The sequence below is a fragment of the Rhinatrema bivittatum genome, chromosome 3, assembly GCF_901001135.1.
Source record: "Rhinatrema bivittatum chromosome 3, aRhiBiv1.1, whole genome shotgun sequence".
Lineage (NCBI taxonomy): Eukaryota > Metazoa > Chordata > Amphibia > Gymnophiona > Rhinatrematidae > Rhinatrema > Rhinatrema bivittatum.
Window position 1 is genome coordinate 261428567 of NC_042617.1, and position 144179 is coordinate 261572745.

Here is a 144179-nt window from a genome sequence, read left to right on the forward strand (position 1 = left end):
ATCCAGCAGCTTTCTACTCCCTGGATCTTGCCACTGATTGGCTAAAATATTCAATTTTTTAAAATTATGCTAATGGGGCGTGGTCCGCAACCCACCCTCGGGGATCCTCTGACTAATGTTAGGAAATACACAGTGAAGATGCAAGAGAGAGATTTCCATGCATTGCCTCCACTATATTCAAATAAAATTCTCATGCATAGTCAGTTAGTCACTGTGCACAACCTGAATATCAAGCTGGTCAGGGGATCCTTGAGGACTAGGTTGAGATCACTGTTGTACTGTTTAGTGATGAAAACATTTTGGTTAAAAGCTAAGGCCAGAACATTTAAATCAGAAAGTTCCAGCTGAGACACATTTCCTCACAGCTTACAATCACTGGAAAGATAAAATGTCATGCTTTACTGCAGGGCTTCCCAAACTGGGGGTCAGGACCCCAAATGGGTTCACAAAACCTTCAGCTGGGGTCCCAAGTGTATCAAACTGCAGTGCTTTTCAGGCACCAGCAGCATTAGTAATGGAAGTCAGCTTGGGCCTGTAAGACAGTATAAGACGCACTCACAGATCCTGGACTCACATGAATTTCTGTGGTAACAGGAAGCCTTGCATGAGGTGGGATCGGAGCCACTGCAGGGCCTGTGAGCTTGCACTGGCACACAGGCCCTGCACTGACTTTCATTACTAACACCTCGGCCACTTTCAGATCACTGTTGGTTCAGGACCAACTATAAGGGGAAGGGAAAGGCTGAGTGTTCCCAAGCTGGTGGCGATTGCCACTTCTTCTCTAACTTCACCCACCAGTGAATGAAGTCAAGAGAAAATGGTGTTCATGTCATCTGCCTGTCCCCTCTTTCCACCAGTTGTTATTGATCATTGGCCCAGGGACCAAAAGAAAACGTTGTTGCTGACTCTGGCCAGGGGTATGATTGAGGGAAGGTTTCAGATACAGAAGGGGTTGAGGGTTGGATTAGGTGGCAGAAGGTTTCAGAGGACGGATCAGATGAAGATAATGTATATGGGGGAGGGGGGAGGAATGCCTGTGGAGAGTGAAACAGAGGGAATGACAGAAGAATAATTTGGGGATGTGAGAGAAGGTTGCAGGGGAGGAGGTAAGGCTTGAGGGTGAGAGGGGACAGGGGATGAGAGTGAGGAGAATGGGGGATGAGTTAGAGGGAGAGGATGACAGAGAATTAGGTGGCTAGAAGAAGGTGTTTGGTGTGAGAGAGGATCAGCTGAGGGATGCAAAAAGGACTGGGGAGGGTGAAAGCATAGGCTAGGGAGGTGACAGGAGCTGGATTTGTATTTTTATTTGACAGATGTAAGAGGGATCACTGGAGGGCAAGAGTTTAGGAGTGAAAGTTGAAAAGGGAGATCAGATTGAGTGTGTGTGTGTGGGGGGGGGGGGGGGGATAAGAGTACAGAGATTATTGGATTTGGATGCCTCCCCCCACTAATTTATTTTGATCATCACCTGGGGTCATGTATATTTTCAAGTGTTAAAATGGGGTCACATTGGCTAAATGTTTGGGAAGACCTGCTTTACTGTATAAGCACATTAGTCAAATCAATATATACAGTATTATAGGCAAGTTAGTCATGTTACAGGACTTTACTAAAATATATTTTTTGTTGTTAATATGATCCCTTTCCCTTCCCCCCCCCCCCCCGCCAAATGGGGGGGGGGGGCAACCTCTGTGAACACTTTTAAAGACTTCCTTTCAAAAAAAAAAAGATTTTTAAAACAACTGCATTTTCCTACTGGAAGGCTAAATAGATGCTTCACTAACAAGGGAATGATACACAGAACAGAATCAGCCCATACAATTATGGGGCAATATTCCTGAGTTACTGCTGGGGAATTGGTCCAAAATGTCACAAGCTGAATTTTCATTAGGTATCATTATTCGCAGTCCCGGCCTACAGTGCATGGATGTGAGCCATAATGAGGCTCTGTGCTCATGGGCCTGCCTCTTCTTCACTTCATTGTTGAGAGAAGCTTTGGCAAAAAAAAATTTCACACCAAAAGGGCCGTGCTGGAGCACAGGAAAGGTGGATGCTGGAATAGCCAAGCTTCATAAATCAACGTGCAGGCAAATAAAATTTAGGAAAGCTAAGAAATTTGGCAGCACAGTCATACTGGGTAAATATAACATCAGGACATGCTAGAGAGGTAAAGTCCCTAAATGGAATAAATGATAGCTTCATGGAGCAGTTGCTTCAGGAACCAATGAGAGAGGGAGCCATTTTAGATCTAATTCTCAGTGGAGCACAGGATTTGGTGAGAGAGGTAACAGTGGTGGGGCCACTTGGCAATAGTGATCCTAATATGATCAAATTTGACATAATGACTGAAGGGGAACATTAAATAAATCTACAGCTCTAGCACTAGTTTCAAAAGTAAAACTTTGATAAAATGAGGAAAATAGAAAAAGACTGAAAGGTTAAGAGTGTAAAAAAGGCCTGGACATTGTTTAAAAATATCTTCTTAGAAGCACAGTCCAGATGTATTTCATGCATTAAGAAAGGTGGAAGGAAGGCCAAACAATTACCGGCATGGTTAAAAGGGAAGGTGAGAGAGACTATTTTAGCCAAAAGAACATCCTTCAAAAATTGGAAGAAGGATCCATCTGAAGAAAATAAGAAAAAGCTTAAGCAACTGAAATGCAAATCATTGATAAGATAGACTAAGAGAGAATTTGAAAAGAAGCTGGGCATAGAGAGGGGGTACTGAATGACAACAAGGTTAGATCTCTCCTGGGGTTGCACGGCAATTTCCAGCCCCTCCTGAATTACAGTGGCGGATTCATTCCCCTCCTGGGGTAGTGAGGTGGGCTCAACATCTTTCGGAGCTGATGTGGCGGGCTCAAACCCCTCCTGGGGCGACCAAGTAGTCTCTAACCCCACTTGGGGTGATGTGATGAATGGTACCCCTTCCTGGGGCCGCAAAGCAGACCATAACCCCTCCTGGGGCAAGGCAGCAGGCTCAAATCCCTCCTGGGGTTGCACGGCAGGCTCGGACCCCTCCTGGTGTTGCACGGCAGGCTTGGACCCCTCTTGAGGCCATGCAGCAGGCTCAAACCCTTCCTGGGGTTGCACAGCAGGCTCGGACCCCTCCTGGGGTTGCACAGCAGGCTCAGGCCCCTCTTGGGGTGATGCAGCAGGCTCGGATCCCTCTCGAGGCAATGTAGCAGGCTCGAAACCCTCCTGGGGTTGCGCGGGATGCTCGGAGCCCTCCTGGGGTTGTGCGGCAGGCTCGGACCCCTCCTGGGGTTGCGTGGCAGGCTCGGACCTCTCCTGGGGCAATGCAGCAGACTCTGACTCCTCTTGGGGCGAAGCAGCAGGCTCGGATCCCTCTCGAGGCAATGTAGCAGGCTCGAACCCCTCCTGGGGTTGCGCGGGATGCTCGGAGCCCTCTTGGGGCAATGCAGCAGACTCAGACCCCTCTTGGGGTGATGCAGCAGACTCAGACGGCAGAGTAATGGAGTCTGGTATGGATTGTTTACCAGTTGTGGGAGGAAGTGTAATGGAACAAAAGGAGTCTAACGACTGGACTGCTGAGGAGTTAGAAAAAGAGATAGATTCTTAAGGCCTAAGTCATGGGTCCCTGGTCCTGAAGTGTGGATTTGCAGCTTCTTGAAGGAACAGGCAGCTCTAGAACGCCTTGAAACACAATTCGTTAATCATGATTGACCTGCAGCTGTGGAAGATAGAGCTCTGCAAGGTTTAATTAGCTCTCTCTGCTTTTGTTTCTGGGGTTGTAATATGGAAGTTACAGGAGCCTCCTTGAGCAAGTGAGTTCTAGGCTTTTCTATCCACAAACTACCTGTAATAGCCACTTTATTAGTGGGGCAAGAAACAGAGTACGGACTAATTAAGCTGGCTGAGTTTTCCTGTGAAACAGCTGGACCTGTAGCAGTGCAAAGAGGACAAGGTTTGCCTGGAGGTAACAGACTGGGTATACAAGGACATTTCCACCATCCTGGTCTAGGTGAGTTGCAGTTTAAACATGTTTGGTAAACTGACACATTCTTTCTATGACAGTTATTACATGCCCAGTGTTCTTGGTCAGAGAGTTGACATGCCAGTTCTGGTAACTTGTGTAATTCAAGGTCTGACAGAATGGACAAGAAAAAAATTGTGGAGACTAACCAGAAAGACACAGAGTCCTATCTCTCCCTCCGCAGGTGGAGGGCTTCGGCATACTGTTACATTTAGGCAGTGGTCAGATGTAGAGAACACCACCTGCAGGGGTGCCCCCGGGTGGAGAGAAGCAGGAGTGAATAGTACTGGGTGATGATTGGAACCTGTGGAGCAGGGTACTGGCTGGCAAGGAGGCTGGGGCTGGCTGATACCTGTGGAGCTGGATTGTAGCTGGGTGCTGGTTAGAGGGGACTCACTCTATGCAGGCTGAGGGAGTCTCTGATACAAGGTGCGTAGAGGTAAGGGTGAGCTTGATACACATAAGCTGCATGGAGGTATGTATGGAAGTGAGTGTGGGTAAAGATGGTCAGAACACAGGAGCAGAGTGCAGGTAAGAGTGGATACAGTTTAGTGTGCAGGTAAGAGTGATATAGACTGTGAGTATGTGTGAACTGAAACTGAGGGAACCTGGGGAAGACAGACTGACAATGAACAGACAGACAAACCAGGACAGCACTAACACTGAACACAAAACACATAAGCCCGAAGGCTACGCAACAAGGCAGAAGCCCGAAGGCAACACGGCTAGGTAGCAAGGTAGAAGCCCTAATGCTATACAGCAAGGCAGAAGCCCTAATGCTACACAGCAAAGCAGAAGCCCGAAGGCAAGGCAGCAGGGCAGAAGCCCAAAGACAAGGCAGAAGCCTGAGGGCAAGGTAGCAGGAGAGGCTAGAGCCGGGAGCCCAAACGAGCTTGATGCCGAAGCACTGGAGTTTTGAGTAGGCAGGATTATAAAGATGGTCCGGGACATAGAGCAGCTGACTAGGGCAGATTGGACCAACCAGGAGAGCAAGCTCTTGAGCGACCCCTGGTGGTGAGGCGGTTGCACAGCAGCCATAGCCGTAACAACCACCCCCAAGCATCACTAATCACAAGGAGCACTGTCTTTGGTCATGTACTGTTATCCAATCATTCTGGGAAGACATCCGCAAATATGTATCTTCTATAATGGCATCTGATATTGTATGGTCCTGCTCTTTTTGTCTCTTGAACAATGAAGTGGGAGATACTAGCCTCTCAGTGGATAATGTTCTTTTTATGTCTAAAATATGTCTTATTGCTAAGAAGTGCATCCTTTTACGATGGATTGAACCGATCCCACTGACTCTTAGACAATGGTCTGATCTCATGACTGAAATGTTTCAGCTGGAATATGGATCCTTATATGTTCGGTTCCCTCCTGGCAAAAAGCAGCTTTTCCGAGATATATGGCAGGCATATTATGATATTCTCCCAGCTAACATTTAGGTACTCTCGCCCCTTTCCTCAAATCAAAACCAAACTGACTTGTGAGTGAAAGGATTCACTTCATGCGAAACCAAGTGGTGGGTAATATAGTGGGTCTGGTATCATCTTACAATGTTGTTACAATCTTATATTGTTAAAATCTCTGGTTAAATCTTATATTAACATATATATTAACAATCTATATTATATTAACAATCTTATATTGTTAAAATCATCTGGTTAAAATTCTTTCTAAGCGAAAGATACTATAAAGTAAAAATAATCAACAAAGAGTCTCACCTTGTAGCTGCCAAGCAAGGAGTTCCCCAGGGTTCCTTGCTCTCGCCAACCCTATTCAACATATATCTTCTCCCCCTCTGCCAACTTCTCAATAACCTCAACCTCACATACTTCATTTATGCAGACGACGTGCAGATCCTAATCCCCATCGATCCCGTTTCCGACACTCTAAACTACTGGAATAGCTGCCTCCATGCCATCAACCTCCTTCTCACAAGCCTCTGCCTCGTTCTAAATACGTCCAAGACCGAACTGTTAGTCATTTCCCCCAGTGATAATAACCCGCTAGCCTTCAATACTAATACACCACTAGTAAATCAAGTGAGAGACCTTGGGGCCTTCCTAGACTCCAGAATGAACTTTAAAAAATTCATCAACACCACCACCAAAGAAGGTTTTTACAAATTACAGGTACTAAAACAGTTAAGACCTCTCCTACACTTCCACGACTACCGTTCGGTCCTTCAAGCCATACTATTCTCAAAGATTGATTATTGCAATGCGCTGTTGCTTGGTCTCCCGGCCTCTTCTACCAAACCTCTTCAAATGCTGCAAAACGCTGCAGCCAGGATCCTCACAAACTCTCGCCGCATGGACCACATCACTCCGATTCTAAAAATACTTCACTGGCTACCCATTCGCTACAGAATTCTCTTCAAGACACTTACTATTATCCACAAAACCTTATTTTAGGAATCCCAGCTCCAACTCACCATACCCCTCAAACCACACTCCTCTGCAAGACCCACCAGATCTGCATACAGAGACTCCATCCAGGTTCCCCCCCAAAAAATCCGCTCTTCACAACGCCATTGAAAAACGAGCACTATCAATTGCCGGTCCGCATCATTGGAACTCTCTCCCGCCAGATCTCCGCCAGGAACATTGCCATATCACTTTCAGAAAAAAAATTAAAAACTTGGCTGTTCGCCCAAGCATACCCTTCAAGAAGCTTCAGGGTCACCCACACAGTCACATACCCCTCGGCTGCATACCCCTCCCGCAACTCGAAGGAACTGTTTTTCGGCTAACTGCACTTTCATATAACTTGCCTAATCGTATACACTGTGTAAATTGTATATAACTCTTACCATGTAAGCACTTACTCTATGCTTATATGCTTTGCTCTCCAGTTAGAAATTGTTTAACCTTTCCTTTTTTTCTTTTTCCAACAGCCTAGTTCCACATTCCCTGTTATAATGTAAATTTTGCTTTCATTGTTAACTGGTTTACCCCCTAGTTTATTGTAAACCGGTACGATAAGACCTGGTCTTGAGCATCGGTATATTAAAAGAATTTAAATAAATAAATAAATATTGTTGTGATGCCCTAATGTTCAAGGGTTCCAATGGATAGTGTTTTCTCTGCATAACTATAACAGTTTTTTTCATATGATTAACTGGATTCATCCCGAGATTCTCTGTATGGGTTGAAGGGGAGGGATGGGAGGTTTGGATTGGTTAGATTGTAGTTTTTGGGTTAAGGGGGTGGGGTCGGGGGTGGGGGATGGGTGAATAATGAAAACAAATTTTGTTGAGGAGCTGTATTATTATTCTTCTGCTTTGGTTATTTTTGTTTTGTGTTAATATGCCCTCAATAATAAAAATTACTTAAAAAAAAATTAATAATATTGATAACTTACTATCCATAGCAAAGGATGGTGGATATTTGACTAACAAAGAATATGACTTTTTAACAGTAAAATGTCCAATTTTACCGACTATATATGTCCTCCCCAAAATCCACAAATCAATCACTAACCCTCCTGGCAGACCAATTACCTCAGCCAATGGCTCTCTACTTGAACCCCTATCCATTTTTATTGATAATTTTTTAAAATCAGAGATTAAAAATATTCCATCTTATATTCGCGATTCCGCACATTTTCTTACCTTTTTAAATGATTTTAAAGATTTTTATGATGATATTATAATGGTGACTTTGGACATAGAATCACTATACACCAACATACCCCAAGATGCAGCTTTAGATATAATTGCTCGACAACTTTCAGAATGGGACACACATATGTGCATACCTAACAAATTTTTATTAGAATTGGCAATATTTTTTACAGATAAAGGGGCGGATTTTAAAAGCCCTGCTCGCGTAAATCCGCCTGGATTTACGCGAGCAGGGCCTTGCGCGCCGGCACGCCTATTTTCGATAGGCCGCCGGCGCGCACAGATCCCCGGGACTGGCGTAAGTCCCGGCGTTTTCAGTCGGGGGCGTGTCGGGGGTGGGGCCGATCGGCGCGGCGTTTTGGGGGCCTAACGCGGCGTTTCGGGGGCGGGCCCGGGGGCGTGGTTTCGGGCCGGGGCGGTTTGGGGGCATGGCCGCGCCCTCCGGAACCGCCCCCAGATCGCGTCTCGGCGCGCCAGCAGCCCACTGGCGCACGTGGATTTACGCCTCCCTCTGGGAGGCGTAAATCCATGGATAAAGGTAGGGGGGGGTTTAGATAGGGCCGGGGGGGTGGGTTAGGTAGAGGAAGGGAGGGGAAGGTGAGGGGAGGGCAAAAGAAAGATCCCTCCGAGGCCGCTCCGATTTCGGAGCGGCCTTGGAGGGAATGGAGGCAGGCTGCGCGGCTCGGCGCGCGCCGGCTGCCCAAAATCAGCAGCCTTGCGCGCGCCGATCCTGGATTTTAGAAGATACGTGCGTATCTACTAAAATCCAGCGTACTTTTGTTTGCGCCTGGAGCACGAACAAAAGTATGCGAACGCGCCGTTTTTAAAAATCTACCCCAAAGGGTGTTGCCATGGTCTCACCTATGGCACCGTCAGTAGAAAATTTGTATGTAGCCAGATTTGAGGAATCATTTTTAACAGAACATTTGTTTAAAGATAACATTCTCCTTTGGAAACGCTACATAGATGACATTTTCATTGTTTGGAAAGGTGGTTTAGATATTTTAAATTCATTTTATAATTGGATCAATACCCTGCATCACAATTTTGAAGTTTTGTATGAATTTTAACAGTAATGAGATTCCTTTTTTAGATGTTTTAGTTTCCTTTAAAAATGGACAATTCACTACAGATATTTATCGTAAACCGACTGACACAAATACATTTTTACGCTACTCAAGTTGCCATAATAAATCCTTACAAAAAGATTTACCATATTCACAAGTTTTAAGAGTAAAAAAACTGTGCAATGATGAATATACCTTTCAGGCGAGATCAAAAGAAATGAGTAAGAGATTTGTGGAAAAATCATACCCTAAAAGACATATCATAGCAGGTTTTGCAAATGCTTCCACAGTAGATAGAAATCCACAGATCGCATTGTGTGTCCTATCACATACACACGCATGTCTTTTCACATTACTAAAATTCTCAAGAAGCATTGGTCCATCTTACTATTGCCTTGTTTTAAAAACAGGAATTTAATGATAGCTAATAAAATAGAAAAGAACATAAAAGAATGTTTCCTCATCCACCTTACCTATAAATAAAAGCATTGATATAAGACCTCCAGGGCACCGACCCTGTGGAGGTTATTCTGTATGTCCTGTAAATTTAAAAATTAATAGCGTACAAATTCTGGGGGCTGGTCCGGAGGCCATGGCCACACCCACAGAATGCTCCTGGGCCACCCCCGGATGACGCACCGGCCATGTTACGCCATCCAACACGCCCCCTGATGACACGTGGATCGCGACATGCCCCACGACACGCCCCCTCCAGGAAAGCCCCGGGACTTAACGTGCATTCCGGGGCTTTGCGCACGCCGGAAGCCTATGCAAAATAGGCTCAGTGTGCGCAGGGGGTTTTTAAAAGGGTTGCGTGCTTAACTTAAGCGCGTAACCCTTTTAAAATCCGTCCCTATGGTTTTTATTTTCCACTTACTAATTAGTGTGTAAAACATGTATGTGGATCAATTTTATACCTCTTTTTTGTTTCCATCGGGAGCTTTCACATATGGGCACCCTTGAATATGCTCACTTCACAGATACACAGTGTTTTTAGTTTTTAAGGTCAATGCAGTTATTTTCTTTTTCAGAAGTTTTGATAACCTTTAGCAAGCATAGCCACTTGTGGAGTTTCTACACAGAGCTTATTCTTTTAATTTTCCAATTGTTGCAAATTAAGCAATAGGTATTGGCCTCAACCATGGGTGTAGTTACACTCCCGTTTAAGTTTTGATTAGATGTTTTTTCCTTCAATTTTATATAGAGCAGTCATTTTTTTCCTTGCACATTTTACAAACCTTCCAATATTCTCTTTGGTATGAGATCACAATCATACATTTTCAAGTGATATTTCTACACAGGTAAAATCATACATTTTTTGTACACATCTATACTACTTTGTTCTGGTTGTCGAGTTCTGAGCAATATTCCATTTATATGTTCTATTTATGTTACATTTTATGGGTTCCATTTTAAATGTCACCATTTATATGTACATATGATTTTTTTAATTAAATCCGTATGTCTTGTATTGTTAAGCTATATTTGATATTTGTGTATTGTAGCCCCCGAGGCAGCCCCATTGGAGGCGAAGCTCGGCCTGAGTCGGGCTTTATATTGGATGAATGAGTCTCCATAATAAAGATTCTAAACAGACATTACTTGGCATCTAATCCACTTTGTTGCCCTCATGGATTTTTTAGATCGCCTACCCTCTTGTTTTATCGGTCCAAAATATTTTGCAAACAGCGATAGCAGCACCTACTTTACATTAGTATTTATTTATTTATTTATTTAGGATTTTTATATACCGACATTCTCAATACAAATATCAAATCAGGTCGGTTTATTAGTACTCCCCCAACTCCTCCTCTATTCTTTCCCTTTTTAAAATTTGTATCGTGATCTGCGGTACAGCCCTCTTCGCATGTGTTAACACGTTATCGCATGCGTTAACACATTATTGCAAGCTAGGGATGTGCAGCCAGAAAGTATTCATTGCATTCGGGATACGTATTCGTCGAGGGGCGTATTTGTTCCATTCGTACAATGGCGCCCCGATACGTTGATACGTGCATTCGTTTTCCGGTTCCCATTTAAATCAATGGGGGAAGTATTTGCAGCCTATTTTTGGCTGCAGAATTGGGGTTTTATGATCAATTTTGATGAAACTTCTGGGGAGCAATCATCAGAACAACAAAAGAGCTCCAAGGTAGACTGTGGCAAAGTGGCACCAAAGTGGCAGGAATAGCCTAAAGCACTGTAAAGGAGCAAAGGGGTACCAGAAGTGGCAAGAGTGCTTTAACAGAGGTACAAAGCAGCAGCAAGAGTGTCAAAAACACACCACAGCTTCAAAAGAGAGCACCGATAACAGATCCATGAACCCTCGAAGGCAGCACGACAGGCAAAGCGGCAAGACAAATTGCATTAACATCCTACAACACAATGAAAGGGGAACAGAGCAAGCAGAAAGACTAGCACCAACACATTGAGGAACCATGATAGTGGCAAGAACACCACAAGGAGTTGAGTGAGTCATCTGGTGATTGGCAGCAAGGCAGAGTGGCAGAAAGTTGATAGGGCAAGGCAGGCTGGCAGAGCTGAGGTAGTCAGGTCACTGTGGTGTTGATAAGGGAAAGACAAGGAGGCAAGACAAGACGAGGCTCAGCCTGTGGCAGGACTGTCAACAGGGTGTACTGTGCACCCAACCTGTCTTGAAACAGGGACCAGGGAGTCTAACATGAGTGCTAGGACCTGAAACATGATGAACTATTCCTGGGTGGGGTGGAGCATCTGCGGGTGCAGATTTTGGTGGTAGTAGCAAATATTCAAACAAGAGCCCCGGGGAGAGTTCCCTTTCCTATGAGCAGGAAAAGGCTCGCTAGAATGGGTTTGCCCCTAGAGTGGGGTGTTTCCATTGGCATCCAGTGAGCTCTCGCTGGGCTTTTAAAATTTGGTGGAGGAGGATCACGTGATGTGGTGGGCTCAGTAGCAGCAGACCGACTGAGCTCCGGCCATCGCTCCAGCCAAATCTTTTTACATTGCCTCATCCTGCTGTATCGCTCTTTTCGCCCGCAACCATCTTTTTGCTGAACATTGAGTGCAAATTGCACAGAGACTTGGAAACCATATGGCAATGTGAGCAGTGAAAAAAGATAAGGGGAAGACAAAGGCCCCAGATTCCAAGATGGTGACCGCATCGCACTCTGGGGAAGATTTGGGAGAAGAATCCCTGGAGGATAAAATATCCCATGTGGTTGTCTCAGCATTGGATGTTTGGTTACATCAGCTGTCTGAACAGATAGCCGATGTTAGAGCTTCCTTCACTGAAATTGAAACCTGAGTTGACAGAATGGAAGGACGTGTCTCCCTCACCAAAGATGACATTGGGACACTGGAACGGCGGGTGGATGAACTTGGAAAAAAAGGCTAAACTAAGAGACGAGAAAATTGATGATCTGGAGAACCGCTCGCGCCGGAACAATTTTAGATTTGTTGGCTTCCCCGAGTCTTTATTGGAAACGGATATTCCGCGCTCGTTGGAAGCTTGGCTGCTGAGCGTGGTTCCGTCTCTGGCATCACCATTGGGAGGCCTACTGGAACGAGCGCACAGAATTGGGCGTAGAGTCGAAGGTGGACAAGACCGTCGACCGTGAGTGATAATAGCTCGTTTTCTCCACTTCGCTCATAAATCTTTGGTACTTCAACATTTCAGAAAGGTGCAGGAGCTATTTTTTTAAAATCATCGGATTTTGATATTTCAGGACTTTTCCCCTAGAGTTACTCTCCTCCGGAAGGAGTTTGCTGGAGTCTGCACGGAGCTCTATAACAAACGCATTCGTTTTGCGTTATTGTTCCCTGCTTGTCTGTGGATTTCCCACCAGGGCTCCAGTAAATTTTTTACATCTACGAGCGAGGCTCAAATCTATGCTCAGAGCCTACAAGGTGTCGACCTAACATCAACCTCCTGAACCGCAAGAACACTCAACGGCGTATATTCTTTGGTTCTGAACACCACATGTGTCAGGAATTTTGAAACCTGTTGGACAAAGCTGTACGGCTCTCTTTTTTTTAATTTTTTTTATATATATATATTTTTTCTTTTTTCAACTTATCTGGTTCTGCGGGAATTGAGATAACACGAGAGAGCTGCCGGCTTGTAATATCTCTGACATACTCAGTTTCTAATGTTTATATTTGCCTTCGGATTATATTTGCCGTTATTGCTGGATCAGCCTATGATACTTGGTTAAGGCTCTCCCGGTCATGGGATGAGTGTGTTGCTTAACTTTTTTCTCTTTTACATTTAAATTACAGTTCGTGCTAGGATGATGGCTGAGCACATTGTGTCACCTTCGTGCTCTCCTTCCAGTTTGGGAAGTTATTAATATCACTACAAGGGGGCTTGGGCTTCTCTAACTCTGCGTTGTGTGAACCTTTGCAGTATGTGTGGCATGGGGTTCCAAAAATTAAGAGTTGGGGGAGAGGGGGAGGGCAGGGTCGGGGTTGGGGTAAATACAGAGGATTTCCGTATTACAGCGGGTATGGGAGCCATAGTATTCACTCTGTTCTTTGCAACTACATGGGAGATGTATAGCCTAGTGGGAAGGGCTGGGGACCCGACGCTTATTGGTGGTTTGGAATCGCAGGCATAATAGGGCGCCTATGGACATCCGTGTCTTTCATCTTGTTTTTACATTTAGTATGGCGCTTGAGATTGTAACATGGAATGTGGCCGGTCTCGGCACACCTACTAAGAGGGAAAAGATCCTTACCTGACTTAACAGGCTACATGCCAAACTTGCTTTTCTCCAGGAGACACATCTTCTTCAGACGGAGATTGTCAAATTGAAGAAGAAATGGGTTGGTCAGCTCCACTATGCTACAGGGTCTTCCAAAAGTAGGGGAGTAGCAATTCTCATTCATAAAAGTATGTCTTTTCAATGCCAAAAGCAGGTCACAGATCCGGAAGGGCGTTTTGTTATTGTTCGGGGAATTCTCATGGGGGTCTCCCATTATATTGGCGTCAGTGTACGCTCCAAATTCATATGACCATTCCTTTTTCCTATGACTCTTGACTTCCCTTACCTCCATAGGGGATCACCCGATTATTGTTGGGGGTGACTTCAACTTTGTAATAGACTATTCCTTAGATAGACAGCCAGCGAGGAGGGGACACCAAATTAGTGATACTAAGGGCCCAAATCTTTTATGTAAACACCTTCATCTGGTAGATTTGTGGCAAACACTTCATCCTGGAGAACGGGAGTTTACTCACGTTGCACGGGCACACCCAGTCTGCTCACGTATCGACTACCTTCTTATATCAGAAGCCCATAGAAACACTTACCATATCCGATCACAGTCCGGTAGTGGGAATGCTAGGTCAGCGGGGTGGTCCCTCTCCCAGTCAATGGCGACTTCCCTCTCACTTGGCATCTGACCCAAACTTTACGCCATTCTTAAAACAAAAATGGTCAGAGTTCCTGGGTTTTAACCATCAACACAGTGATGATCCGATTCTTCTGTGGGAGACTGCGAAGACGGTTTTTCGCGGAGAGATAATTAGCTATACCAGTTTAAAAAAAAAGAAATTAGATAAAGAGATCCTCTCCTTGGAAAAACAATTGAGATCCATGAAGAGGAAACTTATTGCTTCAAAAACTGACGTGCTGCTTCCCCAGCTTAAGTCGTTTCAGGTAGCATTAACTGATTTACTACATACCCGAGCGGCTAAAGCCTTGCGCTTTCGTCAATTTCACTTTTTTCATCATGGCAACAAAGCAGGGCATCTTTTGGCCTGACTGCTGCGAGCTCAAGAGGCTTCTAAATTTGTAGCCAATATGAAAAATACACAAGGGTCAATTGAGACATCCACTCCGGAAATTGCAAAAATTTTCTCTGAGTACTATCGATCACTCTACTCGGCGGAGCCGGTGGAGGAGGCTGCCATAGATCAATTTCTTCAGTCGGTATCTTTGCCCAAGTTGACAGGGGATCAGTTAACTAGGCTTCAACGATCCATAGAACCTGAGGAAGTGTTGGAGGCTATAAGATCTCTTCCAGAGCAGAAAGCCCCGGGGCCAGATGGGTTGACTGCGATATTTTATAAGTCCCTCTCTATGGAAGTGGCTCCCTTGCTCCAGTCAGTGTTTGAAACAATGGCTGATAAACACGAGATGCCCAGTACTATGCGGGCTGCTACCATTGTGGTTCTCCCCAAAGCCGGTAGAGACCCAACTGTGCCTTCTTCATATCGACTTATTTCCCTGCTAAATTTGGACATTAAATTGTATGCTAAGATTTTGGCGAATAGATTGAAGCCCATCATTCCACTCTTAGTGTCCCCTGGTCAAGTCGGCTTTGTTGCAGGTCAGAGATCTACAGTCAATATACATAAAGTGTTAACTGCAATAGAAACCTGTCATCTTTTTGCTCTATCAGGCCCATTACTTGTCACATGCGATGCCGAAAAGGCTTTTGATAGGGTCGCCTGGCCTTTTCTAAAGAAAGTCCTTTTCAAGTTTGGTTTTACAGGGCAGATATATGACTATATTACTGTATTGCATTCTAATCCTTCAGCACGTATTCTGGTAAATCTTGTTACTATTGACACATGCGTGAACTTCCCTCCCAAAGGCATTACAATTCTTTGCTAGCTATCAGATTTTGTCTGGATTTAAACTTAATTTAGACAAAATGTAAGCCTTGGATCTTGGAGGATCCCTGAGGGATAGGTGGCCTGACTTCCCTGTGAAATGGGCAGATGCTAATATTAAATATTTGGGTATTATCATACATCCTAATCCGGGATGCTGGTATGCTCTCAATGTTCCCCCAATGATCACCAAAGCTATTAAGAAGATGGAAGGGTGGCATTCATTTCCGATCTCACTTCAGGGACGTATAGCACTCATAAAAATGGTAATTGCACCACAACTCCTTTATAAATTTTTAATGCTGCCGTTTATTCTTCTTTCCAAGGACCTCCACGCTTTGCAAAAAGCGGTGCGATGTTTGTTTTCTTTGGAGAGGGAAAAGGGCACATCTCCCGTATTCGACTTAGACGGCCACGAGATGTCAGGGGGGCTATGACTTACCAGACTTTATGTCTTAATCGTGGGCTGCAAACTTAAGATTTTTAGGGGATTGGATCTTAGGTACCTCTGAGTACACGGAGCCTAACATGATTCAAGCAATTTGTGACCCATGGGACCCTACTTATATTCTGCATATATCCCCAAGTGTTTTTCAGAGCATGCCAGCAAAGTACCGACTAACCCGCACAGTCCGAAAGATTTGGGGTATAATGCGCAAGGTATTACACCTGCCAGACCATATGTCTTTTCAATATCCTTTGTGCACTTCTTCCCTGCCTTCCCACACTCTCTTACCTAGGATCCATTCCTTTCAGGCTGCACCGAATTGGCCCCTTAAGGATTTGATGGACCCGTCCACGGGTAATGTTTACACCTTTGCCCAATGTCAGGAGAGGCTGGAACTGCAGAGAACACATTTCTTACTCTATGGCCACTTGCGTGCTACTGTCCAAGAATTGTTAAGGGACATGGGGGGTTCCATTGATAATGCGAGCTTTGCTGATTTGTTGGAATGTTTTAAAGCTAAAAAAGGTACTTTATCATGTCTCTATGCTTTTTATTGTTCTGTACATTCCTACAGGATTTATGCCACCTTACTTCCGAAATGGTCTAGAGACTGTGAAGAAGAACTGGACGTCTCCATGCTAAAGAATTCCTATCTTGCGCTTTACAAAGTGTCTGGTAATGTAACTCTTCTTGAGATGCAGCAGCAAATTTTTCATCACATCGTCTACTCCCCGGCACGAGCTCAAAAGATGGGTATTGCTCCTTCACCTGCCTGTCCTAAATGCTCTCAACCTATAGCTTCGTTAATTCATTGTCTCTGGGACTGTCCGTCAATTCGAGTCTTTTGGGAAGTGATTTGAGGGAGATTATCTAAGCTTTTCCACACTGAAGTAATGTGGTCCTGCTCTTTTTGCCTTTTGATTAATGACATTGGAGATTGTAGTTTAAACGTTGACAATGTTCTTTTTATATCAAAAGCCTGCCTCATTGCTAAGAAGTGCATATTGTTGCGTTGGACTGATGTGGAACCTCCCAATGAAGCCTTGTGGACTAGTCTCATGACAGAACTTTTGGCCAGCTTGGGGGGGTCAGGAGGCCCCCCCAAGCTGGCCAAAAGTTCCTTTTGGGTGCAACGAGGGTCCCCCGGAGCGATTGCGCGGGGAATCACGTGACGCCGACGTCACGTGCTCCTCGCAAAGGACTTCAGAAATGGCGTCCTGACTCCCTGCTGTACCACCAGGGAGTTTTGGTAAGTCTTGGGGGGGGGGGGATTAAGGAGGGTGAAGGGTTTAAATTTTTATTTGCACGTATGGACATAGACTCAACTTATGGAATTCTCCATATGTCCTGACCCCCCCAAGCTGGCCAAAAGTTCCTTTTGAGTGCAACGAGGGTCCCCCGGAGCGATCGCGCGGGGAATCACGTGACGCCGATGTCACGTGCTCCTCGCAAAGGACTTCAGAAATGGCGTCCTGACTCCCTGCTGTACCACCAGGGAGTTTTGGTAAGTCTTGGGGGGGGGGGATTAAGGAGGGTGAGGGGTTTAAATTTTTATTTGCACGTATGGACATAGACTCAACTTATGGAATTCTCCATATGTCCATATTGACCGCAAATGGGACCCCCTTTCGACTTATGGACTTATGAACATAAACTTTTGCTCTGCACATCCCTAGTAGCTGATATACAAACGAGAGTTTTCAAGGCTGAGACAGAGGAGGGTGCATGTGAACAGCGGTGCAACATGAGTCAGAGGGTAGAAACAGGCAGGCTACACCCGGGGAGAGTTTCCTTTCCTTTGGGCAGGAATGGGCTCCCTAGAATGGGTTTGCCCCTAGAGTGGGGTGTTTCCATTGACGTCTAGTGAGCTCTCGCTGGTCTTTTACAATCTGGTGGAGTTAGCAAATATACAAACCTTGTTTTTACAATACATGTATATTTTTTGTCTGTTGATAATTTGTTTAAATTCAATGTGGATTTTATTTCCCACTTACTAATTAGTGTGCAAAACATGTATGTGGATCAATTTTATACCTCTTTTTTGTTTCCATCAGGAGCTTTCACATATGGGCACCCTTGAATATGCTCACCTCACAGATACACAGAGTTTTTAGTTTGTAAGGTCAACACTGTGCAGTTATTTTCTTTTTCAGATGTTTTGATAACTTTTAGGCGAGCATAGCCACTTGTGCAAAGTTTCTACAAAGAGCTTATTCTTTTAATTTTCCAATTGTTGCAAATTAAGCAATAGGTATTGGCCTCAACCATATGTGTAGTTACACGCCCGTTTAAGTTTTGATTACATGTTTTTTCCTTCAATTTTATATAGAGCAGTCATTTTTTTCCTTGCACATTTTACAGACCTTCCGATATTCTCTTTGGTATTTATTTTATTTATTTAAAATCTTTTCTATACCGTCGTTAAGCTAGTTGCCGTCACAACGGTTCACAATAAGGCACATAATTTCAAACTTAAATATGTTGAATTATATTAACTAAACAGGTGCCATCAAATACTGTAGCATAGTTTCATATTAAATATTACTTAGTGGTTGTGATAAGTCTTGTCTACTTTAAGTATATCGGCTATAAGATAAATTAACACCTAAGTCTGGTCCTCTGTTGTTGCAATCTAATAGAGGTAAAGTAAAATAAAATAAAATATACACACACACACACACACCATTCGAGTAAGCTGATGTGTGTGTGAGTGTGTGTATCATACAATTCCCTGGATTCTACTCTTCATTCCCTTTTTGGTATGTTTGTTTAAATAGCCATGTTTTTAAACTTTTCTTGAATGCTTTGATGTCTCTTTGTGTTCTGATTTCTAAAGGCATTGGGGGTCATTTTCAAAGGAGTTACGCATGTAAATGTGACATACTATCGTAGCAATTTTCAAAAGCTATTTACTCGAGTAAAGTGCACTTACTTGAGTAAATCCTATGGACAATTCAATGGCATATATTGTAGCAATTTTGAAAAGCCCACTTACTTGAGTAAAGTGTATTTACTCGAGCAAAAACCAGATTTGCTCGAGTAAATGCTTTTTAAAATCTACCCCATTGTGTTCCATATTATAGGTCCTGCCAGGGATAAGGCCCTATCCCTTACAATCAAACATTTTCAAGTGGTATTTCTACACAGGTAAAATCATACATTTTTTGTACACATCTATACTAGAGATGTGAATCGTGTGCCCGATCGTCTTAACGATCGGGTTCTGCTAGAGGGGGGAAAAAATCTGATCGTGGGTGATGTGGGTGATGTGAATCGGAATTGGTTCAATTCACATCATTATTTTTTTTTTAGTGAGGCCCGACCCTTTAAAATTAACCCCTTACCTTCCCCTACCCTCCCGAACCCCCCCCAAAACTTTTTACGATTACCTGGTGGTCCAATGGGGGCGCGGGGACCAATCTCCCACTCTCGGGCGGCGGCCATCTTTACAACGGCGGCGGCTATCTTTAAATACGGCGGCAGCCATCTTTAAATACGGCGGCGGCCATCTTTAAAGATGACGCCGGCCAGCTAGTGCTCCTACCATGTGACAGGGGCCGGCCAATGGCACGGATACCCTGTCATATGGTAAGGGCAAAGGGCCATCGGCACCATCTTTATGAGTGGCAGCTGACGGCCTGAGAACAGGAGATCGCTCCCGGGACCACCACTAGACCACCAGGTAATTTTAAAATGTTTTGGGGGGATCGGGAGGGTGGGGGAAGCTAAGGGGTCATTTTTAAAGGGTCGGGTGGTGTTTTTTTTTATCGGGCCATCGGCGCCATTTTTGAGTGGCAGCCAAAATGGCACCGATGGACCCAGAGAGGGAGATTGGTCCCCGGCCCCCACTGGACCACCAGGTACTCGTAAAAAGCTTTGGGGGGGGGTTTGGGAGGGTGGGGGAAGGTAAGGGATTCGTTTTATAGGGTCGGGGTGGGTTTATGGGCTTTTTTGGTGTGCCGATTTCCCCCGCCCTCCCCCCTCCCCCGATTTACGATTTTTGACGATAAATCAGGGGAATTTCTATTGTATCGCGACTCTTAACGATTTTTGACGATTTAAATATATCTGACGATTGTTTTAAATCGTCAAAAAATGATTCACATCCCTACCATACATGGTGTTACTAGATAAACCAATATCGGAATTGTCTAACCACCAACAATGCTTAAGTCAGCAGATCTGTATAGCTGCCAGATTGGAATTGGCTTGTCACTGGAAGAGCCAAGACATTCCCCCCATACCAAACCTCAGCAACTGTTGGAACATATAACCGCCATACGCCATAATAGAACAGTTACCTACCATGGGGTTTGGGATTCCTTTGTCAATTGGAGCAATACATACAATTCTGGAAGATTGGCTTCGACTTCTCAGTGACCCAATGACTCTTTGCATTTTATTGTTTTTAAATTAAAGGGTCTGTAATTGCTTCTTTTCCGATGGATACTCATTAGAGATGTGAATTGGAACCGGAATCGGTTCGGTTCCGATTCAAATCTTATCATTTTTATCGTCCGGCCCGATTGGTTTTTTGTTTATCGGCTGCGCCCGATCCGATAAACAAAAAACTCACCTCAACCCTTTAAAACTGACCCCTTAGCCTACCCCACCCTCCCGACCCCCCAAAAACATTTTAAAATTAACTGGTGGTCCAGTGGGGGCGCGGGGAGTGATCTCCCACTCTCGGGCCGTCGGCTGCGCTAATAAAAATGGCGCCGATGGCCCTTTGCCCTTACTATGTGACAGGGTATACGTGCCATTGGCTGGCCCTGTCACATGGTAGGAGCATTGGATGGCCGGCGCCATCTTTAAAAATGGCCCAAGAGCGGGAGATCACTCTCAGCGCCTCCACTGGACCACCAGGTAATTTTAAAACGTATTTTGGGGGGTCATGAGGGTGGGGAGGCTAAGGGGTCAGTTTTAAAGGGTTGGGTGGGGTTTTTTTTATTGTGCCATCGGCGCCATTTTTATTAGTGGCAGCCGACGGCCCGAGAGCAGGCGATGGGTCCCAGGGCTTCCACTGGACCACCAGGTGATTTTAAAATGTTTTTGGGGGGGGGTTTGGGAGGATGGGGGAAGGTAAGGGATTAGTTTTAAAGGGTCGGGGTGGGTTTAGGGGTTGTTTTGGTGTGCCGGTTTTCCTGCCCCCTCCCCCCAAATAACTCCCGTTAGTGGACACAAACCCGATTAACGATTTTTCAAGATAAATTGGGGGAATTTCTATTGTATCACACTCTTTAAAGATTTTTGACTATTTAAAAAAATATTGGACGATATTTTAAATAGTCAAAAAACGATTCACATCCCTAATGTATGGCATGGGAGTAATCGTGGTTGCAAACATTTGAGTAAACCAGTCACCAATCTGGTTCCAAAACGGTAATATCTGCGGGCATGTCCACCATACATGAAAATAGCTTCCCAACTGCCCACAATTCCGCCAGCATTTAGCAGAGATCCAGGGAAATATACGGTATAGTCTTTCTGGAGAATAATGCCACCGGTATAACATTTTTAAGCAGTGTTCCTGAAGTTGGGCTGAAATTGAGCATCATCTCGCTCTGTGAAAGATACTTTCCCAATCATCGGTATGTATGGTTATTCCAAGATCTGTCTCCCAAGTGCCCATGAAAGATGGTTTAGAGTTTGGCAAACCCAACAGCAGTTTATATGTCTTAGATATTGCTCCCCTGAGAGTCCGTTGTTGGGTGCAATAGGTTTCGAACATAGGTATCTTGTCCGATAGAAAATGAGACGTGATGAGGCGGCGGAGATAATGAGATATTTGTGCGTATTCCAATATATGTTGGGAAGTGCATGGAATCTGTGGCAATAAAGAAGCCATAGGTAAAATCGATCCTTGTTGAAGAAAATGGCCAATTTGTGTTAGGCCTTGCTTTTTACAATCCAAGAATGTTCACCTGGGTAGCCCAGCCTGGAAGATAGTATTGTGATACAGTGAAGATATGTGATGATAAGGCCACTCTCCCATCAAATGGGATCACCAGTTTGCCCAGACCTTAAAGGTAGTTTGAAGAGACAAAGGTATGACAGAGATAGATCATCAAGATTGTTTAGGCTGCCACATCATAGCAGTAAAAGGCATATCTCCCACCATAAGTTGTTCAATAATCTGCCAATGGATCGGTGTCGAGGCCCTGTGAATGTCCAAAATAGTTTTCAGCTGCGCAGATGCATAGTACCAACAGAGGTTTGGGAAACCAATACCACCGCTTTCTTTAGAATGGCAGAGAACTGATCTCGCAACCCTAGGTGGTCTTTTATGCCACACAAAGTCAGAAATCCGTTTCTGCATTTTTCGCAATAAGCTCAGGGAGAGATAAATCGGAAGTGTTATAAAGAGGTAAAGAAATCTAGGTAAAATATTCATTTTAATGGTGGCTATATGTCCCAACCATGAGAATGTATCCCCGTGCCATCGAGATAGGTCACGATCAATAAGTTTCAATAGGGGTTCATAATTCAGCATATATAACTTGGTGATATCAGGGCCCAGGTAAATGCCCAGATATTTAAGGGCTTTTTTCGTCCATCGAAAGGGTAGAGAGGATTGTAACATATTAGCAACTGAGGGCGGAGTATTGATATTAAGCACCTCCGATTTATCAAAGTAAACCTTAAACCCTGATACAGCGCTAAATTGTTGTAATGCTGACATAACCATTGGTAAGGTGGACGAAGGCTCAGTCAGGGTGAATAAGATGTCATCTGCATTAGAAGACCGAATTTTGGAAGTAAATGGTTCTAGAAAGAGGGACCCCCACTGGACCACCAGGTACCTGTAAAACGTTTTTGGGGGGGTCAGAAGAGTTTAAATTAGTTTTAAAGGGTCGGGGTGGGTTTAGGGGTTATTTTTGTGTGCCATTTTTCCCACCCTCCCCCAAAACGATGAGATCCCCCATGAACAATTTTGTGGGGTTTTCCTATCGGTTTCAGGGAGCCCCCGATTTCTGACGATTTTGAAAATATCATATGATATTTTCGATCGTCAGAAGCCTGATTCACATCCCTATTAATTTATAGTTACAGATTCATAGACCTCCCGGTCCATTCAAGTTATCTCACTGAAAATTTCCCCGGGTTGATACTTGCGGTCATATCCTGCCAGTTAAACATGAGAAAATCTTCAAATCTCTAAGGTAATTTTTCAAAATTCTTGATCCTAGCTCCCCATACCATTTTATATCTTTTTGATCCCCCTGGTTTGTTTATATATCAAGTATTAAATCACCACTCAATTACATTTAGCCACACAACCTGCTCTTCTCGCTGTCTTTTTTCTATTTTTATACTATGCCAACCCTTCAGAATTTTGCCTTGAGACACCGCGGATTCACCCGTAAGTCTTACATTAAATTTGGTGAACATGGTGTTTATCTTTTATCATCTTTCAGCTACAGTATTGGAGACCTCCTGGTCCGGTTCACAGTTACTTTAAGTATATTTTATCCCGCGATGGTCCCAGTGATGGCACTCTTCCAGTTGTGCAGAATGATTTATACATGAGAAAGTCCTTGTGGACTTCAAATCTCTAAGGTATTCTCTTTAGAATCTTCGGTTCAGTTCTTTTTAGAGCCTTGTTATACCCATTAGGGATGTGAATCGTTTTTTGACGATTTAAAATATCGTCCGATATATTTTAAATCGTCAAAAATCATTAGAGCCGCGATACAATAACAATTCCCCCGATTTATCGTCAAAAAATCGTAAATCGGGGGAAGGGGGAGGGGAAGGGGGAGGGCGGGAAAACCGGCACACTAAAACAACCTTAAAACCCACCCCGACCCTTTAAAATAAATCCCCCACCCTCCCGAACCCCCCCAAAATGCCTTAAATTACCTGGGGTCCAGAGGAAGGGTCCCGGTGTGATCTTTTACTCTCGGACCTCCTGTGCGTTGTAGAAATGGCGCCGGCGCTACGTTTGACCTGTCATATGACAGGGCAAAGGTAGCACCGGCGCCATTTTGTTTTTTTGTCCCCCGACGGCAGGAGCGTAGGAGATCGCTCCCGGACCCCCGCTGGACCCCCAGGGACTTTTGGCCAGCTTGGGGGGGCCTCCTGACCCCCACAAGACTTGCCAAAAGTCCAGCAGGGGTCCAAAATGGCCCAAAATGGCGCCGGCTGTACGGCAACACGATTTGACTGCAGGAGGTCGTTCCGGACCCCCGCTGGACTTTTGGCAAGTCTTGTGGGGGTCAGGAGGCCCCCCCCAGCTGGCCAAAAGTCCTTGGGGGTCCGGGAGCGATCTCCTACGCTCCTGCCGTCGGGGGACAAAAAAACAAAATGGCGCCGGCGCTACCTTTGCCCTGTCATATGACAGGTCAAAGGTAGCGCCGGCGCCATTTCTACAATGCACAGGAGGTACGAGAGTAAAAGATCACACCGGGACCCTTCCTCTGGACCCCAGGTAATTTAAGGCATTTGGGGGGGGGGGGTTTCGGGAGGGTGGGGGATTTATTTTAAAGGGTCGGGGTGGGTTTTAGGGTTGTTTTAGTGTGCCGGTTTTCCCGCCCTCCCCCTTCCCCTCCCCCTCCCCCCCACTGGACCCCAGGTAATTTAAGGCATTTTGGGGGGGTTCGGGAGGGTGGGGGATTTATTTTAAAGGGTCGGGGTGGGTTTTAGGGATGTTTTAGTGTGCCGGTTTTCGATTTACACGATTTACACGATTTACACGATATTTAAAAAACCAAAACAATTGTATTTAACCTAGTATCCACAAAAATTCAATGCGGTTAAATGTTATTGAATACAAAGTTCGATTTCGTTTTGTAAAAATGGAAATCTATAAATAAAGAATTAAAAAAAAAAAAAAAAAAAACCCCAAACTGCGACGATCCGATTCCCCCCCCCCAGCCGAAATCGATCGTTAAGACGATAGATCACACGATTCACATCTCTAATACCCATGTCATCTCTGAGATTTTGTTTTGTCAGTGTTTCCGATTTCTTCAACACTTTGGTGTTACAATCACTGCTGCATTCTTGTCTTCCTGAATTCTCGTTTTGAGCTGCTATCTACCATTAAGGTACTCCACACCCGGTTCCTTAGGTTACTGATTTGTTACTTTTGACTGTCCCGACATAGTGGCTTATTAACTTACCTGCCCCCGTGCTATTATTTGCTTTTTCAGTATTCAGCAGACAACTGTCCGCTCTTCTAAAACTCAAGTAAGTCCTTAGTTTCTTCTGTTATGACGGTTTCCCTGTGTATTCATTTTTTCCGTATTTAGTTTCCCCTTTCCCTTCCCTCCTCCCCCTTCCCTCCCTGCTCTCCTTCCCCCTCCTTTCTCCTCCTCCACTCTCGCCCCTCCTTTCCCTTCCCTCCTCCACCTCTCTCCTCTCTCCTCCTCCCTTTTCCCCCTTCCCCTCCCTCTCTTCTCTTTTACTTTTATTATGTAAATCCTTTTGTCTACCTGCTTTGTTGTTTCACTAATCACCATCTAGTTTCTGTGTCCTGGTTCCTCCTCCCTTAATTGATATCTATTTTTGTACCTTTGTGACCGCCAAACTGCACAATAACTGAATGATAATCTTTTTGATTATAGATTTTGAAAACTCTGGTCCCCCTGATGCAGCCTGATGCGAAACACGGCCGTGTCGGGGTCTTCCAATTATATACATTTCTCTACTGTGGTATTTAACATTGTGCACAATCGATGTGTGCACAACCAAATAAAAAATCATTTTGTTAAACTGTTATTGCTTAGTATAATTATTTGCCGCACATTATTTTGTTGCTACTGTACAAGACAAGACAGCTGTGCTAATGGCTCTTCCATGTGTTGCAGGGAGCAGGGCTACTTTAAGAGACAAGGTTCAGGGTAGAGGCCCCTCCCCTAAGGACAGCCCTGTATTTTTTCTAGAAAAAATAAAGCACTGCTTTCAGGTATATAAATTCAGGAGCTATAGCAGACTGAACACTGTATTTTAATATTCATCATGGCCAATCACTATTTTCTTGGTGTTCTGCTTTTGGCTTTGCTTTTCATTTGTTCTGCTGAAAATCCAGAGTCTACTGCAGACAATGGCTACCCACCACTTTGGGACCTGGTCCCTGAATCTCTTGAAAATTTTACAAAGGAGAACAAAGTTGAAATGGACCCTTGGAGGTATTTTGACAGAATGGCCATGTATCGAATTTTACTTGCCAGTACAACTAAATATTTCTCTATCTTAGGATCAAATAATTCTGGTAATATACTTTGGGGATTGCCTTTGCAACACGGCTGGCAGTTTCATACAGGTAGGAGATGGAATATTCTATTCAATGAACATTTACTAAGTGCTTAATTGTAAAGATTTTGTGCAGATGTGAAGCAGGAGGTGTAACCTTTGCATTTTCTTATGTAAAACTTTCCTTTATAAAAAAACCCAAAACGGAACAGTTTTTCTGAATAGTGAAATAAACTTTAACACAGAAAATGGGACTCTGTGAAGAACATAAATAAAACAAAATGTTCAGGACTTATTGCAAAAGGAAATCATAGAGCCACTCAGCTAAAGGGGAGAGGGTCCGTGGCGCATTGCCATCTTCTTACTAAGGAGTTCTGCCAGCTGTGCTCCACTCAGTGTTACACTCGTTTGTTCTCCTAATTTAATTCATTTAACAAGGAACTTCTATGAGCCGCTGGGAAGACTCTCTAACACATCATTGGATAGGATTTTACTACCAACTCAGCTGCTCCTTTAGCTGAATGGTAATTCCCAGGCATGGAGCCAGACAGTTGCACAATCAAATCCCAGGATCTCTGGATTATAGACCGAGGCACTCATCGGATAATAGCTCCGCCAGTTCAGCATTTTTTTTTTTTTATTTATGCATTTCAATTATACATAGAAATTAACTTGGATACAGCAATAACCTTTACAATACTAATTGACCACTTTCAATTAAATATCACTATTGTATCGTCCTTAAACTAATTAGTAATCCACAAGAGGTTAACAGAAAAATCTAGCGGTTTATAAGGAATGAGAATAAACTCAATGTACAATTGAAAAATAAGGCAGCACCTTCTATCTATCATACCTCTTATCTAATACTAAAGCTTCTTAGGCCTGTGAATCCAGATAAACTCTCAGTTGAGAAGTATCATAAAAATATATTTCTGATTCTGACGTGTTATTTCACATTTACATGGGAATCTAATTAACATTTTCCCTCCTATACTTTCTACTTCGTTCTTCATTGTGAGAAATTTCTTTCTCCTTATCTGTGTCTGACGAGATAAATCAGGGTACATCCCAATAGGAGCTCCATGGAATTTCTCCTGCCTCTTCCTCATGTAAATGCGAAAAACAGCGTCCCTGTCAGCTGAAAAAACGAAAGATACATGCAATGTGGCTCTAGCTTCATTTTTTGTATCAGCTGACACTCCTATTATTTCTGATATATTTAATTGTGATTCTAAAGGTTTACTTTCTAAATTTACATTATTCCTCTTTATTTCCACATAATATATTTGTGCTATGGGAGGAACAGATTTTTGTGGCATTTGTAGAATAATACCAAGATATTCTTTAAACATATCTAGTGGCGTAATCAGGTCATGTTCTTGGAAAGTTCAGAACTCTTAAATTTAAATACTTCAGTGAGTTTTCAATGGCCTCAAGCCTTTTATCATAAAAAAAAATCTCTATTTTAGTAAGCTTTTCAGAACAGCTTTGCAGGCCATTTATTCTCATATCCATTTCTTGTTGTTGTACTTCCAATTTTGACACCACAGTCTCTATTTTATTGAATGTTTCTGCAATTTTTGTCAGATTCACAATAGCAGCTTCCAACGATTTTATAGCTGACCATATGGAACCCATTGTTATTTCTTCAGATTTTATAAACTGTAACTGGTTATTAGATCCACTTTGGGCTCCTTTAGCCAGGTCTCCATTTCCGGTTCAGCATTTTTTAAACTGGTCTTGAGTTCACTGACAGAGCTTCAGTGAGAGCTGAATTTTCACACTCGGAAACAGATCAGTTCTTGAAATGCTTAAGGAGGCCCAGCCTCTCAAGGCAAGGGCCGCATAACTGGGCAGACGTGCTGGAGCCAGCGCCGGGGGAGGGGGGACGGGAGGCTTATGGGGTACCGTGGCCGGTTCAAATCCCAACCAGGAGCCAACGAGACAAGAAGGTGGCATCTCAGGGCTCAGGTACATTAGGGGTCAGGTGCCACCCCTCCCTCAGGTCAGGGAGGGGTGGCACATTCGCCGACCGGAATTGAGAGCAAGCACTGACCTCCAGCTAAGAAGAAACAGTCCTCCACATGGCGATTGCAACCAGGGAGAAGCAAGCAGAAGCAAGCGGATCCAGCACATCCAGCGAGGGAGAAGCAGCCGTAGGAGAAGCAAGCTGATCCTACAAAGTATCCACAGGCAGCTTCAGGCACCCCCTTTCTGAGCTTCACCAATTGTCTCTTGCTGAACCACCAGGTAAATTTTCCCTTTTCGCAGTTGATCTGCCCTGCCCCCCCCCCCCCCCCCCCCCTTTTTCCTCTCCTGGCTACCCCTCCTGTCCTCCTCCTGCTCCCTTTCCCTGGTCTCTGTCCTCCTTTCCTGCCCCTGCGTTTCTCCCCCTTTCCCTTCCCTTATGGTCCGGAGGTACGGTGCTTTCCTCCTCCAGCCTCCCATTAACTCTCCCTGTTTTGATCTCCCCTGCCCCCCTTTTTCCTCCTGGCTTCCCAACCTGTCCTCCTCCTGCTCCCTTTCCCCAGTATCCATCCACCCTTCCCGTCCCTGTGTTTCTCCCCTCCTCCCTTTCCTTTTCCTTCCCCATGGTCCGGAGCCATGTTGCTTCCCTCCCCCTGCCGCCCTTTAACTTCCCCTGCTCACCCCCCCCCCCCCCCCGGCATCCCCGGACTGCCCCCCCCCCCCCACCCCCTCACCTGAACTTCCCGGCGATGAAACCGGCCCTGCGGGGCCCGGCCCCAGTGCACCCCCCCCCCCCCCCCACACACACACCCTTCCGCCGGCCCCAACATTGACATATTCGGCTGCCTGGCACTGGCCCCCCCCCCTTTTTCCCCCCCGCTCCCACCCAATTTCTTAGCTTTACCCCCCATTACCCCAAGCTCCGTTGGCGAGCTAATTTGCCCGGCAGCGCCATGGTTCTCTCGCCCTGCCGGTTGGCCACGCCCCCTGCGAGATTTGGCGCCACCGGCCACACCCCTCATGACATTTCACCATTCCCCCCTTCCCCCCCCCCCGAGGTCATCCCCCCTCCCCCACTGGTTCCTTTCAGCCCGCAGGCATTTTTTAACCTGCTGGGATTGCCCCCCCCCCCCCTTTTTATCCCTTCCCCGTGGTGGCGAATGATCCCTCCCGCCGGCTCCATGACTCATCCCGCCCTGCCGTGCAGGCCTCCCCAGCTGCCCATGCAGCCTATGGCTCCGCCCACCTCGCGGGATTTCGTGCCACCGGCCGCCCGAGTTTTCGCCGACCCCCCCCCCCCCCGCCCTTCAGGTGCCCCTAACCAACACCCCGCGCGGCTTCCGGCACCGGCCCCCCCCCCCCCCCTTTCCAGACCACGTGATCAGCGAGACATCACCACCTCTCCAGAGCCCGCAGTCCCCCCTTTTTTCCTGCCAGCGGTGGCGAGCTTATTCTCCGAGTCTCGAGTCGGGCGCACAGGCTCGATGCCCTCCCACCCGTCCCCCGAGCAGGCTCCTCTTCAGCAGCCCATGCGGCCGCCTGGTGCCGCCCCCCCCCATCCCATGTGGCCCCCCCTCATCCCACCCCCCTAGGCCGCCGATCAGTTCCCTCCCCCGCCCCCCACTCCAGCCCCCCACGAGTTTTGGTGCCGCTGGCCACCCCCTTCCCTGCAATACCCCGCCAACCCCCCCACCTGGCCGCCCCCCACCCCCCCAGTTTCTAGCAGCCCGCTAAGCAGACTGGAGCTTTCCTGCACCCATCCACCCCCAGCGAATATTCCTGGAGGAGCCCTGGCCCAGACCTCTCCTCCCCCCCTTTATCACCACCCCCTCGCCTTATTCCCAGCAGCTCGTGCAGCGCACCCCCCCAATTGCCCCGTTCCCATGAGAATTCGCTGCCGTTGCCCCCCCCCCCCCCCACCAACTCTCACCGGTGACGGCGAGCAAACCCACCCCCCCCCCCCCGGCTTCCCATTCCGCCTGCCGGCGAGGGACTTGGCACCCACCACCTGCACCCCCACCCACCTTAAATTTGGCAACCCAGCTGCAGGCAGCCCAACATACATTTTAAACAGCTCCAAGTAGGTGTTTTTCAAAATATCATTTAAGCAAATAGAGAGGGCACACAGGCCCATTAAGTTTATTCCAAGCATGTGGCCCCCGATATCCCGCCACCCCCCCCCCCACAGGCCACCTAACACTACACCGCCCTCCCCCGCCCCCCCAGGCCTCCGCTGTTTCCCCCGCTGGCCGTTACATTTCCCAACATTTAACCACCCCCCTAGCAGTTCCTGCCCCATGAATCATTTTTCCCCCGCTATCGCGGGGCTCAGTCGGAAGCCTCGGCCACCAACATTGGCCCTCTTCACTGTTTGGTGTTCGGCCCTCCCCCCTGCTACCAGCGTAAGACCCCTGCACCCTGGACTCGCCCCCCTCCCACCCCTCTGGTGCCGCCCCCCCCATATCCGGCTCAGAAACCCCCCGGTCGGGTCTGAAGTGCCCCTCGCCCCCCTCCCCCCCCCCCCCGCACCCACGCCAAAAAATCCTGCATGAGGTTTTATTTACAACAAGTCAAAAACGCAAACACCACCCCCCAACTCCCCTTTCGGCCCCCGCCCCTACTCAACCCCTCCCCCCACCCACTTTCCCATGCCGGCCACCCTTAATCCACAACGCCCAACCACACCCACCTTGCAGGTGGGGGTTTTATCTCCACCAGGTTACAGACTCTCCCCCCCCCCCCCCCCCCCAGGATTGTGATCTAACCTATTTATATGTTTACACAGCACGTCTGCCATTCGTTCTTCCATGGCCAACATTTTGGCCGCACCACAACTCGCTATAATAGATCAGGCTCCAGCCGGCAAAAGAGTGAGTAAGAAGCCAAGTAAGCTACAAGAAAACTTTGCAGCTGCCCCAGATGACGACAAACGGGCAAGAAGCAAGGCTAAGACGCAGAGGAACAAGATGCACAAAGCAGCGTACAGGCGACAACACGCAACATTAACCACTTGGGCTGCTATATCCCTGAGCAACGCCCTTTAGCAAGCATGACCCCTTTGAGCACAGCAGCGCCACAACAAGATTACGACGCCACAGCGAGCACGGCACTAACGGAAAGCGAGCTGTAACAGGTCACAGAGCAGGCACTGGCGGCAGCGGCGATTCATGGCTCCGACAGGGTGACGTCACTGCTAGCAGGGCTAACTCAAACTGGCAGCCTGTTCCCCTCACAATATAATGAGGTAACCGTCGGCCCACATCAAAGTGCAGCTGGTAACACCACTATTCCACCGCATCACTCTGTCATCAACGAGCCAAACCAGCGCTCACAAGAGGGACAGAAATGTGAGTACTCTGTTTTAAGCTTGGGCCAGGCTAATGCTCAGGTTCCTCAAAAACAGCTCAGTTACCCGCCACAAGCGCTTAATGCGCTTAGCAGTAATGGCAGCGAAGTGTGGCTGGGGACACAAGGGGGTACAATTGATATTTTCTCTGCCATGAAAGCCTTTTTCGATAATTTTAATGGACAAGGTTTTGGGGGCGCAATATCGCCACAACCCCAAAAAGCGCCTAAGCAAGTCGATACATGGGGACTGGGGCATTCAGAGCAAGCCATGGGGGAGGCCTTCCCATTAGCTACAACACAAACCGGGGATGATCCCAGGACAACAGCAGCAGAAACAGCAGAGAGTCAGGTGGGGACCACAGGGCAGGAATACGTAGTAAACGCTGCCACTAAAGTTACCAATGCGACACAATACACATGTACTGTGGGCTCTCTCACCGCGCATGTCTCAGAAACAATAAAAGCGAAAATATGGCGCAGCGAGTATGTCGACATATTCGAGTTGCTTAGGAGGGACGGGGAAGGAGCCAAGCCAAAGTGCCATGAAGCATGCAAGCTAACAGCTAGGGATAAACCCTTCATAGCCAGAACTTTAGCCGATGATCTCTGCCTAATGGTACATAAAGAAATCCCCTTCGCAACCAGAGATAAAAAACCTTGGTACAACAATGAACTAAAAAAGCTCAAACAGGACCTAAGATCCAAGGAGCGCATCTGGCGCAAACAACCCTCCCCTACACACAAAGCTAGATACAAACAAACTCTGCACAACTACCGTCAAGCCACACTCCAAACTAAACGAGACTTCTACGCATCCAGAATTCATGGTTATCAATACAACTCCAATGCCCTCTTCTCCTATGTTGCTGATCTCACTAAGTCTCCCCCCCCCCCCCCCAGCGGAGAAAATACTACTGTAAAATGTGAAGAACTCGCAAAGTATTTTCAGAGCAAAATCAACACTATTCTCCTTCGTCTCCCCACCAAGCCCACCCCCACCCCCCCTCTCCCCATTAACCCCACTCATTGCCTTGGATCCCTTGCCCCACCTCCACCCTGGAAATAGAAACCATCCTAAGAAAGATGAGACCCGCCTCTCACATCGTAGACACAATCCCCTCTAAAACCCTCCTTTCCATACCCAACACCATTGCCAAACCCCTAACAGACATAATTAATTGCTCCCTTACTTCTGGCAAAGTCCCCGATCCCCTTAAGCTTGCTGTGGTTAAACCCCTCCTTAAAAAACCCACTCTCGACCCCGCTGACCCAGCAAACTACAGGCCCATCTCCAACCTGCCTTTCATCTCTAAAATCCTTGAGAAGGTAGTCAACATGCAACTCACTGACTTCCTCGAGGACCACAATATCCTCCACCCGTCGCAATTTGGCTTCCGGAAAGGTCGCAATACTGAAAACCTCCTCTTAGCAATTACTGACGCCATCCTCATAGGCATGGATCAAGGGAAATCATACCTCCTTGCCATCCTGGACATCTCTGCAGCTTTCGACACAGTCAACCACCAAATCCTTCTTTCCCGGTTGGCGGAGATAGGTATCGCTGACACCGCCTTATCCTGGTTCTCCTCGTATCTCACCCACAGAGAATATGTAGTACAACTTGACAAATCTAAATCCTCCCACATCCCTCTCACACAAGGGGTCCCCCAAGGATCCTCCCTATCCTCCACGCTTTTTAACATCTACCTCCTGCCCCTCTGCCACCTCCTCACCAATCTCGGTCTGAGCTTTTTCCTGTATGCGGATGATGTTCAAATTCTCATCCCCATCCAAACTACGCTGAAAGACTCCCTGCAATACTGGGAATCCTGCCTTGTCACCATTAACACCCTCTTAGCTAACCTCCACCTCGCACTAAATGCTGCGAAAACTGAAATCCTCATCCTCTCCAAACAACCAGAGTACGCTACCCTCCCCACAGCTGCTGTCCCCTCCTTAACCCACTCTCCTCTACCCTCCGTAAAAGATCTAGGAGTCATGCTAGACCAACACCTCAACTTCAAACCCCTCATTAAGTCTCTACTTAAAGGGGGCTTTTACAAACGCCACATCCTTAAAAAACTTAAGCCACTCCTCCATGCCCAAGATTTCCGACTAGTCCTGCAGACAACCATCCTCGCTAAACTTGGTTACTGCAACACACTCCTATTAGGCCTCCCTCACGCTACCATTAAACCCCTACAAATCCTACAGAATGCCATGGCAAGAATCATCACTAACACCCGCAAAACTGAACACATAACACCTTTTCTAAAGGCTACTGATCACCCACCATATCCAATACAAAAGCCTCACCATCCTTCACAACGCACTCCACAAACATAATCCCGCATGGCTCAACAATATGCCACGTTTCCATACCTCTAATCGCCCCACTAGAATCGCTCTCGCAAGCTCCATGTACACACCGCCCCTCAGAACTGCACACCTCACCATCACCAGAGAAAGGGCGTTCACCATTGCCGGCCCCACACTTTGGAACTCACTTCCCTCCTACCTACGTCTTGAACCCTCCCTGCACACCTTCAAAAAAGGCATCAAGACATAGCTTTTTAGGCAAGCATACTCGGATGCCAACCAGACATAGCCGCTTCTCCCCTCTGTCCCCCCCCCCCCTGTGAAAGGAATCATGGAACTGATGTAAATTAACTACTCTGCGTATCATACTTTTAAGAAATTGTTGTATATTATTATGGTTCCTCTCTTTTCTCACTCTGCTGCCCTATTCTTCCTGCTTTCCTCGCCCCCTCCCCCCTCTCCTCCCTCTTCTCGTCTGCTCCCCTTCCCCCCTCCGCATTTTTTGTATTTTCAGCCTTCTATGTTCTTTGTAAACCGGCCTGATGTGCTTCACGAATGTCGGTATATTTTAAAAGTGTTAAATAAATAAAAATAAATAAATTGGTCGGCGGGTTTTAGAATTTTGTCTAGTATTATAGGGGAAAAACACCCAGAAAAATGTTGCTCCATTTTCATATACCAAGATGTTATTTGCTGTGCATACCGCACGTATGGGGGTACGGCTTGGTTAGAATATGACGAACAGTTCAGAAGAAATATGGCAGTGAACCCTAGCTTGGACTGGGATTGCAAGGATATTGATTTGTGGCTCTCAAAAATCACCCTGTACAGACCAGTGCAGGAAGTCATCCCTGGCTTCTCAGGAAACACTTACCAGCCTAGGACATGGTTGGCACCTCGCCACCAGACTTTTCCTGGGAGGCCCCCTTTTCGTCAGGGGCAGCCCTTTCAGCAAGTGCAGCGGTTCATACAACCCGCTAGATTTAGGGGTGGCGCTCCCATCTGCCAGCTGTACAATGCCGGTTTTTACAGATATGCTGGAGCCTTTAAATTCAGACACTACTATAATTTATGCGGGGCAGGCCACCCACAAGCCAAATGTGCAAGGAGCGGTAACATCCAACAGTCAGAGCAGCATTAGATTTGGTAGGGCTCCGACGCCTATCAACCCTTATAGTTTGCATAACATACTAAAGGATTATCAGCCCAAAGAGGCAAGGTGGCTTTATGAAGGATTTTCTCAAGGTTTCCACATACCGTTCATGGGCCCCGAAACCTCTACAGAGGCTAATAATCTACTATCAGCAAAGAGCAAGGAGGAGGTCATAGATCAAAAAATTAAAAAAGAATGCTCCATGGGTAGGGTGGAAGGCCCATTCGAAGAAAAACCGCTACCCAACTTTAGGATTTCCCCACTGGGGGTGGTACCCAAAAAAGAGCCAGGTGAATTCAGAATGGTTCATCATTTGTCCTTCCCGGAGGGTGGATCAGTTAATGATTATCTGGACCCTGAAGCATGCTCAGTAGCTTACGCATCCTTTGACCAAGCATTAGACATGGTGAGGCGTTGGGGACAAGGAGCATGGTTGGCCAAGGCAGACATCGAATCAGCCTTCCGTTGGCTACCAATACACCCAAGCTGTTTTCATTTGTTGGGGTTCCAACTTCATGGGAAATATTACTTCAATAAATGCCTCCCGATGGGCTGCTCCATATCTTGCACCTACTTTGAGAAGTTCAGCATATTTGTACAATGGGCGCTGGAGCAGGACATCGGGAGAGGAAAAATAATCCACTATTTGGATGATTTTTTGTTCACAGGCCATAGGGAAACACTGGCATGCGCCCAAGCCCTTAAGGCATTCATCAGTAAGGCTGACGAGTTAGGTATTCCGCTAGCCCACCAAAAAACAGAAGGGTTAGCTCAAATATTATCCTTTCTCGGAATCAAAATCGACACACAACAAATGGTCACACGTCTCCCGCCCACCTCGCGGGATTTCGTGCCACCGGCCGCGCGAGTTTTTGCCGACCCCCCCCGCAGGTGTCCCTAACCTGCGGGGGGTCGGGGGGGCGCAGCTTCCGGCGCCCCCCCCCCCCCTTTCCAGGCCAGCTCTTTTTTATTTTTTTTTACATCTTTATTTATAATCTTTTATATTCAGTTAACAAGCATAAACTTGACAAGAAATGATATACAGAGATGGAAAATTCTATACATATTAATCTAGTAAATCTTTATCCATAATAACATCTCTAATATTAATTCTCTGTATTATCCTGTCAGACCACATTTCCGGGGGAATTCCAATTTGCAAATATGTAGTACATTTACAACATTTAAAAACAAAAGAAACTAAACTGCATATAGCTAGTGTTTCTTTTTCCTTTTGCCAATGGTTGGAAAGTATTACTCAGAGCTAGTTCTAACAAATGTAGGATCTGGGTTGACTTTGCTATTCAAAAAGGAATTTAACTGTAAGGGGTCGAAAAAAAACATAGTTAACCCCAGCATGCTTAATAACACACTTGCACGGAAAATACAACCAAAAAGAAGCACCCAAACCAATAACAGCTGGATGCATCACAGGAAAACACTTTCTTTTAGCTTGTGTTATTTTGGCAACGTCTAGGAACATAGGTATTTTTTTTCCCCAAAATAATACATCTCTCTTCCGGAAAAACATTTTAAGGACAAAATCCCTATCCAAGTCCAGAGCTAATGTTACAATCAAAGTTGAAGTCTTCACTTCTTCTTCCATTGAAGTTTCCAGGAATGATGATAGATGTTAAGTATCTACTATAGGAGATTCAAGCACCTATTCTTACCCACATATTCAAGCTTCCATTCTCACCCATACACAAACCCAGGCTCCCATTCTCACCCACACACAAACCCAGGCTCCCATTCTCACCTACATATTCAAGCTTCCATTCTCATCCACAAACAATCCCAGGCTTCTATTCTCACCCACACATACACGCATTCAAGCTCCCATTCTCACACACAACCACACACCCAGGCTCCCATTCTCACCCACACATACACATTCAAGCCCGCACACAGTTTCCATTTCCTCCCCCTCCCAAGCAGGAAGATCAGTTGTCCTCTCCTGCTGCCACCGGCCTCCTGCTATCTTTGGGCCGTATGGCTTGGGGGGGGGGAGGGAGAGGAAGCAGAAGCTGTGTGTGGCACTTCTGCTCCCTCCCCCCCAAAAAAAGGGAAAGATCGGTGGGCCATACAGCCGAAGGATTGCTTCCCCATGTGTGCCGGGCAAATGCATGGAATGGCGCGCCGGCCCTGGGTCCTCCTCTTTGCCACGCGGAGATGGGATCCTGCAACGGCTTTGTAGGTCCAGTGCTTCCCTTCCGGTTCCAGTTGGATAGGCCTGGGTCCAAATTGGGTGGGCAGCTGCCCACCCAGGCCCACCCAAGGCTACGCCACTGTCAAGTACTGACCGTTCATCTAGGTTTCGACTAAGGAACATCATACATCTCAGTCTTTTTAGACCTATCTGCAGTATTTGATACTGTTAATCACGAAATGCTAATCAACAGACTAGCCAATATAGGAATCTCAGGTACAGTATAATCTTGGTTCAAATCATACCTCCACAATAGAACTTAGCAAATACACATAAATCACACATTCTCTCCATCATTTCCCCTAGAAACAGGAGTACCACAAGGATCCGCCCTTTAAGCAGCTCTGTTTAACTTTTACCTTATTCCACTTTGTGAGTTGTTCTTTACCTTAGGTGTCACCTATCGATTATATGTAGATGATATTCAATTCTTTTTCCCGCCCATATCAATTGGAAATCTACTGCCCAATTTCTAACCCTTTGTCAATTAGCACATAGTTAGCTCATAACAAACTTAGGGGGTCATTTTTCAAAATGCGGTAAGGCGTTTTCGCATGCGTTAAGGGCTTATCGCATGCGAAAAGCCCCGTTTTCGCATGCGATAGGCCTTTAATGCATGCGAAAACGTGTTTACCGCATGTGATCGCACCATATCATATGGTGCGATGCAAATTCCAAAAATGGGAGGAGTAGGGGTGGATAAGGCTCTCTGCGAAGAGTATCGCACAGCCATAACGCAGATTTTTAACTACACCTTTTTCAAATGCGTCCATCAAGCTAGGTTGAGAGACCCTTGCCCAAATCTCATCTTTGAGTGAGTTTCCTCACTCCGAAGGCCAGCAAATCTTCACAAGAGACCACTGTTCTGTTCGTACGTCTCATGTAGAATGTGAAAGCGGCCCCTAACCCCCTACACTCTTACCTAATCCCCACCTCGAGTTACTAGGTGGGCCTATCCTAGGGATGGGACATGCTATTATGGCCAGTCTCTCTCTCTCTCTCAGGAAATACATCAGGTTTGGCACTTATCGCAGAATATGAAATGGTATCGCAATGTGCACTAACTTAGCTCTTCGCACAGGTACTTATCGCAATATGCGATAAATACTATATTAGCATAAAACACACCCGTTTTGCTATCGCATGCGGTACTTACTGCATTTGATAAATCCAGGCCTTAGGCCTGGATTTTCTAAGGTCACAGATAAGGGGGGGGCCGACTTTCGCAAACCAATAGCACCACCGTGAAAGGTGGCGCTATTGGGCGCGTTTCTGGCAGCAATAAGGGGCCTTACCTTTTTGCGGTCAGTGATGTCTTCACTGTGTCCGCTCTGGTGCCTCCCCGACTCCTCCCTTTCTGGTGACTCATACACCCCTGCACATAGGCTCTCTCATTCACTCACACACACCCCTTCACTTGGGCTCCCTCTCATACACAAACACAATCCCCTCACAAAATCCCTAGCTCATACATACCCCTTACTCAGGCACACAGGTTCCAAATCGCACACACTCCTTCCTGTGCCTGTCATTTTGCTCACATTCACACTCACAGGCCACGTTGATGTCAGATGCTTACTGCTCCTTGGCTGCGACCCACCAGCAGCTTCCTCGTCTTCAGCTGTGAACTGGGGCCTCCTTCCACTTCAACCATGAGTGGGATGGGCTTTGCTCGCGGCTCACTGGCACCTCCCTCTTCTTCTGTTGTAAGCGAGATGGGCTCTGCTTGCGGCCGCCAACCTTCCTCTCAGCTGACACTCAGGGCGGACTACACTCCAGCACCCCCCCCCCCCCCACCCTTAGTATGCAACAGGCCAACGGCATGACCAGAGTTAGCAACATAAGTTAACCACCCATTCCCGCAACGTTCCTGACTTATGTGGCTAAATTCTAGTTGGATCACTCATTATCCAGCTAGAATGTAGCTGGATAAATCTTTAAATTTGCTGGTTTAGCCATTTAGATCTCTAAAACATTAAAGTACTTCTTTGATACTTCAAACTTCATTGGGAGGGAAACCAGAATTTGCCCTATATCCAATGGGAGGGGAAGATATAAATCCACTTGAGCAGCAAATTAACTTGCTTTACCATCCTGAATTCAAGAAAGTCTTTGAGAAGTCATTAATTGAAAGAACTGAATTCATTGGCTTTAATGTCTGAATTGAGAAAAAAAACTGTAAGAAGTCACAAACTTACTAAAAGCATTTGTATCATCTTGAAAATAAAGTGCACAGCTGTAAAGATTTTAAATCACCATTTGCACCTTATCAGTAAAAGATAAATATTGGAAATCATCAAACAACATTCCTTGTGATTCACTGCATGGTAACTGCATTATTATTTGATCTGTGATTATCAGTGCTGTGTTCAAAAGACTTGAAAATGGAAAATATAAGAGCAAACTGAGGGACTCTGGAAATACATTTAATGGCATACAAACAGTGTCTACCATAAATAGATATGTAGGATATGGCCTCAGGAACTGTTATCCGGGTTCAACATCACAGGGGTTACACAAGTAAGCATTTCATCTCAAAACTTTCTCCTTTCAGTGGGCATGTTGTAAAGTGAAAATACTTGTACCTTGAATACTTCACCCAGCTGTTAAAAATACTGTATAATATGATAGAAATAAAAGTCATGTACGCACAAATAATGCCGCCTTCACTCAGGGGCAACCCACTTTAACATTGAGCTCAAAGACAGATTGTACTTGTGTAAATACTATAAGCAGTAACTGCCTTTCTGTTTTCCATTATCATTTGTGATTCTGTTTGCTTCAGGCAGGTTAGCTGATCCTTCCAAGACAACCATCTGTGGCTTTAAAGATAGAGAAGATCCCCTGTGCATATCTGAGAAAAGCTGGTGGGCTTGTAAGTACTGTGTGCATCGATCTCGCAGATTTTCACCGGTGGAACGGTGCCTTTCCTTCTCCTCGTACAGCAATGAGAGCTGTTTCTCTTCCACTGGGCCACCTCGTGCCTCTCTTCACACTCATTTCCTAGACTCCCTAATTCATTCCTTTTGCTTCTCATTGCACTGTTACATTGATTATACTCAAAGCTTCAGTCCACCTACAGTTAACTACTTTTTCTCTTTCAGTTTTTCAGCCCTCTCTTCCAAGATATGTTATCACATTCGGCAAGGTTAATGTTCATAACAGTTTCTTTTTCACTTTTTCTCCAGAGAAAAACCAAGCTATCATGATGATAGTGGCTTTTTCAATAAATCCGTGAGAAATCATTCATAGACATTGGCTACTTCTGTCTATAGTCTGTGCTATATAACCTACCTCCATGACATCCCTAAGCTAGTTTAATCTTTCGGCAACATTTTGTATTGCAAATAGAGATGGGGCAAAACCAGGTGGTAAAATCAGAGCCCCCCCATGAACTGGGGAGGCTTATGTTTTACCAAAACCAAGGCAGGGCCTGGAATCTAAGTGGCTCCTCAAATCACAAAAGTGGTTTGCCTCAGGTTTACTACCTGGTGAACGTTTCCTCTTCTGGAGCCATCAGTTGATGGAGTCTGTCAGCAGGTGGCATGGAAGAGGAAGAGCTGCAGCTCCTCCAACTGCTGAGAGCCTCTTCTTTTCCCTTCCTTGTTCTCCTGTTTCTCATCACTATGATCCTACCTCAACCCCTTCCCTCCACCCTAAACTCTCCTTTCCGTGGCCTTAGCCTCTACCTTTTCAACTCTCCACAAATTAAGGATGCAAATCGGGCTTCGGACGATTGAAAATATCGGACGATATTTTCAAAATCGTCAGAAATCGGGGGCTCCCCCAAAACGATAGGAAAACCCCACAATATTGATCGTGGGGGTTCTCTTATCGTTTTGGGGGAGGGCGGGAAAAACGGCACACAAAAATAACCCCTAAACCCATCCCGACCCTTTAAAACTAATCCCTTAGCTTCCTCCACCCTCCCGACCCCCCAAAAAGTTTTACAAGTACCTGGTGGTCCAGTGGGGGTCCCTGGAGCGATCTCCCACTCCCGGGCCATCGGCTGCCACTAATCAAAATGGTGCCGATGGCCCTTTGCCCTTACCATGTGACAGGGTATCTGTGCCAATGGCCGGACCCTGTCATATGGTAGGAGCACTGGATGGCCGGCGCCATCTTGTGCTCCTACCATGTGACAAGGGCAGACCAATGGCACCGGTAGCCCCTGTGACATAGTAAGGGCAAAGGCTATTGGCGCCCTTTTGAATACTGGCAGCCGACGGTCCGAGTGCAGGAGGTCGCTTCTGGACCCCCGCTGGACTTCTGGCAAGTCTTGTGGGGGTCAGGAGAGTCCCCCAAGACTTGCCAAAAGCCTCTGGTGGTCCAGTGGGGGTCCGGGAGTGTACGTGTATGAGATGAGTTGAGAGATTGTGTGTGAGAGTGGAGACCTGAATGTTTGCAGAGACAGCATGTGAGAGCCTCTGTGTGTGTGAGAGAGACAGCATGTGACGGTGAGAGCCTGTGCTTGAGCAAGACAGCATGTGGGAGTGAGAGAGAGCATGGGTGTGTGAGAGTCAGACAGCATGTGCAAGAGAGACACTGTGTAAGAATGATTGTATGAGAGAGAGCATGTGAGTGTGAGAGCCTGTGTGTATGAATGATTGTATGAGAGAGAGCATGTGAGTGTGAGAGACTGTGTGTATGAACGATTGTATGAGAGAGAGCATGTGACAATGAAAGCCTATGCTTGAGCAAGACAGCATGTGGAAGTGAGAGAGAGCCTGGGTGTGTGAGAGTCAGACAGCATGTGCAAGAGAGAGACTGTGTATGAATGTTTGTATGAGAGAGAGCATGTGAGTGTGAGAGCCTGTGTGTATGAATGATTGTATGAGAGACAGCATGTGACAATGAGAGCCTGTGCTTGAACAAGACAGTATGTGGGAGTGAGAGAGAGCCTGTGTGTGTGAGAGTCAGACAGCATGTGCCAGTGAGAGACTTTATATGAGAGAGCATGTGACAGTGAGAGCCTGTGAGTGTGTGAGAGAGAGAAATGCATGTGAGAATGAGAACCTAACTGTGTGTTTGAGGGAAGAAGATGGAAAGAAAAGAAACAGAAAAAAAGACAATATAAAAGGAATTGACAAAAAAAGAAAAAAAAAAGAAAGGGAAGGTGGAAAAAAAAAAGCCTGTGACCAACCAATTAGAAAACTAAGATCAGACAGCAAAGGTAAAAAAAAATACTTTTTAGTGATTGGCACATGTAATCTTTGGGAATGTGCAAGAATAGCACTTTCTCTATGCGGATCTCACAATGTACGATATCAGCATGGAGAAAGTGGAAGCCCATGGGGCCTGCACAGAGTAGGCAGTAGAATGGGCTTCAGTGTCAGTAGCAGCAATCGGCACCTCCCCAATAGCCATGTAGCAGCAGTGACAGTGGCAGCAGAGGAATGAGAGAGGTTTCCGAGGTTGCTGGCAAAAGAGAGGGGGGTCTGCCTTTAGTGTGTGCATGTGTATGAATGGGAGTCTGCCTGGGGGTGTATGTGTGTGAATGCATGGGTGCCTGCCTGGGGGTCTGTGTGTGAGAATGAATGTGTGCATGCCTGGGGGATGGGGAGGGAGTGGTGTGAAAATGAATGGGAGCCTGCCTGGGGGTCAGTGTGTGTTTGTGTGAGAATGATTGGGAGCTTGCCTGGGTGTGTGTGTTTGTGTGTATGTGAGAGAGCCAGTGAGTGTGAGAGCATGAGCGTGTATGAGAAAATCCAAGGGAGTAAGAGTTTGTGTGTGGAGGGGGAATGAGTGTCTTAGAGCCTGAGAGTGTGTCAGTGTCAGTGAGAGCGAGAGGTTATGGTGGATATAAGAGCATGAATGTGTATGTATGTGACAGTGTAATGTGTGAGAGAGAATGGTCATGTGAGTATGTGTGAGAGAGAGGATAACCTCCTAATCCTCAACAATATCAGGGTGACTGGAAAACAAGAGCACCCACAGAAGGGGACAGCAGGGGCTTTTTAAAATCCTTATTAGTTTTAATTATTGAATATTATTTGATGTCTGCTCTTTTTGAAATATTTTATTGGTGTTACATACAAATTTTTGAAAATTTCCCTGAGTTAAATTACTGGAGGTTCTATTCATCAGCAGTTTTGAAATATATATTTTTAGCATGATGTTCCTATTGTGATATTTTATAGTTCTTGATTTTATTGTTTGATGTTTTCTGAGGAATGATGGTATTTTCTGTTTTTCCATTGCTGCATTACATATAGTCTAACTTGTTGAGCTTTCCAGTTCAGTTTGTCTGTGCATTTCTGTGTATATTTTATGGTCCCTTTTTGGTGACTCACCAAATTGTGGGGCGGATTTTAAAAGGAGCGCGAATAGCCTACTTTTGTTTGCGCTCCAGGCGCAAACAAAAGTACGCTGGATTTTAGTAGATACGCACGGAGCCGCGCGTATCTGCTAAAAACCTGGATCGGCGCGCGCAAGGCTATGGATTTTGTATAGCCGGCGCGCACCGAGCCGCGCAGCCTACCCCCGTTCCCTCCAAGGCCGCTCCGAAATCGGAGCGGCCTCGGAGGGAACTTTCCTTTGCCCTCCCCTCACCTTCCCCTCCCTTCCCCTACCTAACCCACCCGTCCGGCCCTGTCTAAACCCCCCCCTTACCTTTGTTGGGGGATTTACGCCTCCCAGAGGGAGGCGTAAATCCCCGCGCGCCAGCGGGCCTCTTGCGCGCCGGGCCGCGACCTGGGGGCGGGTACGGAGGGCGCGGCCACGCCCCCGGACCGCCCCGGGCCGTAGCCACGCCCCGTACCCGCCCCCAAAAGCTGCCGACACGCCCCCGAAACGCCGTGATGACCGGGCCCGCCCCCCGACACGCCCCCGACACGCCCCCCTCGGAGAACCCCGGGACTTACGCGAGTCCCGGGGCTCTGCGCGCGCCGGTAGGCCTATGTAAAATAGGCTTCCCGGCGCGCAGGGCCCTGCTCGCCTAAATCCGCCCGGTTTTGGGCGGATTTAGGCGAGCAGGGCTCTGAAAATCCGCCCCTGTATGTGTAATTGGATATACCCATGGGCCAGTATGGAGAAAAATTCCCCGGGCCACTATTTTCCCGCAATCCGCCCCTGGGCTGAATGCCAGCTCCTTCTCTTCATTCTCTGTGTAGTCAACAATGCAAAGTTGGACTGTCTGACAGAGGGAGGGGGGAAGAATTAGAGAGACAGATATATATACACACACACACACACACTCACACATACACACTCACACATACACACACTCACACACACACACTCACACATACACGTTTGCTTTGCTGATTTCAGTAATGGGGAGGAAGAAACAGCATTCATCCTCGTCTCTTACTCTCCCCAGCTTTTTTTCTCAGCTGTGCCTGCTCCAGGCTCACATCCTCCCATTCTGTTCCTTACACAGAACAGGAAAAGACGCATAATGACAGAAGGGGCGAGGCTGTATTAGGAAGCAGAATAGTGCTTCTTAGTTTTGCTCAGAGCTACTGTGACATTATTATTAATATTATTATGAAGTATATTGCACATACCAGAAGTATGCAATGTTCACAGAGACACATAGTGGACAGTCCCTTTTCCATTCATCTTATAATAAAGTCAAGACAGAACACACAATGAAAAATAATGAAGGGACACTGTGGTTCAAAAAAGGTTTTTGAATGAGTATCTTCAAATGAGATGTTGGTGCTGTAAATATTTCAGGAGATGCTGGTTATGGGCCTTGTTACTAATCAGCCTATTGTTATTTAGTGCAATAAGGCACAGACTATCTAGCTCAGTCAGCTTAGAAAAGAGGTAAATCCTAAATGTTTACCCCAGCTACCATGAATAAATGAAACTTAGACCATATTTTGGATTGTAAAAGGGCTTTTAATTACTCCTTTAGCTGTAAAATAGTAGGAAGGAACTAAACTAAGTGGGATTAATTGAGGGAGAGACAGCTTTTATTGAGTAAAGCTGTAATGAATTAATTTGCCTAATTGGGAAATTAGGTTCATGAGCAAAGATTTGGGGTTATCTATATAAGAAAAGCAGCCCATGAGGTGCATGTTTGGGAACCTAAGCAATTATCATCCACAATTCAACAATTCTGAAATTAAATTCAAACAGTAGAGTATATAGCAGCAGTGTCAAGAAAATGAAATATCTTAGTAGTAGCTATCCCAACTGAGGTGACTGTTGCGATCCCCACTGACCACGAGGCCCGCCCCGGCTGCGGGTGCTCCCCTCCGGCCATCCAGGCCTGAGACGTGGCCTACTGCGGCGTACTCCCTGCGAGGGAGACGCCGCCGCCGATCCGCTGCTGGCCCCGCCCCCTAGGCGCACGCAGGGGCTCTAGTTTTAAAGGGGCCAGCGCGGGAAAACTGAAGACAGCCTCCTGATGACGTCAGACGCTGCCGGGTTATTTAAACCCGGCAGTCACAGCTAACCCTCACCTTGCAACGAGGTTGCAAGGCGAGGGTAGGGTAGGGTTCCTACCTAAAATCCTAAATTTGGCTTCCAGAACCTCTCTCCCACATTTTCCTGTGTCATTGGTGCCCACATATACCATGACAGCCAGATCCTCCCCAGCACTGTCTATAATCCTATCTAGGTGACGCATGAGGTCTGCCACCTTCGCACCAGGCAGGCAAATTACCAGGCGGTCCTCACGTCCACCAGCCACCCTGCTATCTACATTTCTAATAATCAAATCACCAACTATGATGGCCAGCCTAACCCTTCCCTCCTAGGCAGTAGCCCTGGGAGACTTGTCCTCAGTGCGAGAGGAGAATACATTACCTGGAGAGCAGGTCCTTGCTACAGGAAAGCAGGTCCTGCTACACCAGGGTGATGTTCTCCTACTGGGAGACCTTTCTGATCCAAGGCAGCACTGAGGCTGCCAGACTGGATCTGGGACTTGGCTACTATGTCCCTGAAGGTCTCATCAATGTACCTCTCTGTCTCCCTCAGCTCCTCCAAGTCTGCTACTCTAGCTTCCAGAGATTGGACTCTTTCCCTGAGAGCCAGGAGCGCTTTGCACTGAGTGCACACATACAATCTCTCACCGGCGGGTAAAAAATCATATATGTGACACTCAATGCAAAAGACTGGAAAGTCCCCTTCTTGCTGCTGGACTGCTGCCTTCATCTTAGTTTTATTGAGTTCCTAGTTAAGTTTAGGATACTAAGGGAGTTGGAATGAGAGTACTTTAAATTTACAGGTGAATTTACTAATTAATCAGCTAGTGTCATACAAGGGGATCATTAAACTTTCAATAAGGGCTGGTATAATAGAATGATTTAGATAAGAGCCTGATTGATTTTTAATGAGAAAGTGTCTCATGCCTAAAAATCAAGGGTTGAGTGGGTGGGAAGACAACACTAGAATTAACTATCTCTGGCTTGCTTATTACCTCAGACACACACAAACTCTAAAGAATATATCCCTTAATTTCACCTTTCACCAAACTTTTATAAGCCCAAAAATGTCTGAAAGCTATACTTACTAGGGATGTGAATAGTTTTTTGACGATTTAAAATATCGTCCGATATATTTTAAATCGTCAAAAATCGTTAGAGCCGCGATACAATAACAATTCCCTCGATTTATCGTTAAAAAATTGTAAATTGGGGGAAGGGGGAGGGGAAGGGGAGGGCGGCGCCATTTTGTTTCTACAGACCACGGAGGTCCGAGGTCCGAGAGTAAAAGATCACACCGGGACCCTTCCTCTGGACCCCAGGTAATTTAAGGCATTTTGGGGGGGTTCGGGAGGGTGGGGGATTTATTTTAAAGGGTTGGGGTGGGTTTTAGGGTTGTTTTAGTGTTCCGGTTTTCCCGCCCTCCCCCCCACTGGACCCCAGGTAATTTAAGACATTTTGGGGGGGTTCGGGAGGGTGGGGGATTTATTTTAGGGATGTTTTAGTGTGCCGGTTTTCAATTAAAACGATTTACATGATTTACACGATATTTAAAAAACCCAAACTGCGACGATCCGATTCCCTCCCCCTCCCAGCCGAAATCGATCGTTAAGACGATCGATCACACGATTCACATCTCTAATACTTACCAATCCTCTTTAACCACCGTTAAATTAATATTCACTCAGTTAAGGGAAGGGTTTGAGATTCGCACGCCGTTCAGGTCCTCCTCTACTGCAAAGGGGGTGGGGCCTCTGGAAGCTGGGGCTGTGGACATCAATCCCTGGATCACTTGTGGTGACTTCTGGACTCCTCTCCCGGGGGATGCTGGGAGCAGTATGCAGATGAGCCTTCCGGTCCTTCTCTACTGAAATGATGTACCCTAAGAAAGGCACAGACTCCTTGTGGAATTTGCATTTAGACAACTTGGCATATAAACAGTTCTCGCGAAGTCTCTGCAACACTCTTTTGACATCTTTCTGATGGGTATTCAGGTCCTGGGAAAATATCAAGATGTTGTCTAAGTGCACAACTACACATTGGTAGAGTAGATCACTCAGAATGTCGTTCATCATGTTTTGGAAGACAGCCGGGGCGTTGCACAGGCTGAAGGGCATCACCAGGTATTCAAAGTGCCCATCCCGGGTATTAAAAGCCGTCTTCCATTCATCGCCAGAGCGGATGCGAACTAGGTTATAGGCTCCTTTAAGATCAAGCTTGGAGAATATCTTGGCTCCCTGTAGTCTATCGACTAGCTCCGAGATGAGTGGTAAGGGATAGCGGTCCTTTACAGTGATCTCGTTTAGACCTCTGTAGTCAATGCATGGACGTAATGTTCCATCTTTCTTCCCTACGAATAAGAAGCCTGCACCGGCAGGAGACTTAGAGGGTCTTATGAAGCCTTTCTGAAGATTCTCCTGTATGTACTCTGACATAGCTTTATTTTCTACTACAGAGAGAGGATAAACCCTTCCTTTGGGTGGTTCTGTGTTAGGCTTCAAATTGATGGCACAGTCGTATGATCTGTGTGGAGGCAGTACGTCTGCGGCTTCTTTGGAAAATACATCTTGAAAAGATGCATATTGAGGCAGCAACCCAGGCAACAATGGGGTAGTTGGCATGCAGGGTATTGGAGAGGCCTACATCAGACATTTACCATGGCAATCTGGGCCCCAACGTGAAAGCTCCAAAGTGACCCAGTTGAATTGAGGCATATGTTTCTGCAGCCACGGTAGCCCCAGTACTAAAGGGTGCATGGCCTTCTCTAGCACAAAGAAGGAAATAGTCTCTGTATGAAGAGCACCAGTATGTAAGTTCACTGGTTCGGTGAGCAGGGTTACTTCACCCGGTAAGGGCTCCCCATGAATAGAAGATAGGAGTAGTGGAGGAGTCATGGTAGTGGTGGGAATCCGCAAATGTTCCACTAGATCTTTCAAAATGAAATTTCCCCCTGCCCCAGAGTCCACTAAGGCAAGGGTCTGGTATTCTAGAGGTCCGCAGATTAAGGATACAAGAAGAGAGAGAGTGGATGAGAGGGTGCAGTTAGACCTAAGAAGAGTCCTCCCACAGGACTTAGGTCTGCCAGTTTCCCGGACATATAGAGCATGTTTGTACAGCATGACCATCTTGTCCACAATACATGCATAGTCCCAACCTCTCTCGAGTTTTTCTCTCTTTTGAAGTCAAGTGACTGCGGCCTAATTGCATTGGTTTTCTTTGCCAGCAACTGGACCTGAGGGAATAGGCCTGGGTGCAGACTTAACTCGAGTCTCTCCCTGAAGTGGTCTTCTGGGACTCTTGACCTCTTGAACCTTGTCTCGAAGTCGGTGATCAATCCTTGTTGCCAACTTCATTAGTTCAGCTAAGGTCTCAGGCATTTCCCGAACTGCCAGCTCATCTTTCAACCGGGAGTTCAGTCCTCCAAAGAAGAGGGTCTTCAGGCACTTTGGGTCCCAATGTAATTCTGATGCCAACGTCTTGAATTCTATGGCGAAGTCTGGCAAAGGTTTATTACCTTGTTTCAGATGAACCAACGTAGATCCTGTTGTCGTGTACCAGGCAGGGTCATTGAATACTGATCTGAACAGTTCAAGGAACCCAGCAAGATCATTCAGGATAGGGTCATCGCACTCCCACAGCGGAGAGGCCCAAGCCAACGCTCTTCCATACAGATAAGACAAGATATAGGTGGTCTTGGCATAAGCTGTAGGGAAATGATTAGGTTGCAGAGAAAAGTGCATGCAACATTGATTGATAAATCCTCTACATTTCCAAACTTCCCCTGAAAAGGGTGTTGGGGTAGATTGAGGTACATTTGTCTTGACCATCACTACTGGCAGTGTAACTTCTTTATCTGTGATGGTCGGTGTATTCATCTGTGCGTGCAACTGGTTAAAGGCAGTAGTCAAATTATCCAGCGAGTTCTGTTCGGAGATTCACTGGGCCAGGCCTGGAATGGCCTGCATTGCGGTGAGCTGAGCCGAATCCATGGAGTTAGCAATCTGTTATGGTTTTGAGGTGTTGGAGTTGATTCTTGGGTACTGTGGTGATGGCCACTCCCACGGGGCGGAGCCCCATGAGGAACCACAGTACTAGGCTAGACTCGAGACACGCAAACACAGAGATTTGTCTTTTATTATACAGCTGAATGATACCACCAGAGGTGGCAGTAGTGAGGTGATCCAGTGGTAGCAGTCCAGGGGTCCTCGGCAGAGGAGACCCGTCTCACAATGATAGTATAGGGAGTTCCGGATGCAGGTTCCCAATGCAGAGCTGTAGATGAGACAGACTGACAAATTAGATTACTCACTAATTTGCTAGCTGTATAGATGGAGATCCCAGCAGGCAGAAGTAGTTGGATTACAGGCACCGAGGCAGGGAGAGCAGGCCCTCGAGGAGTGAGTATCTGGTATCCCAGATAGGCACCTGAAAGAAAGCAAAGGGCCCCCAAGGAGCGGGTACCCAGGTTAGAGAATACCCCAAAGGGCAGAGAGAGCTTCCAGTGGCAGCATGGAAGCGGCAGAGTAGCTCAGACCGGAGGCATATCCAATCCTTGCTAACTCGATTTGTTAGCAAACGAAGGGCAGGCTAAATACCCAGATGGCGTGACGTCACTCGAGGGGGACGCCCCCGAGGTTCCCGCCATGACGTGGATAAAGACGTGGGTGGCGTGCGAGTGCGCACCCTAGGAGGCCCTCAGGAGAAACATGGCAGATAGCCTTGCCATTGCCGTTCCGGGGACGCCGGAGAGAGCGGCATGCAGACGCGGCGGTAGCCATCTTCACAAGGCTAGCGGGGAGAGCAGAGAGAAAGGTGAGGCACAGAGGTTGAAGCCGTCTGAGACTGACGGATGCAACACAGCATCAAGGAAAAAAAAATCTTCATGGTGGTCAGGTTAAGAAAATGGACGCTCAATTTATGAGCATCCATTTCCCTAACCTGTGGCTGTGCATGGATTAGGAAAACGGACCCTCGAAAACAGCATTCGTTTTCCAATCCCACAAAACCAAATCTCTTGGGCGCTCAATGCCAAGGATGCGCTAGGGATGCACAATTTAGCCCTAGCATGTCCTTTTTAGCACAGCACCTCATTAACATATTGTATCGCATGCCCAGGAGAGGTGGATAGGTGCGTGTTTTCTATGCACTTTTATTGCATTGGCCCCTAAGACTTATCCAGCAAAGTAGTGATTTTTCTGGGAATGTTCAGCTGCATAGCCATGCAGCTGAATATCCCATCTAAGTTAGCCAGCTAAGTCTACCTGGCTAACTTAAAGCTAGATGCACTAAGCTTCAATGCTTTTTCGTGGGAGGGGTCCCACTAATATCGTGGATGTATCCCGCATTGTTTTGTCTCACAGCCAAACACTGCAGGGCAAAACAGCACAGCAACAACCCTTTCAGCATGATGGTCCCAACCTCATGGGATTACCGTCTCCTTAAAGGAATATGTAATAATAATTTTTTAAAAACTACTCAAAATAGTAAAAGGTGTTTGGGGAAGATCAAAGTTGACCTCCTTCCTCCCCCCCAGGGCCAACACTCAAGACGGTCCCGACATCCCAAGTGAATAAAATATGAATGTGGTGTTCACACAAAGACATCCCCAACCCTGTCAAAATTGAATAAAATGTATCCCTTCCTTCCCTTTCAATACTAATATGCCTGCCAGGTCCCCCCTTCCACCCACCTTCAACCAACCTCCCAATGATAAAAAAAAAAAGATTCGTTGAGGTATAGAGTTCCCTCAAAACCTCTCTTTCCAAGTGTTATAAAACTTTGTTTGTTTCTAGTGGTGAACTCCCCCCCCCCCCCCCTTGTTCTCCCTAACCTCCAAAACCACCACTGGATCCTGATTTGGGGCCTGGAGCACCACCTAGTCTCAGGCCCGATCAGCACCATTTTTCAAAATGGTGCCAACCTGATCTTGCCCCAGTCACCAGACCTCTTTCACGTGGCTGTGGTCCAGTGCATGGACTTTGCCCCAGTCATGTGAGTATGGCAAAGTCAGATAGGCGTCATTTTGAAAAATGGAGCTGACTGGGTCCCAATGCCGGATACAATGGTGGATTTAGAGGTTAGGGGGAACAGGAGGGGGTTTGGGAATTGGGGGGTTCACTACTAGAAACCAATGGGGGATTGGGGGAGGGAGATTCTGGGGGGACCCTATACCCCAACAAATCTTTTTTATCATTGGGAAGGGGTTGGAGGGGGGATGGACTGGGAGGAACCAGGCGGAACATATTAGTATTGAAAGGGGAGTGGGGGATATACTTTATTGAATTTTGAAAGGGGTAGGGGGAGGGCTGTCATTGTGTAAACACCGCATTTATATTTTATTCACTTGGGAAGTCAGGGCTATTTCAAGTGGCAGCCCCTGGTGAGGAGGGTGGTCAGCTTTGACCCCCCTCCCCCTACCTTTTTTTCTATTTTTAACGGGTATTATTGTTTTTATATGAGCCTTTAAATCTAACGAGGGAGCCTCGGGACCCACGTTAGGGTCTCGAGGCTCTCGTGTTAGATTAACATTTCCTCACTAGGAGTTGTTAAATTGATGTGGCTGACAACTTTCTAAATCGGCTGGATGAATTTATTAACATCAGATTGCCTTTTCATTTATTTAAAAACTTTTCTATACTGACATTCATATAACTTATCACATCGGTTTTCATGAGCTGCTTTGCATGGATTTTCAAAATTCATGCATGCAAATTGCATGCAAAGCAGTTAATTGTAATAAGGGAGGGAATCTGGGTAGGGCTATGCAAAACATGGCATATGTCGTCGTGGCAGGGCTATGTCATGTGATAAACAGCAAATATTGCATGATATACACTTTAACATGATTTAGAGCCCTAGTGTAGCTTGATGCATCTCTCAGTTAGATTGCCACTAGCCAGCTATTCTTTCAATACCTACCCCAAAATGTAATGCAAGTAAAAGCTATTTACAGCCATGTAATTCTTTTTTACAGGCATGAACTACTATTTGTCTGTCATACCCTTTCTTTCTGCTGCTGCTGTTGGCATGTTTGCTGATTTGCCTCCACAGCCCCTAGAAATTGTACCACCAGGACAGAACACTGAAGACTTTTGTTACAGCATCGACCATTGCCAATCGTCCTTTCCAGATGTGATGGACAAATGGAAACAATTTTTTCAGGTAACAGACCTGCATTTTTATTTTTTTTCTTGTCAGTAGTTTCAAGTTTCCTTCTCAGTTGTTATATAGTTAGCAATGCACTGCCAATTGGCAGTGCATTGCTAACTATATAACAATGTACAGGTAAATGTTTATTTTCGTGGGAATCCCGCGAGCTCTGCCCCGTTCAGCTGGAAGAGTCTCATTTCGTGCCCTATTATATTTCTGCGGCAGCTTTAGGAAAGTCTCACAAGGGAAACATATAAATAATGATTGATCGTTATGGGGGGGGGGGGCTGGCAATATTCTAAAGTTTTTACAGGGGTCAATGGGTGTTTACCTGCGCCGACGCACAGTCCGAGTCTTGGCCCCTTTCTCCTTAGTCTGGGTTAAAGTAGGTGCCCTGCTTTACAGGCCGTGCATCCCCTCCCCCTGCTTTCAAACGTGGGCAGTGTTAGGTTAGGAGGAGAGAAAGTCCATGCGGGGCTTTATTATTTTGGTATCCCCTCCTACCTCGAAGCTGGTGTCAAAATAAGCAGATACAGAAGCGCCCGCGTCCCCCTGCTTGGACCAACACATTCAAGAGGGAAACGCCATGGGCTGTTTCACCATTGCCTTTTATATTCTTGCCCTTCATTTGAGGTGAAGGGTTTCTGTAACTAATGCAGGGCAAGAAGTGCTGAAAATGCTTTAGATATTTAGGGGTTTGGAATGGAATTGATTCCTCTGGATTATACCATCAGCTTACTTTTTATTTTTACAAGTCCTGAGGGTAATAATCAAAGCCTAGTAAAACAGTGTTTTGCCTGTGGGAAATGAGCTTTTTTGAAAGCTGCTCGCCCTCCATGTGAGTAAAACTTTCACATGTTGTCTGGCAGCGCGTATTCTTACCTTGACTGTCTTTGGTGGCATTCTTGCAGGCGGGATTAGTTCAGGGGTGGTCACAATGCACATAGTTTGGGATTTTCATAATTTGGCTGAAAAAGCAACCACAGGAGATGCAGGGGAAATCTCAGGAGGCAATTTTCCCAGGGGTAATAATCAAAGAGTCTGTGCAGGTAACCTTTCGAGTTACCCAACCAAAACCCGAGGTGGACATATTTTTCCCTTCTCCCCAGTTAAATGCTAGCTAACTCTTTTTATCTGGACAAAATTTAGCCAGGTAAAAAGAGTTGATAATGGGGGTGGGGAGGGGATTCCAGGAGCTGGGCTAAACTTTAGCTGGTGAGCACTGGTAATGTTCAGCACTCCCCTGTTAACGTTAGCTGGTCATCAAAGTATCTGTCCGAAAGTTGCCTGGGTATCTTTAAGTGGCCCACATTCAGCAGAACACTTATCCAGCTCTGTCCTGTTGAGTATCCAGTTAAAGCTGCCTGGGTCACTTTCTCGTTCACTGGCCCACAGATTACTGACCTCAGAGAAGGTTAACCCCAAGGCCTAAACGACAGGTTTCATAGGATCTCCAACAAATGGTTTCCCATGGATACATCAAGGACTCACAAACCTTCCAGTTTAGTGCCAAAATTAGCAAATCTGCAGCCCCTGCCTTTTTGTTAGGCTTTTGTTATAACCTGAAAAGTGATCCCAAAGGTCAAGCTTCTTAAGGATTCTCCTACAGGAAGTTCCAGAGCCCAAGTCCTTATTCAGGAAGGCACCATGAAACCCCCAAACTTGCATTCCCTTTCCACAGCAGGCAGTCTCAGTTCTACCATATCGTAATGAACCATCTTTATACAAGGACCAGTGACATTGCAAAAGTCCCCTGGATGATCTTCTTCATCAACAGTTTTCACGATAGTGCAGGGCAGTGCAAGAGTATTTGGTGCCCTAGACAAAGTTTTGGTTATGTTTTCAACCCCCTCCCCTCCCCAATTTACCTATTGGCAGCAGCTCTAGCACAGTTGCTCCCTTCCTTGGTAGAACAGCTTCCCCCCTCTGGACCTTGTGCTAGTGAATTTTGCCAACCCAAAAATGTTGGCGCTCTAGGCAACTGCTTAGTTTGCCCAATGGAAGCACCGGCCCTGCTGTAGTATTTGTTCATAGTGTTCACAGAGCCATTGGCAACATTTTTAAAGTACAAGTAAAGAAATTCCTAAAAGAAAACACCTTTTAAAAATGTATTCCTTTGCACATGAAAATGTATTTATTTCAGAGATGTTCCTCTTAACAGCTTGCAAAAAAAAATAATTTTTTTTTTGCTTTAGTATTTGAAATCATCCAATATTCCACCAGATAGCATAGCAAATGGTATGTTTTCTCCAGAACTGGATGAAGTTTTACATTACATGTGGATGGCACACGAGGCATCAATCGCAGTTGCAAATCCAAAATGTCAGAAAAGGTAAGATGTATTTGTTACAGATGTTATGTGGCTGCTATCTAAAGGTACAAGTACCAGCAGTTGTGTGATGGAAAACCAGTATTCTCATTGGCTGAGTATTTCAGAAAATGCTTGTTACCCCGAGCAACCTGAGATTTCAATCTTAAATAATAAAATCTGTCTTTGATCTGCTTTGTGCAATGTGATGATTTATAATAGCAGTTTGGAGCTGATCAACTTTTTGAATGTTAATAGGGCACTAGGCCCTACCTGCTGAGAATCGCTTCCCTCCCCAGCACTGCCCCAATCATTATTTGTTGTACAACACCACCACAACATACAGTGCCACACATCATTTAGTATTTAATTGATTCATTTCTTAATTGCCTTTCCAAAAAGTCTTCCTATGGTGATTTGCAATCAAATAACACAAATAAGTAATATTTTGACATTAACTGAAACAAAATGAAAGACAATGCTTTCTGGTAAGGTGTTCTTTGAAGGCTGCATCTTGCATGTCTTTTAGAGAAACTGAAGAAGGTACATATGTTGTGTAATGACTGCAAGATGTACCACTGTGAATGATATAAATTGCACCTCTGTGACAGGGGTAGAGCTATAAGCTGGAGACCCTGGACACATCCTTCTAGTAGCACTATAGTAATGATAACTAATAATAAGTAAGTAGTATGTGCACAACTTCTGTATAAACTGTATCATGCAGTACATTACTAGTGTACAATGGGAAAGCTGTTCTGTTGATGAGCTGGTACTGGCTTTGATGACTAACAGTGGGGCTGATGCAATAAAAAGTGCGGAAAGCGGGCGCTGAAAAGTCAGCGCCCGCTTTCCTAACGCGAGCATGGTGCCTGCAAGGGGGGGTGCCATGCAATACCGAAATTAGGGAGTTGTGCTAGCAAGGAGGCAGGCGTTAATATCTGAGAGCAAAATGTGCATCTGAGACGCACACTTTTTTTTTGCATGTGGAGTGAATGAGTAATAGCCTCATTCACATGCATTTGCATGTGATGAGCGCCATTGCATCCACTCCGCGTCCAACGGCATTAGAGGGTGGATTAGTGCCTATTTAACCCGCGTCGGAGTGCGGGTTATACAGTGCGCTCGGCTGAGCGCACTGTATTGCATCGACCCCATTGTGTTTCACTTCGGCATAAATCCATGGAAACAGCAGTTTGGAGCTTTTCACTTTTTGCTCCTGTTGTTTCCTTTGACTTGCAAACAGAATTCAGTACTGCAATTCCTACAGGCTCAATTATGAGGGAAATGAAAAGAGCTCCTTGACATCACTGAAAAAGAAAGCAGCTCTGTCTGTGCCACTTGTAGAGCATTGCATTCTGGTGGCCATATTGATACTGTGGACAATTAGAATGTGGTGGCAGCTTTCCTTAGAACCAGGATAAAAGTTATCCAAAAATGATGCTGCATAACGATAATCTGTCCTTGTCTCTCACCACTGAACTGTACTTATGGCTGCATTTAGGGGAGGTGTTCCTGCGGGGAAGAGGAAGAAGTGTGTTTCGGGTGGAATCAGAAAATAGCAGGGCATCTATGGTATTTTCAAGACTACAGGCATTAGTTTCCAAAGAAAATCTGCCCACAGACAAAGCAGGTGCAAATGTCTGCTAGTATTTTGTGTCTGTGGGCGAGTTTGAAAGTAAAAGTGTGCATGCACATTTTCTTCGAAAATTGGTGCAAGGCCTGCGGGTAAAAAGTACCCAGAGACTTTTCCCCAATGCGGGCAGTTTGAAAGTTTTCCCCCCAACACTAATATATCCTCAGATATGAAATATCAAATCAGAGCTCAAAATGGGAATCTCAGTGCTTTTTGTTTAGCTTCCAAAAGAAGAATATTTATAATTTTATTTATTTTTTTATTTATAAGCTTTTATATACCGATGAACGTTGGGAACATCTCATCGGTTCACATAGAACAAAACAGCAGCTAAACGAGCTTTACAGAGAACAAGGAACAATGAGCATAATACAGGAAAAAAAAACCTGCGAACAATGTAACATAACATATAAGTGGGGAACCATAAAGCATAAGGGAGTAAAAGCGATGTACAGGTATATGAACAGAGACGAATTACAGGAAGGATGTCTAATTAAATAGCTTATCAGTAAATATATGCAGGAAAAGTAGGAGGAAAAGTACATGTACTCACAGAAATAACTATTTACATGACTGGTGTTTACTTACATAGCTAAATAAATAATTAAATATGGCAGGATAAGAAGAGGAAAAGGGACTAGAGGGGGAGGGAGGGCTATTCTGGGAATGCTTGCCTGAATAGGCCGGTTTTTAGATTCTGCTTAAATTTTTTTGAGCAAGGTTCCTGCCGTAGGAAGGGAGGGAGTTTGTTCCAAAGAACGGGTCCAGCTAAGGATATAGCCCGAGCTTTGGTGGAACTAAGTTTAGATAGTTTAGGTGAGGGAATGTTGAGTGTAGCTCTATGTTGTAGAGATGTGCATCGTGTGATCGATCGTCTTAACGATTGATTTCGGCTGGGAGGGGGAGGGAATCGGATCGTCGCAGTTTGGGTTTTTTAAATATCGTGTAAATCGTGTAAATCGAAAACCGGCACACTAAAACATCCCTAAAACCCACCCCGACCCTTTAAAATAAATCCCCCACCCTCCCAAACCCCCCCAAAATGCCTTAAATTACCTGGGGTCCAGGTGCCGGCGCCATTTTCCGTACGGAAAAACGATTCGCGGTAGGAGATCGCTCCCGGACCCCCACTGGACTTTTGGCAAGTCTTGTGGGGGTCAGGAGGCCCCCCCAAGCTGGCCAAAAGTCCCTGGGGGTCCAGCGGGGGTCCGGGAGCGATCTCCTACGCTCCTGACGTCGGGGGACAAAAAAACAAAATGGCGCCGGCGCTACCTTTGACCTGTCATATGACAGGTCAAAGATAGCGCCGGCGCCATTTCTACAATGCACGGAGGTCCGAGAGTAAAAGATCACACCGGGACCCTTCCTCTGGACCCCAGGTAATTTAAGGCATTTTGGGGGGTTCGGGAGGGTGGGGGATTTATTTTAAAGGGTCGGGGTGGGTTTTAGGGTTGTTTTAGTGTGCCGGTTTTCCCGCCCTCCCCCTTCCCCTCCCCCCGATTTACGATTTTTTGACGATAAATCGGGGGAATTGTTATTGTATCGCGGCTCTAACGATTTTTGACGATTTAAAATATATCGGACGATATTTTAAATCGTCAAAAAATGATTCACATCCCTACTATGTTGTTGCCTTTATTGGTGTTTGAGTTGTGATAGGTGAGGTGTTCCGTGAACCAGTGCATGCTTTGGTTGTGGAGAGCTTTGTGGATGAGATATTTTTTTTCTAGAACTCTGGATTTAACAAGGGCTTAAAATCATAGCATGGGCATACCATATCCTTCACCTCGTGCCCGCACCTCGTGCCGTGCCCCCCCCCCCCCCCCCCAGCTTCTTTTCTTCCCAACCCAGCTCCCCTTGTGAAGAAACACCAGACTCAGTTTAACCAGAGTGGGGGAACAGGCCGCAGCTTTATTTTGTCAGGAACAACTAAATACTGGTACAATTAATACAGTTGATTACAGTAACTTCAAAATACTATAAAGTAAATATAATACCTCATCTACAAAGGATACTTGTACCCTTAGTAAAATTCAATGCACTTATTACCAAACATAATGTACCCAACCTAATGAGATGGTAGCCTTCCCATTTGACTATACCATATGTGTTTGTGTGTCTGTGCGTGTGTGAATGTGTGTAATAGCTCTGATAGTGTCTTACTCTGACAGCAATATTCTTTACTGGAATGAAGATCTGCATAAACCAGTCCCCTCCTCATTCCCTTCCTGATCTCAGGGGCCTGAGTCTAGTCATCAATGCAGCAACCAATGTACCAGCATCCTAAGCATCTCTGCCTGAGTAATTTTTGTGACTTATTTCCTTTATTTGCTGCTGAGGTACCTTGCTACTATGAAATGATCCCTAACGCCTAGCCCCTGTTAAACCCTAGGTACAATTCCATTGCTAATTTCTACCATGGATATGGAGGGTGGGCTGCTTTAGCTTGCTGTTCTAGGGATGTGAATCGTTTTTTGACGATTTAAAATATCGTCCGATATATTTTAAATCGTCAAAAATCGTTAGGGCCACGATACAATACCAATTCCCCCGATTTATCGTCAAAAAATCGTAAATCGGGGGAAGGGGGAGGGCAGGAAAACCGGCACACTAAAACCCCCTAAAACCCACCCCCGACCCTTTAAATTAAATCCCCCACCCTCCCGAACCCCCCCCCCCAAATGCCTTAAATTACCTGGGGGTCCAGCGGCGGTTCGGAATGGCAGCGGTCCGGAACGGCCTCCTGCAATTGAATCGTGTTGTCTTCAGCCGACGCCATTTTTCAAAATGGCGGCGCAAAATGGCGGCGGCCATAGACCAACACGATTCGACTGCAGGAGGTCGTTCCGGACCCCCGCTGGACTTTTGGCAAGTCTTGTGGGGTTCAGGAGGCCCCCCCAAGCTGGCCAAAAGTCCCTGGGGGTCCAGCGGGGGTCCGGAAAACGATCTCCTGCCGCGAATCGTTTTCCGTACGGAAAATGGCGCCGGCAGGAGATCGACTGCAGGAGGTCGTTCAGCCGCCGCTGAACGACCTCCTGCAGTCGATCTCCTGCCGGCGCCATTTTCCGTACGGAAAACGATTCGCGGCAGGAGATCGTTTTCCGGACCCCCGCTGGACCCCCAGGGACTTTTGGCCAGCTTGGGGGGGCCTCCTGAACCCCACAAGACTTGCCAAAAGTCCAGCGGGGGTCCGGAACGACCTCCTGCAGTCGAATCGTGTTGGTCTATGGCCGCCGCCATTTTGCGCCGCCATTTTGAAAAATGGCGCCGGCTGAAGACAACACGATTCAATTGCAGGAGGCCGTTCCGGACCGCCGCTGGACCCCCAGGTAATTTAAGGCATTTGGGGGGGGGGTTCGGGAGGGTGGGGGATTTAATTTAAAGGGTCGGGGGTGGGTTTTAGGGGGTTTTAGTGTGCCGGCTCACGATTTTCATGATTTTCACGATACTTTAAACACCCAAACGGCAACAATACGATTCCCTCCCCCTCCCAGCTGAAATCGATCGTTAAGACGATCAAGGACACGATTCACATCTCTATGCTGTTCTGCTATCCCCCAGCAATCCTTCCTTTTTAATTCCTCTTTATCTCAACCCCAGCTGAAATCCTCTGGACCTGGCACACAACTCCTATTTACTCTCATCGAAATTCCCTAGCCAACAGGCTTTAAACTGTTTGCCTTTTAACTTAATCTCCCTCAAGGTTGATATTCAAAAGCCATTTAGATGGATAACTGAAAAACTATCCGTCTAAATGGCAAAACCGGCATTTTTAGAGACTTAGGGCCTCATTTTCTAAAGTATCGCAGGCCTGCGATACTTTAGAAGATGAGGGGCGGGGGGCCGAAATGGGGGGCGGGCCTGCACTAGCCGGCAGCGATCGCACCGTCGCGGTGCGATCGCTGCCGGTTTCGCACCCAATAGCGCCACCATAGGAGGTGTAGCTATTGGGAGCAAAATAGGCAGCAAAAAGGGCCTTACCTTTTTGCTGTCCACGGTGTCGGCGCAGAGTTGGCCCCGGTGACGCCCAGACTCCTCCTCTTCCGGGGCGGACTCCGCCCCCATCCTGGTATCACACGCGATAAGGGACTTTTCGCGTGCGAGTGGCTTGGAAAATGAGGCCCTTATCCAGTTAAATTCTAGCCGGATAAGTCAGGAGCATTCCGGGGAGAAGTGAAGTTATCTGCATAAGTTAACTGGCTAACTCCAATAATTGGAGCTAGCCAGTTAATATATGTGGCTACCTCTGGTATAAGATAGCTGTGTATATTCAGTGGTGTGACCGCACTGCTGAATATACCTTGCTAGTTAGCCAGATAAGTTTATCCAGTTAAATAGCCAAGCCACTCAATGGCTGAATATTGCCTCCCTCAGTGCTTTGGGAAAGATAAGAACATAAGAACATAAGAAAATGCCATACTGGGTCAGACCAAGGGTCCATCAAGCCCAGCATCCTGTTTCCAACAGTGGCCAATCCAGGCCATAAGAACCTGTCAAGTACCCAAAAACTAAGTCTATTCCATGTTACCATTGCTAATGGCAGTGGCTATTCTCTAAGTGAACTTAATAGCAGGTAATGGACTTCTCCTCCAAGAACTTAGCCAATCCTTTTTTAAACACAGCTATACTAACTGCACTAACCACATCCTCTGGCAACAAATTCCAGAGTTTAATTGTGCGTTGAGTAAAAAAGAACTTTCTCCGATTAGTTTTAAATGTGCCCCATGCTAACTTCATGGAGTGCCCCCTAGTCTTTCTACTATCCGAAAGAGTAAATAACCGATTCACATCTACCCGTTCTAGACCTCTCATGATTTTAAACACCTCTATCATATCCCCCCTCAGTCGTCTCTTCTCCAAGCTGAAAAGTCCTAACCTTTTTAATGTTTCCTCATAGGGGAGTTGTTCCATTCCCCTTATCATTTTGGTAGCCCTTCTCTGTACCTTCTCCATCGCAATTATATCTCTTTTGAGATGCGGCGACCAGAATTGTACACAGTATTCAAGGTGCGGTCTCACCATGGAGCGATACAGAGGCATTATGACATTTTCCGTTTTATTCACCATTCCCTTTCTAATAATTCCCAACATTCTGTTTGCTTTTTTGACTGCCGTAGCACACTGTACTGAAGATTTCAATGTGTTATCCACTATGACACCTAGATCTCTTTCTTGGGTTGTAGCACCTAATATGGAACCCAACATTGTGTAATTTTAGCATGGGTTATTTTTCCCTATATGCATCACCTTGCACTTATCCACATTAAATTTCATCTGCCATTTGGATGCCCAATTTTCCAGTCTCACAAGGTCTTCCTGCAATTTATTACAATCTGCTTGTGATTTAACTACTCTGAACAATTTTGTGTCATCTGCAAATCTGATTATCTCACTCATCGTATTTCTTTCCAGATCATTTATAAATATATTGAAAAGTAAGGGTCCCAATATAGATCCCTGAGGCACTCCACTGTCCACTCCCTTCCACTGAGAAAATTGCCCATTTAATCCTACTCTCTGTTTCCTGTCTTTTAGCCAGTTTGCAATCCACGAAAGGACATCGCCACCTATCCCATGACTTTTTACTTTTCCTTGAAGCCTCTCATGAGGAACTTTGTCAAACGCCTTCTGAAAATCCAAGTATACTATATCTACCGGTTCACCTTTATCCACATGTTTATTAACTCCTTCAAAAAAGTGAAGCAGATTTGTGAGGCAAGACTTGCCCTGGGTAAAGCCATGCTGACTTTGTTCCATTAAACCATGTCTTTCTATATGTTCTGTGATTTTGATGTTTAGAACACTTTCCACTATTTTTACTGGCACTGAAGTCAGGCTAACCGGTCTGTAGTTTCCTGGATCAACCCTGGAGCCCTTTTTAAATATTGGGGTTACATTTGCTATCCTCCAGTCTTCAGGTACAATGGATGATTTTAATGATAAGTTACAAATTTTTACTAATAGTGTTGCGGTCTCTGCCGCTTCCCCTTCGCTAGGTCTGAACAGTGCCTACCTCCGCTGCTGGAAACGCCGCGTTCCGCGTGGCTGGGACCCCGGCGGCGCTGCCTGCTCCACGTGGCAGCCGCCATTGCTTGCCCGTCTCCCCGCTGCCTCGCGCACATGCGAGGATGCCCACTTTGTGCGCACAGCTCCCGGAAGTCGGGCCCCGCCTGCGCTGATGACGTCACGCCCTAAGCCCGATATAACTGGCGTCCGGACTCCTTCTCCTTGCCTTGCAACGAGGTTCACTACTGCCTAGTAGTTCTGAGTTGCGCTTCGTCTATTCCTCGTTCCTGACTTGACCTTTGGACTGCCTTTGACTTCGCTTCAGCCTGCCGCCTGCCTCAGACCTTGGTTCGTTCCCGACTTCGCTTCAGCCTGCCGCCTGCCTCAGACCTTGGTTCGTTCCCGACTTCGCTTCAGCCTGCCGCCTGCCTCAGACCTTGGTTCGTTCCCGACTTCGCTTCAGCCTGCCGCCTGCCTCAGACCTTGGTTTGTTCCTGACTTCGCTTCAGCCTGCTACAGACTCCATTCCAGTCTACAGCCTGCTTCAGTCCACAGCCTGATACATACTCTATTCCAGTCTACAGTCTGCTTCAGTCCACAGCCTGCTACAGACTCAATTCCAGTCTACAGTCTGCTTCAGTCCACAGCCTGCTACAGACTCCATTCCAGCCTACAGCCTACTTCAGTCCACAGCTTGCTACAGACTCTGCTTCAGTAGCCGGTTAGCTACAGTTTCCGCTGCCGCCCGCTACCGTGTCATCAGCTGGCCCTCGGCCTGTACAGCCGGTCCACGGACTATCTTATACTATTGGACTTCCTATACTACACTCCCGGCCTAGGCCTTTCCTGTCACTGGACATTGAGCCTATTCCCCAAGTCCCAAGGTTCCAGGACCCTACGGGCTCCTCCTGGGGGGTTCCTGGTTCCCGGGTGAACACCGCCAGCCTGTGGCTCCGCCTCCCGACCTACCCTGTCATCCTAGGTGGGCCGGCCCAAGGGTCCACTACCTCGCCTGCAGTATCCGACTGCAACAGTTTGCAAGGCCGTGGACTCGGCGGAGGCCCCAAGCCTGCAGGCCATTCCAGGGATGGCTCAATGCCTCCAGCAACATCAGCACTGCATTGATACCCTCGCTGCCACTGTGGAAGTTGGTCTCTCGTCTAGAGTTTTCCACTCGGGAGTTGCCTCCGGCACCCGCGGCCACGTCAGCTTCAGTCACTCAGCTACCCACGCCTACCCGGTACGCCGGGGACAGCAAGACATGCCGTGGTTTCCTAAACCAGTGCCAAGTGCGCTTCACTCTTCTGCCAGTGCAGTTTCCCTCAGACGCAGCCAAGGTAGCCTTTATCTTCTCCCTGCTGGACGGCAAGGCCCTCGACTGGGCTTCGCCTTTGTGGGAATGTCAGGATCCCTTGCTACAGAACCTACAAGAGTTCCTCCTTAACTTCCGCCTTGCCTTTGATGACCCCGCACGCCTATCCACCGCGGCCTCGGAGCTCTTGCACCTCCGGCAAGGGACACGCCCGGTGGCTGAGTACATTATAGACTTCCGAACCCTGGCCATGGAGGTCGCTTGGCAAGATGATTGCCTTAAAGGGATCTTCCTCGAGGGTCTGGCAGGCCGCATCAAGGATGAACTAGCAGGTCGGGATCTCCCTGAGGACTTAAATGATCTAATGGACATTGCTGGTAGGGTGGATCGCCGTCTCCAACAACGGGATAGAGAAACTCGCTCGAGTCGCCGAGCCCCACGACAGCTGTCTACTTCCTCCAGAACACCTGCTCCCAAGGCTCTTCCTCCCACTGTGCCTAGTGGGGAACCCATGCAATTGGGCAGATCCCCACTAACCCCTGAAGAAAGGAAGAGACGTCGCTCCCTAGGCCTCTGCCTCTATTGTGGAGGCAAGGGGCATTTTCTTGCTTCTTGCCCAGAGCGTCCGGGAAACGCTCATGCCTAGGTTACACTGAGGAGCTACACCTAGGCACTACTGGATCAGCTCCTCTTTGCACGCTACCAGTAACCCTGAAATACCCCGGTGGAGAACTCCAGATCCGTGCCTTCATTGACTCCGGCGCTGAGAGGAATTTTATTGTGGCCAATCTGGTGACTCAGCTTTCTCTTCCGACTCTACAGAAGGTCCCTCCTCTGCGGATCTCCTCGATCCGAGGCACTCTGCTTCCTGGCGTCATTACCTGCTCCACGGCCCCATTGACACTGCAAACAGGCCTGTTCCACTCGGAGGAGATCTCCCTGCTCGTCTTGGAGCGAGCGGTGCACCCGTTGGTTTTGGGACTTCCTTGGTTACGTCAGCATTCTCCCGTGATTCAATGGGATAACTTCCAACTGGTTCGTTGGGGTCCTGCCTGCTTTGAACACTGTCTACAGCTCCCACGTCCACCCAAACCTCTGCATCTCTGCTCCTCGCACCTCCTACCTGAGCCATACCAAAGCTTTGAGGACATTTTCTCCAAGGAGATTGGCGGAAATCCTTCCACAGCACCGGTCCTTTGTTTGTCCTATTGACCTATTGCCGGGCACCACGCCCCCTCGTGGCCGAGTGTATCCCCTGTCGCTACCCGAAATGAAGGCCATGTCCCAGCATGTTACGGAGAACCTAGCCAAGGGGTTCATCCGCCCTTCTCGCTCGCCTGCTGGTGCCGGATTCTTCTTTGTGGCCAAAAAGGATGGCTCTCTCCGGCCATGTATCGACTATCGTGGCCTGAATGCCATCACCAAACGAGACCGGTACCCCCTCCCGTTGATTCCGGAGCTTCTGGATCGCCTTCAGGGTGCCTGCATCTTCACGAAGTTGGATCTCAGAGGGGCCTACAACCTCGTCCGTATACGCCCAGGGGACGAATGGAAGACGGCATTTAATACCAGGGATGGGCATTACGAGTATCTGGTAATGCCCTTTGGACTCTGCAGTGCCCCCGCCGTCTTCCAGCACCTCATGAATGAGGTACTGCGTGACATGCTCCACTCACATGTCATAGTCTACCTGGACGACGTGCTCATCTTTTCCAAGGATGTGGACTCCCATCGCCACCACGTTACACAGGTTCTTCAGGCCCTCCGAGACAACCACTTGTATGCCAAGCTGGAGAAGTGTACGTTCGAGGCTGAATCGTTGCCCTTCTTGGGATACATCATCTCCTCTACCGGCTTCCGCATGGACCCAGAAAAAGTAGCGGCCAACACCAAGTGGCCTCAGCCCACGGGTCTCAAAGCCCTCCAGCGATTCCTGGGCTTCGCTAACTTTTATATACATTTTATCCCACGATACTCGCATCGAGTTGCTCCGCTCACGGCCCTGACCCGCAAGGGAGCTGACGCCAAGAACTGGCCTGACGCTGCGGTAGCAGCCTTCTCCGACCTCAAAGAGGCATTTCTTTCGGATGTTTGCCTCCGGCATCCAGATCCCTCCAGACCGTTCATTGTGGAAGTCGACGCCTCCAGTATAGCGGTTGGGGCGGTTCTCAGCCAACACTCCGACTCTGGCCAACTCCTCCCCTGCTCTTACTTCTCCAGGAAGTTTTCTCCAGCCGAGAGCAATTCTCCATTGGGGACAAGGAGCTGTTGGTGATTAAGCTCGCCTTCGAAGAGTGGAGACAATGGCTCGAGGGGTCCCTGCATACAACCACCGTATACACAGACCACAAGAACCTGGAGTTCCTGTCACAGGCTCAAAGACTGAACCCCCGCCAAGCCCGCTGGGCCTTGTTTTTCAGTCGTTTCAACTTTGTTCTGCAATATCGGCCGGCGGCCAAGAACCTCCGAGCGGATGCGCTCTCCCATACTTCATGCGTCGAGGAGGATCAAGAACCTCCTCAGTTTATCCTGGACCCAAGTAAGGTCCGCCTGTCCGCTTTGACGGTCCTCTCTCAGGATAGGACTGTAATTCCCCGCAGGGATCGCCTAACGGCCTTATGCTGGGCTCATGACTCCCTCATCGGAGGGCACGCTGGACGCGAAAGAACGTTAGAACTTATCAACCGCTTCTATTGGTGGCCCAACATCCGGCGGGATGTCTACTCCTATGTGAGTTCCTGCCCCACCTGCGCCCGTCAAAAGCCCAGTCCAGGATCTCCTTGTGGCCTTCTGCAATCACTACCAGTCCCCACCGAACCCTGGACCCACATAGTTATGGACTTCGTGGTGGACTTACCCTCGTCTTGCGGGCATACGGTCATCTGGGTCACCGTTGACTGCTTCTCAAAGATGGTGCACCTAGTTCCCTTGCCTAAACTTCCGTCAGCGCCCGAACTGGCCCGTCTCTTTGCTCAGCATGTCTTCAGGCTACATGGTCTCCCCCAAGATATAGTCTCCGACCGGGGGCCCCAGTTTGTAGCACGCTATTGGAGAGCTCTCTGCAAGTGCTTCAAGGTAAAGTTCAGCTTCTCCACAGCCTTTCACACACAGAGCAACGGGCAGACCGAGAGAATGAATCAGACCCTGAAGGCCTACCTCCGGGCCTTCGTTAATGAAAAACAGGATAACTGGTTGGAACTACTGCCCTGGGCCGAGTTCGCCTACAACAACCAGGCTCATGCCGCTACCGGCAAATCCCCATTTCAGCTTGTCTACGGGAAACCACTAAGACCTCCGCTCGCGCTGGCTGCCCCAGCGCCTCGCCTGCCGTTCAAGTAACAGCACAGCAACTACGGACATTGTGGCACAGAACTCAGAACCAGCTTCGCCGCTCAGCAGCGTCCGCCAAACAAGCGGCCGACCGCCACCGACGACCAGCTCCCACTTACCAGCCAGGGGACAGAGCCTGGCTCAGCACCAGGAACATCCATCTCCGCCTCCCATCACGGAGATTTGCACCCAGGTTCTGTGGTCCATTTCGGGTTGCTGAGAGAGTGGGCCTGGTCTAGTATCGGCTGAGACTGCCTTCAACTCTCCGAATCCACAATGTCTTTCATGTGTCCCTGCTAAAACCCGTGGTCCTCTCTCGTTATCACCGTACGCCACCGGATCCTACTTCAACAGACATCGACGACGACCCCACTTACCAGGTGCGTGAGGTCTTGGACGTCCGCTTCCACAACCGTAGATGGGAATACCTACTGGCGTGGGAGGGCTGCGGTGATGAAGATAACACCTGGGAACCCAGCCGCAATATCCTTGACAAGAACTTATTGCAGCAGTTCCATCAGGATCACCCAGGAAAACTGGGGCCTCTCAAGAGAGGCCGTAAAGTGGGGGGTACTGTTGCGGTCTCTGCCGCTTCCCCTTCGCTAGGTCTGAACAGTGCCTACCTCCGCTGCTGGAAACGCCACGTTCCGTGTGGCTGGGACCCCGGCGGCGCTGCCTGCTCCACGTGGCGGCCGCCGTTGCTTGCCCGTCTCCCCGCTGCCTCGCGCGCGAGGACGCCCACTTTTTGCACACAGCTCCCGGAAGTCAGGCCCCGCCTGCGCTGATGACGTCACGCCCTAAGCCCGATATAACCGGCGTCTGGACTCCTTCTCCTTGCCTTGCAACGAGGTTCACTACTGGCTAGTAGTTCTGAGTTGCGCTTCGTCTATTCCTCGTTCCTGACTTGACCTTTGGACTGCCTTTGACTTCGCTTCAGCCTGCCACCTGCCTCAGACCTTGGTTCGTTCCCGACTTCGCTTCAGCCTGCCGCCTGCCTCAGACCTTGGTTCGTTCCTGACTTTGCTTCAGCCTGCTACAGACTCCATTCCAGTCTACAGCCTGCTTCAGTCCACAGCCTGCTACAGACTCCATTCCAGTCTACAGCCTGCTACAGACTCCATTCCAGCCTACAGCCTGCTTCAGTCCACAGCTTGCTACAGACTCTGCTTCAGTAGCCGATTAGCTACAGTTTCCGCTGCTGCCCGCTGCCCTGTCATCAGCTGGCCCTCGGCCTGTACAGCCGGTCCACGGACTATCTTATACTATTGGACTTCCTATACTACACTCCCGGCCTAGGCCTTTCCTGCCACTGGACATTGAGCCTATTCCCCAAGTCCCAAGGTTCCAGGACCCTATGGGCTCCTCCTGGGGGGTTCCTGGTTCCCGGGTGAACACCGCCAGCCTGTGGCTCCGCCTCCCGGCCTACCCTGTCATCCTAGGTGGGCAGGCCCAAGGGTCCACTACCTCACCTGCAGTATCCGACTGCAACAAATAGGTCTGAAATTTCATTTTTTAGTTCCTTCAGAACTCTGGGGTGTATATCATACGGTCCAGGTGATTTACTACTCTTCAGTTTGTCAATCAGGCCTACCACATCTTCTAGGTTCACCGTGATTTGATTCAGTCAATCTGAATCATTACCCATGAAAACCTTCTCCATTATGGGTACCTCCCCAACATCCTCTTCAGTAAACACCGAAGCAAAGAAATCATTTAATCTTTCCGCGATGGCCTTATCTTCTCTAAGTGCCCCTTTAAACCCTTGATCATCTAACGGTCCAACTGATTTCCTAACAGGCTTTCTGCTTCGGATATATTTTAAAAAGTTTTTACTGTGAGTTTTTGCCTCTACAGCCAACTTCTTTTCAAATTCTCTCTTAGCCTGTCTTATCAATGTCTTACATTTAACTTGCCAATGTTTATGCTTTATCCTATTTTCTTCTGTTGGATCCTTCTTCCAATTTTTGAATGAAGATCTTTTGGCTTAAATAGCTGCTTTCACCTCCCCTTTTAACCATGCCGGTAATCGTTTTGCCTTCTTTCCACCTTTCTTAATGTGTGGAATACATCTGGACTGTGCTTCTAGAATGGTATTTTTTAACAATAACCACGCCTCTTGGACATTTTTTACTTTTGTAGCTGCTCCTTTCAGTTTTTTTCTAACAATTTTTCTCATTTTATCAAAGTTTCCCTTTTGAAAGTTTAGCACGAGAGCCTTGGATTTGCACACTGTTCCTTTTCCAGTCATTAAATCAAATTTGATCATATGATGATCACTATTGCCAAGCGGCCCCACCACCGTTACCTCTCTCACCAAGTCCTGTGCTCCACTGAGAATTAGATCTAAAAATGCTCCCTCTCTCGTCGGTTCCTGAACCAATTGCTCCATAAAGCTATCATTTATTCCATCCAGGAAGGTTATCTCTCTAGCGTGACCTGGTGATACATTTACCCAGTCTATATTGGGGTAATTGAAGTCTCCCATTATTACTGCACTACCAATTTGGTTAGCTTCCCTAATTTCTCTTAGCATTTCACTGTCCGTCTCACCATCTTGACCAGGTGGACGGTAGTATACCCCTATCACTATTGTCTTCCCCGACATACAAGGGATTTCTACCCATAAAGATTCAATTTTGTATTTAGTCTCATGCAGGATGTTTATCCTGTTGGACTCTATGCCATCCCGGACATAAAGCGCCACACCTCCTCCCGAGTGCTCCTCTCTGTCATTGCGATATAATTTGTACCCCAGTATAGCACTGTCCCATTGGTTATCCTCTTTCCACCATGTCTCTGAGATGCCAATTAAGTCTATGTCATCATTTACTGCTATACATTCTAATTCTCCCATCTTACTTCTTAGACTTCTGGCATTAGCATACAAACATTTCAAAGTTTGTTTTTTGTTTGTATTTTCATTCTGCCTTTTAATTGATAGGTATAAGTTAGAATTTTTTAGCTCAGGTGAGTTTTTAGTTACAGGCACTTGGACTACTTTTCTAATTATTGGACCCTCACTGTCGGGATGCCCTAATTCTAATGCATCATTAGTATCCTTTAAAGATACCTCTCTCCGAACCATGCGCTGCTGGGCGACTGTCGGCTTTCCCCTTTGTTCTAGTTTAAAAGCTGCTCTATATCCTTTTTAAAGGTTAGCGCCAGCAGTCTGGTTCCACCCTGGTTAAGGTGGAGCCCATCCCTTCGGAAGAGACTCCCCCTTCCCCAAAAGGTTCCCCAGTTCCTAACAAAACTGAATCCCTCTTCCTTGTACCATCGTCTCGTCCACGCATTGAGACTCCAGAGCTCTGCCTGCCTCTGGTGACCTGCGCGTGGAACAGGGAGCATTTCAGAGAATGCTACCTTGGAGATTCTGGATTTAAGCTTTCTACCTAAGAGCCTAAATTTGGCTTCCAGAACCTCCCTCCCACATTTTCCTATGTCGTTGGTGCCCACATGTACCACGACAGCCGGCTCCTCCCCAGCACTGTCTAAAATCCTATCTAGGTGACGCGTGAGGTCCGCCACCTTCGCACCAGGTAGGCATGTTACCAGGCGATCCTCACGCCCACCGGCCACCCAGCTATCTACATTCCTAATAATCAAATCACCAACTATGACGGCCGACTTAACCCTTCCCTCCTGGGCAGTAGGCCTTGGGGAGATATCCTCAGTGCGAAAGGATAATGCATCACCTGGAGAGCAGGTCCTTGCTACAGGATCCTTTCCTGCTACACCTGGTTGGTGCTCTCCCACCATGAGACCTTCTTCCTCCAAGGCAGCACCAGGGCTGCCAGTCTGAAGTTGGGACTTGACTACTATGTCCCTGAAGGTCTCATCTATATACCTCTCTGTCTGCCTCAGCTCCTCCAGGTCTGCCACTCTAGCCTCCAGATATCGGACTCGTTCTCTGAGAGCCAGGAGCTCTTTGCATCGCATGCACATGTACAACTTCTCACCAGTGGGTAAAAAATCATACATGTGACACTCGATGCAAAAGACTGGGAAGCCCCCCTCTTGCTGCTGGACTGCTGCCTTCATCTCAATTTTGATCAGTTCCTAGTTAAGTTTTAGGTTGCTATGGGAGTAGGAATGTGTCTAACTTCCTTTAAATGTATTAGTGAATTCACTATGTGTCTGGTAGTGGCCTACAGGGGTCTGATCGAATTCTCAATAAAGTTTTTGTTGGTATATATTTTTTTTTTTTGTGAAAGTGGCACCTGCCTGTAAATTAAGGGATGAGCTAGAGGTAGGTGGGCAAGGGGTGGGAGGGTTGGGAAATACAAACAGTCTAACTTCAGTTAGTCAGCCTGAGTGACTCACTGCTCCCTTGATTAACAAATGTTGGTCCCTATTCAAACCCAATCACACTATCTCAACACCTTTCCAAGGTGAGTAACTGAACTGAACTATTCAACTTTTTTACTTTGGTATATACTGCTCCTAGCTTATTTCTAGCTTCTGGCTTCTTTTTGGGTTGGGGTTTTTTTTTTTTGTCTGTTTTTTTTTTTTTCAATACAAGCACTCAGTTAGTATTAAATACAAACACTCAGCTCTTTAAAAGTCTGGAGAACACTCAGTTCTGCAGACTTTTAAAAATAAACACACTACCTACTGCTACCTTATTGACTGACTAAAAATACAGTCTAACTTGTTTATTCACTGCCTACTTACTGCTACCTTATTGACTGACTATTTAAAAATGCAAACAATATAAAACAATATAAAAATGCAAACAATATAGACTGGGTAAATGTATCATCGGGTCACGCTAGAGAGATAACGTTCCTGGATGGAATAAATGATAGCTTTATGGAGCAAATGGTTCAGGAACCGACGAGAGAGGGAGCAATTTTAGATCTAATTCTCAGTGGAGCACAGGACTTGGTGAGAGAGGTAACGGTGGTGGGGCCGCTTGGCAATAGTGATCATAATATGATCAGATTTGATTTAATGACTGGAAAAGGAACAGTGTGCAAATCCAAAGCTCTCGTGCTAAACTTTCAAAAGGGAAACTTTGATAAAATGAGAAAAATTGTTAGAAAAAAACTGAAAGGAGCAGCTACAAAAGTAAAAAATGTCCAAGAGGCGTGGTCATTGTTAAAAAATACCATTCTAGAAGCACAGTCCAGATGTATTCCACACATTAAGAAAGGTGGAAAGAAGGCAAAACGATTACCGGCATGGTTAAAAGGGGAGGTGAAAGAAGCTATTTTAGCCAAAAGATCTTCATTCAAAAATTGGAAGAAGGATCCAACAGAAGAAAATAGGATAAAGCATAAACATTGGCAAGTTAAATGTAAGACATTGATAAGACAGGCTAAGAGAGAATTTGAAAAGAAGTTGGCTGTAGAGGCAAAAACTCACAGTAAAAACTTTTTTAAATATATCCGAAGCAGAAAGCCTGTGAGGGAGTCAGTTGGACCTTTAGATGATCGAGGGGTTAAAGGGGCACTTAGAGAAGATAAGGCCATCGCGGAAAGATTAAATGATTTCTTTGCTTCGGTGTTTACTGAAGAGGATGTTGGGGAGGTACCCGTAATGGAGAAGGTTTTCATGGGTAATGATTCAGATGGACTGAATCAAATCACGGTGAACCTAGAAGATGTGGTAGGCCTGATTGACAAACTGAAGAGTAGTAAATCACCTGGACCGGATGGTATACACCCCAGAGTTCTGAAGGAACTAAAAAATGAAATTTCAGACCTATTAGTAAAAATTTGTAACTTATCATTAAAATCATCCATTGTACCTGAAGACTGGAGGATAGCAAATGTAACCCCAATATTTAAAAAGGGCTCCAGGGGCGATCCGGGAAACTACAGACCGGTTAGCCTGACTTCAGTGCCAGGAAAAATAGTGGAAAGTGTTCTAAACATCAAAATCACAGAACATATAGAAAGACATGGTTTAATGGAACAAAGTCAGCATGGCTTTACCCAGGGCAAGTCTTGCCTCACAAATCTGCTTCACTTTTTTGAAGGAGTTAATAAACATGTGGATAAAGGTGAACCGGTAGATATAGTATACTTGGATTTTCAGAAGGCGTTTGACAAAGTTCCTCATGAGAGGCTTCTAGGAAAAGTAAAAAGTCATGGGATAGGTGGCGATGTCCTTTCGTGGATTGCAAACTGGCTAAAAGACAGGAAACAGAGAGTAGGATTAAATGGGCAATTTTCTCAGTGGAAGGGAGTGGACAGTGGAGTGCCTCAGGGATCTGTATTGGGACCCTTACTGTTCAATATATTTATAAATGATCTGGAAAGAAATACGACGAGTGAGATAATCAAATTTGCAGATGACACAAAATTGTGCAGAGTAGTTAAATCACAAGCAGATTGTGATAAATTGCAGGAAGACCTTGTGAGACTGGAAAATTGGGCATCCAAATGGCAGATGAAATTTAATGTGGAAAAGTGCAAGGTGATGCATATAGGGAAAAATAACCCATGCTATAATTACACGATGTTGGGTTCCATATTAGGTGCTACAACCCAAGAAAGAGATCTAGGTGTCATAGTGGATAACACATTGAAATCGTCGGTTCAGTGTGCTGCGGCAGTCAAAAAAGCAAACAGAATGTTGGGAATTATTAGAAAAGGAATGATGAATAAAACGGAAAATGTCATAATGCCTCTGTATCGCTCCATGGTGAGACCGCACCTTGAATACTGTGTACAATTCTGGTCGCCGCATCTCAAAAAAGATATAATTGCGATGGAGAAGGTACAGAGAAGGGCTACCAAAATGATAAGGGGAATGGAACAACTCCCCTATGAGGAAAGACTAAAGAGATTAGGACTTTTCAGCTTGGAGAAGAGACGACTGAGGGGGGATATGATAGAGGTGTTTAAAATCATGAGAGGTCTAGAACGGGTAGATGTGAATCGGTTATTTACTCTTTCAGATAGTAGAAGGACTAGGGGACACTCCATGAAGTTAGCATGGGGCACATTTAAAACTAATCGGAGAAAGTTCTTTTTTACTCAACGCACAATTAAACTCTGGAATTTGTTGCCAGAGAATGTGGTTCGTGCAGGTAGTATAGCTGTGTTTAAAAAAGGATTGGATAAGTTCTTGGAGGAGAAGTCCATTACCTGCTATTAGGTTCACTTAGAGAATAGCCACTGCCATTAGCAATGGTTACATGGAATAGACTTAGTTTTTGGGTACTTGCCAGGTTCTTATGGCCTGGATTGGCCACTGTTGGAAACAGGATGCTGGGCTTGATGGACCCTTGGTCTGACCCAGTATGGCATTTTCTTATGTTCTTATGTTCTTATTCACTGCCTACCTACTGCTACCTTATTGACTGACTAAAAATACAAACAGTCTAACTTGTTTATTCACTGCCTACCTACTGCTACCTTATTGACTGACTATTTAAAAATGCAAACAGTCTAACTTGCTTATTCACTGCCTTTCTGACTATTAAAGGCACAAACACACTAAATAATATTCCCAAATAGTTAACTTTGCCCCAATACTTTTAAAAAAGACAGTATCCCAAGCAAAAAACTTACTGATTCCTTTCAGCCACATGTTCAGCCACATGTTTCACTGCCTCATCCCTGAAAAGATGAGGCTGCCTTCAAAACTAATTGGAAAATATAAGGCTCCTTTGTCTTTCCTTAGAGCTACTGAAAAGTGTTGTATTGACAGTACAGTGGGCTGATGTCTTCCATTCATCTACAGTATAAGTGCAGCACATGTACTGACAGTGCATGTTTCCCCCACACTACATTACCACTGTACATCAGCTCTGCTCCGGTGGAAACACTTTTAGGGGCGAGAAGATAACTGAGTCTCTGCTATCCTTAAACTATTTTGTTGAGATTACCAGAAAAAATAGTGCTAATTAGTGCCAAACTGCTATGGTAGATTTTCAGAAACCAAACTGAGATCACCAACCCATGTTGCACAGGTCATCAAATAGCTTTTGTAGTCACTGCCAACCAGAACTGGAGTCCTAACTCTGACCTATCAGTGTAATTCTGTGCCCATCCCTTTGGCTATTCAGTCCCCAATGACTGATGACATCTGGCTTATATTTTTCAGATTATCCTATCTCTCTGATCCTGAACAGTATTTTGACAAGTCATGGGCTACTACTGTGGAATATATTGCAGCAACCCATTTCCTAACGGACTTCCAGAACTCAAACAACTTTCAACATTTCTTACCACCTCGAGTGCTCAACCGTGGAGACTCACCTCCAGTCATCCTTGACTTCAGTCCAGAAGAAAACAGAGCCTTGTTTACAATCAACAATATATACACAATAAATAGCAATACAAGTAAGTACAGTGTGTTACGTGTGCATGCACAAATAGATTCAAAGGATCTCCTGAATTAGCACCACAATTGTCAGAAGCTCAAAAAGAAGGGCTTTGATAGTTAAACTCCACAAATTTTGCATGCATGATAGCATTAACCTCACCTTTTGTTAACACTTTATAGAGCCGATTTACCTAAGTTTTGCTCCAGTGCAAAAATTGCCCCAAAGTGTGCCTTTGCATTTTCCCAATTAAAAATACTGGCTATAGCTTAACTGATAACCCTTGAACCCACAAGTGAATTTCAAAGAGGTGGGGGCTACAGGTACAAAAGAACCAGTGAACGTGACAGCAGGTGCAAAGGATGTACAATCTCCACGTGTACTTTCTCCCCACTCCTTCCTCGCCCCTTTGCACACTCACCATGTGCAGTAAACAGCATGCTTACTGTAACCCATACTGAGGGAAATTTTCAAATGACCCCATCTAGCCACGTTAATCCATATTAACGTGGCTAGATCCATTTGAAAATTGCCTCAAAAATTATTTTTGAAAAAGGCTGGTACTATTGGAAGTAACTGTGGTGTATCATGTTATTAAGTGATACTTCCTGTCCATCTCTAAATAAATGCAAGTCTGTGGAAACATCTGAATTCCTGAAGTTTCACTCTGTTGTGCATAGGCAGGTTAATTTTGCAATGTCACAGGTAGCTTATGAGGCAGCTATCTGCACAGGTTGATCCAATATTCAAAGGAAACTGGTGTGGATGAGTTTGTTTTGAAAATAATGCGAAATAATGCATGCAAACTTGCCCACACAAAGTTATAACCTGCTCATTGCAGGGCTTAACTTGTGCATGGGAATTCATGCGCATGCAATTTAAAATCTAGAGTATGTGTGTAAATCTAAACTCTGCCCCTCCTGAATACCTCTTTTTTGTGCACAGAAGAGCATGCAGAAAATTGAGCAATTCTACAACAAACCATTTATATTATAAAACCCACATTTCATGCATGTAAATGGCACTGAAAATTACCCCCAAAGGACAAGGTGAAGTGTTTCCTAGAGAAAAAGGGCTACCTAGCTACAGACCTAGCCATTCGAAACTCACCATATAATAAAACCCTGAAATATCTGAAGATAGAGACAGGGATAAAAGGAAATGTCAGAGAACCAGGGCATCCTGCAAGGATTTTCTTCTCAGATTGTAACATACAGGCCGGCATTTCGACGTGCGTTTTCGACATGTGTTTTCAACATGCTATTACCCCTTACTGAATAAGGGATAAAGCTAGCCCCTGAGACTAATAGCACCTGCAACATACAAATGCATGTTGATGGCCCTATTAGTCATTCCCACGCGATACAGTAAGTAAAATGTGCAGCCAAGCCGCACATTTTACTTTAAGAAATTAGCGCCTACCTAAAGGTGCACAGAGGGTGCAGAGAAAAGCAGTAAAAACTGCTTTTCTCTGCACCCTCCAACTTAATATCTTGGCGATATTAAGTCAGAGGCCCCAAAAGTAAAAAAAAAAATAAATCATTTTAAATGGGCCCACAGCTCGCGGGTTGAAAACCAGATACTCAATTTTGCCGGCTATCAGATGAGGGCTGTGGGCCCTTTAAAGTGGGGAAGATTGGGTGCGCGCCTAAGTCTGCAGTGGAGAGTTGGTGGCGTCTGCTGATTGATTTTCTGGTGTTGCATTAGTTCTCTCTTCCTACTGAAAATTTTACCACATTCAGAAAATATAAAAGGTCTCTTCTGTGCATTTTTTCTGTTGTGCCTGCATTTCTTCCTTCTGACTGAGGATTTTTACAGATAACACATCCCAATATAACCTAGAAAGAAGAAGGGTGGAAGAGCTAGGCTGGGATCCTAGAGATGTACAATGAAACAGTTAAGTAGAGAATCAGAAAAGAAACGGGGTGGGAGGAGAAAAGGAAAATTGGTTCTTACCTGCTAATTTTCGTTCCTGTAGTACCACGGATCAGTCCAGACTTGGTTTTGCCTCCCTTCCAGCAGATGGAGACAGAGAAAAACTTTGAGAGCATCCCCTCTTAACCAGGTGCATTACCAATCTCTCCTCAGTATCAGAAATCTCAAAGCAAAAAAAACAATTTAGTGCAACCATTCAGCAAAACAAGCAAGGACAAGAAGGAACAGAGGAAACCAACTATGTACATGAAAAAGTTCTGCATCTGAAAAGAATAATATCAAGTCAATTTGAGCGGACTCTCACAAGAATTGTTTCCACTCCCAAAGGGCAGGCGTCTGGACTCATCCATGGTACTACATGTTGCGCCCAAGGGTCACAGACAGCTGCGACCTCTCATGCTCACCTCTTTTTCCCCTGCACCTTCAATCATTGGGAGAATGGCAGCCTCCGCCAACTAATGCCAACTTCCCCGGCGTCCCCGGGACAGTGTGGGTGCTGCCAACCGCCATCTTTCTTCTGGCATCACCTAGGCGCACAGGCCTCCTTATGAATACGTCATGGCGGGAACCTTGGAGACGTCCCCTCCTGATGACGTCAGCACCGCTAGTGTATTTATACTGATTGGCCCATTGCTAATACGAGTTAGCAAGGAGTTCTCTTGCTTGTTAAATGCGCTCTAACTTGGATCTTCTGTTCCAGACTCTCCTCCTGGCATTCGGACGCTCTGAGTACCCACGCCTCGGGGGCTCTTCTTCATCTTAGCTATCCGCTCCTTGGAGGGCCCTCCTGCCTGGGACATCCTGACCCGCTCCTCAGGTATCTCTGCTGGGACTTGCTTGTGTGAGTACTTCCTCCACTTCTACCAACTTGCTGAAGATTCCACGGCGTACCACGTTCCTCGGGCCACTACCATTCTTCAGTCTACCTACTATACTCTTTCTGTGCCTCAGGACTGCTGCACCTATACAAGGTCTATGGCCTGGTTCCTGTATTACCAACCTCTGCCTCCTTGGCATCTATTGTACAGCTTCCTTGGCATACCCCATGTTGCGGGTCACTACCGGATCTGCACTCAAAGGTATTTATTTATTTATTTATTTGAGTTTTTTCTATACCGGCATTCGCGAAGGGAATCGCATCATGCCGGTTTACAAATAACAAGGAGTGAACAACAATAAAGTGATAAAAAACATTAACAAGTGCTAAAAGAAGGGAAAAATTGCAGTTACAATAAAACAGGGACATATTACAACTTGGAACAGAAGAAAAGGAGATAGTAATTTAACAGTGGAGAATATTTACAACAGCTTACAGGAATCCCCAGGTGTACCCCATGCTGTGGGCCACTACTGGACCTCTGTATCTACATCTTCATCCTGACTGCAGTATTTACTCAAAGACTATTTTATTACATTTCCCGCTCCTCGGATTATGTGCTGTCTTTTCTCTTTAATAAAGTCTCTCTTACAGCTGTGTCCTATGTCGCTGAGACCATGCCCACTGATGGTGAGGCCCACGGGGCTCCTCCCTGTGGGAGGAGACATCTGTCACCTCGGCCCGGGGTTCACAATTCTTCAAAACCATAACACTATTGGAACAAAAATTAGCAGGTAAGAACCAATTTTCCTTTCCCTGTATGTACCCGGATCAGTCCAGACTGCTGGGATGTACGAAAGCTTCCCTATCTGGGGTGGGACCTTGAGAGTCCCACTCTAATGAAATTGCTTCTGAAACTGTCCAAGCCCAGAGCCTGGATATCCAAACAGTAGTATCGAGCGAAAGTATGCAGAGACTTCCATGTCACCGCCCTGTAAATTTCTTGTGGCGAGATCAACTGGCACTTTGTCCAGGAAGCAGCCTGCGACTGTATGGAATGCACTTTTAAACCTGCAGGGACAGCACGTCCCTGGCAAATATAAGCTGAAGCAACAGCCTCTTTCAACCAATGAGCTATGGTCGCATTCGAAGCTTTGTGCCCCTTCTTAGCACCACTTCAGAGAACGAAGAAATGATCAGAATACCAAAAAGCATTAGTAAGCTCGAGGTATCTTAAAAGAGTCCTCCTGAGATCTAGACACCTGAATTCTTTAGTATGAGATGCATCCCTCTCCATATCAGTAAAGGCTGGAAGCTCCGCAGACTGGTTTAAGTGAAAAGCTGAGGCTACCTTTGGGAGAAAGGAAGGAACTGTCCTAAGGGATATTCCAGACTCAGAAATCCATAAGAAAGGTTCCCTGCATTGCAGAGCTTGAAGCTCCCAGATCCACTGAGCTGAGCATATTACCACCAAAAACACTGTTTTCAGAGTTAAATCCTTCAAGGTAGCTTTCTTTAGGGGCTCAAAAGGAGCTTCGAACAAGACCCTTAACACCAAATTAAGGCTCCAGGATGGACAAACTGGACGAACTGGGGGGATTTAAGTGCTTCACCCATCGAAGGAAACGTACCACATCTGGATGAGCTGCAAGCGGAGCTCCATGAATCCTACCTCTCAGGCATCCCAAGGCTGCAATCTGAACCCGGAGGGTATTAAATGACAATCCTTTGCTGAGACTTTTCTGCAAAAATCCCAGAATCTACAATTTGAAGACCTTCAAGACTCGGACGTAAGTTAAAGAGGTAGAGATCTTTCGGGCCTGAAGCAGGGTAGCAATTAGAGATGTGAATCGGAACCGGAATCGGTTCGGATTCCGGTTCCGATTCACATGTGGGGTTTTTTTTATAGGGCCCGATCGCGGTTTTGTTTATCGGCTGCGCCCGAACCGATAAACAAAAAACCCACCCTGACCCTTTAAAACTAATCCCTTTGCTTCCCCCACCCTCCCGACCCCCCCAAAAACATTTTACAGGTACCTGGTGGTCCAGTGGGGTTCCCGGGAGCGACCTCCCGCTCTCGGGCTGTCGGCTGCCACTAATAAAAATGCCGCCGATGGTCTTTGCCCTTACCATTTGACAGGGTATCCGTGCCATTGGCCGGCCCCTGTCATATAGAGGGAGCACTGGATGGCCGGCGCCATCTTTAAAAATGGCGCGGGCCATCCAGTGCTCCTACCATGTGGCAGGGGCCGGCCAATGGCACGGATACCCTGTCACATGGTAAGGGCAAAGGGTCATCGGCGCCATTTTGATTAGTGGCAGCCGACGGCCCGGGAGTGGGAGATCTCTCCCGGGACCCCCACTGGACCACCAGGTACCTGTAAAATGATTTGGGGGGGGGGTCGGGTGGGTGGGGGAAGCAAAGGGATTAGTTTTAAAGGGTCGGGGTGGGTTTAAAGGTTATTTTTGTGTGCCGTTTTTCCCGCCCTCCCCCAAAATGATAAGAGAACCCCCACGAACAATATCATGGGGTTTTCCTATCATTTTGGGGGAGCCCCCGATTTGACGATTTTGAAAATATCGACGATATTTTCAATCGTCCGAAGCCCGATTCACATCCCTAGTAGCAATAACATCAGGCCACACGGCAGTTCCCAATCCTCTGCACAGCAAAGAAGGCAGGCACCCATCTATTCTCTTTCTCATACAAACACACTCATAGCTTCTTCTTCTCCTCCTCCACTGGCGCATGTCGATCCATCCTCCCTCCAGAAGGCCGCCCTCCTGCTGCTTCTCCTCTCTGCAGGTCCCTGTGGTATAAAAAATTTGTGGGTGTAGGAATTTCTTCGTGATGATTTTGTGCATTACGAGATCAGCACAAAAAAAGTACTGCCCTTGTTAACTTTTGATACCGCGAGGCCTGAAGAGATAACAGATAGGATCATTTCTCCTAGTGCTGCTGGGCGAATTGAAGAGCCAGGCCTTTCCTTTGTCTTCAATGCCAGTGGAATGATGTCCATCGGTGGCCTCTTGGAGCTTCTCATTTTTGCCGCCAGTGGAATGAGGTCATAAGAACATAAGAAATGCCATACCGGGTCAGACCAAGGGTCCATCAAATCCAGTATCCTGTTTCCAAGCGTGGCCAATCCAAGTCACATGTACCTGGCAAGTACCCAAACATTAGATAAATCACAAGCTACTATTGCTTATTAATTATCATATTAGCAGTTTATGGATTTAACCTCTAGGAATTTATCCAAACCTTTTTTAAACCCAGTAACACTAACTGCTGAGACAACATCCCCTGGCCTTGAATTCCAGACCTTAACTATGCACTGAGTGAAAAAGAATTTTCTTTGCTTTGTTTTAAATGTGCTACTTGCTAACTTCATGGAGTGCCCCCCGTTCCTTCTATTATCTGAGAGAGCAAATAACCAATTTACATTAACTTGTTCAAGTCCTTTCATAATTTTGTAGACTTCTGTCATATCCCCCCCCTCAGTCGTCTCTTCTCCAAAATGAACAGCCCTAACTTCTTTAGCCTTTCCCCATAGAGCAGCTATTCCATGCCCCATATCATTTTGGTCACCCTTCTCTGCACTTTTTCCAGTACAGCTATAACATTTTTGAGATACAGAGACCAGAATTGCACACTGTATTCAAGGTGTGGTCTCACCATGGAGCAATACAGAGGCATTATGACATCCTCTGTTTTATTTTCCATTCCCTTCCTAATAATTCCTAACATTCGATTTGCTTTTTTGATCGCCACAGCACACTGGGCTGACGATTTCAATGTATTATCCACTATGACACCTAGATCTCTTTCCTGGGAGGTAACTCCTAAGATAGAACCCAACATTGTGTAACTATAGCAAGGGTTATTTTTCCCTATATGCATCACTTTGCACTTGTCCACGTTAAACTTCATCTACCATTTGGGAGTCCAATCTTCCAGTCTTACAAGATCCTCCTGCAATTCATCACAATCCACTGGAGATTTAACCACTCTGCATAATTTTGGTCGTCCACAAATTTGATCACCTCATTCGTCATACCCCTTTCCAGATTATTTATAAATATATTAAAAAGCACCGGTCCAAATAGAGATCCCTGAGGCACTCCACTGTGTATCTTTCCACTATGAAAACTGACCATTTAATCCTACTCTGTTTCCTGTCTTTTAACCAATTTACAATCCACAAAGGTCATCGCCTCCTATCCCATGACTTTTAGTTTTCTTAGAAGCCTCTCATGTGGGACTTTGTCAAATGCCTTCTGGAAATCTAAATATACCACATCTACCAGTTCACCTTTGTCCACATGTTTATTCACCTCTTCAAAAAAATGTAGATTTGTGAGGTAAGACTTCTCTTGGGTAAATCCATGTTGGGTGTGTCCCATTAAATCATGTCTCTCTAAATGTTTTGTATTTTATTCTTTATAACAATTTCCATGATTTTTCCTGGCACTGAAGTCAGGCTCAATGGTCTGTAGTTTCTTGGATTACCCCTAAATCCCTTTTTAAATATAGGGGTTACATTGGCCATCTTCCAATCTTCAGGTACATCGGATGATTTTAATGATAGGTTATAAATTTTTCTAATAGTTCCAAAATTTCATTTTTTAGTTCTTTCAGAACCCTGGGATGTATACCATCCAGTCCAGGTGATTTACTATTCTTCAGTTTGTCAAACAGGCCTACCACATCTTCCAGGTTCACCATGATTTGGTTCAGTTGATCAGAATCATCAGCAATGAAAACCTTCTCCGGAATGGGTATCTCTCCAACAATCTCTTCAGTAAACACTGAAGCAAAGAAATAATTTAATCTTTCCATGACAGCCTTATCCTCTCTAAGAGATCCTTTAACCCCTTGATCATCAAGTGGTCCAACAGACTCCCTTGCAGGCTTTCTGCTTTGGATATATTTTAAAAAAGATTTTATTATGAGTTTTTGCCTCTATGGCCAACTTCTTTTCAAATTTTCGCTTAGCCTGTCTTATCAATGTCTTACATTTATCATGAAAATGCTTATGCTTTATCCTATTTTCTTAGAAACATAGAAACATAGAAACATAGAAATGACGGCAGAAGAAGACCAAACGGCCCATCCAGTCTGCCCAGCAAGCTTCACACACTTTTTTCTCTCATACTTATCTGTTTCTCTTAGCTCTTGGTTCTATTTCCCTTCCACCCCTCCATTAATGTAGAAAGCAGTGATGGAGCTGCATCCAAGTGAAATATCTAGCTTGATTAGTTAGGGGTAGTAGGGGTAGTAACCGCCGCAATAAGCAAGCTACACCCATGCTTATTTGTTTTACTCAGGGGTAGTAGGGGTAGTAACCGCCGCAATAAGCAAGCTACACCCATGCTTATTTGTTTTACTCAGACTATGTTATACAGCCCTTATTGGTTGTTTTTCTTCTCCCCTGCCGTTGAAGCAGGGAGCTATGCTGGATATGCTTGAAGTATCAGTTTATTCTTCTCCCATGCTGTTGAAGCAGAGAGCCATGCTGGATATGCATCGAAAGTGAAGTATCAGGCACATTTGGTTTGGGGTAGTAACCGCCGTAACAAGCCAGCTACTCCCCGCTTTGTGAGTGCGAACCCTTTTTTCTTCTCCCCTGCCGTTGAAGCAGAGAGCTCTGCTGGATGTGTGTAGTATCAGTTTTTTCTTCTCCCCTGCCGTTGAAGCAGAGAACTATGCTGTATATGCATAGAAATTGAAGTAACAGGCTTTATTTGGTTTGGGGTAGTAACCGCTGTAACAAGCCAGCTACTCCCCCCTTTGTGAGTGCAGATCCTTTATTCCACATTTCCTCTTGCTGTTGAAGCTAGAACGATGTTGGAGTCACAGTAAGCATGTGTACGTTTATTGAATAAGGGTATTGTCTCCAGGCAGTAGCCATCATTCTGGCGAGTCACCCACTCTTCATTGGCGGCCTCTTGACTTTATGGATCCACAGTGTTTATCCCACGCCCCTTTGAAGTCCTTCACAGTTCTGGTCTTCACCACATCCTCCGGAAGGGCATTCCAGGCATCCACCACCCTCTCCGTGAAGAAATACTTCCTAACATTGGTTCTGAATCTTCCTCCCTGGAGCTTCAAATTGTGACCCCTGGTTCTGCTGATTTTTTTCCTACGGAAAAGGTTTGTCGTTGTCTTTGGATCATTAAAACCTTTCAAGTATCTGAAAGTCTGTATCATATCGCCTCTGCTCCTCCTTTCCTCCAGGGTGTACATATTTAGATTCTTCAATCTCTTCTCGTACGTCATCCGATGAAGATCCTCCACCTTCCTGGTTGCCCTTCTCTGTACCGCTTCCATCTTGTCTTTGTCTTTTTGTAGATACCGTCTCCAGAACTGAACACAGTACTCCAGGTGAGGCCTCACCAAGGACCTGTACAAGGGAATAATCACTTCCCTTTTCTTACTCGATATTCCTCTCTCTATACAGCCCAGCATTCTTCTGGCTTTTGCTATAGCCTTGTCGCATTGTTTTGCAGACTTCATATCATTAGACACTATCACCCCAAGGTCCCTCTCCTGCTCCGTGCACATCAGCCTTTCCCCCCCCCCCCCCCCCCCCATCGAATACAGTTCATTCGGGTTTCCACTCCCCATATGCATGACTTTGCACTTCTTGGCATTGAATCTCAGCTGCCATATCTTCGACCACTCTTCCAGTTTCCTTAGATCTCGTCTCATTCTCTCCACTCCTTCCGGCGTGTCCACTCTGTTGCAGATCTTAGTGTTATCCGCGAAAAGACAAACCTTGCCTTCTATCCCGTCCGCAATGTCGCTCACAAAGATATTGAACAGGACCGGTCCCAACACCGATCCTTGCGGTACACCACTTAAAACCGCTCTCTCTTCAGAGAAGGTTCCATTTACCATCACACATTGTCTTCTGTCCGTCAACCAATTTGCAATCCAGGTCACTACCTCGGCACTCACTCCCAAGCTTCTCGTTTTATTCACCAGTCTCCTGTGCGGAACCGTGTCAAAAGCTTTGCTGAAATCCAAGTATATGATATCGAGCGCTCTTCCTCGATCCAATTCCTTGGTTACCCAGTCAAAAAAGTCAATCAGATTTGTCTGACAGGATCTTCCCCTGGTGAATCCATGTTGCCTCTGGTCCATCAATTCTCCGGACTGTAGATAGTTCACTATTCTCTCTTTCAGCAGTGACTCCATTACTTTTCCCACCACCGAAGTGAGGCTGACCGGTCTGTAGTTGCCAGCCTCCTCCCTGTTCCCACTCTTGTGAAGCGTGACCACCACCGCTCTTCTCCAATCACTCGGCACCACTCCCGTTTCTAGGGATCTATTGAACAGGTCACACAGCGGAGCCGCCAGAACATCTCTGAGCTCCCTCAATATCCTTGGATGAATCCCATCAGGCCCCATGGCTTTGTCCACTTTCAGGTTCTTTGGCTCTTCCCACACATTTTCTACTGTAAAAGGATTTTCATCTATTCCACTTCCCACCAGTTTTTTGTTGTGTAGAGATGGTCCTTCTCCAGGGTCTTCTTTAGTGAACACAGAGCTGAAGTATCCTTCTTCTGAAGGATCCTTCTTCCAATTTTTGAATGAAGATCTTTTGGCTAAAATAGCCTCATTTACCTCACCTTTTAACCATGCGAGTATTCATTTTTCCTTCCTTCCACCGGCAGCCTCTCGGGCCCTCTGTCTTCACTGCTGATGGGATGAGGTCCACTGACAGCCTTTTGAGTCCTGTCCTCATCTTCACCACCAGTGGGATGAGGTCCACTGGCAGCCTTTCAGTGCCTCTACTTATCTTCACCCCCAGTGGGATGAGCTCCACTAGTAGCCTCTTGAGACCACTCTTTGCCGCTGGTAGGATGAGGTCCATCAGTGGCCTCTCAGAGCTTCTAATTTTGGGCCAGTAGAATAATGTCCACTGGTGGTCTCTCAGGACCTCTCTGTCTTCACAGCCGGTGGAATGAGATCACCAGCAGTTTCTTGGGTCCTCTCCTCATCTTCACCATCAGTGGGATGAGGTCCATTTGTGGCCTACTGGAGCTTCTCATTTTTGCCGCCAGTAGAATGAGGTCCACCAGTGGTTTCTTGGGGCTCTCCTCGTCTTCACCGCTGGTAGGATGAAGTCTACCAGCAGCCTCTCAGGGCCTCTTTGTCTTTGCCACTGGTGGGATGAGATCCACCTGTGGCCTCTTGGGTCCTCTCCTCTTCTTTGCCGCCAGTGGGATGAGGTCCAACACTGGCCTCTCAGGGCCTCTCCTCAAATTTACCGCTGGTGGTATGAGGTCCATTGGTGACCTCTCAGAGCTTCTCATTTTTGCCACTGGTAGGATGAGGTCCACTGGTGGGCTTTTGGTGCCTCTACTTATTTTCACAGCCGGTGGGATGAGTCAATCGGCAGTCTCTCAGGGTCTCTCCTCATCTTTGCTGCCAGTGAGATGAGGTCCATTTGTGGCCTATCAGAGCTTTTTGTTTTTGTCGCCATTAGGATGAGGTCCACTGGTGGCCTCTCAGGGCCTCTCATCATCTTTGCCGCTGTTGGGATGAGGTCCATCTGGTGGCCTCTCGGGACCTCTCCTTGTCTTCACCACCAGTGGGTTGAGGTCTACTAGTGGCTTCTCAGGGTCTCTCCTTGACTTTGCCGCCAGTGGTATAAGGTCCATTGGTGGTTTTTTAGAGCTTCTCATTTTTTCCATTGGTGAGATGCATTCCACTGGTAGGCTCTCGGGGCCTCTCCCCATCTTTGCCACTGGTGGGATGAAGTCAACCGGCAGCACAAGGGCCTCTATCTTCACTGCCAATGGGATGACATTCACTGGTGGCCTCTAATAGTTTCTCGGTCTTTGCTGTCAGTGACATGTGGTCCACTGACGACCTCTCATGCCTCTCTTTGTCTTCACTGCTGGTGGGATGAGATCCACCAGTGGCCTCTCAGAGCTTCTTATTTTGCCACTGGTGGGATAAAATCCACCAATGGCCTCTCAGGCTTCTCCTCCTCTTCACTGCTGTTGGGATGATTTCAGTAGCGGCATCTCGGACCGGTGGATGGCAGCTGCATGTGGCTTTCTGTTTCAGCTGCAGTACACAGCTAATTCCAGCTGGGTGATCCTCCTCCTCTTCTTGCCCTGCTGCTCCTCTATTAATTGGTGGGGCTGCACTGCTTTCCCTATCCTGCTGACATCAACTTCGGCTGCTGACATCCAGGTCAAAGTCAACAATGGGAGGAGGAGCACTGGAAAAAATCTATCACCGGGCTGGGTTTTGCCCGTGGGCTGTAGTTTGCTCACCCATGCCCTAGTATGACCCTTTCTCTCCCCACATCCCTCCCTCTTCCCCACCTCCTCATTACTACAGCATTCCTCCTTACTAATGGTGGCTCCAATCATTTCCTCTCTCCTTCGACAGCATGCTTACTAAGGCTCCCATGCTCTGTAACACTGCACTTCTGCTTTTGTTCAGGGAGCCTGGTAGGCATGGCCCATTTCAAATGTTGCATTGGTGGCACCAAGCAGCAGGTGTTTGGGCTCCTTGGGGGGAGGGGGAGGCAAGTGCTGACTCTCCAGTGCCACATCAGCAACCATGGAGAGTGAGAGCTTTTGCTGGAGGAGGGTGGGACTTGGAATGCTGTAGGTGCTTTGGTCCACACTGGCTTCCAGCTGTTGCTGGAGGTCTTGAGACACTGTATCTGCAGCTCTGAGCTGCTCTTTAGTCAGTCTAAATTAGGGTAAAAATCAGTTTAAAACCGATTATCATCTTGGAAAAATCCAAGAATTTATGGATGAAAATCGGTTTAAAACCGAAAATGAAGGGCTCTATACATGAGGTATGGGGGCTATATATCAACTGAGCATGCAAACAAAGTCCCACCTGCACTCTGATGTTCCATCCCCACTAGAACTGCTGCCATCTGCTGCCTCAGCCAGATCCCACCACTGTTCCATCAGGGAGAGTTGAGTGTATAGCATTCATGTTGGTTGAGATATCACTGGTGAAATGTACACTATTCCCCCTCTGCCTTAGCCAGCTGCACCTGCACACAACTATGGCACTGGTTGTACAGGATGGGGATAACTTTCCTACTAAATGTAGTCCTGGAGAGCACTTTGTAATTGAGGGTTAACACATGGAACAGACAAAGCCCACATTCTCTAGCAGGAGCTGGTTATCAAGGGCATCATTTCCCCAGTATTCCTCATTAATATTTTAGATTCTGCCTGCCTCTTGCCCTAGCACAGTGCTAAGGAACACTGTCCCATTTCCTCTATGATAGGTTACATTTCAGATGCACAGCTGAGGACTGCTGGCCTGCCATCTAATTGCTGGTCTGAGGGATCAGTTGGGGAAAAGTCTTCCCCTTTTCAATCCCTTTACTGTGGCTTTTTGGAGAGGCAGAAGGGGTCTCCAGGCTAGTACTCCCCAAAGCCAATGCTAGTGGGTGCTGCATATTAGGGATGTGCAGAGCAAAATTTTATGTTCATATTTTTTATGTCCGAAAGGGGGTCCCACTTGCGGCCAATATGGACATAAAAAAAATCCAATGAGTTGGGTATATGTACATATGTGCAAAAAAAAAAATTAAACCCCCTCACCCTCCTTAATCCCCCCCCCAGACTTACCACAACTCCCTGGTGATCGAGCGAGGAGTGAGGACGTCATTTCTGCAATCCTTGGCGAGAAGCATGGTGACGTCGGTGGCACGTCGAGTGACGCGGCGTCACGTGATTCCCGGCTCGTTCGCGCCGGACGGCTCGTTCGGCCCAAAAAGAACTTTTGGCCAGCTTGGGGGGGCCTCCTGACCCCCCCAAGCTGGCCAAAGTTCTTTTTGGGCCGAACGAGCCGTCCGGCGCGAACGAGCCGGGAATCACGTGGCGCCGCGTCACTCAGACGCGACGTCACGTGATTCCCGGCAAGTTCGCGCCGGGAATCACGTGACGTCGCGTCTGAGTGACGCGGCAGCCACGTGATTCCCGGCTCGTTCGCGCCGGACGGCTCGTTCGGCCCAAAAAGAACTTTTGGCCAGCTTGGGGGGGTCAGGAGGCCCCCCCAAGCTGGCCAAAAGTTCTTTTTGGGCCGAACGAGCCGTCCGGCGCGAACGAGCCGGGAATCACGTGACGCCGGCGTCACTCGACGTGCCGCCGACGTCACATGCTTCTCGCCAAGGATTGCAGAAATGGCGTCCTCACTCCTCGCTCCATCACCAGGGAGTTGTGGTAAGTCGGGGGGGGGGGATTAAGGAGGGTGAGGGGGTTTATATTTTTATTTTGGCTCAACAATCGCGATTTCCCACATATCGAACATATCTATGTTCGATATGTGGGAAATCCGATCGTTTATGTCGAATCAATTTTTTAAGTAAAAAAAAATATGAGTTGCGTTTTACTAATGCGGTCAATCCGAATGCACACCCCTACTGCATATCATCATTTGCCAGATGCCCCACTTGCTTCCCTTGACTGATATCATTCCTGCAGGGAATACGCTGGAAAAAAATGTGTTCTTGTTACGATTCAATGAATCGGTGAACCCTTGGGACGCAACGATAAGATGTTTAAAGGGCTTACCACAGTTCCTCGTTGGCGGGAGATGGACCTCAGAGACAGTAACCAGATGATGAGGTCATGCCAACGGAGCAGCGGCTAGGCAGATAGTATGGAAGAGTTCAAGACAGTCCAGGGTCGAAGGCAGGTGGCAGGCAAGGCAAAGTCCAATATCTGAAGCAGGGTCAAAGCCAGGCAAGCGAGGCAGAAGACACACCAAACTGGACCTACTGCAAGGCACTGTGGAACCCTCAAAGGCCTCCTTAAATAGTCCTGGGCAGGAAGTGGTTCCTGTGAGCTTAGAATGACTTCCTGCCATGGTTCCTATAACTGGGGGGAGGAGCCAAGTGCCTGCGTCCGCCAGAGGTGTACCTGCAGGAGCAGTGCTGCCAGCCTCCTGCTGTTTCTACCGTCGATGATGGTGGCATGGGGAGCGCCAAGGAACCCTGCATCTGCAGCTCCTGGTGGCAGCCTGAGGAGCCTTGAAGCAGCCGCGATGCAGGGGCCGGTTTGCCAGTTCCCTGCCATGGCTATCACTGCCGGTAAGTGCGGCTGGTCTAGGGGATTGGCCACCGCTGATTGCAACAGTTTTTAATCACTTTAAAGTGCCTCAGGATCATAAAATTCTTCTGTGATCTCTTCTCTACATCCTTGGAGACTGATGCCTGCACCAAAGTTGAGGTAGGTGGTGGATCTGAAGAAAAATGCTCTCTACCTGTACTTCCTGCTCTTTCAGGGGGTATCATCTTCCCTATCACCTCACTGGAGGTTAAGATGCTACTACTAAACTTCCCAAATTCTCTCCAACTACAACTCTTATTCTGATTCAGATAATTCCAGACAAAATTTTTCTTCAGAATCAGTTGGTGAAAATATTGTCATCACTGCCTCAGAAGCCATAAAGGCACGCACTGCTGGTTTTGTGCATTTCACTTCTGCTACCTTTGCCCTGATAATGCCAGTCTTGGATGGCTCTCTCACCTTTTCCCTCTGCTCCAAAACAAGAGGGAAAGGAATAGGCACCAGTGGCACATGCTCTCCAAATTTAAATTTCTTCTGTGTTGAGCTGCCTTCCTCTCCTGTCATTCTTGACTTAAATATGTTACTCTTCAATTTATGTGCAGGACTTCCTTTTTTATTGCTGCCCCTGCCAAAGTTGCCAACCCTGACAACATTCTCATTTCTCCCTTTTCCTGACATGATGGAATTTGTTGAAGTGCATTGCTTATTCAAGATTTGGATATTACAAATTATACTATAACCATATCCCGACTCACAGTATCACTGATTGTATGGAGATCTATTTGTCTCTCTCACACATACACATACTCTGTGTATATGTGTTGTACTGTTTGCACTAGCACTGACTAACTCCACATACAGAAAAACTGTTAAACACTAGCAAACAAAAAAAACCTGATAGCTTGGTAAAACTCTTCCCTTCAGTCTCTGAGAGTGCACTGTTCATCTCATTGAAGGTGAAACATACAGAGGTTCATATTCAGCCACTGTGCTGCTTGGCTAGTTTGCTAGATATACTTATCTGGCTTATTTAGCCTATATATTCAGTGGCATAGCTGCTCTGCTGAATATATCTAGCTATCTTAATGTTAGCCGAATACTTTTTTCCAGCTAACTTAACTCTTCTTACTTATGCCCCTGGAATGCCCCTCACGTATCCAGATAAATTCTAACTGGATAATTTATTTTCTGATTAGAATATAGCTGGAGAAGTGTCCAAATCTTCATTTAGCCAGATAACTTCTGATTCAGAATATGGACCTCACAGAGACAAAAATAAATCACTAGTAGTGATACAACTGAAATCTCCCCACTCTCACTATGCCTATGAAGAGAAAAATCAAAATCAGTAGCAGTACACTGCCTCTTTTTTTGGCACAGTGAGTGTTTGAGACCACTGCAGCACAAAGAAAAGCAGAAACAACCTTTACCAGAGCCAAATGTCAAAGGGGGTCATTTTTCAAAATGCGGTAAGGCGTTTTCGCATGCGTTAAGGGCTTATCGCATGCGAAAAGCCCCGTTAACACATGCGATAGGCCTTTAACGCATGCGATAAGCCCTTAACGCATGCGAAAACGTGTTTAACGCATGCGATCGCACCATATCGTATGGTGCGATGCAAATTCCAAAAATAGGAGGAGTTAGGGGCAGAGAGTGGGCTGGGTTAGCCTGTCTGCGAAGAGCTATTGCACAGCCATAATGCTGATTTTAACAACACCTGTTTCAAATGCGTTAGGCTGTGTGATAGCTGCTGTGACCATGTGGTAAGATTTCTTTGCCATTTGTGATGTCTCCTGTAAGGCTTATTTGAGACAAATTGAAGGCTCCAGAGCCTGGGAGAGAGAGAGAGAGAGAGAGAGAGAGAGGGAGAGAGAGAGAGAGCCTGGCCATAATAGTATGGTCCATAGGTAGGTATTTGTATCCCTATGGTAGGCCCACCTAGTAACTCGAGGTGGGGATTAGGTATCAGTGTAGGGGGTTAGGGGCCACTTTGACATTCTACGTGACACCTACGAACAGAACAGTGGTCTCTTGTGAAGATTTGCTGGCCTTCGGAGTGAGGAAACTCACTCCAAGATGAGATTTGGGCAAGGTTCTCTCAACCTAGCTTGATGGACTCTCTACCTGGGTAACATCAAGCTAGGTTGAGAGAACCTTGCCCAAATCTCATCTTGGAGTGAGTTTCCCCACTCCGAAGGCCAGCAAATCTTCACAAGAGACCACTGTTCTGTTCGTAGGTGTCACGTAGAATGTCAAAGTGGCCCCTAACCCCCTACACTCATACCTAATCCCCACCTCGAGTTACTAGGTGGGCCTACCATAGGGATACAAATACCTACCTATGGACCATGCTATTATGGCAGTCTGTCTCTCTCTCTCTCTCTCTCTCTCTCTCTCTCTCTCTCAATATGGTTACCAGTTGTTTTTTGTCACAGCAGTACACAGCCATGGACTTCAATAGACCATAGAAATGAAATGAAGATTATTTGTTTGATTCATGGGACCCCTCCATTTATTTTATTTTATTTTTTTTTTTGGGGGGGGGTATAAATCAAACAAATATGGGCACATTTATGTTTTACCCATTTGTTTCAAATGGATGCACATCCCTAGCATCTATAGTACTTTATTTCATGAGGAGAGAATATCAGAGGTTATATTAATATCAAATGTTATAAGCTAACTAAATGATGGCACTAGTCAAGACTTTGTGATGGCCTCTTCATTCAGCTACAGGAGTCACTATTAACTTAAGTCTGTATGGAAGGTGAGTAAGAAAGGGATGAAGAGCAGGTAATCACAATTGATGGACTTTTGGCATCAAACTTTTGAACAGTTTTGTCAAGCAGTGACTAGCTGTTGCACTGGCCATACATAATCTGATTTGGCAGCTGGAATGGAAAGGAGGGTTAAGGCTGCTGGGTTCAGATCACAGGACTTCAGTAAATGGGGCAGAATATGAGTGGATAAGAAATTCTAATATCTTGAAGACAGAGGAACAGGAAGTAATTTTGATGACAAAATAGTGGAGAAAACGACATTCTTTTTGTTGCTTGTTATATTATAAATACTGTTATTTTATTTTGCTCTAGATATTTTGTCAGTCATATTATTTATGCTTTGCTCGTGCCATGTTGAATCTCAGTTATTTTTCATGAGAATAACATTTTTGATATTACAACTTTTATTTTAAAGGAGGAGTAATATTGAAGCAATGGAAAAAGGCAATGTGCTCAGAAAAAGGAAGGTTGGAAGGTCGGCGTTTGATGCAAAACTTATTTACAAATCTTCCCTTAGCTGGATGGAACATACTTGAGATTTTCGTACAGTTCATCATCAACCAGAAATGCCCAGTCAAGGATTAAATATACCTGTCAGCTTCAGAAAGATGAATTTTGACATAGTTTTAATCATTTTAAATTCTAATATATCTGATGTGCTGTAGACATTACACTCTCGCAACCAGATTTATGGACCAGCACCTCTTACTTATGCCTTTCTCCTAGTTCATTAACACTTTCCTGCTTAATTTTTTGATTCACAGCTACTGATTTTAGCAGTAACATGTTTTGATAACCCAGCTGAGGTTTAGATCTATTTTTCCATGCTGACCTATATTGAATTCCTGAGGAAAAATTACATAGCACTGTTCAAGAAGAAGTCTGCATTGTCAAGATAGTTATGAATCGTTGTTCTTGATTCTTTTGGACCTGTCCAAAGCTTTTGATTTGATTAATCATGAGTGATTGCTAGAGTGGTGTTGAGAAGTAGGGTTTGGGGGGGGGGGGGGGGGGGGCGTTCAGGTCTTGGTTTGGTTAAATTAATTTTTGAAAGGGACATCATTAGTAGTCCAGGTACGAGGGAAACCCACAGATGCTTGTACTTTGAATTGTGGGGACCCACAAGGTTCACCGCTATCCCTGTTATTATTTAATTTGGTGGCGGGGGGGGGGGGGGGTTGCAGCCTCTGGGAGCTTTTGTGAGGTCCCTTGGATTTAAAGAGATTTTCTATGCAGATGATGAACAGTTGGTAATTCCAGTCGGGCAAGACCCAGTTGTGACCTTCGATAAAATTAACAGGGACTTGACTGAGTTGGTGCAATAGTTTTGTAGGAACCAATTAGTTTAAAAATGCAGGTAAAACAGAATGGTTGCAGGGGATTCATCTACATGCTCCTTGAAGTTAAATATAAAGGGGTGGAGTTGTGCAGCTCTCTGAAGGGAAGAAATCTAGGGGTGGTGAGTGATGAATTGGGGAATTTCAAAGATCAAATTTCAACAGTGGTGGAAAGGATATTTATTTAAACTTTGCTTGCTAAAAAGAATCAGGAGGATTCTGTCACAAGGAGTTTTTCAGTTGGTGACTCAAACATTTGTGCTACCAATGTTAGATTAATATAATGGACTTCAAGTGGAGTTGCCAGTTAAGAGTATAAAATGGCTTAAAGTCATGCAAAATATGGCAGCAAGACATTTATTCATGCCCAAGGAGAGTGAGTGCAGCCCCACTTTTAAAACAATTTCTTTGGTTGCCAGTACAATTTAAAGATTAGTTCAAGGTTATGTGTTTAATGTTTAAGATCATGTATGGTAAAGGAGCAATTTATTTACGACATTGCTCAAAAAGGAGTCTCTGATCAGCCTTGGAATGCGTATGCCAGGTACTAATGGTTAAGATAATGAAGATACACTCTATTTGTAAAAGAACTTTTTCGGTGATAGGGCCAGAACTCAGGAATTTGGCACCAGTGAGCTGATACTTGAGGGGAATTATCTGTCCTTGTGCATAAAGGTGAAGCGATGGATTTTTCCATCTTGATTATGTGGTAACTGACAAGATCATTTGCAGACTGATTAATTTTTTTAATTATTTTGATATATTTTAATTGATGATTATTGTTGTATTATGATTTTATGATTTAATTTTATTTTTTATTTATATGTTGTAAACCGCACTGACCAGAGAATTCTCTGATGAAGTGGTATATAAGAGCAAATAAACAAATAAATAAATAATGCATTATAACATTTCTGAAGACTTGTTCTGCTTAACCGCTCTTACTATTATGAAGCTAAAGTTAGTTGGGGGTGCTGCTGTGCTCAGACTTATCAGAACCTAAAGGAAATGCCACACTGACACATGTAAAGGAAAAATGAAGAATGAACTCATGGAAGGAATAATTTTAAAACAGAGGGTATAACCATTAAAAAAAAGTTGTATACCTTTTCATTCCAAAAAGTATAAACACATTAAGAAGTAATACATATGAAGATAGGAAAAGAAAGACATAGGGTTCAATTTTCTAAGGGTTTAGATGCCTAACTTTGTGAGTTGTGCCCCAATCCACCCCTTTGAAAATAGACAAGATGCCCAAAAAATGGGCAGCAACAGGGACAGAACATGAGAACATAAGAAATGCCATACTGGGTCAGACCAAAAGTCCATGAAGCCCAGCATCCTATCTCTTACATTGGCCCATCCATGTATTCTAGGCTCAGACCGTGTATTCTGGTATTCTGCCTGGAGGTTTGAATTTAGGGGCTAATCTCACTGGGGTCTACACTGGTCTACACTTTGCCCTCACTATGTCATATGGGCTGATGTCGCACGTATGACATAGTGAGGGCAAAGGTAGCCCCGGCGCCATTTTGAGTATTGGCAATATGGCCCGTGTGCAGGAGGTCGCTCCCGGACCCCCGCTGGACTTTTGGCAAGTCTTGTGGGGGTCAGGAGGCCCCCAAGCTGGCCAAAAGTCCCTGGGTGTCCAGCGGGGGCCCAGGAGCGATCTCCTGCACTCATGACGTCGGGAGCCAGGAACCAAAATGGCGCCGGCACTACCTTTGCTCTGTCATATAAGAGCAAAGGGCCACCGGCGCCATTTCTATTAACGCAGCCGTGGCCAGAGAGCGGGAGATCGCGCCGGGACCCCCCCACTGGTCCCCAGGTAATTTAAAACATTTTGGGGGGGGTTCGGGAGGGTAGGGGATTTATTTTAAAGAGTCGGGGTGGGTTTTAGGATTGTTTTGGTGTGCCGGTTTTCCCGGCCTCCCCCCTCCCCCGATTTACGATTTTTTGACGATAAATCGGGGGAATTGCTATTGTATCGCGGCTCTAACGATTTTTGACGATTTAAAATATATCTGACGATTGTTTTAAATCATCAAAAAATGATTCACATCCCTAATAATAACCCACTAGCCAACACTACTAATACTCCAACAGTAAATCAAGTGAGAGACCTTGGAGCCATTCTAGACTCCAGAATGAACCTTAAAAAATTCATTAACAATACCACTAGGGAAGGCTTTTACAAACTATAGGTCCTAAAACAGTTAAGACCCCTCCTACACTTCCATGACTACCGCTCAGTCCTTCAAGCCATACTATTCTCAAAGATCGATTATTGTAATGCACTGCTGCTTGGTCTCCCGGCCTCTTCTACTAAACCTCTTCAGATGCTGCAAAACGCTGCAGCCAGGATCCTCACAAACTCTTGCCGTATGGACCACATCACTCCGATTCTAAAAATATTTCACTGGCTACCCATCCGCTACAAAATTCTCTTCAAGACACTGACCATCATTCACAAAACCATATTTCAGCAATCCTCTCTCCAACTCACCATACCCCTCAAACCACATTCCTCAGCAAGACCAACCAGATCTGCATACAGAGACTCCCTACAGGTTCCTCCAAACAAATCCACTATTCACAACGCCATTGAAAAATGAGCACTATCCACAGCCGGTCCGCATCACTGGAACTCTCTCCCACCAGACCTCCGCCAGGAACATTGTTATATCACATTCAGAAAAAAATTAAAAACATGGCTGTTCGCCCAAGCATATCCTTGAAGAAGCCTTATGGTAACCCACATGGACCAACACCCCATGGTTGCGTCCCCTTTCCGCCGCACAAAGGAACTGATTCCTGCTAACTGTGCTCCTATATAACTTGCCTAATAGACTCCACTGTGTAAAATTGTATATATTTTTTTACCATGTAAGCAATTGCTCTCTGTTACATGCACTGCTCTCCAGTTAGAAATCGTTAATCTATCCCTTTTTTCTAACAGCCCAGTTCCACTTTCCCTGTTGTAATATAATTTTCACTTTCAGTGTTAATTGGTTTACCCCCTAGTTTATTGTAAACCGGTATGATAAGACCTGGTCTTGAGCATCGGTATATTAAAAGAATTTAAATAAATAAATAATTTGTTGTGCAAAGTTGTTTATATATGTGTGTCTAATAACAGTGGGCGTGGATTTAATAAGAGAAATCATCAGTTACACAAGACGAGTAACCATTGGTAAAGGTATTCACTGCTATGATACAAGCCTTTTTTCTCACTGATGATTTCTCTTATTAAATCCACGCCCCCTGTTCTTAGAGATACATATATACACAACTTTGCACAACAAGTTAAGAAAGTCTTGCACCAATTGTTAGCTAATATTTATCTATTGTCACAATATGTACACATAGTCATTTTGTCCATTTTTGGAATATCTAACTAGATAAATGAAGCTTGACCGACGTGCCCACAAATGCGCAGTAGAGAGCAGCTCTACTGCGCATATGCCGCTGCGATATGTTAAGAGCCTGAGCCCGTCCCTCCTCCGGGGGGGGGGGGGAGTAGGGAGGGATGGCCGGACCGTCACAAACAGGGACAGGAGGAGGAAAGAAGAGTCGCCAGCAAATGTAGTACAGACCCACGTGCTGCAAAGGGGCCTTGCTCCTTACCTCCAGTTGAACAGATTAGAAGCAGCAGGAGCACAGCGAAGACAATGGAACGGAGAAAATTTGAGTCAGCCCACCCCCTGAGTCCCACCGATAAGGAGAAGCCAAGTAAACATTCAGCAACTGCAGCAGGGGGGAGGGGGGAGCAGTGCTATCAACCCGTGGGGGGGGTCTCAGCCACCAGGGGAAGAGTTTACTTGGGCATTCCTCCACCCCCACTCCCCACAAAGCAGAGCAACAAAAGTGAAAGCCAGAGCCCTGCTCCCTCCTCCCTCTCAAGTCCCTGAGCAGATTTCTTAAAGGCACAGGTCTCCCAGAAAGAGAGCAAAGGAAGCCTCTACTTTGATGGAGCTCTAGCACTGCTCTCTGCATCAGTGGCAGAGGGGAAGAAAATTAGAAACAAAAGGTTTCCAATAAGGGCAAAGAGTAACAGACTGCCGTGCCACAACGGAAGGAGTGAGTCACATAGCGTAGTGACTGAGAGGGGACGGGAGAGGATGAGAGTGAGGGTGGGGAAGGAGTGAGAATGAAGGAAAGGGGGTTTCAGTGAGAGGGGAGGGAGGCAGTGGGAGAAAGAGGGTGAATAAGACTGAGGGAAAGGAGTTTGAGTGGGAGCAGGGGAGGGAAGGGAGGTGAGTGGAGGAAGGAGGGTGAGTGACCAAGGTGAATGAGAGAGGGGAAGGGGGAGTGAGGGAGAAGAAATGAGGAAGAGTGCCGTTTCTGAAAACCAAACCGAAAAAAAATGATTTAATGTAGCCCGTTGTTACGGGCTTAACGGCTTGTATATATATGTTTTATTATTTATTTTGATTTTAACATTTTATTTGTATTGTATTGTTCATTTGTCTAATGTATATGTATGTCTGTCATGTGTAATTTTAATTAATATTGTTCTTGTAGTAGCCCCTGAGGCAGCTCCTGTGAGAGCGAAACTCGGCCAGAGTCGGGCAATATACCAATAAAGAATCCCTTGACATACCGATCACCATTGTTTGCTCTGCTTCCAGCATTATTGATCGGCTTCCAATTTGCTTTTTGGGTATTAGCAAGAATCTTACATGAGCACTATTGATTATAAAAATATTTTTTTTATATATTTTAGACAAAATCATCACCTTAATCATCACAGCATTAAAAACAGAGTAGATGACCACTCAACGAACCACATTCATAATTCTCTGCCATTGCCTAATGCTAAATCACTCATACATTGAGCTCAACACACACATACAACACAACCCACACACTCTAATTTAAAACTTAATTGCTCATATAATAAAGCACTATTTCATATGAACATTTCCTATAAAGTTAACAAAACATCTACTAAACACTTTGTAAACTATAGAACACTATACGCTGATGAATATAAAAAAGCTTAAAAACACAGGGGTAGATTTTCAAAGGATTACGCGTGTAATATACACGCATTAACCCTTTAAAAGCCCCTCCTGCATGCGCCAAGCCTATTTTGCATAGGCTCGGCAGCGTGTGCAAGCCCCGGGACGCGCGTATGTCCCAGGGCTTTGAAAAAGGGGCAAGAAAAGGGTGCGGCGATGGTCCGGGGGCGGGACTGAGGCTTCCTGCACAGTGACTATGCCGGGAGATGGTGCGCCGGCAGCCGGCCGGCGCAAGTTACGCCTGCCAGAGACAGGCATAATTCCTTGAAATAAGGTAGGAGGAGATATAGGTAGGGCTGGGGGAGTGGGTTAGATAGGGGAAGGGAGGGGAAGGTGGGGGGGGGAGCAGAAGAAAAGTTTCCTCCGAGGCCACTCCGATTTTGGAGCAGCCTTGGAGGGAACGGGGAAAGTCATCGGGACTCCCCTAAGGCTCGGCACGCGCAAAGTGCACAAGTGTGCACCCCCTTGCGCTCACCGACCCTGGATTTTATAACATGCACGCGGCAGCGCGCGCATGTTATAAAATCAGATGAACATTTGTGCGCACTGGGTATTGCGCACAAATGTACCCCGCGCGTGCTTGTTTAAAAATATGCCCCACAGTAATTAGCACAGTAAGTTTCAGCAATTCATTTCTATTGTTTAATAACAGTCCCATTCCTTAATCTCAGGCCCAACAAAGGCTTCATCAGGGATTTACTTCTCAAAAGTAGAAGTGCATTAACTCCAATTAATCAACTTGATTTAGGAAATAGCCACTGCTATTACTAGCATCAGTAGCATGGGATCTACTTAATGTTTGGGTACTTGTAACCTGGATTGGCCACTGTTGGAAACAGGATACTAGGCTTGATGGACCCTCGCTCTGAATCAGTATGGAAACGTCTTATATTTTTATGATCATTAGACAAAATAATCCTGAGGTCTCTCTCCCTTTCTGTGCACATCTGTGAATTCAATAAAGACTTTACAAGCCGCACAGCTCACCTGCTATCAGGGATTAATATACATGATCATATTACTCCAATTTTTAAATCATTACACTGGTTTTCAGTCATATGGCATATAAAGTTTAAGTTAGCAACAATTAAATGCAAGCGCAGGTCTTGCCTCCCTATCTTGTCCCACTCGCAATGAACACAACACAACTTTATGGCTTTACAAAAGGTCGCAGTTTATTTATTCACTAAAGAGTGTGGAGGGTAGAGAATGAAAGTACAGAGTAATGCAGATGAGAATGACTTTACTCAATCCTACATTTAAGAAGTAATATCTCAAAGCGATAGTAACTCAATAATATACCTGGACTTGACCAATTTTACTCAAATAATGATTTTATTTATGAAATTGTAACCGAACTTTATTGGCACCTGTTAGAATGTACGATATCCTAGATTTACTAACCTTAGGGGTAGATTTTAAAAAGCATTTACTCGAGCAAAACTGGTTTTTGCTCGAGTAAATACACTTTACTCAAGTAAGTGGGCTTTTCAAAATTGCTACAATATATGCCATTGAATTGTCCATAGGATTTACTCAAGTAAGTGCACTTTACTCGAGTAAATAGCTTTTGAAAATTGCTACGATAGTATGTCACATTTACATGCGTAACTCCTTTGAAAATGACCCCCTTAGTCTATGTGCCTATTTGTAAACCGTTGCGATGGCATATAACTTAGCGACGGTATAGAAAAGTTTTTAAATAAATAAAAATAAATAAGTAAACCCGAGCCCTCACAACTCTATTGACGATTGTAACAACTCTAGCAATAGCCCCGCCCCCCCTCCATCTCTTTCCTTCCATACCTCTACCACCACGTCCCAGTGGTGAGGCATAGGAACACTCCCCCTCCATTCTTACCCCGCCTCGTCCCAGTGAGGGTAAGCTGCGACTTGAGCTTTAGCCCCCTAGCTCATTGGCTATCTTGTGTAGCAGCCCCCCCCCCAACTACACGAGATTCCCCCCCCCCCCCCCCCCCCCCCCATGCCCTTTTCAACAATGCAGGATTACAATTACAACTTGGGTTCGGGTTTCTGCTTCCAACTGCGACAATCATTAACACCAGAAAAACACACCCCTTTTCACCAATCCATCCTCTGGGTGGGTGGACAGGACAAAACGGCAAATGTGACCTGCTCCGCAGCTGGCTGGGTCTCTCTGGCAGGGAATCTGCCTCATCACTAGCCAGCTGCCAGGCAACAGCCAATGGCATTGCAGTGATTCAAATCGCTGCAGCCACCGGCCGTTGCGAGTTACCCCGATGTTCCCTCGTGCCCCCCCCCCCCCCTCCTTGTCCCGTCACCGCCATGCGCTTTCACCCTAGTTATAATCGGCAGCACAGGACAAGCCTGCACTGCCTTTCATTAACTTAGGGAGGCAAGACCTGCGTTTGGCTCTATCTTGTCCCACTCGCAATGAACACAACATAACTTTATGGCTTTACAAAAGGCCGCAGCTTATTTATTCTTAACCTGAGCCCTCACAACTCCATTAACGATTATAACAACTCTAACAATACCCCCGCCCCCCCCCTCCATCTCTTTCCTTCCATACCTCTACCACCACGTCCCAGTGGTGAGGCATAGCATCACTCCCTCTCCATTCTTACCCCGCCTCGTCCCAGCGAGGGTAAGCCACAGCCTTGAGCTTTAGCCCCCTAGCTCCTTGGCCATCTCGTGTAGCAGCACCCCCAACTCCACAAGATTCAAACCCCCCCCCCCCCCCCAATGCCCTTTTCAAAAATGCAGGATTACAATTACAACTTGGGCTCGGGTTTCCACCACAAAGCAAGGATGACTCAGCACATCCTTGTTCCCCCACTGCGGCCCTTTATTAACCTTGAATCACTCTTTCTAATCCTTCCTGCAAGGCATTATTGAATAAATCCATTCCAATTTACGACAGGTGCACTCCGTCACCCCTAAACAACCCTTCAGTCAGATCCCATGCCCACTCATGTCTTATCCAAAACCCTCCTTGTTTGATTACCCCCCTGCCTATCTGCCTGTTCAATTTCTTTACACCCCTCTTCCACAATGCCTTATCCTTACATTGCAGTCGCACAATTAATCCAACCAACCTACTTGAATGCTTGGCCATAGCACCATGACTCTCGCCAAGTCCTTCCTAATTATGGCTACCAATTCCCTGCCCGTTTCCTCCAGGCTTCCTACTGGAACGTGCCAGGAAAAGCCATATCTGCTGGATCTGTGGGCACAGAAACACAGGCCGCAAGACTGCCCCTTGACCTGTATCCCGTGTATCCCCTCACACCCCGTCCTCTGAAACCAGTCGAAACACCACCTGCAATAGACTCCGCACTCTCGTCCTCCCCAACCCCTCCAATCCACGCCGATTCCTACTGGCCTGTCCCTGACCTCCTGAGAAACGTCTCCGTACCACATAGGCCAACCTCAGAAACCTCCCCAACCCCAATAACCCCTACCCATTGACGGGAAAGGGGGGGTGACTCCCTGCTGCCTACCTGGAAAACCATAGGCATACCTCGCAGGCGGTGCAGGGCATACACCCGATCCACTCGGAGCCTCTCTTCTCCGAGTCTCTTTATCTCTACCCCTTCCTTTTTGAGATTCACTGCTGGGGCGGAGGCCTGTGTGGCTCTGTGTGCTGCCTACTGGACCTGTTGTATGCTTATTTCTTGTTCCCACCACGCTACGAACTCTGTTTCCTGGCCAAGGCACATGGTCCCATGTGTCTAAATCCTCTTGAAAAACTTCTGTGTCTTGTCCTACTGATGTATCAACCCACCCCTTCCCATTTGTCTTTGATGCTGGGGTTTTTCCCTTACCCTGGTCTCGGCTTGGGGCTACCGGTAAATTGTCTACTGGTACCACCAGGATTGGTAGTGGGGGGACAGGAATTGGCTGAAGAGAGGGGTATAATGGGAACTGTGCAATCAAAGGTCTGCCCGGAGGAGTCTAAACAGATATCCAGAACATTCTACACATCCAAGCGGGGGCGCCTGGAAGGGGAAGGAAAGTCGCTTCAGGGCCGCTTTCTCCAGATGCAGCGGAGGAGGGGGAAGAAGCGGGGGGGACGGGAAGGGGGGCAGGAACGGCAGGGGGGGGCATGGGACCTGCCAGGGCAGTAATCCTGTGCTTCCCGTGGGAGGGGTGAGACCTGCAGACCTCGTCAGGCTGGACCCCGCGGTCTCGTCCACGCCACTGCATGTCCTCTGTGCACGAATCTGCAACTAGACAATGAATTAAATTATTTATTATGTATTAGATTTTTTTTTTTTTTAAGGAAGAGAATGGGGTGGCGGGGGACCGTCACGAGGGCGATCCAAGAGAGGGACCCAGATTATGAAACAAACCAAGGGTGGGGGGGGGGTGGCTCAAAATTAGCCCGAAAAGAACGGTTCAAACTACTTGCCTTAAAATTGAGGCCACAAAACGGCGAGCACGACCTGCTCTGCAACCAACCGGGTTTCTCTGGCAGGGAATCTGCCTCGTCTCCAGCCGGCTACCCCAACATTCCCTTGCGCCCCTCCCCCTCCTTGTCCCATTGCCGCCGCGTACTTTCACCCTAGTTATAATTGGCAGCGCAGGACAAGCCTGCGCCACCTTTCATTTATAATGAGGTTCCATTATGTCTTTCCAGTGCTGTAAAAATCTATTGACCTATGGGTACCTTACACTCCAGTAACAAGGCAAAGTTGGGAATTCCCTCACTTAAATTGGTTCATTTGTAGTGGGCCCTATGAGGAAAGGCTAAAGAGGTTAGGGCTGTTCAATTTGGAGGATGAGGGGTATATGATAGAGGTCTACAAAATCATGAAAGGACTTGAACGGGTAAATGTGAAACGGTTATTTACTCTTTCGGATAATACAAGGACTAGGGGGAATTGCATGAAATTAGTAAGTAGCACATTTAAAACAAATCAGAGAAAATTATTTTTCACTCAATGCATAATTTGCAGTGGGCCCTATGTTGATGTCCTTTGGTTGATTGATTTTAAACTTTTTAAGAAACAGCTGAAAACATATCTGTTCTAACAAGCCTTTGGTGATGATTGAATATGGATCAGCATTTATTAATTAATAATGGAAGAGATGATCATTTTGTTTCCTTGTATTATTTATATTATTTTTTAATTTTTTAAACTATGTATCTGATTTTCAATGTATTAACAACTATGAAGCCCAGATCTTTTTCCTGGTTGGTAATTCTTAATATGGAACCTTATATCGTGTAATTACAGAATGGGCTATTTTTCCCTATATGCATCACTTTGCACTTGTCTACATTAAATTTCATCTGCCATTCAGACATCCAATCTTCCAGTCTCGGAAGGGCCTCTTGCAATTTATCACAATCCACTTGAGATTTAACTCCTCTAAAAAATATTGTGTCATCTGCAAATTTGATCACCTCACTTGCCGTACCCCTTTCCAGATCATTTATAAATGATCTGGAAAGGGGTGCTTCAGGAATCTGTCCAAATACAGATTCCTGAAGCACTTCACTGTTTAGTATTTACCATTTTCCATTGAGAAAACTGACCAACTAATCGTACTCTCTGTTTCCTGTCTTGTAACCAGTTTGCAATTCACAGAAGGACATCACCTCCTATGCCATGACTTTTATTTTTCTTAGAAGCTTCTCAGGAGGGACTTTCTCAAATGCCTTCTGAAAATCCAAAAACACTACATCTACTGGTTCACCTTTATCCACGTGTTTATTAACCCTTTCAAAAACTGTAGCAGATTTTGGAGGTAAGAATTCCCTTGGGTAAATCTGTTTTGGCTGTGTCCCATTAGAGCATGTCTATCTATATGTTCTATGATTTTGATCTTTAAAATAGTTTCCATGATTTTCAGGCTCACCGGTCTATAGTTTCTCAAATCACCCCTGAACCCCTTTTTAAATATTCAGATTACATTGGCCATACTCCAGTGCTCACATACAATGGATGATTTTAAAGATAAGTTACAAATTACTAGTAATAGGTCAGAAATTTAATTTTTTAGTTCTTTAGGAATCCTAGGATGTATACCATCCAGTCCAGGTGATTGGCTGCTCTTCATTTTGTCAATCTGGCCTACTACATCTTCCAGGTTCAGTTCATATGAATAAGAACTTAAGATATACTGGGTAAGACCAAGTGTTCATCAAGCCCGGTATCCTGTTTCTAATAGTGGCCAATCCAAGTCACAAATATCTGGCAAGTACCCAAACATTAAACAGATCCCAAGATACTAAAGCTGGTAATAAGCAGTGGCTATTCCTTATTGATTAATAGGAGTTTATAGACTTCTCCTCCAGGAACTTATCCAACCCTTTTTTAAACCCAGCTATACCAACTGCCTTAGCCACATCCTTTGGCAATGAATTCCAGAGCTTAATTGTGCATTGAGTGAAAAACAATTTTCTTTGATTTGTTTTAAATGTGCTACTTGCTAATTCATGGAGTGCCCCCTAGTCATTCTATTATCTAAAACAGTAAATAACTGATTCACATTTACCCATTCAAGTCCTTTCATGATTTTGTAGATCTCTATCATATCCCCCCTCAGCCGTCTCTTCTTCAAGCTGTGACAAAAAACAGGGACCAGCTAGTGTCCAATATATTTCCACCAATTAACTAGCTGTAAAAGGTAACACAAATCAAGTTGGATAAACGTACTGTTAAAAACCAACCTTTATTAAACTACTGGTTATTAATACTGTGTGTAAAAATTAATTTGAAATTTTTTTAATTTTTTAGTTTTAATTTTTAATTTTAGTAGAGACAGGGACCTCAGAACTGGTAAAACAGGTTTGTTAACCAGAGTTTTTATAACCAGTAAGTTCAATCATAGGTCTCTATGTGTCTCTCTTTTCTCAATTTTTGTTAAAAACAATTCCACTCTTGAAATGAGTAACTTTGTAATTTTCAAAGCAGATCTTGTTCAATAATTGCAACAAACTTATTCCAAGTTGTGAAATATTTTCAAACAATGTGTATGAATTACTTCAGCAGTGGCTAGACTTTTTTTTAATTCAACTGCTTCAGTGGCTGATTTTTGCCGCTGACTGTCACACTGTTTCTGAGCGTTTTATCCAGAATAATTTGTTAGTTGGAAGCCCATAATTGATATATCTTTATCTGAAGGACAAGATTATTATGGTAACTCTTTGTCCTAAAAAATATTGCACTTATCTTGGGACTTGTTGCGATTTTCTTTTTTTGCCTTAAACAAGTCTGTGCTGTGAGTCCCCGCCAACGTTAACGTTTCGCTTAACGCTTCCTCAGGGCGGATTCTGTAGAACAAAGTAGTAAATGTAAAATCAACATTTTATAGACAAATCATTTTTACATTTCTTTTTATATTGTTGTATTCACGAGACTGTCTGTGGCTCATAGCATGCGGGCTTCTTACTGCCGACTATCGCGGCTATACTTGTTTTATAGTACTCCAACGTTTTGAAATGTGACCAATCTGGTTGCTCGTTTTGAGCGTGCTGCACGTATCAGCGTAACTCTGTTTTTTTATTTTTTTACCAAGTGATTGACATCTCCGGCGTCTACTGCGTTCTGACGTCTGAATTTTGAAAAAAGGAGAAAACTCACCTTAAAACTTGGTTCTGTTCTCCTTTAAACTTTTAGTGCTATATATAAGAAAAACTTGAGCAGAGTTCTTCTGCTATTTATGAATTTCTATTTTTGAATAAGGCTCAAGTTTAAAGGTCTTTTTATATGATGTTCTTAAAAAAAAAAATTATTTTTGAAATATGAAAAAAATTGTATTCAAAAATTGTAAGAAATTCTTTTCAACAACTTTTCTATCGAATCAGACTATTCCATTCTATTTTGCTGTTTAGTCCCACCGGTTCTTCTGAACCCAACTTGAAGATCCACTCCTGTTCTCTCATATATAGTAATTTTTCTCTGTTACCACCTCTTGCATCTGCAACAATGTGATCGATTGCAAACCAACGGAGTTCATGTGTTTTATGGTTTTCTGATAGACAGTGCTCCACAATAGGTGCCGTGATCCTTCTATTCTTCAAGCTGAACAGACCTAATCTCTTTAGCCTTTCCTCATAGGGAAGCCATTCTATGCCCTTTATCATTTTGGTCACCCTTGATAATCATTTCTGGAATGGGTATCTCCCCAACAACCTCATTAGTAAATATCAAAGCAGAGAATTAATTTAATCTTTCTTTGATGGTGTTAGCTTCCCTAAGTGCCCCTTTAAGCCCTTGATCATCTAATGGTCCAACTGACTTCCTTACAGGCTTCCTGCTTTGGAAATATTTTAAAAGTTATTAATTATGAGTTTTTGCCTCTACAGCCAACTTATTTTCAAATTATTTCTGGAACTGGATTGGCAAGCCATTTTAGGGAGAAGGGACACTTGACTACTTATCCCCCTTCTTTCATAGCAGTGCCCATGTCTGTCCAGTCCTTTTGCCTTATTCAATTTTGCTGGTTCTATGCAAAACCTCTCTTCTATAAATGGAATGGTATCAATCCCTCTGCCAGATGCACCCTTGCCATTGGGAAATCAATTTTCAAAGCAGTTTACATGGATAATAAGCATTTTACCCATGCTAATTTTCTGTCTGAAACTTTCTCTCCTTCAATATAAAAATTACACACTTTATTCCATTTAGGCATGGAATTCCCAGTGACAGGCTTGGATTTAGGCATAGGTGTCAGAAGCAATTGTGTAGGGCACCAAATTTTGAAAGTTTCAAATACCCAGGCCAAAAAGGAGTGTAACTGTGTTAAGGAGGTACTTATTCTAGTAGTCCACTTTAAAGAAGTGCTGTTATGATATTTTGCCACATTAGGGGTGATGGGGATGAACTTCCCCCTCGTTCTATCTCTAGGGTCTCCTACCTCTCACACTCCAACTGTGCCTATGGGTACAAATCTTAAAACTGATCCTGCCTAGGGAGGGAAATAACCCCCATAGATTGCATATTCATTTTTTTGCGTGTTATTTTACATGAAAAAAGTAACCACTGAAAAAGCAAATGAAATGTTCATGGGCATTTTGTGTCCATGGAAAGTTCCAAAATGAAAATATGTAGATACTATAATGGAGTAGTTCCTTTGCTCTGGGATAAGGCAGGTTCCAGGCAGAAGAGAAGCAATTCATCAGTCCAGTCCCAGGTGTTAGAGAAAGAGGTCCCTACTCTGGGGAAAATCTTTTCTTTTGAGGGACCCGAGGTAATCCAACCACTGGGTACTGCTAGGAAGCCCCCAAGTGCAAAGGAAGGAGGATAGAAATAGGCTACCATGAGCAGGGGTAGTCACAATGACAAGGACCTCAGGTAATAATGACAAGAAGCCCCTTACCTTTTAAGAAAAGACCAATACTGCCTGTATAGAGCATAGGAATACAGCCAGAAGCTTCTGAAATGAGTCTTAGCTTAGCTCTCAGAAACACAAAGATGTCTAATAGAGAAATAATACAGTTTCTTACACACATATTACCAGAGGGGACCCAGGTGACATTTTCTCTACATTACACATCATCATTTAAAAGGCCTGAAAGGCATCCTAGACAGCAAACTAAAACACAGTTCTTTGTAAACCGTTAAATTATTATGGGTTGCCAGAAAATACAAAATAATAAGCTTTAATGTTTCTAGGTTAATATTTAATAACATAACTACAAAGACAGGAAGCTTGGGCATACAGCCAGATAAACAAAAATAGGTAATAAATATCTGTTTATAAATACATATTTAAGACTCTGTATGTGAATGTATATCTCTAAGAAGTCTCTGTTTATAAATCTGATGTTGTTCATAAATTTGATGTTGATAAGTTTCTGTTTATAAATGTGCGAGTCTATAAGCCACTCTCAATAAATCTGTAAGATTTTGTTTATTCTTGAGACTATAAATCTATAAATTTAAACAAATAAAAAACAGTATAAATATATTGATGATTATAAACTTGAGACTGCTGTCTTATCTCTTCTACGTTAGGAGACAGCAGTATGAGACCAGATTTAACTTTATAGGTAAGGTAACCATTTCTTTTTTTCTGTATCTATTTTAGAAAAGACTTGATCAATTTACTCATATACAATAAATAAGCATGTTCTTTTACTGAATATTATTTTGTCTGATTACTGAGTTGCTGTGTCCTTATAAATTATTGCTTTCACTATTACATTATCTCTTAGAAGCAACAATATGTTACACTTATATGACATGGGGTCTTAGAAAGAGAGAGTGACCTATAAGGGTACTCCTTGTTAATGATTTTTTCATCCAGTACTACATGAAAATAATACCTGACAGAGTATGAACCTGAGACAGGGACAAAATAGATTGTTAGGATTTGTAGGTATGTGGGCCCTGGGCCAAGGTGAGAGATGGTACTGCCCACAGGGTGGAGCCCTGTGAGCCTCACCGTTGGGAGGTGAGGTCTCACTGGACGTCAGACACAGCTGTGAAATAGAGTCTTTATTAGAGAGATAGAGAGGCACTGCCTGTGAAGCGGGGAGTGCATGAGAAAGACCACAGAGTCTGTGTGATGGGGTATACCCAAGGGGAAATTCTTCTAAGCACAAAAGAAGAGTGGGATCTGGGCATCGTCGGTTCAGTGTGCTGCGGAGGCAATAAAGCAAACAGAATGTTGGGAATTATTAGAAAGGGAATGGTGAATAAAACGGAAAATGTCATAATGCCTCTGTATCGCTCCATGGTGAGACCGCACCTTGAATACTGTGTACAATTCTGGTCGCCGCATTTCAAAAAAGATATAATAGCGATGGAGAAGGTACAGAGAAGGGCTACCAAAATGATAAGGGGAATGGAACAGCTCCCCTATGAGGAAAGGCTAAAGAGGTTAGGACTTTTCAGCTTGGAGAAGAGACGGCTGAGGGGGGATATGATAGAGATGTTTAAAATTATAAGAGGTCTAGAACGGGTAGATATGAATTGGTTATTTACTCTTTCGGATAGTAGAAAGACTAGGGGGCACTCCATGAAATTAGCATGGGGCACATTTAAAACTACTCAGAGAAAGTTCTTTTTTACTCAAAGCACAATTAAACTCTGGAATTTGTTGCCAGAGGATGTGGTTAGTGCAGTTAGTATAGAAGTATTTAAAAAAGGATTGGATAAGTTCTTGGAGGAGAAGTCCATTACTGCTATTAAGTTCACTTAGAGAATAGCCACTGCCATTAGCAATGGTAACATGGAATAGACTTAGTTATTGGGTATTTGCCAGGTTCTTATGGCCTGGATTGGCCACTGTTGGAAACAGGATACTGGGCTTGATGGACCTTTGGTCTGACCCAGTATGGCATTTTCTTATGTTCTTATGAACATCAAATGGGCTCTTGGGATGAGACCACTAGAACTGTAAAGGGTGGGACATGAGGTGTTGGATTCGTGGACACTTAAGCCGGCTGGGACAGATGGTGATATACCGTGGGAAGGCCCACAGTGGACATCGAATTTGGGAGGCAGCACAGGAGAGGGGTCTTGAAGAATCTTCACCAGCGGAAGCCCGAGGTCCCCCCAGGAGGAGCCCATGGGGACCCTGGCCTCTTGGACTTAGGAACAGTCATCTGTGGCCGAGGATCTGAGAGACAAGTGAAGAAGCCGTGTCCAGGAGGTCAAGTAGGACTTCACCCTTAGAAGCCCGCGGTCCTCCCGGGAGGAGCCAGTGAGGACCCGAGCCGCTGGGACTTAGGTGAGACCTCCTGGAAGGCGCAGCACTGGATACCTGTGGATGATGAAAGGTCAGAAGCCAGTGGACGAGCCGAAGTCAAAGCCAGGAGTCAGAAGCCGAAGACAAACAAAAGGACAGAAGCTGAAGTCAGAAGTCAATGGACGAGCCGAAGTCAAAGCCAGGAGTCAGAAGCCAAAGACAAACCAAAGGACGGAAGCTGAAGTCAGAAGTCATGGACGAGCCAAAGTCAAAGCCAGAAGTCAGGAACCAGGAACTGCAACTAGAAACTCAATAGAGTGAACCTCGTTGCAAGGCAGGGAATAGATGCTGTTGCAGGGTTAAATACCCTGGGAGCATCTGACATCATCCCAGGGCAGGGCTGTATTTCCTGCGCTGGCTCCTTTAAGAGCAGAGCCCCTGTGCGCATACGCGCCTAGGGGGCAAGGCCAGCTGCGGAGCAACGACGGCATCTCCCTCGAGGAGGAAGCGCCATGGCCAGGGTCAAGCAGGCCCGAGGGAATGTTGCAGCGGCCTGGGCTGGAGGGACGGGGCACGGCCCGAGACCGGGACCGTAACATGAGGAGCCTCTCTTCAAACAGATGAGCCAGATAAGGAGAGGAGACCGAAGGAAGAGGGGATGTTCTTTCTCATGTACCCTGGGCTGGAGGTACTGAAGGAATGAGAGTCTGCTGCAGAACCCATGGAGATTGAGGAGCCAGTCTGAAGTGAAAAATAGATAGGAGCACAAATGGACAGCAACAGAGATTAGGCAGACATCAATCTAACAAAGCCATTTATTTGCCAGTGAGTGGTTGTGACTGAAGTAGTAAAGGAATATAAAGGAAGCTGGAATCGATAAGTTAAGAAAATCCTAAGTCACAGGAGGATGGTGGCAAATAGACAGGTCCTGATAAAGGCTGCCAAAAATAAAGACCATTTCAGAATTGTGTGTTGTTTTTTCTGGCTTTCTTTTGGCCTAGTTTTTGTTAAAGCCATCCCTAGGACTGTGTGTGATATTCATGCTGATTTGCTTTTGGCCTAGTTATGTTAAGAAAAAATAAACAAAAAGCCTATATAAAACCCCCTTACTGTGGGGGATTTAATATGTTGCTAAACAAACTCTGGTGTCCGGCAAAAACGGTACCTGTTCTCACTGGAGTCTTAACCGATGAATGGTTGAGACCCCGTGAAAGGATACAGGATACCAGAGTTTGTTTATCAACATATTAAATCCCTGACATTTGTAATTTCTAGTTTGTTAAAGCCAGCCCAGAACAGTGTGACATTTGTGTTGACTTTCTACAGGGAGAGTTTTAGGTCTGCCAGACCGGGTACCCACTAGTAATTGTCTGCAGATACAGAAGCACCCTAGGGCTTCATTTATGTAACCTGCAGATACAGATCTTTCCACATTTATTTTTCTGTAAGCCATGTTGAAAGAGAAGAATATAGCAACATACAAATAGTAGTGATGATAGCAGAAAAAAAGCAAATAGTCAATCCAGTCTGCCCAACAAGTTCTTATGGTAGCAACTGCTGCTTTGTGCAGGTTATCCCCATGTTTCTGTTAAGAGTAGTAACTGCCGCTCCGTGTAGGTTAATCTCAAGTTTCTGTAAAGGGTAGTAATTGCCAATTCGTACAGATTATCCTCATGTTTCTGTTAAGGGTAGTAACTGCCACTTCATGCAGATTATCCTCATGTTTCTGTTAAAGGTAGTAACTGCTGCTCCATGTATGTTACTCTCAAGTTTCTGTTGCTGCGCTGATGGTGGACCCTTGGCCCGAGGTGGAGTTGGCGCTACCCGTAGGGCAAGCCCTACGGGTCCCCACCATTGGGTGGCGGAGCAGGCTAGGAGATGGAGGCCGACTGGAGCTTCGCCAATACCAGCCCACGTTCCCCTTAGGTTGAGCCCTCGGGTGCCGGGGCCGGCTGAACTTAGGCGGGCCTCCGTGAGACGACTCCCAGTTGATATAGACAAGGGTATGCCAGAGACCAGCAGAGGTATTGGAGGATAGAGGACGGTCCAGATGAGGCAGGGTTCCAAAGACCCGGACACCAACAGGAACATAAGAACATAAGAAAATGCCATACTGGGTCAGACCAAGGGTCCATCAAGCCCAGCATCCTGTTTCCAACAGTGGCCAATCCAGGCCATAAGAACCTGGCAAGTACCCAAAAACTAAGTCTATTCCATGTAACCATTGCTAATGGCTAATGGAGAACAGGGGGCGTCCAGGTAAAGATAGGCCGAAGTCTGAGAGGCCAGGTCCATAGGAGACAAGGAGAGCTCAAGGCAAGCTGGAGTCAGGGCAGGCGGCAGGAAGGTACAGTACCAGGAGCAGAGCAGAGGTCAGAGCCAGGAGATAGATCAGAAGTAGTCCAGATGAAGTCGAGGTCAATACTAGAGAATCAGTCCAAGCATAGTCCAGGTGATGCAGAGGTCAATACCAGAGAATCAGCCCAAGCGTAGTCCAGGCAATGCAGGGGTCAATACCAGAGAATCAATCCAAGCATAGTCCAGGCAATGCAGGGGTCAATACCAGAGAATCAATCCAAGCGTAGTCCAGGCAATGCAGGGGTCAATACCAGAGAATCAGTCTGAGGAAACGAGGAGCAGACAAGGGAACATGCAGGAACAGGAACCAGGAACGATGGCAGGAACAGAAACCAGGAATGAACAATGAGTACATGAGGAATCATGGAGACCAGTTGCCAAGGCAGTGAACAAGTTGTTGGGCCCTGCCTTTTATACAGAGGCCCAGTGATGTCATCAGCAGGGGCCATAGGCTACTTTCCTGTCACAGCCCCTTTAAAAGAGCACAAGTTGCGCATGTGTGCGCCTAAGCCAGAGCCTGGAGGAAGCAGGGCAGCGGCGGTGTCACTCCACGGCCCATGCAGGGAGGCCCCACCGGCACCAGGAGGAACTGCGCAGGAGTCAGAAGTGGAAGAGGTGGCTGCAGGCACTCGGGAACGAAGGCGGCTGCCCACTGCTGCGAGCGAAGGTGAACTGGAGCTGGCAGCTGAGCACCTGGGGTAAGTAGGCCTGGGCGTGGGCCTAGCACGGCCGGGACGCGTAAAATCTGTTAAGGATAATAACTGCTGCTTCGTGCAGATTATCCTCATGTTTCTGTTAAGGGTTGTAACTGCTGCTCCATGCTGATTACCCTCAAGCCTTATGTTAAGGGATTTGTTTTATTTTTAATTAATTGGGCACAAATCAAAATTTCTAAGCAGTTTACAAAATTACACATATAAAGATCATCAATCATGAAATACAAAACAAAATAATAAATAACAAATTAAAACTAGAAGATAAAAACATAAGAACATACACATGAACTATGCATTTTCACCTTCGTTTCATAGCATTTAGTTGCTCATATTCTACATTTGAAGGTATATAACCCTAGTTTAAAACATGATTAATATCCAGCTGATAAACTATTCAAAAGCTTCCTTAAAAAATTAAGACTTCACTAACTTTCTAAATTTTAGAAAGCAGGTCTCTTCCTTTATTACACAAGGTAATTGGCTCCAAGACTTGGGGCCCTTGCACATAAAACAATCTTTTCCTTCCTGATTATTCATACAATGCTGCTGCTTGAACATACTTTGCTTTTGGACTTGGCTGTAGAAACAGTCCTGCGCTTTTTCCTTAATGTCCGTGTATCAGTCTCCCGGACCATAAAAGCCAAGTTCCAGTGTTGGCTGTAGTCTCTCTGAATCCAATTCCCCTCTGTGCTGCCCCCCACCATCAATGCAAGAATGTGCAGGCTATATTCTCTGTAGCCAAAGATTGACACCGCCATAATCAGGAGCGTTGTCACAATATCTCACTTTAAGAATTGGTGCTAAGCCCATGGGCAAAAAGGAGGTATGGCCTTTGTTCCAATGCATACAATTTGAAAATGCCCCCTTTTTATGGTTCTTCTTCACTCCTATCTGCAAAGGACACTTAGGAGGGCAATTTTCAAAGGGACTCCTGTGGGTAAAGTAGTGCTTTCCCTTCAGAAATGGCTCTTTAGAAATGTATGTGACCGAAACAATTGTGAAATTATGCATATATGCAATGGAGGTAATTTTCAAAGGAGTTACTCGTATAAATGCAACATCCAGTTGCAGCAATTTTCTAAAGCCATTTACTTGAGTAATACCCAAATAATACCCAATACTCAAATAAATGCTTTTTTAAAATCAGGCCCATTGTATATACTCTTAAGCACATAGAGGAGAGACTTTCCAGGGGGCGGAGTCTGGGCCAGGTTGGGATTTACAAGCAAACTGTTTCACTTGACAAATCATGCTCTTAAATTCTCTCTCAGGAAAAGCCCATGCACCAAATATCAGGTGTAATTGTGTGCAAGTACTTTTGCCGGGATCATTTTCAAAGGGGAACCGACAAGTATAAGTTTCATTTGAAAACTGGTGTCACTTGGGAGCAGAAGAGCCCACAAATTTATTTGGCCAGTTCTAAAATTACCCTCTAAAAGTATCTATTCAAGCTGGCCCAGTGGTGAAGTGGCAAGCGCTAGGCACTGCCATGTGGAGGGTCCTCACTTCGATCCCCAAGCTGGGTTTTCTGCTCCCCAGGTCAGCTGGGGCTGGGAATGATGGCAAATGCAGCATTTATAACCCCCAGGGAAAGAGAGTCATGGTCATTGCTCAAGGGTGACACCTAGTGGTCAGATTCAGGACCTATAATTGCAGTGCTCTGAATGGAGCCCTGGTGCATGGCCTCTGACTGAGGTTTCACACAGCAATCACCAAACTAGCAGGCCGATACAGTAAAAATCGCCGGAGAGCGCTCTCCCGGCCCGTGCACAGGCCACTCTCCTGTGCGCGCGATTCAGTAAATTAATTTATTTAAATTAGGGCCCACGGTAAAAAGAAGCGCTAGGGACACTAGCACATCCATAGCGCCTCTTTTTGGACAGGAGTGGTGGCTGTCAGCGGGTTTGACAGCCAACGCTCAATTTTGCCGGCATCGGTTCTCAAACCCGCTGACAGCCACGGGTTCAGAAACCGGACGCCGGCAAAATTGAGCATCCGGTTTTCAATCCGCGAGCTGTGGGCCCATTTTACTTTTTTTTTTTCATTTTTAACTTTTTAACTTTTGGGACCTCCGACTTAATAGCGCCATGATATTAAGTCGGAGGGTGCACAGAAAAGCAGTTTTTACTACTTTTCTTTGCACTTTCCTGGCGCTGGCAGAAATTAACACCTACCTTTGGGTAGGCGCTAATTTCTTAAAGTAAAATCTGCGGCTTGACTGCATATTTTACTTTCTGTATCACGCGGGAATGACTAATAAGGCCATCAACATGCATTTGCATGTTGCAGGCGCTATTAGTCTCGGGGGGGGGGGGGGGGGGTTTGGACAGCGTTTTCGACGCGCTATTACCCTTACTGAATAAGGGGTAAAACTAGCGCGTCGAAAATGCGGGTTAACACTGTACTGAATCGGCCTGTAGGTATTTTTGGGGAGAGAGGGAGATGGGACATAAAAGAGAGGATAAAGTCCCTGAATAGATGTGAGTGAAGGCTCATGGCGCAAGATCCCAGCTCTGGTTCCAACTGACCTGGAAGTACAAAGCAGAAGGAAATTGCAGGTTTTAAAAAAAAAAAAGAAAGAAAAGTATTTATTCATTCATTATTTCTGCTTTTTCTGCCCCTAACCGTACTTCTCTTGTCACCTCTGCCTTACAATCCCACCTATCCACTTCCTTTTGTCACTGACATGTCTGAAAAAAGATATCTGACATACAAGCAGAGCTTAGAATACAGCAAAGGAAATAAACAAAGAACATGCACAGTTAACAAATAAAACAGACATCCAGATTTAAAAGTGTTTTGTTATGAACCCTGCCCGCGGGTCCCCCGCGAGCAGGCTCGGCTTACCGTGGCTTCCCTAACACGGCAGGACGCCGCCGTCAGGCCTCTCATTGCGGTCGGAGCCGCGGATTTGTGCTGCCCACGCGGCCCAGAGGCCGCCCCTAGTGCTCCCCTCCACCGTGGCCGGAGCCGCGGACTTTCAGCATCCTCCTTTGCGGCATGGAGCGCCGCCAACGTCAGTTCGTCTTCCGGGATTGCAGGCCACGAGCCCCGGGCTGGAGTAGCGGCCGGAGCTGCCCCCGGGGCCTCCTGCAGTCATCGGAACTGCTTCTCAGGCCAGCCTGCTTCATCCCGACGTCAACGCTGTGCAGGCCGCTGTCCACGGTCCTGCACAGCCTTGCTTCTTGCTCCCTAGGCGAGCAGCCGCGCCTCTCTTCAATATTTAAAGGGCCAGTCACAGGAAGTGTGCCTGGCCCCACCTAAGGACTGACTTCCTGCACCAGCCCTATAAAGGACTGCTCTGTCATTCAGTCTTTGCCTTGCATCGGAGTTCTTCTGTCCTGGAGGCTCCTGTCCTCCAGCACTCCGACTGGTCATCTGTCTTCTTCGTGGAGCTCCTCATCTCGTCTTCTTGTCACGCCATGTCTTCGTTGCCTGAGGTCCCCATCCAGGTGTCCTGATGTTTTCTTCTCCTGATGTCTCAAGCCTTCCTGGTGTCCTAGCCCTCGTTGGTGTCCTTCTTAGCTCTGGAGCCTTCTGTTCTCCTGGCCGTGTATCTCCAGGTGATGCAGCTTCATCATGGGAGATGCCGGCAGTGGACTGGTGTCCTGTGCTCCGGAGCCGTCATGCCCTGCCAGCCGTGTTGGTGCTTTGGATGACATCGGCTTCATCATCGGAGTTCCTCCTCACCTGGATCTTCCCTGTGCTCGTCCCATTCTCCGCGTGGTCCGTGACCAGCCTCCTAGGGCTGTGTAAGGCACGCAGTGGGACAGGGTGGTCCGCGACTCAGTCCTGCGGGTGGCCTGAGTAGGGCACCCTGAGAGACAGTGCAAATGTCCTTCCTTCTAGCTCCTTGTCTCGTTCTTGATGCTGTTGTATCAGCCTTGGTGTCTCGTCCTTGCTACTGCGTCTCGTCTCTAATGCCGTTGCATCGGCCCAGGTGTCATGTCTTCGAGTAACCCTGGTGTTTTGCCCTCATGTCAAGGCCTCCGTCTGCCCTCATCCTCAGGCCAGGCCTGCTGCTCCATGCTGTTCCATGCAGCAGGTCCGAAAGGGCTCGGAATAGTCGGAGGACCATTCCCCTACCAACATCATCTGTTGTTGGCCTTGGGAGCTTGCAGGCCTGGTGGAGGGTAAGACCGCGCTGGGACATGCCGCCAACCCTCGGTCCAGTCCTGGATCCATCTGGGCTCGGACTGAGGCCCAAGGGCACACTAAACCCGTCTCACAACAGTTAATTTTTTGGTGATTGGATGTCATGTGGAATGCACTTATACATTGTTTGTAATTGGATGTTTATTAACCACAGTAAATTTTAAATTAAAAAAAAAAAGTATTTAATTTTGATCAGAGCTGCAATTATAGTAATGGTCTATTGACTTTTCTTAAATGGGTCAGCTCATAAAATTGCTTATAGAGCCATAATGTAGGCAGCCAAGACTATCTCCTCCCTCCACATTCACCCTTTACAAATAACCACACAAAGAACACAGGACTACACTTGGAATCAAAAGGCCACAGCTTTATTGAGCAAACTGTAGTGCCTGAGCCCACATGCCCCCCCCCCCCCCCCACCTTTAGGAACGCAACAGCAACCATCCGTCACCTCCCAGCAAGATGATCACCATTAGGTCACCCGACGTAGAAGTTCCAGCAATGACATAACTCTCTCGACCCCTGCCGCCACCCAGCAAGGAGCCGAATCCATCGACCCCTGCCACCGCCCAGCAAGGAGTCGTGCAGGGACAACTGCACCCAGTTGTACCCTCGTGGTATTTGAACCTGGCACTTGCCAGGTTGTACAACCAATCAGCACAATGCTGACACCCTAAATAGGCTCGGGCCACTCACCACAGGCGCAGGTTTGAGACAAACCCTGCGACCCCCCAAAGATGGGGCCCTGGATTCTTATCTCAATAATTCTTCTAAGGTCTCCTGAAATTAGTTCAATAATAAGACCATGCCGATAAAGAACAGATAAACACCATCCTGTCTAAATAACTCAGGTTCCAAATCCCAAGACCACTCATGTCTGATGTGATAGTCCCCCACCCATCTTAACTAAGAACCAATCTGCTGATTGGCCTTAGCCCTACTTCTATGTCAAATTAACGTATTCATCTCAGAAGGCCTTGCAATTATATCAGACCAATAGATTGTGGTATTCGGCAACAAGATAGATGTCAACATCAGGTCCTTTCTGACCATACTAATGAATTTACGCCTGGATAATTTACCCCAATCATTTCCCCCAAGATGAACAATCAGTACCCTGGGCTGACCAAAACATTCTAAAGCCCATCTCAAACATGGAATGTTTGTTCCATTGCATCCCTCTAAGGCCCATCCAACAAACCCATATCCCTTTGTAATAAAAGTCCAAATGAACACCATATGGGCAACTGCATGCATGCCGAAAGGCCCGGGCGATTAAGGAATGTCCAATAAATACATACTTCATGCCTCGAGTGTGTAACACCTGGAAAGAGAGCACAATTAGGACAATGTCTATTTATTAGTTTGCCCAAGACAGATGTAGCCCTCAAAAACATCTGATCGCCATCTACCAATCCTCCAAATCATCCCCCCAGGTAAGCCAGACCTGGCAGCCGAAGTCTCTGCACCGATCCTAAAAAATGTGTTTCCGAAAACGACTAACATCTAAACCCAATGCTATTAAGCTGGCTCAAAGTACCACCGCTAACTGAAATTTGGTTAAAGGACGAAGATTCGGGTGAATAAGGAAATGATGCCCTCCAACAGGGTAGAGGTGGGAATATACCCACAAATTATGCACAGGGCAAATAGACAAACCACTGACAGCATGGAATGTGACCGAATTACCCCAACTTGCTTGGTCAGTTTTTGACCTGGGAATATATAATATTAAATAATTGGGACCCAAAGTGACGCGTTTGTTTAGCAAACCAGAAAGCTCTGCTCCTTTCGCAGCCCTAACCATCACCTTGCCGACTCAAAAAGCCCTGAACAACGCCAAAACAAAAGCAACATGAAAAAGACAACTCTCAAAAGGAGACGTGCAAATACTCAGCAATATCCCAGAGTTTAAGCAGGAGCTCGTGTGTAATACATAGTCTTCAGGAGGGATTCGCATTAAACCTCTAGACCATCCCAGTAATAGCCTGCAAATCAAGAACCGACCAACTGGGAATCCCCAACTGTGAATTCCCATGAAAAATGAATAACCAGCTGTCTGGCAACCAACGATTTAAATAACCCTTCAGCTCTTGCCTTCCTAATGAACTGCAGCAATAGCATGTCAGAGACCGGTCCCCAACACCACCTTACTGGCACCATTAGATAACTCATCCAAGTAAGTGGGGCTAACAATGCCCGCAGCAACCTCCATGCTTCTGGGAACCAAAATTCCAGAGGAAAGACGGTACGACTGCTCCGACAGGATCCGCCTCCAGTGCAAACTGGTGAAACAAATCCCATTTAGAATGAGAGAGAGAATCAGCTATGCTGTTAGCTACTCCGGGCACATGGCGAGCTCATATAGTAACATTTAAGGACATACAATGAAGAATTAATTCTCACAATAAGTTGGATATGAGCAGACATTTGGCTGAACGTTTGTTAATGACTTCCAATATGCCCAGATTGTCACACCAGAATATGACTTTCCTGTTACTGAGACACGAACCCTATAGGAAGACTGTTGCGATCCTGCCAACGGCTGGAGCCGTGGGCAGTGCCTCACCTCTCCTTGCTGACTTCTCATGCGGCCGGGGGCCGCCAATGCCCTGTCCATGCGGCGGGGACCGCCATCGTCGCTGCCACGGCCCGCAGCAGGGGACCTCCACTGCTGCTGCCACCACTGCAGCGGGGGCCGAAGACAACACTTCTGGGAAGGCTGGAGGCCACCGACCTTTCCTTGTCCCTTCCGGAGGGAGGGGCCTCCATCCCTGTCCTGGCCCACAGCATGGAGCCACTCCTGGCTGCATCTCCGTGGCAGGAGATCGCTCCCACGTAGGGCTCCACCCTGCGGCCTACTCCTGCAACCTGTTCAGTTTTCAGCAGCAGGGATGCCGTTCTCTAGGGTCCTGCACTCATCCTCACTGGGATTCCCCAGGTGTGCGCATGCGCGCACTCCTTCTCCTTATTTAAAGGGTCACAGCACCCTATGCTGTCGTCTCTCCCGGATGACATCATCTTGCCGGGCCTATTTAAGGCAAGCTCCGACACTCAGAGCTTGCCTTTGCAATAAGGTTCTTCGTTCCTTTTGCCTCCAGGTATCTTCGGAGTTCCTGATCCCTCCCTCTTCGGACTGACCTCTCCAAGCCTGACCTCCGCCTGCCTGACGATGCTGACCTCTCCAAGTTTGACCTCCGTCTGCCTGACTACGCCGACTTCTCCAAGCCTGATCTCCACCTGCCTGACTACTCCATCATCTCTAGGAGATCCTGCAAGTCCCACCTAAGACCAGGCAGCCCGGGTAACCAAGGGCTCAATCTGAGGGAACCCCGGGTTGCTATTGGTAAAACTCCAGCTAGCCTCTGTCTTCTCTGTGCTCCACCTCCTGGTGGCAGGCGCTCTCTGGGTCCGACCAGAGGGCCGAACCAATCCTGCACCAGGCCAAGGATCCACCTCCAGCACAACAGATTACAAAGGCCATGGACTCGGCAGAGTCCTTCGCCTTGCAGGCCATTCCTGCCTTGGCTTCCAAGGTACAGGAGCAACAGCGATGTCTCAAGGCTCTGTCCACCTCCCTGGTGCGTCTCGACACCCTACTGGATTCATACCCCGGGATCATTCAGAAGCTCCAGTCAACACTGGACCAGGTGGTAGTGGACGTGCATCGCCTTGCTACCTGACAAGACTTCCTGAACCGGTTAAACATTCCAGTACCTTCCTCGGTGGCTACCGTGCCAACCCCTGACCCTGGATGAGCGCCCATCTCCTTACCAGCGCCACCTCACCACTCACTTGATCCCAAACAATGGTGCGGGTTCCTAAACCAATGCCAGATGCATTTTACTCTACAGTCTGCCCTTTTTCCAAACGACTTGGTCAAGACAACATATATATGTTGTCCCTTTTGGAGGGCAAGGCCCTGGCCTGGGCCTCTCCACTCTGGGAACATTCTGATCCGCTGCTGTCCAGTCTCCCACAATTCATCTCCGCCTTCACACAAGTCTTTGATGAGCCTGGCAGGCTTCCCACAATGGGCTCAGACTTGTTGCAACTGAAACAAGGAAACCACTCCCTGTCCGATTATGCAATTGAGTTCCATATGCTGGCCACGGAACTGAACTGGCAGGGGAACAGCCTACATGACATCTTTTTGGAAGGACTGGTACCCAGGCTAAAGGACGAACTCACTGCACGGGAAATCCCTGCGTCCCTCGAAGGGTTGATGGACCTAATGGGAAAATTGGATCGATGACTCCAGGAATGGGCCCGAGAAAACCAGCCTGTTTTGAGGAACCGCTCGAGAACCTCATTTCCCACCATCGAGAACCACATCCTGCTCTCAGAGAACCCCGAAGAGCCTATGCAAATAAGCCGTGCCCATATATCAGAGGAAGAGAAATCCCGTCATTGCCAGCTCAGCCTATGCCTGTATTGCAGGAACCATGACCACCATTATCTTCGCTGCCCTGAGAAAAGGAAACCTTCTCCGCATCAAGGGATCACGAGTTCAATACCTCTTGGCCTTACTACGACCTCACCGTTATTCATGTTGCCTGCCTCAGTGGAGACGTCCTCCTTCAGCTTCACTACTCAGGCCCTTGTGGACTCCGGCACAGGAGCCAATTTCATTCAGCAAGATCTCTTGGACCAGTACCAAATTCCCACATATCCAGTAACCCCTCCACTGACTCTAGCTTCGGTCCATGGGGACCCCCCTCCCCGGAGCGGTGTCCCAAGCTACCCAATTCCTTACTCTAAAGGTCGGTCCATATCACTCTGAACTTATTTTCTTTTATATTTTGCCTACTGCAGTAAACTCGGTCATTCTAGATCTACCATGGATAAGGAAGCATCAGCCTCAGTTCGATTGGGAATCGGCTGACCTAATTCAGTGGGGACCACATTGTTCCAAATCCTGTCGGGAACCAAATGATTTTCCTCTGTTGATGACCCTGGCTACCGCCATACCCAACGCTCTTCCTTGTCAGAAAACTCAGGGGACCAAGACCAGGTCCAATTCCCCTCAAATGGATGTTTCAAGAACAGTCTTTACCCAACTGAAGGGTCAACTGAGACATAAAACAGCTGAACATGAAACTCTCGTCGAAAAGCATAAACGAGCCATGAAGGGGTTTTTGTCCCTCTTGGCATTCAAGGAAGGCGAGATTCGAGATCTACATGCCCTTCTTTCTCATCCTGTGGGACCTCAGTCTCTGGAATTACATGATCTAGAGGACATCTGACACTCCAATCAACAAAACCCTCAGAGGTGGGCCCTTGAGGAGGGGGTACTGTTGCGATCCTGCCCGCGGCTGGAGCCGCAGGCAGTGCCTCATCTCTCCTTGCCAACTTCTCATGCGGCCGGGGGCCGCCAATGCCCTGTCCATGTGGCGGGGGCCGCCGCCGTTGCTGCCGCGGCCCGCAACAGGGGACCTCCACCGCTGCCACCTCCACTGCAGCGGGGGCTGCCGACAACACTTCCGGGAAGGCCAGAGGCCGCCGACCCTTCCTTGTCCCTTCCAGAGGGAGGGGCCTCCATCCTGGCCTGGCCCGCAGCATGGAGCCTCTCGGCTATGTCTCCGCGGCAGGAGATCGCTCCCATGTAGGGCTCCACCCTGCTCCTGCGGCCTGTTCAGTCTTCAGCGGCAGGGATGCCACTTTCCAGGGTCCTGCATTCCTCCTCACTGGGATTCCCCAGGCGTGCACATGCTCCTTCTCCTTATTTAAAGGGCCACAGCACCCTATGCTGCCATCTCTCCCAGATGACATCATCTCGCTGGGCCTATTTAAGGCAAGCTCCAACATTCAGACCTTGCCTTTGCAATAAGGTTCTTCATTCCTTTTGCCTCCAGGTATCTTCGGGAGTTCCTAAAATAGCCCACTTCGGATCGACCTCTCCAAGCCTGACCTCCGCCTACCTGAGTACACCGACCTCTCCAAGCCTGACCATGCTGATCTCACCAAGCCTGACCTCCGCCTGCCTGACTATGCTGACCTCTTCCAGCCTGACCTCCACCTACCTGACTCCGCCGACCTCTCCAGGCCTGACCTCCGCCTGCCTGACTACTCCGTCATCTCTAGGAGACCCTGCGAGGCCCACCTAAGACCAGGCATCCCGGGTAACCAAGGGCTCAACCTGAGGGAACCTCCAGCACTGCCTTGTGGGCCTGTGGGCAGTGTTGGGACAGGGGTGATCTCTGAAGCCAAATCCCCAGTGGGCCTCTTTTGTACTTACAAGCTTGGTGTGTGCACATACAATGGTCCCAGTAGGAGTGTACATCCAGGCACTGCCTCGTGGGCCTGTGCTCAATTTTGAAGACTCACATATATTGGGACAGCGGTGCTCTCTGAAGCCAAATCCCCAGTGGGCCTCTTTTGGAAATAATTCTTTTAACTGAAATCCCTAGTAGGCACTGGAAGTGACATTAAATCCATAATGTCAGGGAAAGCTAGATGTGGTCGAATGATTGGGACTGGCAGAGGAGGCACTTCAAAAGGCAGTGCCAGTCCCCCATTAAAGTTAAAAAGGGACCTGTTGCAATCTAAATTATTTGGAGGGGCAGGCAATGCCATCCGGAAAAAAATGAAATCTAAACATGATGCATCGCCACCACCTGTTTCTGACCCTGTAGTTTTGGAGGTGAGGGAAGGGGAGGCTGAGTCATGCAAGACAAAAGGGCGACACCCAAAAGCAGCAGTGCAAGAGCAGACACGACATAGCATTGAAAATGTAGCGCAGGCAGTTTGCTTCTGATTCTGATGAAGAATCATTTTGTGTGGGATTCTCATCATCAGAAATGGAAGAAGTAATAGCTGAAGAAGGTTTTGGAGGATTAGTTAGTTCTGTGTTAGCCTCCATTTCAGTGCTCCAGGGGAGAGATGAAACAGATGATGAGGAGGAGGAAGAGCTGTCAGAGCAGGCACAGAGAGTGACTGATGCCCTGGCATTGCTTCTCAGGGTGCACTCACTACTTCAGCTCCAGTGCCAGCATCCACCCCGAAGGCTATAGAGAAGGAATCATGAAAGAAATCTGTGATCTGGAGCCACTTTAAAGTGATGGAGGACCCGCATTTTGCTCAGTGTAATTACTGTTCCAGGGCTATTAGCAGAGGCAAGCAAATGGGACATCTAACTAATTTTGGCATGGTGCATAATATGCAGAAGCAACACCCAACAGTACTGCCATCTGAGGATGGTGGCAGTACCAGTCAGGGGACCCCTTTTCCAGGCAGCGTAAAATGGTTGAAAAGGAGCAGAGTCAACCCACGCCCTCAGCCTCAGCATTGGGGAATTGATTGCCCTTGATGACCAGCCCTTGCAGGTAGTGGAGAATGTGGGTTTCAAGCATTTGCTGAAGGTCTTTGTTCCAAATTACAAAGTCCCCTCCAGAAGCACATTTACCAGAAAGGTCATCCCCAGCCCGTACAACCAGTGTAGCAGTCGCATCCAAGCGCTGCTAGCTATGGCAGAGGGGAGTGTGCATTTCACCTGCGATATCTGGACCACCATGAATGCTGCACACTCTTACCTCTCTCTGAAAGCACACTGGTGGGACCAGGCTGAGAGAGGGGCAGGCAGCAGCTCTATTAGTGAAGTATCAGGGTAGAGGTGGGCTTTACTGCACACTCATCTGATGGACGAGACCAATACCTCAGCCAATATTCTAGCATGCATCAGACAGATGCTGGCAAGCTAGCAGTTACACCAGAGAGACAGGAATCTTCAGGCAGGGTTCTTTGTCACAGACAATGGTGCAAACATGGTAAAGGCAATATGCGACAGGTGCTTTTAGAACATCAGATGTTTGGCGCACACTCTACACCTGGTAGTGAAGTCAGCTCTGGGGTTGGAGTCTAATGACCAAGAGAATGAATACCTGCATACATTAATACACAAGAGCAGGAACATAGCAGCGCACTTCCACAGAAGTCTGAAGGTGGGGCAGGTTCTCTGACAAAAGCAGACTGATTTGGAGATGCCTCACAAGCGTCTCATTCAAGACATTTCCACTGGTGGAATTCCACCAATATGATGCTGCAGAGGGTTAGTGGAGCAGCAGACACCCCTTCATGAACTTTCTGCGGCAATGGACATAGGTGTGCATAGTCCCATAGGGCATCATGACTGGTTAGTTATGAGTCAGCTGGTAAAATTCCTGCAGCCCTTCAAGATGCCACGGAGGAGCTAAGTTCCAGAACTGCCAACCTGGCTGACATCATCCCTATAGTTAATTTTCTGGAGGAAACTTTTGAGGGCTTTAAACAGGAAGAGGGAATGACAGCAGAGGTGCTGCATTATCTGGACTTTTTGCAGAAGCAGGTGCAAGAGAGATTAAGGCCTTTAACAGAAGACCACACATACATGCTCGCCACAGTCTGTGATCCCCGTGTGAAAGGGAAACTCGCCCTACAGTACGATTGTCTACTATTGGTGAAGGACCTGCTGTTAGTAAAAGTCCGTGAACAGGAGCACCATAGGCAGAGACAGATTAGGGATGAAGCAGAGGAGGAAACAGCGGGTACTTCAGAGAGTAGTTCTAGACCAAGCAGGAGCAGCACTCTGTCACCGACAGCTAGTACTTCCTCCTCCACTTCAGTATGCCAAAGCCATGTTGCCCATAAAGAATCATATGTTCTGCAACGAGCTAGAGAGAAAGCAGCGGGCATGAGTGACTCTCAGCCCACCCAAGCAAAGGAGACATCAGCACAAATGTGAGTGACACGGTATTTCTCAGAGCCCACAGAGGACATGCAGACAGATTTGCTGGCATATTAGGCACACAAGTCCACTGTCTGGCCACACCTAGCCAAAGTGGCTCAGCGATATCTGTCATGTCCACCAACCAGTATGCCCAGTGAACATGTATTTTTAATGACAGGGGATATCATGAGCCCTCACCGCTCAAGGCTGGCACCAGAGTTGATGGAAATGCTAGTGTTTTTGAAAATAAACATGCCTTTGCTTGGGTTTCCAAATTTTCCCCTGTGAATGGCAAGATGAATAAAAGCAATTGAAAGCCTTGCAGAAGCTCCAACTGACTCCTATGCTCCAGATAATATCAGCACATGTACCTGACCTGAAACGCTGTGCCAGTCTGTCCACTGTCCAGGCCTTACGTCCCTATAAGGGCTTGACCTCTAATGCTGTGCCAGTCCATCCAGGCCTTATATCCCTACAAGGGCTTGACCTCTAACGATGTGCCTGTCCGTCAATGCCTTATGTCCCTACAAGGGCTTGACCTCTATCCTCTAATGCTGTGCCGGTCCAACCAGGCCTTATGTCCCTACAAGGGCTTGACCTCTAACGCTGTGCCTGTCTGTCTAGTTTGGAGCTTGGATATTTCATATGCTCAATAGTTTTCATGACCTTCATAATACAGGCCATTTTCCCTAGATGTTTCTTAGATGCCAACATTAATGTTTCTATTGCTATAAAAAACTGGTTGTAGTTGCACTCTTGTTCATCCTCTGTGTTCCCATAGTTTACAGAGGCACTGTGTAAATTACAAAGTCAACATAGGATGATATTGTAGATTTGGACTTGAGTAGCAGTTTTCGTCTTTCTGAGAGCTCTTCAAGTTCCTTTGTCATCAGCTGAAGTGCATAAGTACAGTTAATAGCTTCTGGGTATTCACCACACTCTAGGGGCCAACAACCTATTCTAGGGACCCTTTCCTATGCAAAGGAAAGGGAACTCTCCCCGGATGTAGCCAGCCTATCTCTTAGCACCCTCTAACCCATGTTGAACCAGAACTGCTCTGTTCACATGAAAACCTCCTCCACATCGACTCACCACGCTTGAAGGCTCATGCTCCAATCTAGGGGCCACAACCTATTCTAGGGAGCCCTTTCTTGCGCAAAGGAAAGGGAAATCTCCTCGGGTGTAGCCAGACTATCCCTTATTATCCGTTGACCCATGTTGAACCAGAACTGCTCTGTTCACATGGAAACCTCCTCCACATCGACTCGCCACACTTGAAGGCTCATGCTCCAATCTAGGGGCCAACAACCTATTCTAGGGACTAGAGATGTGCTTCGTTTTTTTTCTGCCGGGTTGTTTTTTGACTCAGATACTTCGTGGTAAATTTCGGGTTTTCTCGTTTCGTTTTTTTGAAAAACGAAACGAGGAAACCCGAAACCGGGCCAAAAAACGAAATGGCAAAGGAAGCTTAAAAAAAACCCACCCCAAGCATTTAAAATCAGTTTTCTACATAAATACAAACTACCCCCCCCCCCCCCCCATCCCGATCCCTCCCCAAGACTTACTAAGTACATCCCTGCTGGTCCAGCGGGGTCCCGGGTTCCATTTGCCCTCCGTGCCCGTGCTACTGCAAGCCGTGCTCTTTAAAATGGTGCCGAATAGCCTCTGAACTACCATGTCACAGGGGCTACCGGTGCCATTGGTCAGCCCCTGTCACATGGCCATCGGCGCCATCTTGTGCTCCTGTCATGTGACTGGAGCTGACCAATGGCGCCGAAAGCCTCTGTGACATAGTATGGGCAAAGGCTATCGGCGCCATTTTGATTACTGGCAGCCGACAACGAAATTGCTTTCGGACCCCCGCTGGACCCCCAGGGATTATTGGCAAGCCTTGGGGGGGTCAGGAGGGGGCTCTTGACCTCCCCAAGGCTTGCCAATAATCCCTGGAGGTCCAGCGGGGGTCCGAAAGCGATTTCGTTGTCGGCTGCCAGTAATCAAAATGGCTCCGATAGCCTTTGCCCATACTATGTCACAGAGGCTTTCGGTGCCATTGGTCAGCTCCAGTCACATGACAGGAGCACAAGATGGCGCCGATGGCCATGTGACAGGGGCTGACCAATGGCGCCGGTAGCCCCTGTGACATGGTAGTTCAGAGGCTATTCGGCACCATTTTAAGAACATAAGAACATAAGAACATAAGAAAATGCCATGCTGGGTCAGACCAAGGGTCCATCAAGCCCAGCATCCTGTTTCCAACAGTGGCCAATCCAGGCCATAAGAACCTGGCAAGTACCCAAAAACTGTCTATTCCATGTAACCATTGCTAATGGCAGTGGCTATTCTCTAAGTGAACTTAATAGCAGGTAATGGACTTCTCCTCCAAGAACTTATCCAATCCTTTTTTAAACACAGCTATACTAACTGCACGAACCACATTCTCTGGCAACAAATTCCAGAGTTTAATTGTGCGTTGAGTAAAAAAGAACTTTCTCCGATTAGTTTTAAATGTGCCCCATGCTAACTTCATGGAGTGCCCCCTAGTCTTTCTACTATCCGAAAGAGTAAATAACCGATTCACATCTACCCGTTCTAGACCTCTCATGATTTTAAACACCTCTATCATATCCCCCCTCAGTCGTCTCTTCTCCAAGCTGAAAAGTCCTAACCTCTTTAGTCTTTCCTCATAGGGGAGTTGTTCCATTCCCTTTATCATTTTGGTAGCACGGCTTGCAGTAGCACGGCTTGCAGTAGCACGGGCACGGAGGGCAAATGGAACCCGGGACCCCGCTGGACCACCAGGGATGTACTTAGTAAGTCTTGGGGAGGGATCAGGATCAGGGGGGGGGGGGTGTTGTATTATAGTTTATTTAAATGTTTGGGGTGGGTTTTAATTTAAAAAAAAAAAAAGTGTCCCTCTCCCCATGCAAACCCGAAAAATGAAATTTCCCCGAAATTCGGGGCCTCCGAAACCACAACGAGTTAGGAAATTTCGTTGAATTTCCTAATTCGGGCGAAAAACGAACCACATCTCTACTAGGGACCCTTTCCAGCGCAAAGGGAAGGGAACTCTCCCCGAGTGTAGCCAGCCTATCTCTTAGCTCCCTCTGACCCATGTTGAACCACTGTTCACATGGAAACCTCCTCCATGTCGACTCGCCACGCTTGAAGGCTCATGCTCCACTCTAGGGGCCAACAACCCATTCCAGGGAGCCCTTTCCTGCGCAAAGGAAAGGGAACTCTCCCCGGGTGTAGTCAGCCTATCTCTTAGCATCCGTTGACCTATGCTGATCCGCTGTTCACATGGAAACCTCTTCCGCCTCAGCCTTGAAAATTCTCGTTTGTATATCTGCTACATCCACCAGATTTTAAAAGACCAGCGAGAGCTCACTAGACGACAACGGAAACACCCCATTCTAGGGGCGAACCCATTCTGCACAAAGGAAAGGGAATTCTCCCCGGGGCCAGCCTGTCTTGCCCCTATCAACTTTCTGCCACTCTGCCTTGCTGCCATACACCGGAGGACTCACTCTACTCCTTGTGGTGTTCTTGCCACTATCATGGTTCTTCAGTGTGTTGGTGCTAGTCTTCCTGCTGCTTTGTCCCTTTATCGGCGCCTTGTTGTTTTTTCTCACACCCTTTCTGCTTGCTGTGTTCCCCCTTCATTGTGCTGTAGGATGTTGATGCCACTTGTCTTGCCACTTTCCCTGTCCTGCTGCCTTTGAGGGTTCATGCAACTGTTATTGGTGCTCTCTTTTGAAGCTGTAGTGTGTTTTTGACACTCTCACTACTGATTTGCACCTCTGTTAAAGCACTCTTGCCACTCCTGGTACCCCTTTGCCCCTTTACAGTGCCTTAGGTTATTCATGCCACTTTGGTGCCACTTTGCCACAGTCTAAGTACCTTGGAGCTCTTTTCTCATTCTGATGATTGCTCCACAGAAGTTTCATCAGAATTGATAAGAAAACCCCAATTCTGCAGCCAAAAATAGGCTGCAAATATTTCCCCCATTGACTTTAATGGGAAAACGGACAACGAATAAACTAATCAACAATTGGTTTTCCCCCCTATGAAACTAATGCAACGAATTTGGGTGCCGGCGAAACGAAAACCAAATCGAAACAAATGTTTTCCTTCTGCACATCCCTAATATATAGACTAATACCACTTCCTCACATCTTAAATGTTCTAATCAAAAGTGAATACCCTATTAAAATGACTATTTGTGCCCAATACGCCATGATCATCGAAGCAAATTTTCAGCTACCAGAATATTAGTAAACTCATAAAAAGTTGATCCGAACATGTTTTCCATTCGATGACCTGTTTTAGACCATATGGATTATCAGTGTTCCACTTATAAATAAAAAATTGTTCTCGCTGTTGCAAATAGTGAGATGTTTCCCCCTTGTTTTAATTTCAGATGTTGAATATAAAAAAAATTGAAACTGTTGAATGGTGTGTTGTTTTTCCTTCCAATGTTTATTGAGAGAAGCCTCTATTTTACCCATTTGTATACAGCTTTTATGCTTTATAGTGCGAGATTTAACAGGTTGCATTGTATGGCAAATATAAATCAATTAACAAGGACAAAGTATCGCATATATAACATCAGCAGTATAACAATCAAAATGACCCACTTCTTAGAGTGAACTATTTAGGACATGAAGAATGTTGAAAGCTTTGTATCTACATGCAGTTAATGCAATCAGAACATTTGCCACCTCATTAATGGACCCACATGACATTAGGACCATTAGTGGTTATGGAAGTTTGAAAATAAATCGCTAAAAAAAAAAAAATTGCTGGGCCGGCCTAACCTATGGAATAAGCCAAGATCAAAAGCAGGGGCCCAGCCTATGCCTGTGCAATTCCGGTGCCTTGGACCAAGGCTTGGGCCTCACCTAGGCATAGGCCGTGGCCTGACAAAGGGGCCATGGTCTACACCCAAGCATGATGCAAGGGTCTTGGCCTAGGCCCAATGCTGGGGTCTCGGCTGTGACCCAAGCAAAGGCCCAGGCACCAAAAATGTTTTCATTTAACTGATTCAATGTCCTGGCCAGTCTGGAGGCTGGGTTCTGATGCCTGGCCCTTGGCAACCTCCGCGCCCTAGGCCTAGACTAGAAGGAATGCCTTGGGAGATGTCCCTTTTCTTTGCTCAACTAAACTGGCCAACTTGTGAATTTAGGGGTGTTAAATCTAGCCAGTCAGTGCGGGGAAGGAGGGCATTTTTTCAAAAAGTAGAATTTTAAATGGCAATCTCCCAAAGTTAACAGGTTAAAACAATTGAAATTCCATCCCCATATATTCAATATACACTTGCTTGGTTTTCTCCTTGTTGTGCAGCACCATCTGGTGGCTAAAGGACAACTTGTCTTATTTGTATTATGCACAAAATTAGAAGAAATCAAGCTTATGGAATACACAGCAAAGTAGCACTAGCATATAATAAAGCTCCCTCATTTTGTCCAAAGAGCGAAATCTACTTTTGAGGAACTCCGAAGTGCATTCTATGACACAGTGGGTAGAACATTAAGGCCTTGTTGTACCTCATCTCAACCGGCATGTTCGGAACAGTGATGGGTGTGAGAGACGGTTCTGCAATCGTATCCTGAATCTCCTGCAGCCAAGAGAGAACAGCTGCATCACTCACCTACCATGACTTTGTGCTATCACTGCCACCCCACAGCATGTTACTACACTCTAAAAGCTAAGCTCTAGCTTTACATGAGCCTTAAAAGGCTATTTCCAATCCCAAAGTCCATGCGGTCTATTACTGTGACATTATATGAACACTACAGCACTTGCTTATGCTGTGTCAGTTCATTACTTGAACATAAGAAACATGTCATGCTGGGTCAGACCAAGGGTCCATCAAGCCCAGCATCCTGTTTCCAACAGTGGGCAATCCAGACCTTACGAACCTAGCAAGTATCCAAAAACTAAGTCTATCCCATGCTACTGTTGCTAGTAATAGCAGTGGCTATTTTCTAACTCAACTTAATAGCAAGGTAATGGACTTCTCCTCCAAGAACTTATCCAATCCTTTTTTAAACCCTAAGAACATGCTACACTAACTGCACTAGCCACATCCCCTAGCAACAAATTCCAGAGTTTAATTGTGCGTTGAGTGAAAAAAAACTTTCTCTGATTAGTTTTAAATATGCCACATGCTAACTTCATGGAGTGCCTCCTAGTCCTTCTATTATCCGAAAGAGTAAATAACCGATTTACATTTACCTGTTCTAGACCTCTCATGATTTTAAACACCTCTATCATATCCCCCCTCAGCTGTCTCTTCTCCAAGCTGAACAGTCATAACCTCTTTAGTCTTTCCTCATAGGGGAGATGTTCCATCTACTTTATCATTTTGGTCGCCCTTCTCTGTATTTTCACCATCACAACTATATCTTTTTTGAGATGCAGCGACCAGAATTGTACACTGTATTCAAGGTGAAGTCTCACCATGGAGCGATACAGAGGCATTATGACATTTTCCGTTTTATTCACCATTCCCTTTCTAATAATTCCCAACATTCTGTTTGCTATTTTGACTTCCATAGCACATTGAACCGACGATTTCAATGTGTTATCCACTATACGCCTAGATCTCTTTCTTGGGTGGTAGCTCCTAATAGAGATGTGAATCGGAACCGTAATCGGTTCGGATTCAGATTCCGATTCACATGTGGGTTTTCATCGGGCCCGATCGCGGTTTTCTTTATCGGCTGCGCCCGAGCCGATAAACAAAAAAACCCACCCCGATCCTTTAAAACTAAACCCTTTGGTTCCCCCACCCTCCCGACCCCCCCAAAAACATTTTACAGGTACCTGGTGGTCCAGTGGGGGTCTCGAGAGCGATCTCCCGCTCCCGGGCCGTCGGCTGCCACTAATCAAAATGGTGCCGATGGCCTTGCCCTTACCATGTGACAGGGTATCCGTGCCATTGGCTGGCCCCTATCACATGGTAGGAGCACTGGATGGCCTCGCCATTTTTAAAGATGGCGCCGGCCATCCAGTGCTCCCTCCATGTGACAGGGGCCAGCCAATGGCACTGATACCCTGTCACATGGTAAGGGCAAAAGCCATCGGCACCATTTTGATTAGTGGCAGCCGACGGCCCGGGAGGCGGGGAGATTGCTCCCGGGACCCCCACTGGACCACCAGGTACCTGTAAAATGGTTTTGGGGAGGCGGGAGGGTGGGGGAAGCAAAAGGATTAGTTTTTTAAAGGGTCGGGTGAGTTTAGGGGTTATCTTTGTGTGCCATTTTTCCCGCCCTCCCCCAAAACGATAAGAGAACCCCCATGAACAATATCATGGGGTTTTCCTATTGTTTTGGGGGAGCCCCCGATTTCTGACAATTTTGAAAATATCGACGATATTTTCAATCGTCCAAAGCCCGATTCACATCCCTAGCTCCTAATATGGAACCTAATATTGTGTAACTATAGCATGGGTTATTTTTCCCTATATGTATCACCTTGCACTTATCCACATTAAATTTCATCTGCCATTTGGATGCCCAATATTCCAGTCTCACAAGTTCTTCCTGCAATTTATCACAAACTGCTTGTGATTTAACTACTTTGAATAATTTTGTATCATCTGCAAATTTGATTACCTCACTCATCATATTCCTTTCCAGATCATTTATAAATACATTGAAAAGCACGGCTCCCAGTACAGATCCCTGAGGCACTCCACTGCCCACTCCCCTCCACTGAGAAAATTGTCCATTTAATCCTACTCTCTGCTTCTTGTCTTTTAGCCAGTTTGTAATCCACGAAAGGACATTGCCACCTATCCCATGACTTTTTACTTTTCCTAGAAGCCTCTCATGAGGAATTTTATCAAATGCCTTCTGAAAATCCAAATACACCTCATCTACTGGTTCACCTTTATCTACATGTTTATTAACTTCTTCAAAAAAGTAAAGCAGATTTTGAGGCAAAGACTTGCCTTGGGTAAAGCTATGCTGACTGTTGTTCCATTAAACCATGTCTTTCTATATGTTCTGTGATTTTTGATATTTAGAACACTTTCCACTATTTTTTCTGGCACAGAGTCAGGCTAACTTGTCTGTAGTTTCCCTGGATCGCCCCTGAAGTCTTTTTTAAAATATTAGGTTACATTAGCCCCCTCCAGTCTTCAGGTACAATGGATAATTTTAATGATAGGTTACAAATTGTTACTAATAGATCTGAAATTTCATTTTTGAGTTCCTTCAGAACCCTGGAGTCTATTCCATTTGGTCCAGGTGATTTACTACTCTTCAGTTTGTCAATCAGGCCTACCACATCTTCTAGTTCACCGTGATTTGGTTCAGTCCATCTGAATCATTACCCATGAAAACCTTCTCCAGTACGGGTACCTCCCCATCATCCTCTTCAGTAAAAATGTTTAATGCAAAGCCTTATCTTCTCTAAGTGCCCCTCTAACCCCTCGATCATATAACGGTCCAACTGACTCCCTCGCAGGCTTTCTGCTTCAGATATATTTTAAAACGTTTTTACTGTGAGTTTTTGCCTCTACGGCCAACTTCTTTTCAAATTCTCTCTTAGCATGTCTTATCAATGTCTTATATTTAACTTGCCAATGCTTATGCTTTATCCTATTTTCTTCTGTTGGATCCTTCTTCCAATTTTTGAATAAAGATCTTTTGGCTAAAATAGTAGGGATGTGAATCATTTTTTGACAATTTAAAATATCGTCCGATATATTTTAAATCGTCAAAAATCGTTAGAGGCGATATTTAATAGGAATTCCCCCGATTTATCATCAAAAATCGTAAATCGGGGGAAGGGGAGGGGAGGGGGAGGGCGGGAAAACCGGCACACTAAAACATCCCTAAAACCAACCCACCCGACCCTTTAAAATAAATCCCCCACCCTCCCGAACCCCCCCAAAATGTTCTTAAATTACCTGGGGTCCAGTGGGGGGGTCCCGTTGTGATCTTCCACTCTCGGGCCACGAGTGCGTTGATAGAAAATGGCGCCGGCGCCATTTTGGTTCCTGTTCCCGACGTCACGAGCGTAGAAGATCGCTCCCGGACCCCCGCTGGACCCCCAGGGACTTTTGGCCAGCTTGGGGGGGCCTCCTGACCCCCACAAGACTTGCCAAAGGTCCAGCGGGGGTCCGGGAATGACCTCCTGCACTCGAATCGTGTTGCCGTACGGCCGGCGCCATTTTGCCATACGGCACTGTCCCATTGGTTGTCCTCCTTCCACCATGTCTCTGAGATGCCAATTAAGTCTATGTCATCATTCACTGCTATACATTCTAATTCTCCCATCTTACATCTTAGTAAGATGGGAGAATTAGAATGGCATTAGCTTACAAACATTTCAAAGTATGTTGTTTGTTTGTATTTTCATTCTGCTTTTTAATGGATAGGGATAATTTAGAATTTTTTTTAGCTCAGGTGAGTTTTTCGTTTCAGGCACTTGGACTACTTTTCTTATTATTGGAACCTCACTGTTAGGATGCCCTACTTCTAATGCATCATTAGTTTCCTTTGAAAATACCTCCCTCAGAACCATGTGCTGCTGAGCGACTGTCGGCTTTCCCCTTTGTTCTAGTTTAAAAGCTGCTCTATCTCCTTTTTAAAGTTTAGTGCCAGCAGTCTGGTTCCACCCTGGTTAAGGTGGAGCCCATCCCTTCGTAAGAGTCTCCCCCTTCCTCAAAAAGTTCCCCAGTTCCTTACAATAGTGAATACCTCTTCCTTGCCCCATCGTCTCATCCACCCATTGAGACTCCGGAGCTCTGCCTGCCTCTGGGGACCTGCATGTGGAACAGGGAGCATTTCAGAGAATGCTACCCTGGAGGTTCTGGATTTAAGTTTTCTACCTAAGAGCCTAAATTTGGCTTCCAGAACCTCCCTCCCACATTTTCCTATGTGGTTGGAGCCCACATGTACCATGACAGCCGGCTCCTCCCCAGCATTGTCTAAAATCCTATCTAGGTGACGCGTGAGGTCCGCCACCTTCGCACCAGGTAGGCATGTTACCAGACGATCCTCTCTCCTACCAGCCACCTGGCTGTCTACATTCCTAATAATCGAATCACCAACTATGACGGCAGACCTAACCCTTCCCTCCTGAGCAGTAGCCCTGGGAGACACATCCTCAGTGTGAAAGGACAATGCACGACCTGCAGAGCAGGTCCTTGCTACAGGATCCTTTCCTGCTGTACCAGGTTGATGCTCTCCAATCATAAGACCTTCTTCCTCCAAGGCAGCACCTGGGCTGCCAGACTGAAGTTGGGACTTGGCTACTATGTCCCTGAAGGTCTCATCTATATACCTCTCTGTCTGCATCAGCTCCTCCAGGTCTGCCACTCTAGCCTCCAGATATCGGACTTGTTCTCTGAGAGACAGGAGCTCTTTGCATCGCATGTACATGTACAATTTCTCACTGGCAGAAATCACACATATGACACTCAATACAAAAGACTGGGAGGCCCCCCTCTTGCTGCTGGACTGCTGCCTTCATCTCAAATTTGTTTAGTTCCTAGTTATGTTTTAGGTTGCTATGGGAGTAGGAATATATCTAATTAGTGTCCTTTAAATGTATTAGTGAATTCACTATATGTCTTGTAGTGGCCTAGAGGGGAAAGATTTTGGGGGAATTTGTGAAGTGAAAAGGCTGATTTGATTTTTTTTTTTTTTTTTTAGTGTGAAAGCTACACCTGCCTATAAATTAAAGAATGAGCTGGGGTGAGTGGGTGGGTGAGGGTGGGAGGTTGGGAGGTTGGGAAACACAAACTTTTGTTTATTAGCTGTCTTACTGACTATTAAAAGCACAAACACATTAAATAATGTTCCCCAATAGTTTACTTCTCCCCAATACTTAAAAAAAAAAAAAAAATTCCCAAGCAAAACTTACTGATTCCTTTCAGCCACCAGCAAGGTGATCCTCTCCTTTCAGTGCTCCCACTGGATTGGAAAACTGCATGTAGGATTCCTACAAAATGTGTCTTTGTCACTCACAACCAAGCTCTTGCTATCCGTTTCTAGCACTCCTGTAATACTGAAGCTGTACATTACATCTGCCACACATGTTATTGCAGAAAGACACAAACCTTGTAGTATGATTGTGCATGTCCCTGGCTGTTCTGCAGGATGTCCTCCATATAATCACATTTGTCTGACCTGACACAGTGACTATGATAGGGTCAAAATTTACAGCCCCAGCTTTAATAGAGCTCGTTTACCCCCATGATGGTCAAGACCAACTGTGGCTAATATCCTGGCTGACAGAGCACTAACAGGGCACACCTGACCTGGGAGACCCTGCACTGTGGACACAAAATGGTTTTGGTTGCCAAGTGACATTTCAAAAGCTCCAAGAGAGAGGAATTAAACAGCCTCTTGCTTAACATTAACAAGTTGAAAGTCTGTACTGCTGGGTCACACACAGAGCTTTGCAGCAAGTGTTTTGTTTGGGCACCCAACATTACCAGGCCTCTACAGCATGGAGAGAGAAACCTGGGCCCAGGTACTATGGGGCTTGTAGACCTAACTGCGCAAGACCTAACTGCATAACCAGTGCAATCCCCAACAGCCCCCCTGTGTCAGTGGCATTTGCTATAAAGACATAGCAGGAGAGGATTATAACAAGAAACATCACTCTTACCTTCAATCCAACCGTCGCCATAGAGGCCGTCTTCAAAATTTTCAATCAGGCCAGATTGCCTAAGAGTAAAGAAATTGTGCACAGCTCCCGAGTACCTGGACTTTTGGCAGCCTTGTGGGGGTCAAGGAGGGTCCCCCAAGACTTGCCAAAAGCCGCCCTGGTGGTCCAGCGGGGGTCTGGGAGCGATCTCCTGCACTCGGTCCATCGGCTGCCAGTAATCAAAATGGCGCCGATAGCCTTTGCCCTTACTATGTCACAGGGGCTACCGGTGCCATTGGTCAGCCCCTGTCACATGGTAGGAGCACAAGATGGCGCTGGCCATCCAGTGCTCCTACCATGTGACAGGATCCGGCCAATGGCACGGATACCCTGTCACATGGTAAGGGGCAAAGGGCCATCGGCGCCATTTGATTAGTGGCAGCCGACGGCCCGGGAGCGGGAGGATGGCCCAGAGCGGGAGATCGCGGGAGATCGTCCCGGGACTCCCACTGGACCACCAGGTACCTGTAAAAAGGTTTTTGGGGGATTGGGAGGGTGGGGGAAGCTAAGGGGTTACTTTTAAAGGGTCGGGGTAGGTTTAGGGGTTATTTTTGTGTGCCGTTTTTCTCGCCCTCCCCCAAAATGATAAGGGAACCCCCACAATCAATATCGTGGGGTTTTCCTATTGTTTTGGGGGAGCCCCCGATTTCTGACGATTTTGAAAATATCGACGATATTTTCAATTGTCCAAAGCCCAATTCACATCCCTAATATCCAACCTTCCACTTAATAAGTGATATCTGCCTTTCAGGTGCCTCTTTCTTTTCTCTTTTATGAAGATGGTGTCTTTGGAAAAAACAATTCCCACCCCTCCCTTCTTTTTCATGAAAGAAGCCTAGTATGAGCCCCCCCCAATACATTTACCCCTTATTGGGAACTCATAGCCTTTCTTGTAGTGAGATTTCTGGACAAACAATATGTCTGTCTTAAGTCTAAGGCTTCCTTAGCCATATGAATATACTTATTTGGAGAGTTAAGACCTTTAACATTTAAGGGTAAATTTTAAAAAGTATTGCTTGCCTTAAAAGGCTCATATACACGAGTATTTGGGCCAAATGTGAGCAATTCATATTTTAAAACAGCCGTGTTACGTGTCTAAACGCATTGATGAGTAACCAAATGCATTGAAAAAGGGGCAAAGTTAGGGCATGTTGGGGCATTCCAGGGAGAAGTCGCATCTCAAAAAAGATACAGTTGCACTGGAGAAAGTGCACAGAAGGGCAACCAAAATGATAAGGGGCATGGAATGGCTCTCCTATGAGGAAAGGCTAAGGAAGTTAGGGCTGTTCAGTTTGGAGAAGAGATGACTGAGGGGGATATGATAGAGGTCTACAAAATCATGAAAGGACTTGAAAAACTTAACATAAATTGGTTATTTACTCTCTCAGATACTAGAATGACCAGGGGGCACTCCATGAAGTTAGCAAGTAGCTCTTTTAAAACAAATCAAAGAAAATTATTTTTCACTCAGTGCAGTTAGCTCTGGAATTCATTGTCAGAGGATGTGGTTACAGCAGTTAGTGTAAATGGGTTTAAAAAAGGTTTGGATACATTCCTAGAGGAAAAATCCATAAACTGCTATTCATTTATAAGCAATAGTAGCTTGAGATTTATTTAATGTTTGGGTACTTGCCAGGTACTTGTGACTTGGATTGGCCATTGTTGGAAATAGGATACTGGGCTTTATGGACCCTTGGTCTGACGCAGTATGGCAATTCTTATGTTCTTATGTTTATGCATGTAAATACAGATTTTAAATCCCATATCTGCTGTTACCCGCACTTATATACTTCTGTTCTTGATGAGGTGTAAGTTTGAGGAAAATGTTTTTCAGGTCCCAAACACCTGGGTGAGGGGTCTGGGTAAACTGGGGGGAGTGCAAACTGAAGTACCAGAGAGGTCTGAATGACCTATAGACTGTCAAACTGGTGGACTAATTGGTCAAAGCAGCTATTTCACACACCCATGTTTTAAAATCTGCTCAGCTGAGTACATTAAAGCCAACAAATTCCTAGGGAACATAGTTTGCTTGTATAATTGCTTAAAAGTAGGAGCACATGTGCGTGCTAGATGTATTTTAAATAGTGCACTTGCACGAACAAGTTAAAATTCCAGTATATATGCGCATATGCAAATATATGGATGCCCGCATGCTTGTTTCAAAGTTACCATCTTAAATGTGAATTTTAAAAGCTCAATGCAAACAATGCCTCGGAGGGAACAGAGGCAGGTTGTACGGCTCGGCGCACAGAGGCTGCCGATTTTGGGCAGCCTTGCGCGCGCCGACCCCGGATTTTAATGGATACGCGCGGCTACGCACGTATCTATTGAAATTCTGCGTACTCTTGTTCACGCCTGGTGCGCGAACAAAAGTACGCGTGTGCGCAGATTTATAAAATCTGCCCCTTAATAGGGATGTGCATTTGTTTAGGACAAATTAGGCAATTTCAACGAAATTCATTTGTCCTGGTTTGGGGCCCTGAAACCCAAAGGGCCGGATTTTAAAAGCCCTGCATGCGCACAGCCCCGGGATGCGCGTAAGTACCTGGGCTTCGTAAAGGGGCGGGAGGGGCGTGTCCGGGGGGTCAGGGGCAGTTTGGGGCAGGACCGGGGGCGTGGTCGAGGCCTCTGGACCAGCCCCCAGGTAGAGAGTCCATCAAGCTCGGTTGACAGAACATTGCACAAATCTCATCTTTGGGTGAGTTTCCTCACTCCAAGGGTCATCAAATGTTCACAAGAGAGCACTGTTCTGTTCGTACATCTCACATTGAATGTCAAAGTGGCCCCTAACCCCCTACACTAATACCTAAATCTCACCTCGAGTTACTAGGTGGGCCTCCCATAGAGATATAAAATACTTATCTAGGGTCAGGGCATTACAGGCTAGTCTCTCTCTCTCATAAACATGGTCTCCCCAGTGGTTGTATATAGGAAATACCACATTCTGGCACTTATCTCAAAGCATGAAAAAGTTATTGTATAGGTATTAGCACAAACTGCAATAAACTCCCTATTACCATAAAACACACCCCTTTTTCTATCACATGCGATATTTACCGCATTTTGATAAATCCAGGCCTTAACCAGATAAGTAGCAATATTCTAATTTATCCAATTAAGCTAACCAGATAAGTTAGATCTTTTCAGAAATATGTAAGGACATTGCAACATGTTGATTGGTTTTGATATGTATTCAATTAAATGTATGATTTATATAACTGATTGTAAGCACTTGGCAATTCAGAATAGCTTTATGGATTGCCACTGGATGTCTTTTGATATCTTTCACAATAATATAAGAAAAAGGGAAGTTGTGAAATTTGATGTGAAATTTTTCTTTTAAATTACTTTAATTTGAATATAGCCCATAATCATTAGCTGCTCTCCTGGAGGAATTAGCACTGGGAGCCTTTGCCCTTAAAAAGGGTCCATTTTGGTAACAGGAACAACAGTTCCATGAAAAGGGATTTTTCTTTTTTGCATTAAGTCTTTTCTTTATAAGAAAGATTAATGTTGAAGGAATGGATAAAATCAATGTTTTCAGAAAAAAGGTCAGAAGCTTACTCAGAATATGGCTATGGATGAGCTGATTACTGCAGAAAGCAGTTTTGCAAGTTGGATAGAGCAAATTAGAAATCAGAACAGCATGTCTAGGATTAAAGATACCTAGTTTCTTGAGTGAAATCAGTTTTGAAACAAGCCTTTAATTGTTTTAATCATTCAACCTCTAGTGTTATCAGATGCGACATGGAAGTTAAACTCTCAGCACCAAATTTACTAGCAAGTACCTATTATGTGAGCCTTTATCCCATTAAATCAACACTTTTTATACCTAATTTTCCAATTAGCTACTATTATTTAACTCATTCCCTTCTCATTAAAAATGTCTTGCTTAAAGTCTAAATAAAGACTTTGTTAATTTGCCTTCTAGATGAAGTTACAATTAAAGACAAATTGAAATAAAGCCAGCTAAGAACCTGACTGGAACTGGAAGGGTTTTGCATTCAGTGGAGTTGCTTAATAGGTAATTTGTCCTTTTCTACATGAAAAGAAACTGCTTAGCTTTGTAGCAACAATAAGAATGAAAAACTGAACTTATGTTAGTGTATTGTCACAAATGCCTACTACCCATAAATGGGATGCTATTAGGCATGGGATTATTGTGGTGTATTTGCTGTTTTTGTATTTGGCCACATGAAGGGGCCGATGCAAAAAAGTTGCACTGAAAGCGGGCGCTGTGTGTTCAGCACCCACTTTCATAATGCGCCCCCAGGCACCTCTCCTGGGGGCGCGATGCAATATTTAAATTAGGGCTCACTAGCGCCTAATTTAAGGCCCCTAGCGCCTCCTTGACAGCGCGAGCTGGAAAGAGGTCCACTGTCGGTATCTGTCCGCCGGTTTAGAAAATAGACTGAATTTATCAGCTTTCAGTTTCCCTAACCAGTTCCACACGCAAGGGGTTAGGAAAATGGAGGCTGATAAATTCAGCGTCCATTCTCCAAACCTGACTATGGGCACCAGAAGGAGTTAATAAATCAATATTAACGTGTCGGGCACTTAATATTAATTTATTCACTCCTTCACTTATTGCCCATAGGTCCTTTTCACTGACATTTGTCAGTGAAAGGACCAATCACCTTTCAGAAGGCTGCCCTGAAAGATGATTGGTCCTTTCACTGACATGTGACAGTGAAGAGACCAATGGGCAATAAGTGAAGGATTAAATAAATTAATATTACGTGCCCAACACTTTAATATTGATTTATACACTTCTTTTGGTGCCAGTAGTCCATTTTCAGCGCCCATTTTCCTAACCCCTGCCAGCGCTTTTTTTTAAACTTTTTTTTTATATTATTTTTTTTAAAGAGTTGTTCCTCCTACTTAATATCCCAATGATATTAAGTAGGAGGCAGTACAGAAAAGCAGTTTTTTCTGCTTGTCTGTACTAGTTTTAGTAGCGCTCATTAATTAACGCCTGCTCTGGGCAGGCATTAATTTCTGAGCGCTAAAATGTGTGTCCTAGGGGATTAGTTAGCGCCTATACAACCCGCATCCAACTGCGGGTTATACAATGCACTGGGCTAAGCTCACTGTATTGCATCGACCCTGAAGTTAGGTGCCGCTCAGCCCTAGCTCTCAGCAAGGGCATTTAGGGAATAATTTTGTAACAGTCAGCATAAAGCTGAAAACTATACATATAAGTTACATCCATTTTCAAAGTAAACTTAGATGTGTATGCTTGCTTTGAAAATTACCCCAAAACTAACTGCACACAATTATACCTGTTAATTTGTATGTAGAAAGTTTGAGAGGGAAATTTACATGTATACTTTTGAAAATTCAAAAGTGTGTGTAAGTCAAAATCCCTCCCTGACTCTGCCCCCAGGAACATCTCCTCTCAGTCCAGGTGAACTTATATACATACGGGACATATGTTTGTAAGTTTATCCACATATTAGGTGGACAATTTTATAATGAGTCATTTCTGCAGACAATACAGTATTTTAGTGTTTTACTTGTGGAAACAGCTTAGAAAATTACCCCCATATGTAAAGTCCAGAGTAGCTGTGTTTCCAATAAAATTATTTTCTATTGCTTTTAGAAAATGTAAAAAATAATTAAAAATATGATTTGGAAGCTACAAAATCCAG

General features: G+C 46.0%; 1 protein-coding gene across 1 annotated transcript; it reads left to right on the plus strand.

Annotated features, from left to right (window-relative positions):
* Window positions 1-25704: 25704 nt before the first annotated feature.
* On the plus strand, window positions 25705-93920 carry LOC115088743 (protein LEG1 homolog). Its single transcript, XM_029596981.1, has 6 exons — window positions 25705-26008; window positions 39724-39813; window positions 52290-52477; window positions 54661-54797; window positions 75116-75354; window positions 93349-93920. Exons 1-6 carry the CDS (start codon window positions 25705-25707, stop codon window positions 93516-93518), a joined length of 1128 nt encoding a protein of 375 aa, XP_029452841.1. The 3' UTR covers window positions 93519-93920.
* The last annotated feature ends 50259 nt before the right edge of the window (window positions 93921-144179 follow it).

Coding starts and splice junctions, on each gene's coding strand:
- LOC115088743 (XM_029596981.1), top strand. CDS start 25,705: ATGGCCAATCACTATTTTCTTGGTGTTCTGCTTTTGGCTTTGCTTTTC. Junction 54,798..75,115: donor AATCCAAAATGTCAGAAAAG/GTAAGATGTATT, acceptor TATATTTTTCAG/ATTATCCTATCTCTCTGATC. Junction 75,355..93,348: donor CACAATAAATAGCAATACAA/GTAAGTACAGTG, acceptor TTTATTTTAAAG/GAGGAGTAATATTGAAGCAA.